The sequence below is a fragment of the Rhipicephalus microplus genome, chromosome 4 (genome assembly GCF_043290135.1).
Source record: "Rhipicephalus microplus isolate Deutch F79 chromosome 4, USDA_Rmic, whole genome shotgun sequence".
In the NCBI taxonomy this organism is placed as follows: Eukaryota; Metazoa; Arthropoda; class Arachnida; order Ixodida; family Ixodidae; genus Rhipicephalus; species Rhipicephalus microplus.
Window position 1 is genome coordinate 185,401,048 of NC_134703.1, and position 144,179 is coordinate 185,545,226.

At 44.7% G+C, this 144,179-nt stretch overlaps 1 protein-coding gene across 1 annotated transcript; it reads left to right on the forward strand.

The window, feature by feature from the left end:
• The first annotated feature begins 7,368 nt into the window (after positions 1 to 7,368).
• Positions 7,369 to 108,629, forward strand: LOC119173012 (phospholipid-transporting ATPase ABCA3-like). The gene is made up of 5 exons (XM_037424142.2): positions 7,369 to 7,677; positions 60,122 to 60,309; positions 88,314 to 88,487; positions 105,064 to 105,277; positions 107,633 to 108,629. The coding sequence occupies exons 1-5, from the start codon at positions 7,369 to 7,371 to the stop codon at positions 107,831 to 107,833; spliced, it is 1,086 nt and encodes a 361-aa protein (XP_037280039.1). The 3' UTR covers positions 107,834 to 108,629.
• The last annotated feature ends 35,550 nt before the right edge of the window (positions 108,630 to 144,179 follow it).

Genomic DNA, 144,179 nt, shown 5'->3' on the forward strand with positions numbered 1-144,179 from the left:
AGCGCAACTGACTGGAGGGTTCAGAAAGAAGACACAGAGGGCTAACTTGCAACTCTCTGATTATTCCACGTTATGAATTAATGTTACATCATTGTACCCTATGCATGGCAGCTGTGACAGTGTATGACAGTACAAAAGCGAAAGTCTTCAGCAGGAAAAAATTCTGAGAAGTTTCATGCTTTGTGTCTTCTGTTCTGTTCCCTCCTGTCAGTTGTGCTGAATTGCGCTCATATTTGCTTCTGTTCGCATGCACCACATTCAATTATTCTTTTTCTGTACACCTCATTATTCAACAAAACTCACATTTCAGTACTGCAGAAGGCTGAAGAGAATGATGTCATATCAACGCCATACCCATGAAGTGAATGATGATGAAAGAGCTTGCTCCGGATGTTGGCAAACCGTGAAGCCTTAGTACATCCACTCTACCTTCATACTAAGACGGGGCCTGTCTGGGGCAGTGAACGTTTTACGAGGATAAGCCCAAACTATGAAAATTTATTATAATATTATTTTTGTGAACTATTTTTGTAGCGTCTGATGCTCCCCTCCCCCCCTCCACTTAACGCGCGAAAATCGGTGGATGAAGCCGGAAGTCGCAAGCGCCCATGCCTTGAAACGGTGCCAACCAGGGACGCGCTAACGGATGCTGGTCCCATCGGTTGCACCTCGCGTGGAAGCGGGCGTATTGCTACCGCGGCGTCGCTTGCCCACGTGCCCTTTCATGCAAGAAGAGAGACGCGGGCATCTCGTTTCATTCTGACCTTGTGATTTGCTCTTGAGGGAGCATCGCTACTACGGTGTGATGAATGAACAAGGTTCGAACACAATAAGTCAGCTCCTAAAAATAGTTAGAGAGCCCTTTAGAGTTCGAGAGTGTGGTGTGTGCATGGGTTTAGGGCACAAGCGCTTGCCAAAGATAATGCGCCGTTCCTTAATCAAGTTTTTTTATCACCCAATTATGCTGTACGCAATTTTCAGTGCAAACCGCACCTACAGTGTTAAAGAAGCTTCAAGGCTGCCGTAGAGAAATTTTTTATAAAACGCCCGCATCGTGAACATTTCAGATTATTCTGGAATCTACGTCACCCCTAGCGATAACACTAGAATGTTCGATGGCAAGTCTACAAATACCAATAAGCTTCGCCGCTTGTCAGTTGTTCGACGGTCGACAATCTCGTCGCGGCTTTCAGTACCAGTGTCTCACGTGCAAGCTGAATTCTTTGTTACGTCGCCACACGTTAAGCCCAAATAAACAGTTTAATATTCCACCTGCAGTCTGCTCCCTTTGTCCACGTTACGGCCCCGTGACATCTGGTGGAGGTGCTTCCCATTTATATAGTGGACTCCCCCCCCCCCCTCTAGTAGAGAGCCAAGCCTCAACCGTGAATCATACATCCCCGCCAACCTGGACCTGCGAGCAATCCGCCGACAACAGCAGCACCCTCCGGAGTATCGTGCGCTACTCAATATTAATCTCAAGCCGAAGGCCACCACCACTACTACGACCACTATGACAGCCGCTGTACTGCCGCCCGTCATAGTCGTGACGCAGAAGGCAAAGGAGCCACATATCGTTCACGTATCTTCATTTAAAGAACCAGACACCTGGCTGAAAACGTACAACCAAGTGGCGGGCTTGAACCAGTGGGGCTCCGAAAAAATGTTGCGCCGTGTCTACTTCTCTACTTCTACCTGGAAGACGTGGCGAAGACCTGGTATGAGAATCCGGAGCCTGAACTGCAATCTTGGGATGTTTTTTTTTTGCGGCGCATTCCTGGAAACTTTTATGAGCGTCACTCGCAAAAAAGAGCCGCTGCTTTGCTTGAGACCCGGGTGCAGCTACCGAATGAAAACCTTACCATCTTCACAGAAGAGATCACAAAACTGTTTCGGCACACCGATACTAACATGGCAAAAGACAAAATACTCCGCATGCTCACGCGGGGCGTGAAGCAAGATTGTTTGCGGAAATCGTACAAAGCCCACTCAAGAAGACGGTTGAAGAATTTCTGCCCGAGACCTCTACAATCGAGAAGGCACTGCAAATGCGCACAAGGCAGTATGACCGTCGCTCTTCAACCGCCAACTACGCCGATGCTCATGCCCCAACCACGGAAGATCTGCGTGAGACCTTCGCACGAATCGTGCGGGAGGAGCTTCGGAACCTGTTGCCTTCGTCGCAGCCCCAAATGGATTCGATTGCCGACACTGTCCATGAAGATTTTCGGCAATTGCCTAAATTGGGGGAATCTCCACTGCCCCAGCCACAAGCGATGATCTACGCTACTGCAACCCGACGCTACGCTCACGTTTTGCGCCCATCTCGAGAGGCCACCCAGTTACGCTGGTAGGAACCAGCACAACCAGAGTCACCAATAACTGTAAGATTTATCCTACAAGCTTCATCGTACTGCAGCATCGCTCGAGTGATGTCATCCTTGGTATGTACTTCTTAACCCATCGACCTGAGAACAAAGTCAGTAACACTATTCACAAAAAAAGCACGGCCGCCGCACACGTCGTCAGGACAGCACACCCTTAGTATGCTGGAAGACCAAGTCACCATTCCTCCTCGCTCCAGCGTCAGTATTTTTGTCGGCACTGAAAAGTCAACAGACATGCAAGGCGTAGTTGAAGGCAACCGACAATTCTTGATCAACTGCGAAATTTGCGTCGCCAGAGAAATAGCTGAGCTGCGAGGAAGGAACGCAAGAGTGATGCTCACGAACTTCCGCAACGAGTACAAGCACGTGAGCAAAGGCACGATGGTTGCCTACATCAAAGAGCCAGCAACGCTTTCGCCCTCATCGATTCAACCGAATCTACGACGACTGAAACCCTTCAAGCAGCATTGGACGTTGATCCGAGCCTTGCGACGCATAAAGAAGAGCAGGTCAAAAAGCTGCTCCTAAAATACAAAAACTGCTTTTCGTCGTCATCGAGAATTCGACAGACACCTCTCGGGAAACATCGAATTGTAATAGTAGAAAATGCCAGGCCAGTCCGACAGAGTTCGTACAGAGTTTCGACACCAGAACGCGAGGCCATGAAAAAAACAAGTTGACGAAATGCTCCGTGATGACATTATTCAATCTTCAAAAAGTCCAAGGGCGTCACCGGTGGTGTCAATAAAGAAAAAGGATGAAACACTACACTTCTGCGCTGACTATCACCGACTCTACGACGACTCAACACAAAGAAAAAGGACGTATACCCTTTCACCCGCATAGACGACGCCCTTGAGTCACTCCGCAGCACCAAATACTTTTCGTCGATAGACCTCAAAAGAGGCTATTGGAAGATCAATTTAGACAAGCAAGACCGAGAAAAAACTTCGTTTATTACACCAGATGGCCTTATCGAGTGCAATTTTATGCCTTTTGGTCTTTGCTCGGCACCTGCGCCTTTTCAACGTGTTTTATACACAGTGCTAGCAGGATCAAAGTGGCAGAATTGTTTCGTTTTTTTTTTCGGACGATGTTGTGTTTTGCTCAAGCTTCCACAAGCATCTTCGGCACCTTAAAGCTGCACTTTAGGTCATCAAGGCTTCGGGACTCACCCTAAAACCAGAAAAGTGCTCCTTCCCGTACGACGACCTCAGTAGCCTTACGAGAACTGACGTCGAAACCAAGTGGGTGACACTACAAAGGAAAGCATTTGGAGAACTAAAACACCGCCTGCAGATGCCTCCCATATTCGCGTATTTTGACAAAAACGCCGAAACAGATGTACACACTGACGAAAGTAGCGTAGGACTCTGTGCCGTCCTTATGCAGAGAACTGATAGACTGGAAAGGAATATTAGTTTTGCTAGCCAGTTGCGATCCAAGGCAAAAAGCAGTTATTCCACGACAGAAAGGAGTGAATTACCATCATCTGGGCGACGTCGAACTTTCGGGCTTACCTCTACGGCAGGCCCTTTAAAGTTGTGAGTGACCACCATGCCTTGTGTTGGCTAGCTAACCTAAACGATTCTTTAGGTCACCTTGCGCGACAGAGCCTGAGACTTCAAGTACACGAGATTATCGCCGTTTAAAAGTCCGGGAAAAGATACTCCGACGCAGACTGCCTCTCGTGAGCCCTTATCGACCTACCACATCCCGAAGACCTGAATGACGACTGCTTCTTGGGAACAATATTTGCCGGTGACTTCGCTGAACACCAGCGCGCTGATACGGAACTTAGGAGCCTGATTGAATACCTCGAGGGCAGGACCTCCATTGTTTGAAAAAATTCAAACAGGCACTTACATTGTTTTCACTGCTGAACGGCTTTCTCAAAAGAAGAATTTCTCGCCTTACGAGCCAAGTACCTTCTGTGGTGTCTTTAGCTCTGCGACCTGAGCTTCTTTATGCCTTGCACGATGATACAACGGCAGCACACCCTTGTGTTTCCCACACGCTCGCGAGGATACAAAAAGATACTTTTGGCTGCGCCTTACCACAGACGCCGCTCGTAATGTGAGGAGATGCCGAGACTGTCAGCGATGCAAGACACCGCCGACAAGGCCAGAAGGCTTTGTTCATCCTATTTGAACCACCGCACCGATCATTGCAACAAATTGGGATTAACCTGCCGGGGCCGTTAGCGACATCGATTTGGGAACCAAATGGATCGCCGTAGCTACTGAATACCTCAACCACAGTGTCGAAACAGAGGCCCTACCCAAAAGTAGCGCCGAAGAGGTAGCCAAGTTATTCATTGCGAACATCGTCCTTCATCATGACGCCCCAGAGGTTGTCAGCACCGACAGAGGTACGGCCTTTACTGCTGATTTGACTCGAGCGATCCGGAGACATAGCCAAATAAGCTACCGCGGCACCGCCGCCTACTACCCACAGACGTATGGTCTCACCATGCAGCTTAACAAGACAATCGTCGACATGCTGGCCATTTACGTCGACGTCGAGCACAAGACATGGGACACCATGCTCCCGTACATGACCTTCGCAAACAAGGCCGTGCAGGAGACGACGCAGATGCAACCGTACAGGTTGGTTTACGAAAGGAACTAGGCAACGATGATCGAGCAATGCTGCCTAACGTCGCTGACGAAAAAAATCCCAACGTCCTCTGTACCATCAACGCGGTGAACAATCTCGTCAACTCGTCCACCTGCGCATCACGAATCAGAAGACGACGGACCGCTGCCGTTGCAATCTTCGGCGACACTTCGTGGAATACCAGCCCGTTGAACGCGTTTGGGTATGGACGCCGATACGAAGACGTGGACTCAGCGAAAAACTTCTGCGATGGTACGTAGCACCATACAGGGTAGCACAACGTCTTGGCTCACTCAACTACAAGGTTGTCCCAGACAACATCATGACCTCTCAAAGGCGCCAATCTCATTCGGAAGTCATTCATGTCGAGCACCTAAAGCTGTTTTATGAACGTTAACGAGCTGAAAAATTGTATTTTGTGGTTGTTGTTATTAATGCTGTATTGTACTTTAGTATTTGTGCTTTCCTACATTAGTATTGCACTTTCAGTCACTGTTAAGGCATCAGAACGATGTCTTAATAATATTGGGGCAAGGGCACGTTTGTTCCTCAAGTTTTCTTCCCACCCGTTACGCTTTACGCGATTTTCTGTGCAAACCACGCCTACAGTGTTGAAAAAGCCTCAAGGCGGCCGTAGGTTTTTTTGTTGAGATTACAGCCCCGTAACAATATCTAAGCTGAAAAGAATTTGGCTAAACGAGTATACGCGGACTGTGTATGGAGAATGTGGTATAGCCACTCACCATCAATGGTAACGACGGTAATCCATATTGTGGGCGGCGTGCTAGGTGAATGTAGAAGGTGAGGTTGGCAGGCAAAATTCAGAGTCCAGCATCTGAACGTGGCCGTGGCTAGCCCAGCACTCGATTCACGGAAACGTAAGAAATGCCTTTCTCTTGCTATCGGCGTAGTCATTCTGATGATTGTGGCAGATGTAATGATGTGTGGCTAGTGTCTGCCACCACACTTTAATACTCTGATACATTTTGACAAAAAAGTGCTATATTGTTGTGATTACGTCTTTGTTATGTGGAATAACCAACTGTCTCAAATAACGGTGATGATGGATGCGCGCGGTTACTACACCACATATTCAGCATCCCTAACAAATATCTGACATGTTTATCTGAAACATCAGATTAACTGCTTCGGACTTCAATATTGTCATTCCATGTGCGCATACGTGGTAATAGAAAGCACGGCTTTTTTAGCGTGAGGCTACGAATGGAGATATTTCCAAATCGGCCGTGTCACTATGTCCCCCATTTCGTTTATCTATTCACTCTCATTCTCGTGCATTATGTGAACAAAAAACAAAAATTCCTAAAAGTGTGCACATCAAAATTTGCCCACCTCTGCAGAAACAAATTCAGGCATGGCTAAATTTCAAGTAGATATATCTTACTAATAGCGATAAAAGTTTCTTCGAGTGCAGCGTGTCACTGGTGCCGATAATTCAACAAGCGCACTTCGACGGCGCAACTGCTTAACTTAGCGCAACTCTAGTGTTGTAGGTGCATCGTGCAATAGCGTCCAACAGCAGTAACAGTGAACACCAGAAATTTGCCCTTTATTACCCCATGAGCAAAGAGTTTGGAAACTCCCAGCCTACTAATAAAAAATAACAAACAGGTAAATAACAAACAGGTTATGCAGGCATAGCGCTACCGAAGTTGTATTTTCAGTGATTTCGAATATTACAAATAACAATATATTCTAGCATCCCAACGCTTACCAAAGCCTGAAACAGCTAAAACAGTTAATATATACGAGAAAGACAGTACTGAGCTTTGAAAACTGTATCCATGCAAGATGCAGACAAATAAAATAAGAACTAAGCGAATAATAAACGATGGATAAATAATTGGTGTTTTCGTGTATTGTACTTCCTTCGCCTGCATGCTACTTGGTGTTCTTCTGGTGGTTCAATAAAAATATTGATAGTGCAAGATAATCTGATAATCGTGCTAATTTTTTACAGTAAGACTAGTTAACATTGTGTTGATTGTCATGAAATGATAATAACATTCATTTTTGGGCGTGTTCCTTTTATGTGTTTCTTAAGACGTGATAGAAAATGCATCAGTTAGATGAATTTCACACTGTCACTAGAGTTTTCTGTTCCTGAATTGTCACTGTCACTATCAATTATAAAAGGCCAGTGATTCCGTTTTTCACTCTTGTATTTGCAGCGCTCCGAAACAAAACAACAGAATATTGGCACAACGGTCATGTTATCGTTCCTTTTAAAGACGGAATATTTTACGACATGTCTTTGATGCTCCTTTACGGCATCCTCATATATATCTATCTGCTCTACCGCCTGTCCGCAAAGCGTTCAGGGAGAAGCGATTTTTTTAGAATGAACACGGCAATACCCAAAGATGAAGACGTGGCCGCCGAGTGGAAAGCCGTGGAGGAAATCTGCAATCCCTCGGACATAAACTTTGCGAACACAACCTTGGTAGCACGAAGGCTGCACAAAAGCTATGGCGCGCGACAAGCCGTCAAGGAATTCTCTCTTGCATTACGACCAGCTGAATGCTTCGGCCTGCTCGGTGTTAACGGAGCCGGAAAGACGACAACGTTCCGAATGTTGATGGCCATTACACCGATGACTTACGGTGAAGCCTTCATGAGGGATGTTGCGTTGTCTAAAGAACCACGGAAGGTGAGATATTCTGTTCCTGCCCAATGTTATGAAATATACGCGAAAAACTTATTTATGGCATATGCATTGTAATTCCACTCTATGCATGTAACTATTTATTAATGGAAAGACTTTGCTGGTTATGTATATGTTACAAGGCTAGGCAGAAATACTCATAAAAGTATTCCGATCACGTGTATTGAAATGCGCTTCTTCAAAGCATAAAATACAGATAGTGACGTACATTTCCTCCTGCTGTTACGTTATATTCCGGTGATATTTTTAGAGAAATACGCATTCATATCCCGTAAAGAAGACTTGAGTTATTTTTTACGGTGAATTCGATGCTGTGCAAACGTGGTATTTCAATAAAGCTTAATATTCCGAATGATTTCAAGCGCATTGGTACTTGCACATAATGCATATCGTTCAAATTTTCACACCACTAGTGACTAAATGAGTTAGCCTAAGAAGTGTATTGGGAAGAAAGTTGCAACTAGCAGCTTCTCAAACGGGCTATCTTCTTGACTGCGTCACTTCAGAGTCAGCCCAGGAAAGCTAAAAAGAGGCCTCTCTAACTGTAAAAAGCACAACTTCTCGTTAAAGAGAATAAATACATCTTCATGGCGGGATCGGCCTTAAACATCTTTTTTTTACGTTTAACTAGGTAGCAAATAACAAGAGTGTTCTCTGTTTCACAAATCAGCACAGCACAAAGTTTTTACGTGTTTTTATAAAAACAGTTGAGGGTTGAGAGCGCATTGATTACCCAGAAAGTCAAATGGATGAATGCTATAGCAACGAATATCAAGGTCCTGCAAAGAATGACAAGCGGCTCTAAACTTGCAGCACGTTCCTAAAAAACACATGAAAAAACCTAAAAAGGACGAGCACGAACTAACAGGTCTGCCAGCTGGGTAGTTAAAGCGTGCTGATGAAACATTGCGAAGGAGGCATGAAACACAAGCTGGTACACGCAGGGTGAGCGCAAACAAATGTATATTAATATGATTACTTATGTACGAGCAGCGCGCTCTCTTGCAAGCGCAGCCGCTGACGTGGTTTGTCTTGGGTCGGCATGGGAAAAATCCCAAGTGCACCAAAATGAAAAAGGAGTTAAACTGGGATTTGCTGCCGCCCCGTAATAAAATTTTGCGTCTGAAGCTTTTATACCAGCTATTTCATAAAAACGGGAATTGACGATTACATTAACTTCAAAAAAAAAAAACAGATTATATTTCTCAACGCACAGACCATGAACACAAAATAAGGCCATGCTGGGCCAGGATGAACCTGTATGCAAATTCATTTTTTTTGTAAAACCTATCAACCGATAGAATTGTTTGACGTCTGTTCAAGTGTTCAGTGTCACTCTGTAACCCCCCTGCTGTAACTCCACGAGGAAAAGCGTTGATATTTAAGAATAAAGAAAAAAAGTGAAGTGGGCATCGTCCGCACTGTAACTTCAACGCACACTTTCTTCGAGAGCCCAAGAGAAGAGGCGCTGGACGTAAAAACCTTCCCGATCTGGAGATAAATTCACGCGCGTGATCGATCACGCCCTGTGGAGCCGCACGCACATCACAATCAGCCAGGTATTGCGTTTCAAAGAACGCCCTCGAGCCTTCACCATATCTCGCCATAGGTCGCCGTTAGCAAGCTAACAAACATTCGCTTTTGGGCCGAGTCGGTTTGCACGACGTGCTGTTCAGCAAAGCGTCGTAGGTTCGACTGCAGGTGACGCAGCTTTGCGTAATAGCTTTTTTGCATTCTCTTAGCTTATGTGATTTACTGCAACATATCCGTGACAGACATACGTCAGTGGAACGGTAGAGCCGACATAAAAATCTTTTGTGATTATTATTACAGTAAACGAGCCGTGAAAGAGAGAGTGCCAGAGCGTCGTCAACAACGCTGCCTTCTCAATTTTGCCATCGACTGTGTCGGTTTTAAATGCGAAGCATTTCTTAGCGAACTTCGGCGACTTTGAGCGTATCTACCTATCTATCTATCTATCTATCTATCTATCTATCTATCTATCTATCTATCTATCTATCTATCTATCTATCTATCTATTTATCTATCTATCTATCTATCTATCTATATATCTATCTATCTATCTATCTATCTAGCCGCTCACGTTTGGGTGCTCTCGTGGTCACCCCATAAACTTGGCTTGACCAAAATTAGTATGGTAGGGTAAGAAGTTTGAGGAATATGACGCGCCAGTCGAGACACGAATAATTCCACAATTCCATCGCGTACTTCATCAAACACTTCCCGCTATAGAGTGGCACATACCCATGGGTGGTTATGTGCCGATGGTATGCGGGTATGTGTCGCAGTTGATTGACACTTAGTATCTACCCAGGAACAACGAGAACAAACATGGGCAATTTGAACACGCGAGGTTAAGAAATACCCGACAATAGACTTGCATATAATAAAGGTACAGAAAAATAAAAGATCGCAATGTTCTGAGTGATAAATTATGCTTTGGTAACTATTTTGGCGTTCATTTCAACACGACTGATTTAGTTATTAGACGAGAAAATCAAGGTAAATATTTTGATTTTCATATTGGTGCTAAAATTTCAGAATGTTGTGGTCCGTGATTTCAATCCATTTCTTTTAAATTTAATTTGGTGACATTAGTTACATACAATATTAGCAAATGTGGCATACTATATCTCTGGTGTCCTTTGAGGGTAAGGCATGGCATAGTCACTACTTTCGCCCCTCCGCGGTAGTCTAGTGGCTACGGTACTCGACTGCTGACCTGCAGGTCGCGGGATAGAATCCCGGCTGCAGCGGCTGCATTTCTGATGGAGGCGGAAACGTAGGCCCATGCACTCAGATTTGGGGGCACGTTAAAGAACGCCAGGTGGTAGAAATTTCTGGAGTACTCCGCTACGGCGTCTCTCATATTCATATGGTGGTTTTGGGACGTTAAACCCCACATATCAATCATATCAATGACTCACTACTTTCGAATTACGTAGACCCTAGCAGAAGCTGTCAAAATGCTTGAAATCACGATATTGCGTCATTTCGCACAATTTAGGGGCGAAGCTCCTGTTGGTCTAACATTGTCATGCGACACGCGGAACAGCGAGAAGAAGAGACGATAAAGAAAGAAAGGCAGTACCTCCCGAACAGCATACTCGACGCTGATATCACGTAGAATTAAATGCAAACTGCAGTTATGTGAAGATACTCCAGATGGCGCTGTGCAGCTACTCTCAGATTGGCTGCTGCGCGGGCCGTGCCAGCATACGCAGAGAACAAGTGTGTCTCTAAGTCTCCTGGATAGTCACCGTACGGGGTGGATCGTTGCTGGGACACAGACGAAGCATAACGGTGGGCGTGTTGAAGATGCTCTCACTCGGTTCTTTGGCTCGCGTCTCGTCAAAGTTACGTGCGCGTCGTCTGCATTCTCAAACGCGATCGAACGCGTAGATGCATGCACAGACGAACGCACACATAGACGACAAAACGAATGGACGCTTCGTTCCGCTGATTGTCATTCACTTCTTGGACATTACGTGATTTTTTTTTGTTTTAGAACATTTCCTGTTTAGCGAAGCGTCTTATCGTGGCAAGCGTGCTGATTTCACTGTTGGGAAAGTAAGTTAGAAACATGTGAAAAATAATGTGCTGTTTAGTGTTCTTTTAAACAAAGAATTTTGCTTCGTCATAAAACGTGTGGGCAAGATAACCATGTGCCTTGCCTCTATCACGTTGTCAGAGAAGAGATTCGTGGGCTTTTGGAACAACTGCGGAACGTTTGGCGCAGATGGGTTACGCAAGCTTTACGGTCCGTGTGTTTCCTGCGTTTTAGGGGCGAAGCTCCTTACGCCATGGGTCGTATGTCCCGTGTCATTGTCGTCTAAGTATCCACCTCTCATTTAGTCCCTAAAATGTGCGTTTGATGGCGGTACTTGTATATGATTTATATATGAAGAAAAAGTGCGTGGTGATGGTACTTGGTGTGTTCACTAGATAGACGGACGGACGAATGGACTTGCAGACAGACAGACGGACGGATGTACGACACACAGACGCACAGACACACAGACGAACAAATGTACGCACGGATGGGCACACGGAAGAATGAATGTACAGAGAGAAAGACGGATAGACGCACGATTGGATAAACCGACAGATGGACGCACAGATGAACGCACAAATGGACGGACAGATGCAAGGACAAACGGACGGATGGACGGATGCACAGACGGACGAATGGACGTTTCGCTCCACTCATCATCATTCACTGCGTGGTTACGCTGTGTTATCTTTGTATGCCATAGCTTTCTCATTTATTATTTTTTCTTGTTTTCGCCGTAGAAACGAAGGTTAAATTGGACACGGAAATAACGAAGTGTCTGGCACAGAGATACCTCTCTTTGGACACAACCCGGCCTCCTTCTGTCTACGCGCAATACACGGGATCACCAGCCTTCGAGTTGGACAAGTCCTTCCGGAAAGCAGAGGTCCGGATCATCTTAAACAATCTTAATGGATACTCCAGCCTGGGACCGGATGGCATTACAAACAAGACACTACTCAATTTAGACGATGACTCTGTCACCTAGCTCACCAAAGAAATTATTCGTATTTGGGAGATGGGGACTTTCCCTGAGCAATGGAAAAGGGCGTCGGTTATTCTCATACCAAAACCTGGCCGAAGTCCCAGTTTTAGCAACTTATGACCCATTTCACTGACGTCCTGTATAGGCAAGGTCGCCGAGCATGTCATCAACGATCAAATATCAGAGCACATAGAGAAGACTAACATATTCCCGTACAACATGGTAGGTTTTAGACCACACCTATCTACTCAGGATGTCATGAAAATGCTGAAGCATCACATCATAGATCAGGAGACAAAAGACGTTAGAGGTATTCTCGGTCTAGATCTTGAAAAGGCCTTTGAAAATGTCTCACGCTCACACAAACTTGTCTCCATCTCTTCTCTCAACTTAGGAGCCAACTTTCACAAGTTCACCAGCTCATTCCTCAGGAAGAGAAAAGCCACTATACAGCTTGGGGATCTCAAGTCTGAGCCCTACGATCTTGGTTTCTTCGGCACCCCGCAGGGCTCAGTCGTCTCCCCACTGCTTTTTAACATTGCAATGTGCGGCCTTGCTGCAAAGCTCTCAAACCAAGAAGGCATCAAGTTCGCCATCTACGCGGACGACATCACCATATGGAGTGTCGGTGGCTCGGAGGACTCTGTGTAGAGCTCTCTTCAAGAGGTCGTAGACTGTGTCGAAGTCTACAATAATGAAATGGGCCTCAAATTCTCGCCAGCAAAGTCCGAACTTCTCTTATATCGACCCACGAGAAGGGGACCTAAATCCAAAAACTGGCAACCACTGGCCGACATCGACATTAGGCTGCACATGGCATCGGGGCAGCGTATTTAAATGGTGGACTTCATACGCGTTCAGGGCATGAATATTGAGGCTATAGGACAGAACGGCCGCACGATGGACCGTCTGACTTCTAAAGCAGAAGGGGTCATCCGACTAATCTCACGCATTTCCAACAGTCGAGGTGGTCTTCGAGAGCACAACCTCCTCAGACTATTCCACGCATTCTTGATGAGCCACATAAGCTGTGTCGCATCTATGCACTGGTGGCAACTTCATGAAGGAAATAAATTGAACATCCTCATAGGGAAAAGCATCAAGAAAGTTCTTGGCATTCCTATGCACACAAGCACAGAGAACCTTATGAAACTTGGAGTCCACAACACGCTTGAAGAAGTTATCGAGGCTCAACAAACGGCACAGGTTGCCAGGCTTTCGATCACACCAGCGGTACGAAAGATTCTGGTTGACACTGGATTACACCCCGTGACGCTCGAAGTGCAAAATACGCCACTCGATGATTATATACGCTATCGCATCAAAGTGTGCCCCTTTCCACGAAATATGCATCCACAGTACAACGTGGGTAGGCGTGTCGCTCGAGCCTCCCCTCTTTTAGCTCAAGCTCAAAAACACTTGTCTCTTTCATGCTTTGTTGATGCCGCCCAGTGAGGCGTTTCCACTCGCTTTGTGGTAGTATCTGTAGATACTAAAGGTCAGATTTTATCCTCGGCGTCGGTTCGAACCACTTCTTCTTACAAGCAGAACAAAAGGCCATTGCACTAGCATTTCTTGATCCACAGAGGACTGATATTTATACCGACTATAAATTCGCTGCTAGGGCCTTCGCTTCTGGTTCCGTGTGCAAGGAAGTTTTGAGAACTCTTGTTCACAAAGAACTAACCCACCACGCAATTATTTCGTTCTCTGCTCACCTTGGCTTGAGGGTCGGAGGCCTTTCCAATGTCAACGAGCTTGCCCACTCCAAGGCGCGAGGCTTCACTTACCGTGTCGGGACTTGTGCTTCTCAGACAGAGGAGCCAGCCCCCAGCCTTCATTTTAGGGCCATTTTGAGTACCTTCCACAAGATTACAAATCATTATCAATTAGGCCGTAGGTCGTTTCTATTGCCGCATGAAACGTTGTCTAGGCCACAGGCAATCTCTCTTCGCATGCTTTAGACGGGAACACACCCTAGCCTCGTAACCTATAGCCAATACTCCGATATTTCAGAACTTTGTCCAGACGGCCAGAATCACAGTGAGTTCCACCACACGCTCTGGAGGTGCCCTTCTTTACAAAGAAAAAAATGAAGAATTTTCTGAGAACTGCTTTCATTTATTGCTCACGAGTCCGGTTCTCATACAACAACTCAATGTTGTCCTCAAGGCCCACGATGCGGCGGTGAGGCTGGGCCTCCCCGTCCCAACGTGGGAGCGGCCCGCGATCCTACCCTTTTAAAACGGGGCTGGCATCCTTCAGGACCCCAATAAAAGTTTTTCATCTATTCATGATTCATTATTTTTGTCGTAGCTTTATTGTGACCGAACTGCCAGTATTCCTTTCTTTGTTGAAAATAATGCCTTTGTGCCCCATTTCAGCTTCGTTTGACGTGATATCCCTCATTTAACAATTTTTTTTTTCGAATGACATAACTCATGGGCTGTATATTGCGTTGTTATATTTCAAACGGGTACTGCTTTCTACGTGCAGCATGGCTGTGGTGCCGAACATTGCAAAACCAAAGGGTCAGGTGGTAATACAAGCAGTTTGTTGTTTCCATTACCATACGCTTCCACGCCGCGGAAAACGAATGCGCAAAGACAAAAGAGCACGCGTACAGAAGACAGGCGCTTGACAAAAACTAACTCTGCTACATGAAAGCAGACATTAATTTGTTGGACCAGTGTATGCGTGCATCATCACTGTACGAGAGCATCGTTGTTGCCGAGTTCACAAGTGACCACTTATCATGGGCAAGATAAGCATCTAAAAATATTAGAGCTACTACCATAACAGAGCATCAAGAGGAACACTGAAGCAGGTGCTCCTATTTACGCCGACGGCAAATGCCTTCGGTACAACTCACGTCACCTGATCCTTGCTTTTCTACAGCACACATGTATAAATAAATTCTCAGGCAAAGACGCACCTGCAGCAATGGTCGCCAAATCTTCCACCGTTCACCGGAAATTCACTACTGCATTGTAATCTTTCGCAATCTGTCATTAGGACAGCGCCCGACAAAGTGAACACTTTCTTAAAGGTCAACTCCAGCAATTATTGAGAGCCAATGCTGTTAAATAAGTTTACTGGGTATGCAATTAGCAAGTTTATGCTATTCATGCCAAATTGAAGGTTTGAGAGTTTCGCGGATCTTTTCAAGATTTTTATAGCTTGCCTTGAAAGTCTCAGCTCGCTTGCCAGAACGAATGACAACATTGTGCGTTTGACGTTGAGTTATGTCAGGCGTAAGTGACGAAACTGATGTTCGAATGGATCGTGTGCTTGTCTGTTATGGTGTACGTGGATTTGGTCGGCGCTTCAATGGTTGAGCGTGCGATTTCTTTTACCGCGCTGGTCGGCGTGCAAAAGGTAGGGAAAAGTGTTGCGTGGGGAAGCACACATTATTCGCCATAAATTGACTATAACAGCGTAAGCGTTTTAGCCGCTTGCGGCGGATGGCGTGGACAGGTAGTGCCATCTGCCGGGCATTACGCGCAATAAGCAAGGCTCGGACAAATGATTACGTCAAATGATTACATCTTTGCAAGAACTTTACTGTGCTGGCTGCACTGTCTGCGTAGGCCACAAGCAGCCGGCCCGTGGCTCTCAGGCATCTTATCGATTCGTTGAAAGGAACTTGTGGCTCACATCCTTGTAGCACTGCTTTTGGGAGGTGCTTCCTGTGATAACAAAAGTAGCACAACACAATTATGCTCTGTAAACACTAACATAAAAGCCACATTGGTGTCTTTTTAAAAAAAATAAGCAATACACTGAACCACAGCAATGCTCTCTTCTGTAATAATTGAGCACCTTATTGTTTTCTCTGGCCTGGTTTCTTGTTTTCACCCACAAGACAATCCAGCAGAAGTTAGGCTTTAGTTGGGAAGGAAGCAGTTGAAAAACTTCAACTTAATATACAATACAAAAAATAATGAAATAATTTTACAATATATAAGGAATTAAAATTCTTGTAGTGTCCCACCTTCAAGAAATGAGTGAGCAAGCCGTGACATTAAGGAGTCACAAAACAATGAAGTTTCTTGAAAATGCAATATAGAGGTAATTTAGCTATTGAAATGTGCTGCTACTATTGACTCTGTAGCTGCAAGTGTCTGCTGAATCTACTTGTGTGCACTTAGCAAACTGATACTGACAGACAGAGAAAACCCAGTTTTCACTTAGCTGCCCCCATCGCAGCATCATGTTGCTTCACATAAGGATTCCTCGTATGCAAGATGCAGATGCATGAACTTTGTGGCTATGTCGTACCACAGTGAACGTGATGGACATCTGTTCGAATTACGTGAGCAGCTGAAAAATGCTCCTTTGTGCAATTAGCTGTAACAACGCAGTACTCCTTGCTACCAGTAACAATGCTTGCAATAACAATTCTTGCTGCAAGAAACAATATAGTTTTACAGTTTTTGCGAAATTCCACTTGCCAGTACCCCATTCTACAGAAAGGCAACACTTTGCGAAACCCCGTCACGCTTCCAGACGAAATGCACTCCCCATTGGGACACATAGGAGGAGTACTCTTCTACAGCATGGTTTATTGGAAATAAAAATTATGATAACAATAATTTCTTATTATAGCTAGCAAGATCCTTTTTAATGTTGTTTATGTGAATCAATTTTATTCCATTGGGAGGTCTCAAGAATAAGGGCCACATATTAATGTGTGGAAAAACAGAGTGACTGGTTGTGCAGCAATTTGCAACTATGCTCATTTATAAAAAATATTGCACTTTTCCTTGAAATAAAGGTTGCACATAATTAACACCTTGGCATGAATAATGTTAAGTTGGTAGGTAGCATACATCCTTATGTTACTTTGTATACTCTAACTTATTTAGCAATATATTCACTTCAACATGACTAGCTGAAAACAACACTCTTCTTCTCCAAAAAAAAAACTTTGTACATTACCTTTGAATTAGCCACAGATGCTGAATAAGCACCTCTCATAGGATGTTTGACTCACCTTGTGGTCAGAACTGCACGGTTCGTCAGGACACTTGTGTTGGCTATCTGCAGTAGACAGCAAAAGCTTACGCTCTAAATCAAAAACAAAGCAAGTATGGCAGCAGCATTTCGTCCTTTGGAGATAGAAAGGGAGAAGGGGTAGTGCAGCATTGTTCTTCATAAACATACACACATGCAATAACCGTTCTAGTTTCCACATAAACAGTATAAAAGAGTGAAAATGGTTGGAGGAGACAAGCAGCCACATATCTGAAATCCTTGAAAGAAGGCAGAAGCACTCACTCGGGATTTTGCAGCATATATTCTGTGCCATCTCTAAAAAGTATGCAAAGTGCTGAATTTCACTAACTCTTGCACACTATTGGGCCAATGAGAAACGACAACGTATTGCACTCGCTTCGCTGTCCAGCTGGTGCTTTCAAAATTTTCTGAAATTGCACAGACAGCAAAGTGGTCTGGCCAAATTTAAGTATACTTATTCCAACAAGCACTGCTGGCTTCAACTCCAAGCGAGAGCACTAAATAAAGTCATTTAATGGTGGCATGCGTATAGTGTGAAGTACCTAAGCGTTCAATTAAAAAACTTGAAGTATATTTCAGTTTTACTTTCGGTTTCAATTGTTAATTCTTCCCCATGCCACAGTTCCTCTGATGCTGGCTATCAAGATAACGGCAAAATATTTTTAAAATGAAGTATTACAAAATGTTTACCAGCAACGGTCATACTATATTATACCAAGTAGTGCTAGCGATATCACTGCAAACATTGAGAGAAATGACAACGGCATATCTAAGACCCTTCGCGGTCTTTCATTGAGCTGCAGTTAAAGGCGACAGCCACTAAGTGAACTTTGAACCCCTTCTTTCAGAAACCGAGGGAGCTGCTTTTTTTCAAAAAACGTGCGGGCGCAAGGTGCAGACATTGACGGAAGTAGGTATAGCCCCGGGAACGGGGACTATACCGCTCGGAGTGTATGTGCCGGCACTCTTGCCAAACCGTTACAGCGAAGCCAGCTTCTTCGTTCCTTTTGGCCCTATGAGCTTGGGAAGCTCCCGTGCTAACGCGCTGTGCGTCCCTCGGGTTTGCTTGAATTAGGCGATCACTTCCGTATAGTGTTTTCATTTTGTTCTTTTTATATCACATTTTTTGCTCATAGCAAAATACCGTGAGCAGCGATGCGCCACAACATAGGTCACTGGCGCCCAACTGAAATGAGAAAATCTCCAACGAATACTGCGAAGATAGCTAGAGCAAAAAGGACACTGGACGTAACCTAAGCAACTACTGCCGGCACAAGATCAGCAAACGGTAAAATAAACGCGGCCGGCAGAATATGCCGCGCTAATATCCATAAGTATTATTGCAATCAGATACAGCGCAGCTGTCACACCCCTGATAATCAAAGTGCTTGTTCATCTACACGGAACACGCCAACTGAACTTTGGTCCTGTCGCCTGATAACGCAACTTCAACGAAAAGGAAGGGATGTCAGTTTTGTCTGCCTCTTACCCGGGACGTAGAGGAATTTTCGTCAACCATAACGCATTGCGTACTGTTACACTAGACGTGAGAGCAGCTATCAAGCCCACACCACTAAACCCTTGGTAACCAACTTTATGGTCAGAGGCACGTGACACCGCTGCACAGATTTCGCAAATACGCTGAAGCCACGCGCGCAAAAAAAGCCACTTTTGAGTAAGCCTCTTTGCGACTTCGAAGGAGCGTAAACATTAAAGGCATGAGCATTTTGTAGGCAGTCGAACAGGCCGAAGGCGGGGAAAACTCAAGATAGCCGTAAGGTAGGACTTACCTCATAGCGAAATCCACAAAACTTGTTCGCTGGTCAGCTTGGCGAGAAAGCTCCGACACAATAGTGACTCGAAGCAGCAAAATCAGCGACACCTTGCGCAAACTTCTGATGACATATTGTCCGGCTTCACGCAACCAAAGGTTAGCCGATCAGAATAGGACAACGAATAAACGTCTTCGTGTCGCAAATCGTCGTTGACCATGGTCGTTTCTGACGAATCCTCGACCACGACGTTCCGCCATGACAAACGTCCATGTTGTCTGGCAAGTGCCATGCATATGCGACCTTGCATGCGCCACGTCATTGAGGAAAGAATTTTTCCCTTCCGCCATGCGCCACGGCATCACGTGACCACGTTGGAGACGTTTGATCGCGAGCCGGGCCGCCGACGCACAGCCGCTGAATATGAGCACGCGGCGGTGTTCCGGTGTTGCAAAGGGGCCTACGCTCTGAGCACTTTCTTGTTGAAACAACATTGAAACCAGGCTCTGCGGTTCTTGTATAAGCTCACTGTATTTGCTACAGACTCGAACGCAGTACAATAACCGGTGTACTTGAGAATAAGACAGTTCGTAGAAATAGTGAGGCTGTCGTAGTTAACTTTCGCATGCGAAAACATCATAAGTACACCATAAAATTATACGTACGCGCTCTTTGACTGACGGGATGAACTCACGCCTTCAGTTATGCAAAGCTCGTATACGCTATTGTTTGCCTGCAATTCCGAACTTTTTTTTTATTAAGAAGCAAATAAAAAAGAAAAAAAAAACTTCCTCACCAAAAATAAAAAGTTTGTGCGCCAGCTCTGTGAATTTCAATGCACTCTGTTTTTATTTGTAATTTTACGCCCAATCTGACAACCGTGAAATTCTTGATGACAGGACATATGATTGTTCAAAATCAGAGGCATCACAGTAATTCAAAAATTCCCACAAGCTCATAACAACGTTTGAAACCCGCCATTACATTGATACTGGTTTGAACGACATATCAGTGATGACAATGAGATGAAACCAACAATGTTTATATGCTCTCTTTGACAAAACAACCCACTTACGACAATGCCACTGTGCCGCAATATGAGTTATATCAAACAAGTGTGGCTGCTGTGCGTTCGTGCAAAAAGGGGGGGGGGGTAATGTGACTGGAGTATAATCTTCGAAAGGAAAGAAGAAAGCCAGAACAGTTTGCGCACAAACACCCCTTTATTATTAATAATATGAGGGACTCCTTGTGGTAGGGGTCTCTAGAAATTTCACTATCTGCCATGTGAAGAGATAATGAATACGAATTAGAATAAAATGACGAAAATGTGGAACTTTGGTCATGGAGGTACGAATGTTCCGCTAAATAACGTTCACATATTTTGAGTAATTTGGTTGTATTCTTATTATAGTGTCATCGCACGGCGATAGCATGTGACCTTTGCCGTCATATTCTCCGAGGCGCAGGCAGGGTTCAGGAAGTCAGACCCTTCTCTTTCCTTTTCCTACTCCTCTTTTTATGCTACTCTGTCTTCACACAAAAGCGCTGATGTTTTAGCTCTAAGCCGGGAGCATTACTCGCTGCTAGTGCCTTTCGTAGAGGGGTTATTTCACGCCAAACACACCAGCTATTTTGGCGATCACCTCAAATCAATTCGAAGAAATATCCTGCTGATTTACTGCATTTAAAGCGGTGAATCACATAATGTTTCGGGAAGAACAAAAATTATGGTCACGTGAGTGCTTTCCGAATTTATCCAAATGTCATATGGCTGTTGTTCGTGAAAAATATTCACTTTTTTAAAGTTTCACGCCATGTTTCCATCCTAAACTTTGTTTATATGCTAAGTAATCGTCACTGCAGTCAAAGGTGTTTTAAGCTCATCATTATTCGTGCACTTGCTTGGCCACATACTCCTACAAGAATTTAGCAGAAAGGGGTTATGTTTTCACTTTTTCTATTGCATTACTGCTCTTTATTGAATATCGGAGAAATTAATAATTACTCCTTAAAAAAGATGTTTTGCAAAACAATTACCTTTGCATTCTGAAGTCGCAAAACTTTATGAGAAAGAAATCACAACTTTCTTGAAATCATCAACTTTGTCCACAAGAAAATAATTTTTGAAGGTCCCCATTGGCGACTATCTTCCCATTTGGTTATATGGCAGGCAGCTTCCCTCTTGTTCCCCGTGGCCGCGACATTTCTCAAGACAGACAGGGCGTTTCTTCTCAGCCTGAGTAAAAATCAACGACATGCCTCGCACGCGGGTGGTGTTATCACATGCGCCCTTCGTGCGACTGAGATAGGTCGACTTGCTTTCCCTTTGCTTCAGCCGCGTTCGTAGTGCTCGCTCGCGTTCGTTTACCCCCGGCTAGAGCACACGATTTTCGGGAGGGGGGGGGGGGCTGTTATTGGTTTGGACTTTATATGCTGCGTGACGGCGATAGCGATATCGGAAACGCGCCAAGAGTATTCACATCACAGTAAAAAGATTAAAGAGGAAGTACGAAAAAACTAATGTTAGTTACACGCACCCAGGCTCTCTGTCAACACATCGTGCACCCCAAAAAATGGCAAGGTAGTGGCTTTTCGGCTAGAAAATAAGTAATCAGGGCAGCCAACTTCTAGACTTTTCTATAGAGTCCCCTGAAGAAGGACATTGTCTCAGTACATACAATAACAGCACAACTTCCGTTGGCATCCACAGCAATTCTCTACTTCTTCTCACGAACTGAGAGGCACCCGTGAGCTTTACGTCGATCTTTGCCGTGCCTCTGACGGACAGTTTTTACAGTATAGGTTGTCGTCCACTGGCCCGGATGACATTTCTTACTGGATGCTGTACCAACATGGTGAATGGGCACGAGAAGCGCTCCTTATTAGCTTCAACAAATTCTGGAAATCTGGCGTCATTCCGCGAAATTGGAGGCTGATCCGCTTGGTACCGCTTCTTAAGACTGGCGAATCTTCCCTGGATATTACCTCTTGCCAACCGATCGCACTTTCAAGTTTTATTGGAAAGGTAATGGAGAGAATGATTTCGTCCAGACTTGAATGGTACCTTGAATACCACGAAGTATATCCGAACGCCTTGGCTGGTTATCGCCGTCACCAATGTTCTATCGACAATCTTATAGATCTTGTGACGTATGTGGCGTATGTGATATGTGACGTAGGTGGCGTCTCGCATCCAACCCTCTTCAACCTCGTTCTCATTGGTCTTGTGGAACGATTACCGAGTGTGGTCAAGCTATCTGTGTACGCTGAAAACATCTGCGTCTAGGCTTCTGGCGTGACAAAAGCTCAGGTACGCGCAAGACTTCGCAAATCTGCGACATTGGCATCAGTGTACCTCATTGAACAGGGTCTGAAGATCTCACCAGGGAATCGCCCATTGATTGCTTTTAGTCGAACGTCAATGAGATCATACAATATATCTATCGACGGCCTAGACATACCGTATGTCGGGACGCACAGATTTTTAAGGGTATTCATGATAGAGACCTCTGCTGGGGCCCACATGTGGCCCACTTAGAGAAGAGGCTGACAGACATTGCTGACATATTCAAGTATCTTGGAGGAAAAACCTGGGGACTTCAGTACATGCAATGATGCAACTGTACAACACGCCTTTTCTCGGCTATTCGCAATACAGCATGCCTGTGTTGAGCAATACCTGCCGAACCAGCATTCGCCATCCTGAAAGCATCCAGGCTATGGCTTTGCGAGTTCGTTTCGGGCTACTACGATGTTCACGATGTTCATCAACAGCTGAGACACTTCCGATTGCAAATGACTACCCGTTCAAGACGCATATTCTAATGTGAGTGCTCAGAGAACACGTTAGGCATCTTACTCACGCCCCTGCCAATCATCTAGCCTCTCTGCCAGATGACCAACCTCGTGCCTCATTTTGCAAGACAGTCTTGACATATCATACATGCATACCCACGAAATATACAGCTCCATCCATAATTGCAACTCCCCCATGGTGAATGACTAATCCACATGCTGAACTCACAGTTCCAGGCATACGGTCAACATCTCGGCTGTAATTTCCAGCGCTAAAGCAGCTCTCTCTTATCTTGTTGTATGAGATGTAAAGTGAGAATAACCAATTATATACTAACGCTTCTACTAAAGTAGATGGGTCTGCAGGGCCGATGATCTTTCCTGCAAGAGCGACAACTACGAAGATTCGGTTATCTCACCGGAGGTCATCGACAGCTGCGGAACTTACTACTCTTCGTAGCACAGTTAAAGTCGTTAAACACCAAGACGCCAAGAAATAGAGCGTGTTCACGGACACCAAAGCAGCACCACAGTGCCGAGTGTTCGCCTTACACCATGGACCTTATGTTGTTTCATTCGTTGTTTTTTTCGAGATGACGGTGATGAGAGTGCTCACTAGAAGGACGAACGGATGGACACACGGATGGGCGCGTAGATTGACAGATAGATAAGCAGGTGGTCGGATGGATGGACGCCCAAACGCAGTGCCTTCTCTGTTTTTTTTCAGTGCCCAACCGAACGCTCTCTTCATACCGTCGAGCGCGCGCTCCTCCTCCGCTCGCCGCAGCCGCATGGTGGCGGTGCGTGAGTAGACTACGGAACGCTGGCGCTGAACAGCCCGCGCGTATGAGCAAGCTCATGAATTCGTGTTTTCAGGCGAGTTAATTTGCAGTCGTGGTTCTTGAGGACATTCACGAATGCAGGCAGGATGATAAGTAACACGAAGATAGCGGCACGCTGTCCTCACTAGGCTCTGCTCGTTCTGCCGGTTCGGCTGTGCTACCGGTTTGATATATGTGTTCGAGTTTTAAAGCATTCGCGTTCTATTTTCGTTGTTTCAAACTATTGCAACCTCATTACTTACACGCCTCAGAATAAAATACTGCTGTGCTCCACTCTGTATATCTGACAAAAAATCATATTGTCTATTTTTTTTTCATTTCTCACTACTTCTGCGCTCCCTTTATGAATTCACCTGAGACGACTGAAAGGCAAAAACTATCCTTGTTTTCTTCCAATTCAATGCACTGAATGTTTTTTTTTTACTTTCCTTTAGGATATTTCTGCGCCCAGCATGGTTTTCGTACTGCCTCGAGGATTGGAGAAAAAGCTAGCTTTCTGCCCCATTGCTGGTTATGCACTGCCCTCATAATCGATCTATTTTAACCAAGCGAAGACGTTACATGATGCCTTCAAATTATGATACTTTGAAATACGTTGCAAACATTTATCATATGTAACGTAATGGTATCAAGTCTTCACGTAATAGTGATTTCTCGCATCACTAGTGTTCACGCCGCCGACGTGAGAAGACGCCGAACGCCGCCAGAGATCAAGTTTACCTTTTGATGCAGCATTTAAAGCTACCGCCCTAATGCAATGTACGGATGTAGCTCCGTGAAATTGAAGCTTCCACTGGTGTTTGATGGGTGCGTGCCTGCAGTAATCAGGCAGGACAACTGGTCTCCTAATAAATCTTCGTGCTACACTTTAATAAGTAGCCGTCATTTACAACCGGAGTATTTTAAAGATTACATGTAGTGGTGGCTGAAGACTAGGTGTCGCGTTTTGCAACATGGCAATTGATATCACTAAACTGTACCCACACGACAAACATATCCATGCAAATCTCTTTCGCAAACGATCATTCTGCTGCCTGTCCGGCTGCGAAGCTCATGCAGACGACAGACGAAGCGACCACAGGGACGCGCTGGTGAAAAAAAATGGCGGCACTGTCTGAAGTGAGAGCTGCCCGCTTCGAATATTTAAGTTATTGATCGCTCAGATTGACTTCATGCAAAACGTGTACTTAGCAAACGACTGCACTCTGTGAACAAAATCAAACAAAAAATTGCAACAAAAAGTAACACTTTTGTGAAAGATCGATTGTCTACAGAAACAGTGGCAGTCTGTGGCAGCATAGCACTGTGAATGCACTGTATACAATAGTTAAATTCTAGGAAAGGTTGCTATCATATGCAAGCACGTTGGATAATTTACCATGCAGTGTTTTCTTTTAGGCTCCTAAAAGCCGCTTTGAACTTTTCAATTAAAAATTACTTGTGCAATTCGTGCTTATATTGTGAATTGTATCCCACTAACTAGGATTAATACAAAGAACTTGTTTCTCTCGTAGTACATTCAATCTACGCTCGAAAATAGAAAAAAAATAGTGTACAAAGGAAAGAGCGCCATTGAGCTTGTCAGAATGAACCCACTTCATTCAAGTTCTGCAACTTGAGGTTAACGTTGCAAATAGGATAAACAGAAAGAAAGTCTCTTTAAATACACACTAAAATGTAGAATGTGGACAAGGCAAAGAGCGTCATGGAAGTCCAGATTAACCCGACAGCAAATTTGACAGTGTAGTAGTTTGCTACTGGTAAGGCTTCCTGAAAAGAAAGACCAAGTTGAATAATCATATTCTTGTAAAAGCCACATTGAACGGGCAGTATAGGATGTATAATGACCGCTAATATGTACACTAGATGCCATTCGTGAACTTCCTACTTTTTACGACAATAGGTGGTGTTACGACCGGCCCTGGGGAGCCAAGCAGGGAGAGTTTGGGGGAGAACCGGTTCTTGTCCTGACGGTGTCGTCCACCCCCACCTCCCCATTCGGGTTCCTCCTCGTCGGGAGAGCTACGGGGTCTGCTGTGCGTTTGTGACCATATTTGGTAACATTTTGGGGCGCCGGGACCATATATGGACCTCGTGTTGGGTTGTGCCACTCCTTGTGTTGTGAGAGGTGTTTTCCCCTCCCTCGTGGTCGAGGTGCCGGCGACACCGTATTGGCTGACGATGCCGACAAGGCGCCCAGTGTCAACAACGTGGCGCTATAAAATGCCGGAGACGTTTTGTATCACACGCACTCTTCTCTCTTTGGGTCAGTTGACCACTTCTCCAAATGTAAATAAATCTCTGTTGTTCGTTCGGGCGCTTCTTCTCGCTGAATTGTTGGACGATGGATCCTGCGACGGGGCCAGCTACCGAAAACGAGACCGGCAGGACCCGGAGTCCCAACAACTGGATGGCAGCGGCGGGATGCTGATAACCCCGAAAGCGACCACTGGACGGAGTGAGCCCGAAGTTCAACAACGGGACGACAGGAGAAGGAGGACACGAGCTCATCGACTTCCAGAGGGAATCGAACGGCACTTCTGAGAGGCACGACGCTGGAGACATGACTGCGAACTGGGTGAGTGCCGGCTTTCTCTGTTAAATTTTACCAGGCATTTACTCTATGTGTTAAGTAAAAGCTGGTAGAGAGGGGCTGTCTTGGTCATTGTGTTAACAGGTAACTTGCGTCAGGCGGAAATTGTGTGATAGCTTGGTTAAGCTCTTTCTGTCAGTGGCGTCAAGGTTAACAGTGGCAGGGCAGGATTCCGTATAAGAGCTGTTTGAAGCTTTATTTGTAGACTAAGTTAACGGAAAACTTGAGGCAAGGCAGGTATCTAGAGCTGTCGTTGCCGTCAAGGTTAATTAGTTGCAGGACAGGAATCTTTGTGGAACAGAGACAGCGGTACTGGAAGCAGACATGAATCTGAAATCCCTGCGAAAGTCCATGTTGTTGCTACTTGCAAGGGAGTTGAATCTGGAGATGTCGGACTCTCAAAGAAAGCCAGAGCTGATAGAGGCGATTCTCGCATTGGGGGCGGAGGATGACGAGCTGTCAGAATGTGTCGAGGAGATTCAGGAGAGGCGAGCGGCAGAGGCCAAACGAAAGGCGGCCGCGGCCGAGGCCGAAGAAAAGGCGGCGGAGGCCGAAAGGAAAGTGGCAGAAGCCGAGGCAGATAAGATGCGAAAGCACGAGCTTGAAATGAAGCGCCTCGAGCTAGAGATTAGCCATAATAGTAGAGCAGGAGGCAGCGAGGCATCCGGTACCGCAGAGCGGGTCAGGTTCAAAATGACGGACCTAATGAGATCGTACAAGCTAGGGGAGGACATTGGGCTGTTTCTCGTCAACTTTGAGAGAACTTGTGAAAGGCAAGGTTTCAGCCAGGATACGTGGCCTCAACGCTTGTTGTCCCTACTTCCGGGGGAGGCCTCAGAAGTAATCGCGCGCCTCACGAAAGAGGAGGCTGACGAGTACAGTGAGGTAAAGTCGAGCCTTCTCAAGAAATACAGGTTGTCAGCGGAAGGTTTCAGACAAACATTTCGCAACGCCGTAAAAGAGAACAATGATTCATACCCGGAGTTTGCTTACAAGTTAATGGCCAACATGGGGGAGTGGCTCAAAGAGGCAAAGGCGTATGGGAATCATGACAAGGTGCTCGAGTGTATCGGTCTGGAACAATTCTATCAAAGGTTACCAGAAAAGGTGAGGTTCTGGGTGCAGGATAGACCGGACGTGAACACCGTAACGAAAGCCGCAGAGCTCGCTGAAGAATTCGTTACGCGCCGCGCCCTCGGGGCAAACAGCGAGCCTAAAAGGGAAAAATTCCTACGGCCGAATAAGGCGCCGTTTAGAAAACAACCGACAAGTCTCGCACAAAATGGTGAGGAAAACAATTCATCTAACCATGGGGCGTCGGCAGAGGCAAGCAAAAGGAAATTTGAGGCGAGAAAACCGGCCGCTTGTTTCAATTGTCACGAAACAGGGCACTTCGCGAAACACTGCCCGAAAGAAAAGGTGGTTTTTTTATCTATAAATGAAGCCGACGAGAACATGAAGTTGTTAGAGCCCTATATGTACGACCTTACCGTGAATGGCAAGCAGTGTCGGGTTCTTAGAGACTCCGCAGCCACTATGGACGTAGTTCATCCGTCTTTTGTTCAGTCCGGACAGTATTCAGGAGACTGTGCCTGGATTAGACAAGCCGTAGAAGCAACCAGTCAGTGCCTCCCCGTAGCTAAAGTTGTCCTTAAAGGCGCATTTGGTACGTTGGAAACGGAAGCCGCGGTATCGCCATATCTACCCCCTCAGTATCCTTACTTATTTTCAAATAAGTCAGATCAAATGCTGAAGGAGAAAGGTCTAACGTTGGGAGAAGACATAGTGCAGGCACTGACTAGATCGAAGGCACGTGCGCTGGCTGCAAGAGCAACATTCACTGAGGCAAACAAGCCTCAAATCGACAACGGGACTGGTTGCGAGTTGGACACTACGGTAACAAATCGACTTGTGCGAGAACAGGCTGCAGAAGCCGTAGTCGCGGAAGCAACCATTCCTAAAGGCGACGATGAACCTCCTCCCGAATTGGAAGGGGTCAATTACGCCTCGTTGACCGAGCAAATAGAAAATGCCGTTGCTCCCAAGCCGATTCCTGGTAGTACAGAGGATAGCACAGAGGGTGACACATTCCAGGTACTAGGAAATACAAAAGAGTTGTGTGTCATGCCAACTTCGGATAATTTTAGTCGGCTGCTGCAGGTGAGTCCCGCTTCATTAATAACCGAACAAAAGGAGGACCCGACGCTTAAGCAATTCCAGGACAGTTCGAAAGAGGGAATCGCCAAACGAAATGTGAGATTCCAAGAGAGGAGCGGCATACTCTATCGAAAATATCTAGATAGGCGAGGAGTAGAGTTTGACCAGGTAGTCGTACCTCAGGCGTATCGTCAGGATTTGCTTAGTTTGGTGCATGAAGAATCATGGTCAGGCCCCTTAGGCGTAAAGAAGACGAAAAATCGTCTTTTACCGGAATACTACTGGCCTGGATGCTTTAAAGATGTAGAGAGGTTTGTAAAATCTTGCGATGTGTGTCAGCGAGTGGGTAAGCCGGGATATAAGGCGAAATTTCCAATGAAGCTGGTACCCGTAATCACTGAGCCCTTTCGTCGGTTGGTAATTGACACAGTAGGTCCTTTGCCCAAGACAACTTCAGGCTACCGTCACATCCTGACCTTAATCTGCCCAGCTACTAAATTTCCAGAGGCGGTCCCGCTAAAAGAGCTAAGTTCCGTGGAAGTAGTGAACGCACTTCTGTCCGTGTTTGCCCGGGCAGGCTTTCCTGCCGAGATACAATCAGACCAGGGCACCATTTTCACGAGTGCCTTAACGAGAACCTTTCTAGAGCGGTGTGGCGTGAAATTATTGCATAATTCCGTCTACCATCCGCAGTCTAACTCGATAGAAAAGCTTCACTCCGTGATGGAGCGAGTGTTAAGGGCCAACCTGTGCTTAGTTCACCGGACTACTCGAGGCCTTTCATAGTCCAATGCGACGCTAGTGATAGAGGCATGGGGGCAGTTCTTAGTCAAAGGGATGAGGGGGATCAAGAGCATCCCGTCCTCTATGTTGGCCGGAAACTCACCCTTCGCGAGCAGGTTTACAGCGCTAGCGAAAAGGAATGTGCGTGCTTGGTTTGGGCAGTCCAGAAACTGGCTTGTTATATTGCCGGAAGCAAGTTCATTGTGGAAGTGGACCAATGTCCTCTCACCTGGCTACAGACCATGTCCTCTAAGAACGGCCGCCTGCTGCGTTGGAGCCTCGTTTTGCAACAATATACGTTTGAAATACGCTACAAAAAGGGTGTACTCCATGGCAACGCTGATGGCTTAAGTCGATGCCCCTGACGCGAGAGGATGTCTCGAGAACTCTGGCATTTTTTTTCCTGACCTAGACAAGAGCTAGTGATTGTTTTTTCACTCTTTTAGGTGTACTTGTTTGAAAACGTTGAAGACACGGCTATCCAGGGTTTCCGGTTTGGTGTGCTTCCAGTGTTGTTGTTTTGTGTCACCTTAAAGTGTGAGTAACATTTTGAACAAATTGTGTATTTCCTTTAATATCCGTTAAAGGGGAAAATTGCCTGGTGGAGTTTGGCGGAATTGTCCGGCGCTAACCGGCTGAGTAGTTGTGTTTTCATGTGCGTATGTGACGTCTGTTGAGCCCTCAATGAAGCAGGTGTTGCCCTCTACTTCATCAAAGACGGTCGTCACCAAACCGACTGCCGGCGCTGATCTCTCCGGACAGTGGCTGCAAACCTCAGCCCATCGAGATCTTCACCCCCCCCCCCCCCCCCGCGCGAGAGACTGTTACGACCGGCCCTGGGGAGCCAAGCAGGGAGAGTTTGGGGGAGAACCGGTTCTTGACCTGACGGTGTCGTCCACCCCCACCTCCCCATTCGGGTTCCTCCTCGCCGGGAGAGCTACGGGGTCTGCTGTGCGTTCGTGACCATATTTGGTAACATTTTGGGGCGCCGGGACCATATATAGACCTCGTGTTGGGTTGTGCCACTCCTTGTGTTGTGAGAGGTGTTTTCCCCTCCCTCGTGGCCGAGGTGCCGGCGACACCGTATTGGCTGACGATGCGGACAAGGCGCCCAGTGTCAACAACGTGGCGCTATAAAATGCCGAAGACGTTTTGTATCACACGCACTCTTCTCTCTTTGGGTCAGTTGACCACTTCTCCACATGTAAATAAATCTCTGTTGTTCGTTCGGGCGCTTCTTCTCGCTGAATTGTTGGACGATGGATCCTGCGACGGGGCCAGCTACCGAAAACGAGACCGGTAGGACCCGGAGTCCCAACAGTGGACGTGTGGTCAAAGAGCGCAAGTATATCTTTACTCCTAGCCCTCCAAGGATATAAATCATGGCCAACGGGGAGTTTATGTAAGTGGGCTATTGTGAAGTTCATTTATTCCCCTTTGTTTTCTTCCGTATTAGGCGTTAACTGCGTATGAGTGGTCGACATATTCCTTTACATTCTGAGAAGGCGCTGTTCTAATTGTGATGCTGTTATTGCGGTATGTGTTCAAGTTCAAAGCTTGCTATAAGGTATTCATTCTGCCTTTTAATAAAATATATAACATGCTCTAACGGCAAAACCAACAATCTTGTATCTGTCTGAATATGTTTCACACGTCAGCATTGTCGTAACACTTTCCTAAAAGAAATGAAGGAAATAAAAAGGTATTTATTACCTTCCAAAGCCAACACAACATTAATCGTGAATCGCTGCACCACCTGTACTTTTATAATTACGATTAGGCAACCAAAAAAGGAAACAAGCCAATTAGGGGCGTTAGTTTCCTATAATTACACTACCGGTAAGATATGCAGTGTATTAACTTTTTGTGGGATATTTTATAACATATTTCTTGTCATCTTATTGAGTGAAAAACGAAATCAATAAAATATTTGCTTCAGAGAATGCCATGCGCTGTTGCATCACATTTCTTGCCATGCTAAAGTTTCTCGCACTGCTTCCACTAGCCGCAGGAGCGGTCTTCTTCCTTGGGAGTTGATGTTGATGGCAGTTGACGTTCTCAACTTCCACCACTCGAGCAAACCTAAAGAGGTCTTTCCGGACCTTCGCTAAAAGAGTAGAACTGTCCAGTTCACGTATTCATTTTAGTCAATCGCAAACTTAATGGCACTTTCAAGGCTTTTAGGGCTTAATTTTGTTGCACTTTTCTTCCGCGGGTATTTTTCACAGTATACATAATTACCCCCGTAATGATGTATGTCTTTCAAGGTGATCATTGAACTTCGTTGCTAGGGTTGGCTGGAGGCATACCAAGTGATTTTGATTTATTTTGGAGGTTCATTCCAGTTTTGTGATGGAGGCGCGAATAAGTGTCTCGACAATCATTCCATAAATCTATATGGTTCGAGGCTAACGAATTTCACCCATCACCTAATTTAATTTTAGCCAGAGTGAGAGAGAGAGATATAGGTTTATTATTTACAGAAAGGCAGAGAGGTCAGCCTGAGTTCTAGCGTGGTACTCTAAACTGGGGGAGGGGAAAAGGAAGAAGATGGAATAATGAATGACGATGGTGAGAGGAATTCTACATACTTCTCTATTTTTAGCCAGATAATTTGTAGGGCAGTATACTTTACAACATGCGCTTTCAGTGGACCTATGCTATTCCTGAACATTCTAGCGCTGCTGCGGCAGCATCGTGCAGCTGTCACACAATCTTTCACAGGAACTTTAGAGAAGCAGTCCACGTACCACTCGCTGGCGGCCCTCGTACCACACATCACTTCCTTCGTCTCATTTTATTTTGTTTGCGAGTAAGTGCTTAAGCCACAAATCATTGCAGACCTAGAGGTTCTTTTTTATCTTAAAGAACACGCTACAACCACCAACCATTGATACATAGTCGTGAAAGAAATCTATATTTCTTAACCAGAATTTAGATTTTATTGTTGTGCGTCCCCTTCCAGTCCGGCCACCGTACTGTGCTGGCCATGATGAAAGCAAACCTGGGTGATTGCGCCATGTTAGCGAAGTTTGTCTGAGTGCTTTTATTTTCTTTATTTTTATTTTTCAGTCATACTGTTAACTTTTACTTGAGGATCGATACAGGAAGGATTAAGCATTGAGTTGTACAAGATTACATAGGTAATTTAAGAGCAATCGTTAATTAAATTCCGTAACAAGTAGCATATTTATGTAAGACCCGCTGTTACAATGTTTTCAATCAAAACATTTGCAACACAATATTTATTACCTATAAGCATTTATAAGGAAACATATGCAGGAACACTAATATTCAATACATTTTCAAGAAAACGGCTTTCAAGTGCAACCGCTAATTCACTCAAAGAACTTTTTTGCATCACGTCAATCACTAATTCATTCCACAATCTATTAGCGTCAGGAAAGAAGGCGAATTGAAATGAATCAGTTCAAGCTTGTATTGGTTGTACGAATGCACTTCGTATTGTTCTTGAAAACTTTTTGGAAAAGTTTGTCAACTCATCATTCTTGTTTATTTTTGCCCTTGCATGTAAAATCAAGAAAAGCATTTTCAATCTCTATTTCCGCCTTCTTAATTCTAGCCTTTCTAATGTACATACCTTCAACATTTCATTTACAAAATTCCTTCTTCGAAATTTCGACCAGATAAAGCGATAAAGCGAGATGAAATTCTATGAATGCGTTGTAGTTTATTCTTTGAAACTTTTCATGTGGACTCCACACAGCGCTAGCATATTCCAACTTAGGATGGACATGCGTTTTTTAGGTAAACACTTTGACATGTTTTGTGGTTTGGCCTAATTTCCTTCGTGAGAAGCACAACATTTGATAGACTCACTAACAAATGTTTTCTATAGGGGTATGACAGTTCACTTTATCTGTTATTTTTATACCCAAATATATAAATCTACATAGTTTCACCAGCATTATATCACCTATGTTATACCCGAACGAAACCACTTTCACCTTTTTTGTAATGTGTGCGTAAGTGGATTCTTTAATGCTGATTTTCATACCATATTTAGAACACCATAAGTTTAATGTTTGTAAGCGCTGATTGATTTTAGTTTTATCTTCTCTGCTTGATACCGGTCAATATATTAGGCAGTCATCGGCAAATAGCTTAATTTTTACTGGTGGTTGGACTAGTAATAAAATATCATCTATGTATAACAGGAAAAGTAGGGACCGCAATACCTGAGGCCCTCCTGTCGCTAAAGCACTCCCGAATACACCTCCCGATTTTACGACATAGCATCCCCCACTCTTACTGCTTGTTGGTGTTTGCCCAGATCCCAGATAATCTCCGATTCAATTGAGAACATTCTCACCAATACCGACGTTGTGAAGCTCCAACAGCAATTTATGGTGTAAAAGTCTGTCCAACCCCTTTGAAAAATTTATACGTGTAACATCAATTTGTGTACAGGCATCTACAGCAACAGACAAGTGATGAATAGTTTCGATCAGTTGTGTGAAAGTTGAAAGCCTATGCGAAATCCACGCTGAAATTGGCATAATATTTTATTTTGTTCTAAAAACTGTTGAATGTTTTTGACACTATATGTTCAAATAATTTGCAACACACTGATGTAAGTGAGAAAGGCATGTAATTCTTCAGGGCTGTTGTAACACCACTTTTAAAAATTGGCTCAACAATTGCTCTACGCCAAGCTTAAGGTAACGTGTAGCTTTTTAGTGATTTCTTAAAAATAATTTCTACGTAGTATGACAGCCACTCCAGAAACCATCGCCACAATTGATTCGGTATACCGTCAGCTCCACATGACTTTTTCTGTATTTAAAAGAAGCAGTTGATTGAAAATGCCTTCTAGGGTAATAATATTGTCACATCCTGATGTGTCATTCAACAACTTTGCGAAACAAGACAAAACAAAAGCTCAGAGGTTAACAATGAGCATATAAAACACACGTTGGGAATGTCACTCTAACGTGACCTGACCAATGGAAGCTGAGACGGAGCCAGGGCAAAAGAGTTAGTTTGTAAAGGCATTTTATATAGCAAGACTGCAAGCATTCGTTTCTCTTGCGGGTAGTGAATCAATTTTCAAAAACGTTTCTGCGTTTGTAGCTTCATGGTCGCTGTTACAGAGATATATTTATTATGTCACATTTATAACTGTAGTTAAAATAAAAACATTTGATATCAAATACAATGAACGCACATAAGGAACAAAATATCTATTTCTCGACTCCATACCTATGTAAACTGTTTCAAGTAATTACGTAGTCCGATATGCAAAAAGCACAATAAATTGAGTATTTATCCTTCCTAAAACTTTTAGTGATGCTTTACCCAACTTGAAAAAATATTTTCCAAGTGTGAACATGTAGGTATGCAGAACGCATTAAAAACAAAGCGATACTAAACAAACCAAGGCATTAAATTATTATTAAATTATTATTATTATTATTATTATTATTATTAGTAGTAGTAGTAGTAGTAGTAGTAGTAGTAGTAGTAGTAGTAGTAGTAGTAGCAGTAGTAGTAGCAGTATAGGAATTGTCTTGCTTTATCATACTACCAGCTAGTCATTTTCTAGGATATAGAAAGCACAGTAACGAATAATTTATTAAGTAACGAAAGAAAACAACAGCTGAGCAGACTTCATGTAAGTATATGTGCAGAGTAACCCAGAGCAAAACGCAACGTTAAGCCTCGTCACACAATATTGTAGTCCTCATGAGATGCATTTTCAAGTACCCCATATGCTATGAAGTAACAATGTACAACGTCCACTCACAGCAGTACTTAACTAGGGAAATACAATCATGGAGATTGAATAAGTTCTCACATCATGCGACACAAAGCACTTCACGTTCAAGTCCTGTTATATGCATTAAATCTGTCTAACAGTCTTTCTCAATAAGCTCCAAGTATACAGCTTCATTCTAAAAATTTCTTGGTAGTGCAGTGCCAATTATTATCTAATTAGGTGCGACGGCTTGTGCTGATATCACGGGCCTTGTAACAAAATGGATATCTTGATCACCGTGTCTACATTCGCATTCTGTGCTCTCAACTCAGCAAATGTTGTGTAATAAGTGCTTTGTTTAGAATTCGTTTATGAACTGTAGGTTACCGTTTTGCAGTTCCCAAATTAGCAGGCATGCCACAACGACACTCTTAATACGCGAGAAAACATACATAAAAAAGAAAACGTTTGTAGTGACACGACCATCGATTTCACGGAGCAAACGCTATACCGTGTTAAATTAAGGCAGCATCAGTTGGATTCTACGTAATGTTTAATGGGTAAAAATTGGGTACATTGACCCATGTCGAGGCCGAAGACTTCATTTATCAAGCTTCAGCAAACTTGGTCTAGTCAGTGTCGCCAAAATACGACAAATACAGTATGAAAGCAGTCTTGTCATTCACGAAAAATTTAGTGCAAAACTTACAAATGCACCTTTAACATTGCATGTTTTCCTCAAACAATAAACCTATGATGCTGAATGGAATGACGTTCAAGTTGCCAGAGTACACATCACAAGTCTGACTCGGTCGCTTCACTTTAGTATCCCTTTTACAACTGAGCCCAGTTCAGGCCCTGCCCAAGCCTGAGCCCACCCCGTTAAACGCATGCCCAGCCCTAAACTAACAGCTTCTTGCTGAGCCAGGCCTCGGCCCGCAGTGAAAACTACTTCACCCGGCCCTGTCTGGCCCCGGGTTCTTGCGTAAGCACGAGCCCATGCAGTGCTCAAGCTCTATCAGCGGCCCTGGACGAGTGCCGCTTATAATGAAAATCATTTTATTTGTTAGCAAAGAAGTGCCCTTCAAAGAAGTGCCCTCGTGCCCTTCAGCCAGGAGCCTACAGCTTTGCTGTATTCCATCAAAAATGTCATAGTATGAAGTGTCGCTGAGGTAATGCTAGCTGCCCACTAGCCAACAGAAGTGGCACTGCCATTTACATATGCTGCTGTTGCCTTCAAGAATATTACTACCTTTAAATCAAATTGTGAGTCATCTTAATCTGTTTTCTGGTGTAGCGCTGCCATCGACAACCTGTTGCACTCGATGGACGAGTATCATTTAGTATGCGAAGCATAAAAGGTGATTTTGATGCACTAGCTCGCCACCAGACATATATATCTGCCACTGTGTGCGGCCATACAAACACAGTCCACGAGCGCCTCACTACCCTTTGATTTTAGTATGCACTACCTCCTCTCAGTAACACGAAAATCTCACAATCAGGCTTATCACCACTTTCGATTCCGCTTGCCATTTTCGCGTAATCGATCACTTTCTCCGATGCGTTAAAAATACATGACGCCATTTCTAGGCAGGAAGTGAGCAAGCTTCGGCTTTAGTGCACTCTTTTTCACATATCGAGGCTATTGACGTATTACTCAAATACTATATGGTTAGTGTCACTCTTTGTCTATATTGCGGCTAATGCTTCCGTTATGGCTGCCGCATTCGGTCACTCACTTAGTAGTGAAGACACCTCTCTTCGTATTTTAGCTACGCACAGCAAGTGCTCAGCTCATTGAATGACCGCAGTGCGTACAGCATGGCCGGCTGTCCAAGACATTCTGCACGTGACAGTGTGTAATGTTACTCAGTGTAATCGCATGTCATTTATATACGTTGAGTCATTTCCCAACGCCACAATCTACTATGCACAGGCTCAAATTCAATTCCCCGCCTTCGACGTCCTAGCCGCTATGAAGCCTAAATCTTCCTCTAAGCTTCTGGTGAAAACAGGAAAATGTATATTACCGTTCAGTATATTGCCAAATCCGTTTCTTTGTTCACTTATTTTTCTAAGACCCTTTTATAATCAATGCGTGCATTACGCTAATACTACATCTTATTCAAGAGCTTTGCAAAGCAACAGCAATATGGAAGGCCTTTTCTATGACGCATGTAAAAATGCCGATGCGTCTCACATGATTAGAGTACTGATGGCCTAATCTGTTAAGCGCTATCACTGGACAGCTTGAGTTTATTGTGCCTTCACCTATCATTTTCCGATAACAGTTGCACCCAATTCAACAGTTGTGGGTCTGCGAGTATGGCCAGAGCTTTTCTTCACCATCACTGCCACATGAGACCTTGAGGACGTGCTGGTTCATCCATGTTCTCGATACCCATGTAAAGTCTGAATTCAAGTATGAGTAGCCAAGAAGAACGCTAAGGCATCCCTGACCTTCGAATGAGTCGCAACTAGTCAGGACAGACGCCAAAGTGCCGGCCTCTCTCTGACTATTCCTATTGCAAAGAAAAACAGCATCGCCAGCATGATACCAATACGCTTTTGTGGCGTTGGTACTGACACTTCGCAGAGTGCACTGGGAAATAGCTGGGGTGCACTGGTAGAGGCTCCAGCTTGACCTCTGTGATGCTGATGCAGGCTGGGATGCGCTGGATGCACTGGAGTACTCATTTGAGTTCACTGATGCATGCTAGATCACGCAATGTTACTACCAGCGCCGCGGGCACGTTTATATAGCATGTGCAGTGGTATATTTCAGTATTGTTAAATATGAAACACCTGATATTATAGCACGGATAGATGCTACGCTAGCAGATCTTAAGTATTCTTGGCTATTGCGCATATCACACATCCATATCATGACCTATGACATGCAAAACCACAGTTATCTTTGATGGTTACTTTTGGAATAGGGAGAAAAATGCTTTGATAGCTTAAAGTAGACAATGCTGGAGGTTTTGCTTACTAACACGCTTTCTGTTTAAAATTCACGCAGTGTCAATACCAGCTTCACTTCTTGCAGTGCACGTGCATAACAGCAATTATTCCGCTTTCTTGCATGTCTTCCGCATATTGTTCATATATCGATTTCGCATCAGTGATGTATTTTTAGAACTGTTTCATAATACAGTGTTTAAAATACATGAGCTGGTCGCCACGCCTAAGAGAAACAGAAAATCGTTTACGCTGAAAAGTTGACGACACGTAAATGAGCACTGTCGCCGCTTCACAAGCTTTCCCAGCAAAGGCGAGAAAAACAGCTGTCGTCAGATATCACCACAATGGAAATGCAAATCTGGTAATGGTTGTCCTTCTATTTAATGCAGGTAACAGCTTGAAATGTTTCGCACTAATGCAGAAATTTCAAGCATCGCAACTCAGCTGCTTCGAAAGCGGTCTTACCCAGTGCCCCGGCAGCGAGCATTAGGCCTCTCGTGCTGGCCGCATTGGTGTGCATACTACCGGCGCTTCTTGCTTTTAGTAAACACTATTCTAAAGTGTAGGAACTACTTTAATCCATAGTTTATACATCCGTCAACCTAAATCAATCCTATTTTCTCGTGTGAAGTGTCTGAACAAGGAACGCTGACGATCGATAGATTGCGCTTTCAGCTACGCTGGCTGTCTCCAAAAGCTTCCGGGCGCAGTAGCCATACTTCTGTGACACATATGTAAGAACACGCAATTTTGAGTCGGAAATTTGGTACGCATTAGTCAACTGACACACTCGCATACATGTTCTGTGGATTGCATTATTATTTTTTCGGGAGGTTGTATGTATCGATATACCTGCCAGTCTGTACACTGCATGCCCACTGTAATGCCAGTGGAGGCCAGAAAAACAGCTGTCGCTCAATATCGCCCAACTGGAATCGCATGTCTGGCAATGCTTATTCTTCTACTTACTTGAGATACAGTTTAGGTAACAGTTACTTATGTTCCGCTGCTCATATGCAGAAACTTGAAGCTTCCCTACTTAGCTGCATTGAGAGAGGTCTTATACCTGCGCCCTGCCCCAGTGAAAATTAGGCCTATAGGTCCGGCCGCATCCGTGAACATGCTACCGGCGCCTTCTGATTTAAATACGTATAATTCTGAAGTGTAAGATTGACTGTAAAGTACTGTTCATGCATCCGTCAACTTAAATCAACCATTTTTTGTCCACGCTGCTCACACAAGGAGTGATCATTGATGCGTCGCGCTTCCAGCAACTCGGGCTCTTACCGAAAGCTGCCGGCTGCACACCAGCCGGTACTATTCTGACTCGTATGAACACGAATCTTCAGTTGGAGTTTGGGCACGCCTTAGTGAAAAACCCACGTGGATGCTATTTAGTGGACTGTAATAGTTTTGTCTTGGCCGGTTTTTAAGTTGTAGGTATTGATATAGCCGCAAATCTACACTGTGGCGCGCTGGCTGTATACTGCTATAATGTCACCAGCGAAGAAAACTACTCAATATTCAAACGAGTGCACGCATATGTTCCGAACAAGTCATTATAAATTCTCTTTACATGTTCACCAGTACCAAGAGCGAGAAGCTACTATCACCTAACAAAAAATATCGGTAGCAACAGTACACTATCTGTGCCTGCTCTACTAGTCCGTATAAAAAATTCACAGTTAAGATGTAGATTCATCAATAAACTTTGCGCTCTTGCCATTACCTGCACGTCTTTTGGTGCCCGGAAGCCATTCGTCATTTTTCACTAAAGATGCAATTGTTGTTTAAAAAGAAATATCACGCCAATCTTGAGTGTGCGACTTGTAATTATGAAGCCTAGCGGCCTGCCGTTGGGATAAAAGACCAGTATATAACCAACTTAACGTGGTCTGACATGGCGTAGTGCGTAAATTACTCGGTCACTAGCCAGAAGGTGGCGAGTCCGAATCCTGCCGGCAGACAATATATATATATATATATATATATATATATATATATATATATATATATATATATATATATATATATATATATATATACCTTTCGTTCTCGTTTTAAATGTGACTTTTAACCCTGTGAATTAATTTTGCTCACAGAACGCAATGCCTATACATAGCCTTCATAGATTGCGAGAAGGCTTTTGATTCAGTTGAAATATCAGCCGTCATGCAGACACTGCGGAATCAGGGCGTCGATGAAGTATATATAAGCATCCTAGAAGAAATATACAGGGTACCATAGTGCTTCATAAAGAAAGCAACAGGATACCAATCAAGAAGGGTGTAAAGCAGGGAGACACTATCTCCCCAACGCTATTCACCGCGTACTTACAGGAGGTTTTCAGAAGCCTAGAATGGGAACAGTTAGGGATAAGAGTTAATGGAGAGTACCTTAGTAACCTGCGCTTCGCCGATGACATTGCATTGCTCAGTAACTCAGGGGACGATTTGCAACTCATGATTACTGAGTTACGCAAGGAGAGTGGAAAGGTGGGTCTTAAAATGAATCGGCAGAAAACGAAAGTAATGTACAACAACCTCGGAAAAGAGCAGCTCTTCGAGATAGGCAATTGTGCACTTTAAGTTGTAAAACACTATGTCTACTTAGGCCAGGTAATAACCGCGGAGCGGAACCACGAGATTCAAGTAAGTAGAAGAATAAGAATGGGGTGGAGCACATTTTTCAAGCACTCTCAAATTATGACAGGTAGATTGCCACTATCCGTCAAAAGGAAGGTATATAACATCTGTATCTTGCCGGTACTTGGCTACGGAGCAGAAACCTGGAGACTTACAAAGAGGGTTCAGCTTAAATTGAGGACGACGCAGCGAGCAATGGAAAGAAAAATGGTAGGTGTAACCTTAAGAGACAAGAAGAGAGCGGAGTGGATTAGGGAACAAACGGGGGTTAAGGATATCATAGCTGAAATCAATAAGAAGAAATGGACATGGGCCGCGCATGTAGCGCGTAGACAGGATTACCGCTGGTTGTTAAGCGTAACTAACTGGATTCCCAGAGAAAGCAAGCAGGTTAGGGGGAAACAGAAGGTTGGGTGGGCAGATGAGATTAAGAAGTTTGCGGGTATAAATTGGCAGCAGCAAGCACAGGACCGGGATAACTGGCGGAACATGGGAGAGGCATTTGTCCTGCCATGGACGTAGTCAGGCTGATGATGATGCTGATAACGCAATGCCTCTCAGTCACATGCCGCTCCAGCATCCAGGTATCCAGCGTAGCACTGGGCCTTTATTCAGACATGGCGCTGGACGCTGGTAGCCAGTGGCACTGGGTTTTGCAATAAGGATACCAGGCAATAAATTGCTGTGACGTAGACCTCAACGTTGACCACCCAAAAGGCCCCTATATTCAATCGGCTACATGAGCCACGGTAGCCAGGACCTTTCAGTGGGTCATGGCTTTTACATACGGAGTGCTGACTTGAGAGGTACGACCGGGTCCCCATCTTCAACAAGTGAAGCAGTGTAGACAAACTACGGCACGTTTGTTTTTTCTTCGAGGACACTGATTGTACGTGATTGGAAAACTGACAGGTTCCGCTGACGAGCTGGGATGTTTCCCGTACCACATTTCTGGAGGATTTCCCAAGCACCATCCGGCAAAAAGAGCTGAAATGATGCTAGAACCCGTGTACAGCTGCCAAAAGATCCCATCCTAATTTACCTTCATGAAACGACCAGACTTTGACGGCACACTGACAACGCTATGTCCAAGAAAGTAAAAAGTCGTTTGCAGGTGTGACCATTTAGGCTAGAGGATTATCAGAGATTTGTATGCAACCCGCCCAGGATGCTCACGAAATTCCAATTTATTAATAATAATAAGACTATTTGCCATCTTTTTGAGATATAGACGGATAAATTGTTGAAGAAACGCCGTCTCCGGACAGCTTGACTACCCTACAATCCTATGTATTTGGCACTGTGGCAATATTACGTACAAATATGTTACATAATAATATAAATACATATTGCCGCATTGAATATGCAGCACCAAGAAAAGAATGAAGACCACGCGCAGCGAAAGAGAAAGACGAGGTTTTCATCCGATCAGTTTTCCAGTGTTCTGGTACAATTAAAGTGAGTTGTCTTGTATTGAACTGTTGTTGTTTCTGCATCGTGACACTGTCGAGGTACTCGGTACATGTTCGGGACGCCTGACAAGAGCCCCGCATCTAGTCCAGAAAGACTTCCGTGCATCAACACTTCCGTTCACCGCAGCAGCCGCCGCCTGTTAGGCCTCATCCCGGAGTTAGGTCCATTGCCGGAAAGTGTGACAGTGCCAGAAAGCATGACGGCGCCTGGAAGCACTGGCCCGAACATGTCCAGCCTAAGCACGACAAAGGTGACTGTTTTACACCCTCGACTTCCAGTTGACTTCCATGGAAACACATATGAGGAGGCACATGGCTGGCTAGAAGAATTCGAGCACACAACGAATGTTAAGGGTGGAACACCACACAGAAATCAGGCTACGTGTATTTTCCACTTCAAGACGGAGCCAGAACATGGTTTACGAATCGCGTGTGGTCGCCTTGGGACGAGTTCTGGCAGCAGTTCCTCGATACGTTCACGAGCACCAAAAGACGAGAAATCGCACAGCGTCGCCTCGAGTCATGGATTCAGAAACCAATTGAATCTGTTACGACGACATGGCGTGGCTGTTTTGTCGAGCAGATCCCAATATACCCGAAGCCAAAAAGGTTAGCCACCTCATGCGGGGCGTTAAGGAGCAGCTGTTCACTGGTCTCGTACAAAACCCGCCTACAAGTGTTGATGAATTCTTCAAGGAGGCGACATTCGTCGAACGTGCACTGCATGTACGCTACCAGCAGTATGACCGCCCAACCCACAGTGCACCGATCAGCGTGGCAGCCACGACCACAGCAACGAAACCAGACAAAGGTTCTTTGCGCCAACTGATACGAGAAATCGCACTTGAAAAGGTCAAGAAGCTCGTCGCCAAACCGAATGACAGCGCAATCGCCTCAGTAACAGAAGTTGTGTGCCAGGAGATCAGGCAACCACTCTCGCTTCCTGAGCCAAACACGAGCCCCCCCCCCCCCCCCCCCCCCCAAGGGCAAGCTATGCAGACATAGTCCGCCAGCAGCCTGCGAACGTGCCGACACCACATCAGTACCACCAGCAACATCCACCAACAGCGCTTTGGTTCTACAGAGCAACTTCTACGCCGAGGGGGCCACCACTTCGCAAAACTGACATCTGGCTTACCCCTGACAATAGGCCCCTGTGCTTTCATTGTGAGGAAGGTGGCCACATAGTTCGGTATTGCCCATATCGCGTCGCAGGGTAGCAAGGGTTTCTTTCCACTATTATTCGGCGCCATTTCAACGAAACACATTACGTCGACAGGAGCGTTATGACCCCACGGGATGTTTTTCCTGGGTTTCGGTCACGCTCACCCTCTCATGGACGTTATTCTCCATTCTCTACACGGAGCCCCACTGACATGACAAGAGGGAGATCTCCTAGTCCACGCTGGGGAAACTAAAAGTAGCGACCTTAGGGGGAAGGTTGCGCGTGGTCGAAGTGCTGAAAATGCCCCAATACTGCCGAACAAGAGACACAAATTTTCAATGATTCGACGAAAGATGGGGTTTTTACTGCCGGAGTTGCAATTACGATTGGCGGACATGACGTCATGGCTCTGGTCGACACTAGCGCGGACTTCTCAATAATGAGTGAGAGTTTGGCAGACAAGCTCAGGAAGGTTAGAATGGAATGGACGGAACCGCAGATTAGAGGAGCTGGAAGGCAGCTACTCACACGTACCGGAAAGTGCACCGCAAGAATGAAGATAGGGAATGCATCCTTCGTCGCAACTTTTGTTATCCTTTCTGAGTGTTGCAAACAGGCAATCTTGGGGATGGATTTCTTGCGTGAATATGGCGCCATCATCAATATTCCAGACGGTGTACTGACCTTTTCAGCGGATCAAAGCGCAGCGCTACACCAAAAATCCCTGCGAGTCATTGACAATGTGACCGTACCTCCATTATCGTGCCGTCTTGTTTCGGTCACGTGCAGCGCGCAGCTTACTGGAGAAGGGATGGCTGAACAAGTATCGACGCTTCTACTCTCTCGCTGGGTTGCAATTGCCAGAAGTATTATCAATGTTGTGTGCGATGAAGCGGAGTTTCTGTTGAGGAATTTTACCGACGAGTGACGACACATTACACAAGGCACTACAGTTGCGTACTTCGACGAGATCACCGAAATCCGCGAGTGCTGTGTAGTACAACAGGATGAGCCGCAAGCCAGGTCAACCCCACCACTGATTGACGTAAATATGGATTTATCACCAGCGCAGAGACAGCGTGCAGTAGATCTTCTTCACCTGTTGATAGACTGTTTTTCATCGACCTCGTGGGTCAATCAAACACCACTGACGAAGCACCGGATACTAACGGAGGAGACGGCCAGGCCAATACGACAGAATCCATACTGCGTAGCACCGAAAGAGCCTGAATCAATCCAGGAACAAGTGAAGAAAATGCTCGATGATGACGTCATCCAGCCGTCAAGAAGCGCTTGGGCATCGCTGGTAGTGCTGGTTAAAATGATAGACGGAAGCTTGCGATTTTGTGTCGACTACCGCAAGCATAACCGTGTGTCAAAGAAAGACGTATACCAATTACAGCGCATTGATAATTCACTTGACAGGCTGAGGTATGCACGCTACTTCTCGGCAATGGACCTCAAAAGTGGGTATTGGGAAATTGAGGTCGACGAGCGATGTAGAGAAAAACGGCTTTTGTAACACCTGACGGGTGTTATGATCTTAAAGTTTTGCTCTTCGGGTTATGCTCAGCCCCCGCAACATTTCAGAGACTAATGGATACTGTTCTTTCAGGCCTTAAGTGGTAGACATGTCTGATCTATTTGGACGACGTCATTGTTTTTTCAAAAACATTTGAGAAACACCTGAGCAGGCTGCTATCGGTATTCAGGGCAATAAGGTCTGCCGGCCTGTCACTGAATTGTGAGAAGTGTCATTTTTGTTTCAAGCAGCTCCAATTTTAGGCCATGTGCTGAGTCATGAGCGTGTTCGACCTGATCCCGATAAGATTGCGGCCGTCAGAAAATTTCCGGTGCCAACAAATAAGAAAGCAGTCAGGCGTTTCCTTGGCCTATGCGCACACTACCAAAGGTTTATTGCCAATTTCTCACACACAGCCTCACCGTTAACACGACTCACAAGAGAAGACGTTTCTTTCACATGGGGTGACGATCAACAAGCGTCATTTGACGATCTCTGACAACGTCTGCAGACACTGCCTGTGCTTTCTCACTTTGATGAGGATGCTCCTACCATGGTCCACACATATGCCAGCAACGTGGGTTTAGGTGCTGTACTCGTCCAGTGGCAAGACTCAGTCGAGCGTGTGATCGCGTATGCTAGAAGGACGCTTTCCCGCGCCGAGTCCAACTACTCCACATCGAAAAAAGAGTGTCTTGCTGTTGTATGTGCGGTTATGAAGTTTCGTCCGTACCTGAATGATCATTCCTTACACTTAGTCAATGGCCATCATTTCCTCTGCTGGCTGGCTAACTCGAAAGACCCGTCTGGTCAGCTGGCATGGTGGAGCATTACGCTTTCAAGAGTTGGATATGACGGTCGTGTATAAGTCCGGACGCCAGCACACCGACGCTGATTGCTTATCAAGGTCAGCAATAAAGCACGACGATGACACAGAAGATGACAAAATGGCGTTTGTAGGAGTTGTCGGCACCACTAATATTTTATGCAAGCAGAAGGAAGAGAGCAACTTGCTTCCCCCAATGGAATTTTCGAATGACCAGAGAACAACCATCCTTAGAAGATTTGCAAGGAGCCTGCCGTCATTCTGCTTACGTAGTGGTGTTCTCTATAAGAATAACTTTTCTCCCAGAGAAAGCACCCACGTTATGTCGTTCCGACGTCAATCCGTGAGGAGATACTTAGTGCTTTCCACGATGAGCCAACGTCCGGTCATCTCAGATACACACGCAGATTGGCCAGAATCCAACAGAAATACTACTGGCCAAGACTTCCAGCTATTGTGAAACATTACATTACCTGCCTCGATTGCCAGCGACAAAAAACGCCACCGTTAAAACCAGCTGGTCTATTAAAACCAATGCAAGTGCCCACGGTACCTTTTGCCCAAACTGGAATTGATCTCCTGGGACCTTATCCGACATCCCATGCTGGCGAAATGTGTGTAATAGTCGCCACTGATTATCTCACGCACTACGCGGAAGCAAAGGCTTTGTCAAGTGGCACCGCTTTTGAAAACGCACCATTCTTTATAGAAAACATCGTCCTGAGGCACAGTTGTCCGACAATCATAATAACGGATCAAGGTGCCGCTTTCACGGCCGCGCTCCTCAAGACAGTGCTTGAGCTCAGTGAAACAGCTCATCGAAAAACCACTTCCTATTATCCACAAACGAACGACTTAGCAGAACGCCTCAACAAGACTATTGCCGACATGTTGAGTATGTGTAAAGTGACGACGATGCTTGACGCCATGTTACTGCACGACTGCAATGACATCGATATGGACGCTGCATCTTTTACCAAACGAGCAGAAGAAGCGAGGCAGCTTGCACACGTTCGAATCACCCAGAAGACACGGCACGCATCCGACGAACAACATGCCTAAAATTTTTCTTGCACCTATGCAGGTTGGTCACTTTACAAATGTTGTTTGTTATAGAAGTGAAGATCGATTTTTGTTACTAGTGCCGTGCACTGGCAGGTGTTTCAATATTCTTTCTCATTGCTGTATAACGATTTCAATCCTGCTGTCGGGCGACGTGGAGGAAAACTCTGGGCCCACTAATATTCAAACGCTACAAGCTATTCTAGACAACCAAGTGGCCTGGGACCGTAAAATGAACACACTAAAGAAAGAAATCAGTGCATTGAATGCTAAAACTGAAAAATTAAGTGGCCATCTTACGGCAGTACAGGAAATGAATAAACGAATTGAGATTTTAGAGCATATCGTGCAGGAACAAACTGTTAATCATGCAGAATATGAAAACCACAGTCGACGCAACAATCTTTTGGTTTTTGGTGTTCCCGAAGGCAAGGGAGCTTCAGATGTTGATTTGAAGGAAGTCGTGGTCGATGCGATCTTAAAAATCCTTGGTATACAATATCAAACGATTGAAAAAATACATCGACTTGGTAAGGAAAAACCTGAGAAACATAGGCCCATAATCATGAAGCTTTATGATTACCTTGAGAATGGAAGTGTTCTAAGAAACTGCAAGAAACGTAAAAGGACCAATATAACCATAAGCCACGTTATTCCCGAGACGCGGTTGAAAAAAGGAGCGAGCTATGAAAAAGTGCATCTTCAGATAGAGCTAAAGGTGCGCAGGTTAAGTTGGTGCAAGATAAGATTAAAATAAACGGTGATATATACGGCTGGGATGTCACTCGAGAAGAACAATACCTGTATCAAAATCATGCAGATAAACAGAAACATAGATATGCTCTTGAAGCTCCCGGTGCAGGAAGGAGCACTACAAGAAACAAGAGCATGTCATCTAACGCGCTAGGAACGCCCTTCTATTCACCACGGACAAAGCTCCAGCTTCTTTTATTTAATGCCCGAAGAATCGTTAACAAACTAACTTAACTTGAATACATTTTGCTATCACGAAGTCCTCATGTGGTGGCCATAACTGAAATGTGGCTACACAGCTGTGTTCCTGACGACTGCATTGTGCAAGAAGGCTACAAAATCTTTAGATATGATAGGGACTTGTGAGGGGGCGGGGTCGCTATCATAGTAAAAAACTGTTCTGGCCGCGCATGTTCGAAGCAATGTACCAGAAACAGTGTGGTGTAAAATTATCGTTTTTAACACAGTATACCTTCTTGGTGTCGTGAATAGACCACCCGCAACAGCATCATACTATTTTGATAACTGAATAACTTCCTTTGTACCCATGTAAATGGTAACACCAGGATAATTCTTACTGGAGACTTTAATCTGCCTCACATTAACTGGGACGCTTTTTTGCCCGGACAAGTCGAGATTGATAGTCGCGAAAAGATGTTGGAAATTATGTTCACTCATAACTTAACCCAAATAGTGCACGATATACACGGATGACATCTTCGTCTCGGTCAGTGTTGGACTTGGTGTTCTTTTCAAAGAAATTGTGGAATAATAATATCTGTTTTGATGAGGGAATTTTTGATCATTGATTGGTCTCTGTTTTTATTCCACTGAGTGTTTCACGAGCTAGAACCTATAAGACCGTGCAAGTAAAAGATTACATGAACGCGGATGACACTTCGATTCTTGACATGCTGGGGTATTCATTTGGTCATTTTGAGCACGCATCCGAGCGCCAAACAGTTGAATAGTTGTGGAAACGTTTTAAAGATATTATTATATTGCATCGACAAACTCGTTCCTAGTACAAAAAAAATAGAATAAAAAGCGCAATGCGTGGATACCACGAGGTATTATTCACAAAAAGCCAAAGTTAGGAAGGCTGCGGAGAAAAAAAAGCCATGTCTCTGAGGATATAACACGTGTACGAAAAGAATTGAAGAAATGCTTGTTCGAATCGAAGCGCGCTTTTTTTTGTCAAAAGTTGAGTTCTTTTATTAAACATTCACCTCGCAAGTTCTGCCTTTGTTTGTCCGATCGGCACGATAAAATTGACCAACTAAAACATCGAAATGAAATCGTGACAAAGAATGTTGATATTGCAGATAGTCTTAACATTTTTTACAGTCAGTTTTTACAAGGCCCAGATGTGACACTGAAACAGAGGATGTATTATGCCACTTATCTGAGCCGAGGGGTGAGATTACTTTCAGTTGAGAAGGAGTATTAAACAGTCTATTGTCTCTTGATTCCAAAAATGCATGCGGGCATGATGAAATACCCACCCCCTTTTTGCAGCGTTATGCGGAGTAGATATCTTACTACTTAGAAGTTAATTTTCAAAAGTCTATTTGTACTAGATCAGTGCCATCGAACTGGCACACAACTGTAGTTGTCCCTGTGTTTAAGGGGGGGGGGGGAATCGGTTGTCCGGCAATAATTACCGTCCTGTATCGCACACATATATCTGCTGCAAAATATTGGAACATGTCATTGCCAAGCATATCATCACATTCCTAGCAAATAAAAATTATTTTATCCTTATCAGCTTGCCTTTAGGAGTAAAGTCTCGACTACAAAACAACTTATCAAAGCGATTCATGACTTTGCGACAGCATTAGATATGAATGAACAAATTGATGTCATCTGCATAGATTTCGCTAAGACCTTCGAAAAGGTACCTCAGGACAGATTACTGTATAACCTTTACTGCGCTGGACTAAGTCAACTTTTACTTATTTGGAATAAAGCCTACCTAAATGACAGGAAGCAATTCGTGAAATTTTATGTTTAGGTCACTAGAAGTGTTTTCTGCGGTTCCACAAGGCTCGGTTCTTGGGCCCTTATTGTTTCTGTTATATGTGAATGATATTGCAGATATAGCAAAACCCCATGTTAAGCTCAAACTGTTTGCTGATAATTGTTTAATTTACGCGCGAGTGACCTGTAGGAAGGACGAATTGAACAATGTCGATTGTCTAAAGGAATAACACTCATGGTGTGAAGCTTCGGGAATAGAAATCAATTATTCGATAATCTACCGTCACCCACATTTCTTAGAAAAAAACGATAGTTCCATTTCTATACTGTATCTGGCATGACACCTTGTTGACAGGTAATTCGTTTAAGTACCTATGTCTCACAATAACGCATAACCTAAAGTGGCACACGTATATTGATAATGTTTGCTCTAGGTCCTCACAAAAACTGTACATATTAAGAAAAAAACTGCAGGGTGCTAGTATGGACGTAAAACTTCTTGATTTCAAAGATTTCATACGGCCGATACAGGAATATGCCAGTATTGTCTGGGGTCCCCACCAAAAGGCTTGGAAATAAACTTGAACGCACACAATGGCTTTCAGCTCGCTTTATATGCCCGAGATATAAGCAGAACGATTCCGTCACAGAAATGCTACAAATATGTGACCTAGAGACGCTCTACAAGCGCAGACAGAAAAATAGATTAAAGTTTCTTTTTCAGTTATTAGAAGGTAAGTTTAAAATTAACAGAAATGACTACATAGGACAACCTGGAAAACGAAGCGAGAGGGCAAACCATACACGAGTACTGCAAGCTTATTTTGCGCGAATGAAGGCGTACCGTCATACTTCATCCCCGATGTCATTGAAGATTGGAATGGGTTACCGAGTAACATAGTCGATGCGGGTGATGGTAATGAATTTGTTCATTTACTTGATTTACATTTCTGTGATTTATTGTAAATATTATTACGATTGTTATTCGTTGCATTGCAATTCAGGGTGTGTGTTTTTCGTGTTTCGTTTGGAATGCAGAGCTTTCAAGCATTTGTATATATGTATACCTGGTTTATCATTGGGACATGTATAGTTATATCCCCAAATTGTTTGTACAGTGTGTCGTACCTTTCCTATATTGACCCTCAATAGAGGGTTGGCAGTATTTCTAAATAAAATAAAGTGTACATTGACGTGAATCACGATAACTGGGATGACATTCTAACGTACATCACGTTCACCTATAATACAGTGCAGCAAGAAACTACACGGAGAACGCCGTTCAGTCTCCTTCATGACCGTGAAGTGACGACGATGCTTCACGCCATATTACTACACGAATGCAATGACATCGATATAGACGCTGCATCTTTTACCCAACGAGCAGAAGAAGCAAGGCAGCTTGCACACGTCCGAATCACCCAGCAGCAAAATTGCGACGCCCAACGTTATAATCTGCGACACCGACATGTCGTCTATCGGCCCGGCGACAAAGTCTGCGTATGGAGTCCTATCCGCCGCCGGGGACTGTCTGAAAAATGAAAAATGGCTGAAGAAGTATTTTGGCCCCTACACAGTTTTACAACGCCTGAGCGACGTTATTTACGTGGTCATTCCTGACAGCCCCTCGACATCTTGCCGGCAAAAACCAGAAATCGTGCACGTTGTGCGAATGAAGGACACTTTTTCGGACTGATTTGCATCATACATCTACTGCACTGTTTTTTGTGGAAGAGCATCGGGACGCTGCTCTCTGTCTGGGGCAAATGCCGCATTGAATATGCAGCACCAAGAAAAGAACGAACAGCACATACAGCGAGAGAGAAAGACAAAGTTCTCATCCGATCAGATTGCCAGTGTTTTGGTACAATTAAAGTGAGTTGTTCAGTATTCAACTGCTGCTGTTTCTGCATTGTGAGATTATATATAAACTCCTGCACTTTTACATAAATATACAAACACACAGCCACACACACATACGCATATATACATACAGGTGGTATGCTAGTGCTTTAACATATTCCAACACGCACTTTCTTCTTCAAATGCAACAAAATGAAAAATAAACCTGTCAGTATTGCACCTGAATCTATGTATAAAAATGCATATGCGTCCTTTTAAGATCTTTTAAAGAGGCCGTAAGAAGATCAAACTGCATCGATTTGTAGCTATTTAGTAGTGTAGGTATTGAGTAGTGGAAGCTTTGTTTTCCGTATTTTGAACGCGGTCGTGGTACTAACCACTCCTCTAAGTGTCTGGTACCATAACTTGGAGCTTTTCTTTGAAGTTGGGCAAGATTACGTAAGTTGTTTATGTTCCGATAGTGATCTTGTCTGTATATGTGACTTATTATGTATATGTGACTTATTATGTGCAGGCTTCACGGCCGAATTCTTAAAAAAAGGTATTGTCAATGCTGTGTATGAAGTGTATGCGTGCCGGAGATACTTTTTTGTAACAGAAAAATACATTCTATAAGAGTGTGTGTTCCATGACCCCATACTATTTGGCAATAACTTATATGTGATTGAAAAAAGTGAATTATATAGTAAGAGTTTAGCACATGTAGGAAGAATGCAGCGTAGGCAACCTACTACCCCTGTCAATTTGCTTGCTTTACTTGTGACGTAATTACCATGATTTTATCAAGACATGTTGACGGAAAAGGTGACACCCAGACATTTGAAACTTTCGGTAATTTCAATACTTCGCCGATGTAACATAATGTCTTGATGTGGAGTTATGCGCATGTTCTTTAGCCTGAATGTAACTGGTTTTGCCTTGGCCACATTTATTTTAAATAAATTTATTGCAGACCACTCCTGAAGATTTTTATTGTATTGTTACATTGTTTTATTAGATCATCATTATCATTACCAGTAAAAATATGCTTGTGTCATCCGCATAAACAATAAACTTTGCATCAGGGTTTTTATTGATAATATCATTCAGATAACTATTGAAAAGTAGACGTCCCAAAATACTTCTTGGTGGTACCCCGCAATGTACAGATCTTACCTTAGAAGTAACGGTATCGATATTCACAATTTGGGTTCTGTAAGATAAGTAGAGTTAGATGAGAGATAATGTTTGTCCTCGGATTCCTTGAAAGCGGATTCCCTGAAAACTAGAATGATATCGTCAACCAAATCAAAAACCTATGAAAATTCTACGAAAATACCAATGACTATAGTTCTTTTTTTAAACCCATTCAAAATACATTCTGTCGTATGTGCTAGTGCCACTTCAGTTGATTTATTCTTACGAAACCCAACTTAGTGTAGTGTAATCAGGTTAGGTTGCTCAATAAAATTTGCTATCCTAGAATGCAAAACTTTTTTTGAAGATCTTTCGAAAGATGGAAAAAATAGATACCAGCATAAAGTTTTCCAGACAATTTCGACCTCCCTTTTTTTACAGAATGGTCACTTTCGCCGACTTCCATTTTTTAGAAAAAATGATAACTCTAGACACAAATAAAGGTATGAGCGAGTATAAAAACAACAATTTCAACCGCATGCGCAATTGAGGACACCTGAAAATCATTAATGTCACAACTATTGCTATCTTCTTATTCTGTTTATAATCAAGACAACTTCGTGTGCCGTGACTGGTTCAAGGAATGTTGTATTTTCGCTATTAGTGCGAACGTATATACTTGCCTGAGAAGACTTATCTTGTGCGCGTGCAATATCTGTAAGAAAATAATAAACGCGTTCACTAGTTCAACATCTGATATTTTTTACCATTGATTTCCAAATGCTGTATTTTTTTGTGACGCTCATCGCAATTTGAAAGTCTATTTAGCGTCGACCTTAATCGACTGTAGTTGCGGTTTTCAATTCCCAATAGGGAGTAGTAGTACGTTGTGCGTGCATGCCGTAATTTTGTAGTCAGTTTGTTACGGTACTTTTTAAATATGGCGAGGCCATCTCCTGATCGTGCGAAGAGGAAATGTTTATTGAACTTTTTCCTGATTTTCATTTCTTCGCGTGGTTCAGACGTCACCCAAAGTTTTCTGATTTTTTTACTTCTTTACGCGTTTCGGAAGGAAAGTTTTGCTGATATGTGACAGAGAATACGTCAGTGAACCTATTGTAAGCTTCACTAGCATCGGTGATTTCAGTTATCACATTTCATTCAGTGTACGACAAGGAGTCACAAAAAGGTCGTAAAGTTTTTTCTGAAATTGCCTGGTAACACATTGATGGGAAATGTTCCCCTTTAAACCCACATATTTCAGCACACAAAAATACTGGCAAGTGATCACTGACAGAGCAAGTTAAGACACCAGATTTATTATTCCACTGCGAGAAATTGGTGAATAATAAATCAAGGGCTGACTCACGTTCGGAAGTGGACCTGGTTGGCATGTTAATTAGGTTGGTAAAACCATTCGATATTATATTCATATTGAAAGATTTAGAAGACTGACTGTTGAAAGACATGTCGATATTGAAGCCTCGACCAGCTATCAACGTTTTTGAATTATGCTGTTGAATGACATATGCGGAAAATTGCTCATAGAATTTAGTGAACATTAGTACGTCACCAGTAGGAGGTCTATATAGCACACAGAAAACACATGATTAACAGTGCATAGTGTCAATATTTCATAGTCAGGTGAAAGCACAGTGTAACAGTCAAGGATCTGACAGTCAACGTCATCAGCAATCAGTAATGATACACTGCATCCTCGGGCGTTTGATCTGTTTAGATTGTAAGTATTGTAATTAAGCAACCTAAACATATCACATTCGGAAGTACTCCATGTTTCGCTTAACAACATGATCACGGAGAACTGAAAAGAAACTTTGGCAAATAGTTCCTCTAACTTTCATAACTTCTTTCTCACAAAACACTTTTTTAGGTGGATGCATTTCATGGAAGGGGTGGTAAGTGCTCCTACGATTTTGTTTGCAACGCAAGTGGAGTAAAATTCCATTTCTTTGTGCACCATTCAGCTATTGAAATGAACTATACTATTTACAGTGCTTCAAGGTCATCCTTATCCCTATTGTGAACTATATGAGCACCTTCAGTTTTTCGGACAAGGATCTTGGCGTAGACGTACCAAACGAACATATAGCCCTTACACTTTGCTATTGCCTTCGTAGTCTTTAGAAGCTCCCTGTTTTGTCAAGTCAAGTTTTCCTGCAGGAAAATCGGAGGGTTGCAGTCTGCGAGTGATTACTCATATTTAAGCCACATGTCTCTGGTCTCTTCGTTTGTGAAACGGATAATAATGTCTGGTGTTCAGTCTTGCTTAGCCGGCAGCCGATGAATGGTACAATGTCTGCTTTTGTAAGCCGAGTTACTGAAAGCTTGTCAGCGACTACGTTTGAAGAGGTCATGAAGTTCTCCTCATCAACAGCAGCAATTCCACGGACTTCCAGGATCGGCCGCTTACATCGGTATTCTAAATCGTTCACTTGCCGTTAAAGGTCGCTTTCCATAGATACATGCACCCTTTCTCTTTCCTCTAGTTTTATCAATTTTTTCTCAGTTCTTTTATTTCAGTGTCTCGGTTCGACAGATTTTCCTGAAAGTCGTCCAATTTCTTGGATATAAACTGAACCGACTCTTCAACGGCGTATACTTTTTCTAATAAAGTCAGTAAGTCCTCAAGTTTCTGATTGATCAATGATAAAACTAAAGGTACATCGACTTCACTTTCATTGCGATTAGTCCGCGGTCCCACGCTCTTACAATTTGTGCATTTCCACGAGTACTTTGCTGCGTGTGACTTGGATTTGTAGGATTTTTCCTGCAATTCAGCACATTTCCCAAAAGTTTACATGTAAGAATACTCATTACACTTCTTCTTCTTCACGTAGAAGTACATCTCCTTCACGTAAAAGTAACTGACACAATAAGCAAGTGTCGGACATGGCACAGAGAAAGCCAATAAATAGATATAATGTTATGCTAGGAAAGTTCTAGATACACCCGTTATATCACTGTAACAATGGTAGCAGGGGTAGCAGCGGCAGCATAAAAAAGAAAAAAAAAAGACCGCTATGACATAGGGAGAGCTACTAACCTGCAAGAATAGCGTACAGAGAATCAGACGTGTTCCCAGTGCTGCTGCCACTGCCAAAATGCCGCCGCCTGAGATATCCCCTGCTATATGAGGCTGCGATGCATGGATAGCACTTGCGCAGTGAGCGTCCGGGAAAATTTGAAGCCAGCGGAACACAGCCAAGCCAACAGGTTTCGGCGTAATACTTTGGCAAAATTGTGCGTAGAATCAGCCGGTCCAGCGGTGCACTGGTAGGGTTGAATTCAGAACGTGTCCCGCAGGGCACTGATTCCGCAACTGCAAAAGTAGCGTACAAAGAATCAGACGTTTTTCTAGTGCTGCTGCCTCTGCCAAAATATATTTGAGGCAACAACCATAAAAAGGCCTCATAAACTGTACCAGCCAATACTACTACCAAATGAAGATGGTTAACTACACAAAAGCAGATGCACTGTGCACCAAAACCTTTCATGAAATCATCCGTGTGGTTGTGTATAGGAAGCTACGAAAGAGGTTTGTGCGCAACAGTCCCAATTAACTCCACAGCGGACATCGGTCGTGAAGAACTTCAGCGAACACTCGAATTCACTGCACAGTGTGGCGGAAACTGGAAGCAATCAGCTATGATAATGCCATGCATGCTCGGTGATATACCACGACCTTGATGCAACTGAAAACAATAAAATCTCCACCTAAACGTTCTGATCGATATCCACAACATCACCACTCTCGTCGACACTGAAGCAGACTGTTCCTTCATCAGTGAGTTGATCTTCATTGAAATGAAGTGGGTATACAGAGGCAGAGCATGAAGCACGTACTTTCCGGAGCCCTCCACTACGGCGTCTGTCATAATCACATGGTGGTTTTGGGACGTTAAACCCCACATATCAATCATGAAGCACGTAGACAACATTGACTGTTCTAAAATATATACGCCTAGGCATTGGCTTCTCCTCCCGAATGCCTTGGCCCGACATTCAAAATTAATGCGAAATTATATAAAAACGCAAAAGCATTATTCTTCTCGCCACATACAAGCTTCGCCAACAGCACGACAGCCTTTGCGACCATATCAGCAGTGCCGTGGAGCGGAGAAAAGAGTGGCCTACGCCCACCTCAGGAAACACGCTTCCTCGGTGCGACTGGGACGGCCGGAGAGAAACCTGCCGCGCGCCCACCATATCTAAGGCCATGGGGAGAAATATCATGTTTAAAGTGTGAATACACTTTATAAGCGACCCCAAACCATTCACCGCCGTCGGCGGCGTCCGCAGTCTTCTCTCTATCTTTAGAAGAAAGAGGACTTCGCGGGCCGCAGCGCGACGCTCTACCGAATAAGCCACAGACGCGACGCTGATATCGGTGTCAGTAACGCGCCTTATATCTTTAACGCCGCTGCGCGTGTTCCCCTCCCCCTTCGTTCGCTCCTCCGCTCTCCTCGCTCACTGCAGCTGCGCGCCCACCCCTCTCTCTCGCGCGCCCGCCTTCTCTCTCAGTCTCCCGTCGAGAGCAGGTCGTGCGATGGATGTCCCGGAGGCAACGCTACCATCAACAACGAATGCAGTACAACCGAATGCCAGCACTGCACCCGTCGTTGGAGGTGACGGTACCGCGGTGGTTTCGCCGACGTTGGAAGACAAGGCGGCACTGCGAAGGGCTCGTGAGACCGAACGTAAGCGGGCGAAGCGTGCAGCGGATGCTGAACTGCGTGCTCCCGAGGCCGAGTGCAAGCGGGCGAAGCGTGCAGCGGATGCCGAACTGCGCGCTCGCGAGGCCGAGGACAAGCGGGCGAAGCGTGCAGAGGATGCCGAGCTTCGCGCTCGCGAGGCCGAGGACAAGCGGGCGAAGCGTGCAGCGGATGATGAACTGCGTGCTCCCGAGGCCGAGTGCAAGCGGGCGAAGCGTGCAGCGGATGCCGAACTGCGCGCTCGCGAGGCCGAGGACAAGCGGGCGAAGCGTGCAGAGGATGCCGAGCTTCGCGCTCGCGAGGCCGAGGACAAGCGGGTGAAGCGTGCAGCGGATGATGAACTGCGCGCTCGCGAGGCCGAGATGAGGCGTCAGCATCGAGCTGCGAACGCGGCCCAAGAAGCGGAACGGCAACGCAAGCGTCAGGCGGAGAAGGGCGATGAAGGCCGGCGTCAAGACGCCGCTCGCAATCGTCAACGGCGAGTGGACGTTCCCGAAGCCGTTCGAGCCAGTGAACGTGCCGCGCGGAAGAGGGTGCGAGCCCTGGACTTTGCTCGTCCGGACGCGAATTTCAAACGCGACTTTGTGGATCGCAGCTTCGGTCACAGCTGCGCCGTGTGTGACCGGCTGTGGTTCGATAACAACCTGAGCTGCATTTCCGGCGTGAGGAACGAGACCAACAGGTTGAACGCGTTGCGGGTTCTTTGGAACGAGTTCGGAAGACGGTCGGGCGAACACCGATGCGACGACATGGATGCGCAAGACCCGCGGCTGGCTCCCTTCGGTGCGTTCCGGGTGTGTGCGTCTTGCCGAGAGTCCCTGCTGGCCGGGCGGGTTTCGCCGTTGATAGTGTGAATAATAAATATAATAGTGCGAACTAATAAATACCCCTCATAGCATCACCCCGTGCATTCGCACTTAACCATGTTCACCCTCGGGGAAATGCTTGGGAGTTTTTTAGCATTACCAGCAAGATGGCGCATTGAGCGCGCATTGCAACATCGTCACAACTAGGTGGTGTCCCCTTTAATCTCCCACGCGTACTTTGCCCCGCGGAAAAGGAACAGGCTGAATGTTCACGTGTGCGCTTGCTTATCTCGCAGTGGGGACAGTCGTACGCCTTGGGCTCAGAAAAAACAATGCTTTTGTAGTTACCAAGCACACAAAGGCCACTGCATTCGTTGCACAGTCTCATATGTGAAAAGAGTGCGCTTTTAAGACAGAGCGAAGCAACATTAGAGACACTTATTCGCGTTCATCAGTACCTGTGGGTACGTTTCATGCGTCATTTGTGTGTGAAAAACGCGGAGAAAATTTCCTTTTGCTTACTATTCTTCATGTGACCTTTCAATTTGTTGCTATGGCGTTCATTCCTTCATCTTTGAAGCAAAGCTGTGGCCATTTTATCATTTTGATAAAAAATTTGAATAGTTTGCCAGTAGACATCTTTGGACATGCGCACCTTTGTCGATCATTGCTTTTGCTCGTTATCGTGTACGTACATAAGAAGCTCAGTCAGGTACGATAAATAGGCAGTAGCATGCCCTCTGCGTGGTGTCTGCATCTTGAAAGGAAGAGTGAGTGAGTGCTTCAAGGGATTTTCAAACAATCTGCATTTCGCAAGCAGTATTATAGAAAGCTTGGTTTTTAGATGCGGAGCATCTAATACTCGAGGCTTGTAGTGCGGCGCCGTCCGCAAGCTTCCTCCTCCTTCTTCCACCATCTGTGCATTTCTTCCTCCTCTACACACCGCGCGCGCTTCACTCCTCCACCATCTGTGCACCCTTCCTCCTCTACACACCGCGTGCGCTTCTCCTCTTCACGAACATTCGCTAGCTGTATAATGTAGCGCGCATGCGCCGTCACGCTTCGAGAACATCGGCAGCTGATGCGCGCGCATGCGCCGTCGCGCTTCGAGAACATCGGCAGCTGACGCGCGCGCATGCGCCGTTGCGCTTCTCCCCTTCTCGAACATTCGACAGCTGACAGTGCATGCGCCGTCGCGCTGTATATATACTCAAGGTCGGCGCTCGCTCGCTCAGTTGCCGCTCGTCGGCTGGTTTGTACGGCGCGTCGACGTCCAAGGTCGCGGTGAAATGAATTCCAACGAATCCACAAACACAATGATCGACGTCCCTTCGACCAGCGCCGCCCTTTCGCATACGTGTGTACGTGTTCACTCATTTAACACCCCCTCCTACAACCACGTTAACCAATTTAGCCATCGACCCAAGTAAGTCGCAATTTAACAACCCATTTCACAACCACGTTAACTAATTTAGCCATCGACCCAAGTAAGTCGCACTTTAACACCCCGTTAACCAATTATATGCTCCGCATCCTCCTCAGTGTTCCCCCGAGGGAAGCTGCGGGCAATTTGTTTGGTCCACAGTTACTATGACCTACATATTCACTTATTGCTTAGTAGCGACATAAAGTCAAAGCATTACTGCAAGGCACTTGCGATGTCCTCCATACCAAGCCACAGATGCTGTTGCGGTTAACTCTTTTTGTCGCTTCGCTGAAGATGCAATATTCATATACACGTGCTCATGAAGTACTCATTTTTTGTTTTTTTCTGCTATGAGTTATGCGTTTTGCATTTAAAGAGTCTTCGGTGATGACCCATGTATGTAATATGTAGCTGTGACACAAGTGTTTTTTATTTACCTTTGAAATATAATTGAGGAGAAACCTTCAAGAAGCAGAATATGTTCGATGTGATTTGGATGCACAATACATGATGAACAAATGAACAGACATACCTTCAGCAAGACACGTATAATATTGCATGGTGTTGTTGGTGTCAGGGCACGCAATACGCAGTGTTTTTTGTTTTGCAAAACAGCAACCAAACAAGCTACATTGATCTCGTAAATATGGTAAATTTATGTCGTGTTTGAAACTATTTAAAGTTTCTAGAAACGCATAAAAATGGCTTGAAATTCAGAATATTGGGAAGCGCAAAGCTTTTATTTATCGCGTTCATTTGCATACGCGGTAATATACACGCTGTATATTGAAATGAAATATGTCTCAGCTCTATTTTTACAATACACCGCACTATTTACTGCACCAACGTAGTGGCAGTCAAGGATTGGCTACTGCCCTCAGCGGGACGCCCTGCCGGAAAAGCTTAACGCCCACGAGAACCTCTACCTGTTTGGCCGTCTTCGAGGGGTACCTGAAGAAAGCCTACCGGATATAGTGAGGCAAATGATCGAGCTCACCGGTTTGCAAGAACATGCAGACAAGAGGTGTGACTACTATAGGTAAGGTTCTTCGTAAGCTAAGACGTAGTTAGCTGATCATATAGTATAGTAATAGAGCCAATTTTACGTGGTGATACGTCCGTAATATTATAAGGCGGGTCGTGTGCCGCCTTTACGGGCGGTAATGTTGTTTGCGTTTCGTCACTTAGAGTTATTGACATACGATCACAATGACCTAGAATCACATCCGCACGTTCTATCTTCGCTGCGCAACACCTAAAATGCTATGTTACGATGACGAGTGCTAGTCAGATGAAATTGTCGAAAGAAAATTTATTCAACTTGCATATGAAAAAAATATCTTCAAAAGCATGAAGAAGTGTGACGCAAAAGAAAGCGCCACCACCGCAAGAATGAAAGTAAAAAATTATATAATTTACCAACAGTAAACTATCAGTTTTTTTAACTAATCAAAGAGAATTAGCGCTGGACTTCAAGTACGGAATGAGGAGAAAAATTCAAGCTTTGTTCCAAGAACTTCAGACTGAAACTATTTGAGAAACATTTTAATCTATGAGTGTCCTGGTTTCTTTAATGCACGATATTGCATTGTGGCACACGTTGTTGTTTGTTGCCGTTGTACCCCGCCGCGGTGGTCTAGTGGCTAAGGTACTCGGCTGCTGACCCGCAGGTCGCGGGTTCGAATCCCGGCTGCGGCGGCTGCATTTTCGATGGACGCGGAAATGTTGTAGGCCCGTGTGCTCAGATTTGGGTGCACGTTAAAGAACCCCAGGTGGTCGAAATTTCCGGAGCCCTCCACTACGGCGTCTCTCATAATCATTTGCTGGTTTTGGGACGTTAAACCCCACATATCAATATTGTTGCCGTTGTTTTGAGGGTATCTGGTTGTGGTGTTTACCAGTTGTTTTGAGTATCTTGTGATTGGTGACATATTGTGTTTGATTTTTTCCGAGTGTGCATGTATGTGTGTTGATGGTTGTGCCGTATTTTAGAATACATTTTAAATGCGGAGCATTTCTTAGCGAACTTCAGTGACTTTGAGCGTATCTATCTATCTATCTATCTATCTATCTATCTATCTATATATAGATTTAACTATCTATCTATCCGCCTACGACTTTTAGCTCTCCTGGCCGTGTCAACGATGGTATCTATACGAAACTTGGTATGGCATAACATGACTGTATGATGAACATACCTGAATAGTCATAACTTGAAAATCATGATATGTATGTCATGAATGTCATAATTTACAACTCATAATCCTACAGCTATTGCGGTGAATCGTTCACAAGGCATGTGGCAAAACTGGTATGGTATGACATGATTGCATGGCAACACAAGCGACCGACCCTAACATGAAAATTATTACATGCGTGTCATGTAACAACTTGGCTACATGCCACGCTCATAATGCGCTCGCGACCGTTTCGCTAGCGTCACATATTAGACTACGGGAATGGATGATGAAGGTATGTGACTTGTGCCAACATGATAATTATAAGATGCCGTTTCATGTAACAACATCACTACATGCCAGGCTCATGATGCGCTGACGGCCGTTTTGCTAGCTTTATTTATACCAAATTTGTTATTACGGGGCGTGAATAAATGGCGAAGGTATGACACTGGCGGAAATATGATAAACATGAGATGCGTGCCAAGTAACAACATGACTACATCCTACGTTCATCATGCACTCGCGGCCTTTTCGCTAGCTTCACATGTTTCAATCTTGGTATTACGTGACGCGAGCAGACAACATAGATAAATGACACAACCAAACATAATCACGACATGCGTGTCCTGTAACAACATGACTATACGCGCACTCATGTGCTCGCGGCCGTTTCGCTAGCTTCACATATGCCAAACTTGGTATTGCTTTACGTCAATGCATGACGAAAGTATGTGACTGGTGTAAACATCATAATCATGAGATGCGTGTCATGTGAGAACATGACTATATGCCACAGTCAAGGCACAAATACACTTACATGTGACGTAGTGCGCGTACTCGCTGGCGTTCAGTTCGTTGCGTCACGCCAGCGTTGCCACACCAGACGCCGATCCTGCCATACACTCGCAGGCTCGCGCCACGCTGCGTTGCTTTGACCCATGTGCGTTTCAGCGCGTCGAGCGTCTCTCCGTGACGAAAAAACGGAGACGCAGTGTTGTCTGGGTAACACATCGGCACGAAATGCACCATGTCACATTTCGCGCCGGTTGCCGTCGGGCCGCACCGGCAGATGCTGGTCGCGCTTGTCGCACCTGGCGTCACACCACAGAGTGCTCACGTTTTTCTAACGTATCGTCGCTGTCCCCAGCGTGCGCACGCGTCAACGCTACATTGGAGTACACTGGAGCCTTGATAATCCTGACACAGGAATATGGCAACATACGCATGACACATCAACATGACAACTTACCACGCTCATAGCGTGCACGTGGGTGTTTTTCTAGCTCTTCATTTACTAACTTTGGTATCACGGGATCTGAATAGATGACGAAGATAAACGACACATCCAAACATGATAATCATAACACAGAGGTCATGTACGGCATCATTTGCCTCCACCTCGTAACGTTGTGGTGATTCTAAAGATACATATCAACCTTCCTCAATCGATTTCCACTTTGCGTGGGATCTGCCAATTTTATGTTTTGTTTTAGACTCTCGACTCCGTTTCCTTCTTTGGACCACGGACGGTGTTCGCTGGAGCGTAAAAGGGTCCAAATGTAAATTGTACGTCCTTTTGAAGTGCGATTCGGGGAGCCGATACTTCCGCCTTCGGAATCAGCCCGGCGACTGCCTCCCTAATAAGCAGGACCAGTAACACTGGCTATGGATGCAATGTTATCGGGCATTCTAACCTAGAGTGATTTTAAATGCCTCATGGTGTGCTGTCTAGTACATTCGCGCTGATCACGTTGAGTTTGCAGAAAATTTTTTAGTAAATAACTTGTTAAATAGCGGCCCTTCATTTGTCTCTTTTCTTCGTCCACGATTGCTCCACGCAAATACTTGCATAATATCGTTTCAACCTGGTCGCTTGGAAGTTTTGCTTTAACAAGAAAAATCACTGCTCCTTGTACCACGCAAGAGCAAAAGTCTTACTGTGCAAAGTATGGCTTTGCCTCTAACGCACACTTTTGGACCCAAAATGTCGACAAGAACACACTCCATCATCGTGAAATACCTCGTAGGTATGGTCTGCGAGGCGTCTGAGAATGTTTTTGGTCTAAAATAATGACCTAGAAGCTTCTCAGAAAAACCTGGTCATCGGACAGGCATCGACACCCACTATGGGTCGCCAGCGTGTTAAGCTACGTTTGGCGCTTGAGGTAGTAACCATGCGCATCTGTGTCAATTTATTTAAATATAAAATAAACGAAGGAATTTTAGCAACCGTTACTTGGCGACGGCTACCCCTTTCCACTTGATCGTATTGTTGGTGACTATTGTTTATGCGAGCTAGCTGATAAGTTGGACAAGTTCATAGTTATTTTGGCACAGAATCATTGCATTAAGCAAGGTTCGCACGCCTTCTCCTTAAACAAGTCGGAAGGGGGAAATCACGTTCTGTTTTGATAAGCAGTATTGTACGCAAATAAAGTCTATAGAAGAACCTCGTCTCAGGTTTTTTGTTTTATGATCGCGTATAATGACAGCATATTTGCTATGGTCTTGTTAAGCCCTTTTATCAGTGTATTGTTTTGCATGTGATTAGCTGTAGAGCTCAGTTGAACAAAAATCCCAGCACATCCACGGAATGCACGATGATGATTGGGGCGAAGCGTCCGTCAGTCCGTCCGTGCGTCCATCTTTCTGACCGTCCGTTTGTCCGTTAGTGCGTCCGTCTGTGCGTCCATTCGTCCGTCCATTCGTCCGTGTGTTCGTTCATTCATGCGTATATCTGGCTATCGTGCATCTAACTCTACGTCCGTGCGTTCGTCCATCCACTCGTTCATCTAGTGACCACTCCCAAGTACTGCCATCTCGCATTTTTTGACCATATATTCATATATTTCGAAATACCGCCATCCAGCGGACATTCCAAAGACTAAACAAAAGGTGGCAAGGCAGGACTAGAGGAGTGGCCGAGCGCACTTTCTTATGGCCTGCGTTTTGTGTCTAGTCCTCCAACTTTAACCACCGCTAGTTCATAGCACTGTAGCCTAACCCTGGCTTAAAAAATTATTTCCAGATCTATCTTACATACCCTGTGTACACAAAAAGATATGCAATGTTCTTGATGCGTATGTTCAGTGCAAGCTGTTATATACAGCAAAAATAACTTTCTTGTGTATGCAGTCCGTTTCATATGTACAATGGAAAAATAGCGAAAGTTGGGCAAGTAGGTGGTTCTTGCCTGGGAAGTCAAAGCAGCCAAAAAATATAAACAAGTGTCGTCTGTTCTTCTGCCCTTGCCTAAATTTTTGACGCTGTTTCTACAGCCCAGTTACGATGCAAAAATTTATACAAGGATGCGACGTTCATAAAAACCGAGATGATTAAGCTTACCCTATCGCAAAAACAGCGTAATACAAGAACGTTTTTTGGCACTGGTACACGCTGGAGACGCTGGTACACGCCTGTAATCACTGGCCCTTGGCTGGGCGCACTGGGAAAAGGATGTGTCGCACTAGTAGGGGCGCTGGCTCAACCACTGTGAAGCTGGTGAGCACTGCGAAGCGCTGCAGGCGCTGGAATTTTCACTGGCAAGCGCTGGTGAATACTGGAGCACGCACTGTTTCTACCAGCGCAGCTGCAGCGTGGATGTTATTGTAGCGTGTGCCGTGAATTGTTTCGGCGTAGTTGAATACAAAACGCTTGATTCGACGTCAGGGAAACATGCTACCCAAACAGATGCGGAGCATACGTAATTTTTTAACAGATACCGAGCATACGTAAGTGGTCTTCTCCAGTGCCCGGCCCAGCGAGCATTAAACCTGTCATGTCAGCCGCGTTGGTATATATGTTACCGGCGCTTCTTGCTTCGTGTACACACGACTTTAAAGTGCGAGAATAACTGTAAAGTATAGTTTAGACATCCATCAGCCTAAATCAACTATTTTGTCTTGTGTCGATGTTCGCACAAGGAGCGCTGACGATCGAACGTCGCGCTTTCCGCTGCGCAGGCTGTCACCGAAAGCTGATGGCCGCACTTAGCCGGTACTTCTCCGACTGATATGTAACAACACGCTAATTTCAGTTGGTTATTCAGTACGCCTTCGTGAACTGACTCCCTGGCATACATTTTCAGCGGATTGCATTCGCATTTCTGTGGGCGTTTTTTTTTATTGTCAGTATTGATATAACTGCATATATCTGCACACTGGCATACCCGCTGTTTACTGCCAGCGGAGGCCAGAAAAACGGCTGTCTCTCGCCATCGCCACTCCGTAAATGCATATCTGGCATTGATTGACCTTCCACTTACTCCAGGTACAGTTTAGGTAACAGTTAAAAATATTGCGAAGCTCAAATGCAAAAACTTCAAACATCGCAACTCAGCTGCTTTGAAAGCAGCCTTACCCAGAGCCCCGTTCCAGCGAAGCCTATCGTGTCGCCCACGTCGGTGTACCTGCTGCCGGCGCTTTTTACTTTGAGTAGGCAAAATTATAAAGTGTAACAATGGCTGTAAAGTACAGTTTAGACATCCCTGAGCCTAAATCAACCAATTACCCGCGTGTGTGGTGCCCGCACAAGGAGCGGCAAAGATCGATGTGTGTCATGCTTTCAGCAACGTAGGCTGTCAAGGAAAGCTTCCATCTTAGCGCAGGAGCCGGTACTCTTCTGACTCGCACGTAAGAACACGCAATTTTGAGTCGGCACTTTGGTACGCGTTAGCGAACTAACATACTGCATACTTTTTCAGCGGATTGCATTGGTCATTTCTCAGGCGGTTTCTTAGTTGCAAGTGTCGATATACCTGCAAATATGTAATCTGGCACTCCAGATGTGTACTGCTACACCGTCGCTTGCACGAAAAAAATACTAAGTATTCACTTGTGTGCGTTGATATTTACCAAACAAGACATGTAAATCATCTGTACTTGTTGACCTGTAGCAAGTGCTAGAAACGACTCTCAAAGCAAAAAAAAAAACTATCGGCAGCAACAGCTGACAATCTGTGGCTGCTTCTCCAGTCAATATAGGATTTTTCAGAGTTAAGATGTAGATGCTTCCAAAAACTTTGCGCTCTTGCTAATATCTGTACGTAATTTGGTGCCCACCAGCCATTCGTCACTGTCGAATGAAGACCCAATTATTATTTGGGATGAAATATTGTGTCAGTCTTGACTCTGCGACTTGTAAACATGAAGTTGAACGGCGCGTTTTTCTGATAAATAGTCGTTTTACAACCCCCCCCCCCCCCAAGCAGGTTTCGGCGTGGCGTAGTGGGTAGCGTACTCAGTTCGATATTAGGAGGTAGCAAGTTCAAATCCCGTCTAGCGGTGTTTCATTTTTTTTCCCAATTTTATTTTCTGAAATTTTTATTGTGAATGCGCGTTATTTTACTTATATATTTATTTATTTATGGCAAATTGGCGCCCCCAATTTATCCCAAAGAAGCCATTTTGCGCAGAGTACTGGGACGCTGCCGCTCCAGCGTCCCAGTACCTGCGCCGGGAGGTGCTTGTACCAGCGCCATACTGGGCCCATAATCAGGCACGGCACTGGACGCTGGTACCCAGTGGCGCTGGTTTTTGCAGTAGGGTATATAAACCATGAAGGTCATGTGTACAAACAAAGGAGTCTTATACAATGTAAGGTGATGTTCTTGCATCCACCTTTCAGGGCAATTTGATCTCGTGCTCAAGAACAATCATTCACAAAAAACACGTTTCTGATAAAAAGAGCAGTATTCACACTGTAGTTTCACAGTGGTACAAGCTCTAGCCCACCTCTTGAGTAGGAGACGAAAGGCACGAACACTTGTTTTTAAAAATAATGAACGTGTAGACCACCGTCAAAGAAAAGCCTCCTCTCTGAACATAACTACTTTTTCGTTGAGATGCATAAGCATTGCGTTTCTTAATCGATGTAGCAGAGGAAACATGGCTCTCTAAGAGCGTCCTTTCAGCTGGGCTAGTCTTCTTCGCTTTATAAGACTAAGGCTTCAATAGCAATTAAAGGTACAGCAAAAATATCCCTGTGACAAGACTTCCACTGCATACTTAATTGGAACATACTGGTGACAACCTTGCGCCAAAAAGTGCGTACTAAAATGCAATAATGAAAGACACGGTGCAACGTTTCGACACGGCCGCATTGCTGACATGTGGCAGAGGGCGCAACGCCCCACGGCGCAAGGCGGTCGGCCTTTGGTAGAGCCTACTATTTCTTAAGCAACTTAAAGTCATGAACTTCAGTGGGGAAGGGCGTGTTCGCTGAACTCAGCTGAAACCAAGGAGGTTGCTCTCAGTGAGTTCAACATGGTAGTCTTTGTGGTCAGTTAGTGTTCTATGTGCGTCTTTCCCTATTGAAAATCCGGGGTTGTTGGATGCTGGAATCGTTGGTTGATTTGGTGGAAAGAATAGTGGATATGGTGGAAATATTAGTGGATATAGTGGAAACTGTATTGGGCATAATGGCTGATGGTGGCGAGAGTAGAAAAAATGGTCGCAGGTGGTGGTGGCGGTGGCGAGCCAATGGTGGTGACGGTGGAAAATGCCCTGCTCATGGTGGCGATGAAAAACGTGTTTGGTGGAAGGCTTGGTGAGCAAGGTGGATGACAGTGGCACGATTAAAAACACATGACAGTATGTGAAATCACTTATTTGTAGTGTTTCATTCTTCAATGCGCAGAGATATATGTTTACGGTCAAAAGAAACCAACATTGTCTAATACGCTTTCTGTACGTTTTGTTTTTTATTCCTGTGTTGTCAAAAATTAACGCTTCAGTTTCTGTCCAGCATAAAACATGCGGCCTGAAATATGGTTACATTTCGCGCACGTACTCACATCAGTTGGACATCCGCGATGTGTTTCTTTGTTGTGATGTTTAGAAGACTAGAGTTGTCACTGTGAACATGACAATAATTGTTTTAATTCGGCAAGCAGTTGTGGACAAATAAATGGGCTCCACTTCACAGTTGCCCCTTTCAATGTTAGAGCAGAACACAGCGGTCACTTGATATCGCCGCGCTAGAAACAACACTGGTAATTCTTGCACACTGCGTGCGAATATGCATAACTTTCACTTTCGACATGCGTCGAGAGGAGCCCCAGCGTATTTGACTTTCGCCCTTCTGTTCTACCACCATGATTTCCACCAAACGTTAGTCATACCAACCGAGCCCGTACAAGTGTTATTGGCGCTTTTGTGTTTTAAAATACACAATTTTGACGAGTAAAAATGATAATACAGCACAGCTACGGTTTCATATAACCTCAATGAAGCCTTTTTTCATTGTGTACCATGTCCGCGCAAGAAGCGACAAACTTTGATGCGACGCGCTTGCAGCACTTCCACCAAAGATACGCCTCGCCTCACCGACAGCCGCCAGTCGCATTCGCCAGCGCTTCGCTGGCTCTTATCCGAGAACAAAGACACGTCAATTCGTAAGCACACTGAACCAATATGATAGCGTAATGTTTCTGGCGCACTGCATTGATTTTGGACAAACCGTTATGTGGCTGTTTCTAACGACAGAGCAACAAAGGTGCGCTGGCACGACTGCGGTGTGTGTTGCGCGAAGAACAGAAGAACATCAAAATCAATTGTGTGGGCGTATCTATCGAATGAGCATCGAAGCGTCATAAAGCCTCAACAGATATCGCCCTTTGGAAGGAGCGAGAAACGAATATTAAACTTGGCAGTAATCGCCGATAAACTCTATCTGCTTCTCGGTATACTGAGGTGTTTTTTTCCCACGTTTGTAAATGGCAACAAAAACGTAGCGCTGTTGCCATTGTCGCAGTGGCGATTGTTACAGGCAGCACTTGTTCGTGTTTATCAAATGTGGAACTGTTAGTAGCAGGTGCAAATCCCGTCAATCTCGACGAGTAAACAACAAACAGTACTGAAGTTGAACAGTGACTTTGTGATTTGACTACTTTTTTAACACACAATCATCATCTGTCGGCGTGGCGCAGTAGGATTCCACTTCCGGTTGCGAAAGCGTTCGGACGTGTGTATCATGAGCTCCGTAGGAGCGGCATCGGCGGCTCAGCTTAGCCGCGGTTCCAGGATTGAAATGCCCAAGGATTATGCTGTTATTTTGCCCCCTCTGCCGAATGGGTATGTGGTTCAGAACACTGTTTTTCTGCATGCGGATGTAAAAGGAAGACCTTATCACGCGGAAGACTTTCGCGAGCCACTTTTTCGACGTGTTCAGCCCACCGAGGTTCTTGCGCTCGGCGCTTACCAAATAAACCACGTGTGGGCAGTGACGTGCAGAAGCACTGGCGGTGTAAAGAAACTTTTAACTGATCCGCAATTGACTTTGAAAGGCCTCAAATGCATGATAATTGACCCAAGCCACCGCGACGTCCGTCTGAAGCTGCATTGGTTGCTCTACCACGTACGAGAAGAGGACGTACGAAATGCACTGACCCCCTACGGGACCATGCGTGACGTAAGAATGGATAAGTGGCGAATCGACGGCTACACCCAGCAGAATACCATGACGAGAACTGTGACGCTCCGGCTAAAGGCTAACGTTACACTTGACGATATACCCCACCAGTTACGAAATGGAGGAGAGGTCGCACCTATTGTGGCAACCGGAAGAGCGCCGCGGTGTTTGCGCTGCCAGCAGATTGGAGGGACTGTCGAGTCCCGCGGTGTGACACTTGCAAGCGTTTCGGACACGCCGCTGGGAACTGCATGAACACGTATGCAGCAGCTACACTGAACACCGGGAGCATGGATAAATACAAGCTCACTATGAACGAGGCCGAAGCAGAAGAATCGGTGAAATCAAAAACGGCTTGTGAAGGAAAAACACCAAGTGCAGCAGGCATGACGCGATTGAATAAAAAACCGCCAAGGTCAACTGACAGTGGGGAGTGCAACCTATCGCGGATGCATCGGCGAAATCAGGTGACTTATGCGGAAAAAACATTCAGTACAGGAGGCGTGATGGTTGTGAAAGAAGCAGGAAAAACAATTGAATCTGCGTGTATGCAAGCGGCCGCAGAATCATTGACGAGCGCAAATGAGACTGATCTTTTGAACGACGCAACCGCTGCAACAGATGAGAGCGAATCATCTACTCAAACTGTCCAGGAATCTGCAGAGGGTGGTGCCATGGAGCGGCACGACGCCGAGGAACCCGATACGGGAGGGAAACGACCACGAGACGCAGCCTCAACAGAATAAAGTGATATGAGCAATCAAGAACCGCCACCGAAAGCAGCTCTCCTTCGGAGGCAACGACTGGCGGTCAAACATAATATCACAGAAGGGGAAAAGAGGGCGGAAAACACGGCCTCTTGACAACACATTATGTGTCGCCTTCTACCAAGAAGGTACACCGGACGACTAAATAGGCGGAGTTCGGCTAAGATGGTATGGTGAGCAGCTAAATGTATTTGAAAAAAAATGAGCCTGAAACTTAAAAGAGCAATGCGTTTTGGCAGCTTAATTGTACGCGGATTAGCTTCAAGAAGGCGGCAGTACCAGTTGAGTAAGCTGTTTTCAGAGCATGACTTCGATGTGATTGCTGTGCAGGAAACTAAAATAGCGACAGAGAAAGAGACCAATCATATGACGTTACCTTTACGCTTAATGTATAACATCTGTGTATCCCATGCTGATGGCTATTCAGGAGGGTGTGCGCTCTTCATACGACGATCGATAGGTGTTGTTGAAACAAGTGTAGCAAGCAGCGATAAAGGACGCTACGTAGTGTGTGATTTTTCTTTCTTGAATTTCGAAAGGCGTGTCATATGCGTTTATGCTCCGAACCGAGACAGTGAAAGGAAAGTTTTCTTTGAAGAAATAAGTAACTTACTGGAATGCGACAAATATGTAGTACTTTTTGGTGATTTTAACTTTGTTTGTAGAAAGGAGGACCGTGCCAAGCGGGCCCAGTCATTTGATAAAATCGCAGGGTTCTTAAATGAGAAGATTGCAGAAAATGGCCTGGAAGATATTGGTTTCTGTATGTCTAATTGCAGTGTTCAGTTTACGCACTTTCAGGGTCTAAGGCACGCACGTTTAGACACGGCGTACATATCACTGGACCTTATTCTGTGCTGTGATGAATATGTTGTTACACCAGTGTCTTTCAGCCACCGCTGTATGATTAGTTTCACACTTGGCGCGCAAGACAGGACTCCGAAATTTAACTGGCACTTATGGAAACTAAACAACCATATCTTGAAAGATGAATCTTATGGTAAAGATGTAACCGAAGCTCTCACTAAACTCTACGCTAATCAAAAAGATGACTGGGAAACAAAGTGGAAATTTTGAAACAAAAGGTTGAAATGAATGCGATAGAACGATCTACGAAAAATAAATTCGAGAAGAAACAGGCGGAAAGGAACCTGTGAAGGCAATTACAAGTGCTCTTGCAGGAAGAAACTGTAAAACCCGGTTCCTTTACCAATGAAATAACAGATACTAAAACAAACTGGAGATCTTAGATAAAGAGAAGTATAAAGGCACTATGATAAGAGCTAGATGTGAAAAACTTTGGATAGGTGAGACATCCACAAAGCGAGCTTTGGGTGACAAAAAAGTACGCACAAAGAAGTGAAATCGGAGAAATAGTACGCAATGACAGACTGACTAACGAAAAAGGTGAGATAATGAAGGCGTTTGTGAAACATTATCGCGATCTGCTCGGAAAACGCTTACCGATGGCCACGGGTTTTAGTGATGTCTTTCTTGGTATGATGCCCAAGCTTGACGCCGATACACGAGAAATATTGGGGGCTCTTATAAGCGTACAGGAAATAAAAAAACTATTGATGACCTAAGCACAGGCAAGACGCCCGGCCCAGATGAAATCGGGGTGGAGTTTTATAAAGGTTATAATGAAGACGTAGCAGTTGCGCTATACGAAGTTATAGTAGAAACATACAAAAAGAAAAAACGGCCGCGCTCTTACATGCAGGCGCATACTGCCTTGATTCCGAAAACAGATGACAGCAGCAAACTTCAATCTGTAACGTCATATCGACCTATCAGTCGTTTGAACACTGTTTATAAAATATTCATGAAAGTTTTAGCCAGGAGAATTCAGAACATCATTGATAAGATTGTAGGGACACATCAGACATGTGGCATAAAGGGTCGCAGCATCACAACGAACATACATATAAGAAGTGTACTAGAGATTTGTGACGCCTTTGAAGAACGAATAGCAATCATGCAGATAGATTTACAGGAAGCTTTTGACCGTGTTTCCCATGAAGTATTGTTCAGTGTGTTGAAGCATGTGGAAATTGGTGACGTAATTTTTGATGGTTTGAAGATGGCATATTCACAGTGTGTAACGCAGTTGATAGTCATTAAGCAGCTAAGTGAAGAAATAGAAATACTAAGTTCTATCAGGCAGGGATGCCCGGCCTCAGCGTTTTTATTCGCCATCTACCTGGAACCCTTTTGCTTATCAATCATTCAAAACTCAAGAGTGCAAGGCTTTTGATTACAGAACACGTAGATAAAATGACTCGCATATGCTGACGTTGTGGCAGTACTATGCCAAGATTGACAAAGTATATGTAATGTCGTTTACATGGCAAATAAATTTTGTGACATGACGGGCAGTGTAATTAACTGGCATAAAACAACTGCCTTTTGGTACGGCAATTGGGTTGTGAGGCCCGAGGTATACCCTAGTGTAAAATGGGAAAGCAAACCCCTAAAGTACCTGGGTGTATCCTTGGACAGCTATCGCGACAACGCGGATTACTGGAAAGGTGAAGCAGAAGCCCTCAGGCAAAAAACAAATGCCTGGGGTGGTCGGGATCTGTCTATATTCGCACGTATGACTGTATGCAACACGCTTTTGATATCGAAAACCTGGCATGTCATGCAAGTTATTTGTATGTCACGCGTCAATGTACCGAAGCTTTGCAGGATTTTTGCTGTATTTGTGCGGAAAGCGCTGTGGAAACGTACAAGCTGCTCTAATTTATTCCAGTCCGTTAGCAATGGCGGAGTTGGTTTATGTCATTTATTTATTAGACAAGTTGTCTCTCGGTTTATTTTCCTTCGCGATCAAAGAAACAAATTTCTCCAAACAGTGATAAAAGTGAGGCTGTCATCATGCATTCCAGCAGTTTGTTGTGTCTACAAACAGTGATATGTGCCGATATGTGACTGGTTTTTTAAGAGAAGTTATACAGTCTTTTGAGTTTTCGAAAGTGCGTTTTTCGCTGGAATATCTTGCCACTGTTAAGCAAAAAAATCTGTACAGGGATCTCCGTGATGTCTTGTTCCCGACCCCTTTGTACGAATCTATGTTCAATGGAGGAACCGGACAGGACGTTTTGAAAAGGGTCAAAAGGATAAAGTAAAAGCAGGGGCAAAAACTTTCTTTTTTTAAATTGCATTTCGGTACTCTCCCCGTAAAGCAGTGGCTAGCGGACAAAGGAATCGATGTACCATGAACCAGCAATTGTTTACTTTGTAAAACACCTTAGACAATAGATCATGTGTTTATTCATTGCTGGGACGCTGTCTTTCAATGGGACATCCTTCAAAGAATATTGAAAAAAAGTCTCCCCATTACAAGCCATGGCATTCGTTTTCTCTGTGTGGATGATGACGACGGCATACCATACGACATGGTTATGTTAATTAGCCTTCACAGCATCTGGCAGACCACAATGGCTTACAGACATCTTGGCCAGAACATACGTCTTGTCCGGGAGAATTTCGTTACAAATATGCGGTATATCACTGAAGTGTATAAACAACAAGAAGAATCTCCCAGCTGGCTAAGAATGTTAGAGGAATTGTGCAACCTGAAAAAATTTTAATGTGAGCACTTTGGATCAAATATTGGTCCAAGTGTATTTTATTGTTCATGTTTTAGTGTGAACACCTGTAAAGAAAAACAGGTAATATAGAAAAAAAGTCGGCGTTGCGCAGTGGTTAGTGTACGCAGTTCAAAATTCGGAGGTGCCAGGTTCGATTCCGTGCTGGCGCACCTTTTTGTACGGGTGCTTGCTAAATTTTTCTTTATACAATTATTTTCATTATTTCTTTAATGGCAGCTCGTCACGGTGGTTCTGACGCTGCTTCGCGCTCCAGCATTGCCGGTTGGAGCGCGCCATCCGCTCCACCATATGCCACCATACCCCATGTGCCACCATTTCCACCGCCATAATCCACCAAAATGGTGGATGGCGGAATCCACCATTCCAATGGTGGACGTTTTTTCATAGGGTTCCTTATACAAGTTTCTTTAGTAAGCATCAAACTCAAGGCAAATTTTATTGGAGATTAAGTCGCTGATACTCGTCTCTGTAGTTTATTTATTAAGAAAAAAACTATCTTTTTATTTATGAATAATGTATGTGGGTTTCCTCCTCGATTCAAAGCGCGCGTGCCGCTCCTCCAGCCTGACTGTGGGGGTGGTTACGTACTACTACGACGCACTCTTATAACTACAATGACGATGACTACTACTACTACTACTACTACTACTAATACTTCTATTTCTACTACTACTACTACTACTACTATTACTATTACTACTGCATACACCACGGATGAACGACCCACGGCTTAAGGAGCTTCGAACCGAAAATGTCCTCAATAGTTTGCGCTGCAAAAGACGTCCGTCTGTTCATGACTACGCACGAAGAGCTTGCTATATGCTTATGATGCGGGCCGAGGATTGGTGTTTCTTACCTCGAAATAAAGAATGTTCGTTACCACACTTGATGGGCACCTTGCCATAGATGTATTTGGTGCACGAAGAAATTCGCGACTTCAGAAACCGCGCTTAGGTGTAACACTTTGGTTTTGGCATAATAGGTTAGGTACTCTGTCACAAATTCATACATTTGTTCCTTGGGCATGACACAGAGAATGGTATCAGAAGGTGTCTCGCCATAAGGTCAAACGGCGTCTGTGGTTGTGCGATGGGTTTGAGCAGACCCACGGGCAGAGTCTTGTGGCGCTGGCACACGAGGCAGCTTTTCGCATAGCAATGTACACTAGTTGAAAGTCGTGGCCAGTAATACTACTGGCACACTCTATCAAGGATGCGCGAAATTGCCCTGGCATAGGTTCGTCACGCCACGCCAGGATAGTACTATAAGAAATATTGATAGAGACAACGAGTAGAAAAACTTTGTCGCTACCACCAGCGTTTTTCTCGTAAAGAATGCCTCTTCTCTGACCAAAACACAAGAGCTTGTGAGCAACGGGCTGAGTGACTGAGGAGTTTTGGCCTTTTAGAAAATTAGTAACTGGGCGAAACAGTGCGTCAGCCCGATGTCTTGACTTGAAGTCGATATCGTTAACTGTTAAGAGAAAGCCATCTTTAACGTTTGATTCCTTGGCGGCGTCTGCCGCAAGCACTCGAGAAAGCGCACCGGCATTTTCGTCTTTGAGATCCGACCTGTACACATTTGTAATGTCGAACACCTGCAAGCGAAAATTCCGCCGAGCAGGACGGCTTGACGGACTTCTCAGATTGACCAGCTAGCACAGCGAGGGCCGCTTAGTCATCACTTTAAGGGGACGACCATAGAGCTAAGGTTGAAATTCGGTAGGCACGCACATGACCGCGAAGCCCTCTTTATCTGAAACATAATAGCTGATCTCGGCTCGAGCGGGTGTATGACTGGCGTACGCTATCGCTTGTTTAATGCTGCCGGGTCATTGTGTCGACGTTGTGGTATTAAGTACAACAGATAGTGTCAAGTCTGACGTGGCTGGTGTCTGTGTGAGCTTCTGTAGCAGCGTAAAGTCGTAAAGCGCACGTCCTCTCATGCAGGTGAGTCACGTAAAAACGTTTACACTGAATCGGCAATAGTACGCGAAAAAAACGAGAAACTGCGTATTGCTCTTTTGTTAGATGAAACAGGGAGCGTGGTGACGACAGCAGTTTTGTCTAGATTAGGCCAATTTCTATCCGCAGTCATGATATATCCCACAAGTTTCCGCTCCTCATAGCATAACTTGCAATGTGTTCAGATGTAGCTGTCGGTGTTTCTCGTGACGTGCGCTCAAACTATGACTAAGTATCTTCAGCGTGGCGTGCAAACGTCTAACGGAGGTCTTCCGCACTTAAAGTACCAGCGACCTTGACTGCGAAGGCCGCTACCTTAAGTTTTTCCGACGGGGACTTCAGAATTGTCCCTGTGCCGTCTCCTCAAAACGTGGCCAGGTGGCTACGGGTTTCCGCGCAGATGGTGATCATGATTGCTGGCAAGTAGAGGATGCACGATACTGGGCGAGTAGCTCCTCCAGTCCATTGGCTTTTGAACGATATGGGAGGAGGCGTATCAATGGAAGAACCGCGCCGTCAAAAGTTTGCTACGTATATGCACGGTAAATGAGGCCAGTCTCACTCTTACGATATCAGATGGATGCTCTGTCCGACGTACACCAGAGGGCAAACTCTGCTTCGGTTCTCGGTAATCATCGAAGTCGAAACCAGTGGGCTCTGACTGAATCGCGACTGGCGGCATCATTGTCAGGGTCAGTACTTAGGGCATTGTCTAGATCGGGACGTGCAGCATTTTATAGGTAGCGAACTCTGGCTGCAAAGAGGTGTGTAAGTTTACAAGGCTTACGCGTGTGCATGGAGGCGACTATTAGTAAACATAGGAGTCGCTTTCTCATCAACAGGTACCAGTTGTAAAAGAATGGCGTTGAGCAGCTGCTGGAATTCATCATGGCTAACACTGGTGATAGAACCCACCTCAGTTTTCTGGCTCCGTTGATCTTTTCCATTTATTCACGGACTACAGGGTGGACGATTTTGCTATTCCATTTGGTGATCTAGCTCCCAGAGGATGCGCAAAGATCGGGAGTTGATGCGCCATGTACGTGACGTTCAAACGAGGAAGACCCCTACTGAAGTACTTTCTCCTTAGTTTCTGCTTCAGTAAAGAACTCAGCTACACTCTCGGGTAGACTGCGCACCACACCAGCAATTATTTTTTTCTTTACACAACGCATGAGGCGGTGCAACTGTTTTTCTACTGCCACATTCAGAGCTGCATGCTTGAAAAGTTGTGTAATGTCGGTCACGTACATTCTGATGGTCTCATTTTGCATATGAGTGCGTGATTGCAGTGAACGGTCCGCCCGTTCGAGGTGGTCGGGACTCATGTATGTCTCCAGAACGCGATGCTGAAAATTAAGCCAGGATGCGAAGTTATCATTCGTATACAAAAACCACGTCTGGGCGCCGCTTTGAAGCAAGTGTACGCGTTTCGGGTAGTTGATCGCTCTGACACGTTCAAAATCACCAAAACAATCATAAACGTCTCCACAGGACTCCGTTAACGTGACTAGGCTTCAGCAGATTGTGAACGGAGCAGCAGATCATTGTAGTAGAGGTTAAAGCTTGCACTACAGCTTGTGACGACGCCATCATTACCGTGTCAGTTACCTGTGCCGGTGTTTCTTGTGGTAGGCCTTTTTGACAGGGGCTTGCTGTGTGGATAGGGTTATCCACGTGCGCTGGGCTTGTGACTAGGCTGCTACATGGGTTCTTGGAGTTGTGTGCATGGAGTAAACCTTGAGTTGTGTGCAGCTCATTCACCAATCTTGTCAAGTTTCTGACAAAAACAAGCTTAATTGGGCTTGTTGGTTAGAGAGGCCAAGAAGCGGCTCAGGCAGACCTTATTTGTCTGTTCAACTCGTGGATTTCTCTCAAGCCCACCATGTGGCAATATGATTCAGGTGCCTGCAGATCTTGTCAAATACTGCACAAGTCTAAAACATTACTTGTTTGGTAATGCATCCTTTGTGGTGACTATGTGTTGGAACATATTTTGCAAAACAATTTGGTTATTCAACATTCAGCGTTCAAAGCGGACTCGTTCTAGAGATTAGCGTCCATATACTGCTCGAGTTTGACGTTAAGCATTCTTTGATAAGTGACCTGTATGGAATATATTGTTACGTAAAAATGACACGAGGTGTCTCTATTCAGAATGCATATTGAAGCTGATGCGTATAGCGTCGACTAAAATGGAGGACAGAACGCACAACCGACAGACCACTGCCTCGTTGTCGTCTTCTGAGTGCTGATATGTAAGCCACGTAGCATTACCCCTCCGGGGGGGGTGGGGGTAAAAGCGCCGTCTCGGTGCGCTATAAATACGATCTTCAATAGGCAGGTGGTAAGGTTTTAGCCTGCTGACGTGCACAACATCGCTGGGTGTGGTTGCAGGCAGGCTTCTAGTCTCAGATGCAGGAATGATCTCATAGGGGACGTCAGTTACCTGGCGGATGATACGGTAAGGCCCCATGTAGCGAGACAACAACTTCTCTGATAAGCCAACTCGACGAACTGGGCCTCACAGCACAAGGAGAGCCGGGTGAGAAGCGAACGACAACATGCCGGCTGTCGTAGATGGCTTTCTGGGTGGCTTGCGAAGCCGAAAGTCAAGAGTGGGCGATCTGACATGTGTAGTCGGCACGAGCAATGGCGTCGCGTGCATATTCGGTTTGCGGCGTTGTAGTGGTTGGAAGTAGGGTGTCGAGTGGTAACGTTGGATCGCGGCTATAAAGCAAATTATTGATTGATTGATATGTGGGGTTTAACGTCCCAAAACCACCGTATGATTATGAGAGACACCCTAGTGGAGGGCTCCGGAAATTTCGACCACCTGGGGTTCTTTAAAGTGCGCCCAAATCTGAGCACACGGGCCTACAACACTTCCGCCTCCATCGGAAGTGCAGCCGCCACCGCCGGGATTTGAGCCCGCGACCTGCAGGTCAGCAGCCGAGTACCTTAGCCACTAGACCACCATGGCGGGCTGCCATAAAGCAAATAAAACGGTGAATAACCAGTGGAGGCATGGCGCGAAGAATTGTACGCGAAGGTCACGTGAGGTAGCGCCAAGTCCTAGCCATGGTGGTCGGAGGACATATATATCGCGAGCATGTCCGCGAGGGTGCGATTTAGCCGTTCGGTAAGGATACTTCTTTGGGGATGGTAGGAAGTGGTCAACATGTGCTGCGTCGAGGAAGAGCGCAGAAGATCGTCGATTACACGCGACAAAAACGCACGGCCGCGATCCACGAGTAATTGGCGAGGAGCGCCATGGTGTAGGATGACATCGTGGAGCAAAAAGTCTGCAACGTCAGTAGTGGTGCTGGTGGGGAAAGCTCGAGTGATGGCATACCTAGTCGCGTAGTTTAGAGCAACGGCGATCCACTTGTTGCCCGATTTCGACTCCGGAAAAGGAGTGAGAAGATCTATACCAACACGGAAGAAAGATTCGATTGGGACGGAGATTGGCTGCAGAAGTTCAGCCGGGGATGCAGTAGGTCACTTTCTACGTTGGCATTTATCACAGGAGGACAGGTAACGGTGAACGGACCGTGCGAGACCACGCCAAAAGAAGCGGCGACGCACGTGGTCGTACGTCCAGATGGCCAGCAGTTGGTTCATTGTGAAGTTTGTGCCGCACGGTTGAACGCAAATATTTCGGCATAACAAGAAGAAATTCAGGGCCATCTGACTGGAGGCTTCACCCCAGGTGGTCAAAATTTCCGGAGCCCTCCATTACGGCGTCTCTCATAATCAAATGGTGGTTTTGGGACGTTAAACCCCACAAATCAAATCTATCATGACTGGAGGCTTCGACAGTACAGCGTGCCATTGAGGAGGACGTACATGCGAAGCGACGTGTCACTCGAAGCAGATTCGAGATGGTTAATAAGTTGTCGCAGAGAAGCATCACGACGTTGTTCATCACCAATCTGAAGAAACTGGGACATTGACATGACGCTGAGGCAAGGCTCCATTTTTGATTCGTCGGGCTGATCAACAGGATAGCGGGATAAGCAATAGGCGTCCAGATGAAGACGTCCAGACTTCTAAAAAACCAAGTAGGAATACTCCTGTAGGCGTAATGGCCAACGGCCAAGTCGTGCAGTGGGTCCTTCAGAGAGGAAAACCACCACAGCCCGTGATGATCTGGGATTTATGTATTTGATACAGTTCCACACAACAAACTAATACAGAAGTTATCCGGGCTAAATCTTGACCCTAACGTGTTAAGATGGATTAAATCTTTTTTAGCTAATCGTTCTCAATTCGTGCACGTAAATAATGAATCCTCTGAACCTCTCGAAGTAACGTCAGGAGTACCGCAAGGGTGCGTCCTTGGCCCCTTGCTATTTCTAATCTACATTAATGACCTACCACTAACTGTGGCTTGCAAAATCCGCATATTCGCCGACGATTGCGTGATCTACCATACAATAACTAATGTTTCCGATCAACTAACCCTACAACACGATCTGAACAACATTCAAGAAGGGTGTGACAATTCGCTTCTCAAACTTAACCCCAACAAGTGTAAGGTTGTCTCATTCACTCGCCGCAATAATCCTTTCCTATTCCCATACCAAATCACTTACGCCCCTCTAGAAATAGTACAGTGTTTCAAATATCTAGGTGTCACACTGTCCGCCGATCTAACTTGGAATACGCATGTCACAAACATTATCTTATCTGCAAACAAAATATTGGGATTCGTGAAACGTCATCTGCGTTGCGCACCTCAACACGTAAAACTTCTCGCATACACATCCCTCATCAGGCCAAAACTGGAATACGCCTCTGCAATATGGAATCCACCTCAAATTTACCTAATCAATGACCTTGAATCGATTCAAAATCGCTCAGTCTGATTCAAACATTCGTCATATTCTCATGACATCAGTTTTTCATCCTTAAAAGGCCAATCTGGATTGCAGCCACTTGCCTTTCGACGCCGCATAGCCACTCTTTCCCTGTTTCATAAGCTGTTGCATTCGCCCCTCAACCATCCTCCATACGTCATCCCTCCGACGTACATTTCGCACCGCACCAGCCACCCCCTCCAAGTCTCCCGTTACCGCACTAGGACTGCTACCTTCTCCGCCTCCTTCTTTCCGCGTGCTGTGAAGGACTGGAACGACCTCTTAAACCACGTCGTCACAATCATCTGCCCATCAACTTTCGCTAAAAATGTAACAACTCATCTCTGTCAGTGAAACTTTATGGCAATGTACATACCCACACCTATGTAGCAATATTTTATACTTTGAATGTAGCAAAAGTTTTATATCCTGTATACCAACCCCTTATGTGGCAAATGTTTTTTATATCCTGTACATCCTCCCCTTATGTAATACTTCCTTGAGGGGTCTTTAAGGAAATAAAATATATGATGATTTCACGGAAAGGGCGGCCATACAAGTAAGGACGGAATTTGCAACCACCCAGACAAGGGCGAGACTTCCCGTTCTGTTATAGAATAATTGCATTCAGACTTAGAAAGAAGACGGCTTGCATACGCGATTACACGGTCGTTGCCCCGCTGAACTTGCGCCAAAACTACACCAAATCCATGACCACTTGCGTCTCTTCGCACTTCTGTAGGAGCATCGGGGTCGAAATTTTCAAGATTAGGAGGTGTCGTTAGAGCGGCAATCAGCTGAGAGAAGGCGTCAACTTGGGGAGGACCCCAACAAATGGGACGTCTTGTTTAGGAAGGTCAGTAATTGGTCGTGCGAGTGCCGGAAAATTCTTCACGAACCAGTGAAAGTAAGAGCAGAGGCCCATGAAGCTGCGAATATCATGGACAGAGCATGGGACTGGGAAGTTTGTTACAGTGCGTACTTTCACCGGGTCTGGTCATACGCCGGCAGCGTCAACAAGGTGACCCAACACGGTAATCTGGCGAAGAACGATGTGGCACATCGAGAAATTGAGCTGCAAGCGGGCCCTTCGAAACATGGATAGAGCGGTCGAAAGGCGTTCAAGGTGGATTGCAAAGGTAGGAGAGAAAATGATCACGTCGTCTAGGTAACACAAACATATCGACCATTTAAATCCTTGTAGGAGCGTGTCCATAATTCTCTTGGAAGTCGCTTGAGCGCTGCAGAGACAAAAGGGCATGACCTTGAATTGGTAAAGACCGTTAGGGGTAACGATCGTGGTCTTTTCGCGGTCCATGTCATCTACAGCATTTTTGCCAGTAGCCAGATCGGAGGTCGAGAGATGAAAAGAAGGTGGTGCCATAGAGGCAGTCGAGGGCATTGTCAGTGCCTGGTAAAAGGTACACGTATTTTTTGGTAATTTTGTTGAGGTGGGGATAATCAACGCAGAAACCCCACGAGCCGTCTTTATTTTTCACTAATACCACGGGAGATGCCCAAGGGCTCGTTGATGGTTCGATTACGTTTTTCGTAAGCATTTTGACCACTTCGTTCGGAATCACTTCTCGCTCGGACGCTGACACGTGGTATGGCCGACGGTAAATGAGCGGAGAGTCACCAGTGTTGATTCGGTGAGTAGCAATTTTAGTCTTGCCCAAGAGACGATCATCGGTGTTGAAAATGTCACTGTATGAGGCCAAAACCTGGCAGAGATTGTCGGCCTGGTGAGGCGACAGCTCCGATCCAATCATGTTTCGAAAAATAGCATCATCTGAGGTGGGTGAACGTAAGGTCGCGCTTAGATCAGGAGCAGATCCAGCGACAACACTGACATCGTCCTCTGTTATGGCAGTTGGCTGGGCTAGAGACATATGGAAGGGCAACACTTGAGGGGTGAAAACAAAGTTAAGGAGCGGAAGGAACACACAGTTGTCCGCTACACTGCGCGTCAGCCGAACGTCAGTAATCGGCGTAACGATATAATCACCGTCAGGAACGGGAGGGGCCGTTGACAAATACACGTACGGGACGGCTCGAGGTGGCAGGCGAATGAAAGTGGTTGGGTTCAAGCGGCTGGTGGGCTTTGCAGAGTAGCCGGCAAAGATTGCAAGATCGAGGCTGAGGGTACCAGATGAACAATCAATTAAGACCGAGTGTGCCGAAAGGAAATCATGGCGAAGTATAAGATGATGAGGGCAGCAGGCTAGCACGGCAAAAAGGACCACAGCATGACGACTGGCAATGTTGACACGAGCATTGCACATTCCGATTACTGGTACTGTACCACCATCGGCAACACGTATTGCCTGCTTCGTAGTCGGCGACATAATCTTTTGTGAGCGGCGGCGTAGAGAAGCGCTCATAATAGACAGGTGCGCACCTGTGTGAACTAGGGTAGTCACAAGAACACGGTCGACTTGTACTTCAAGCAGGCTGTGCTGCGTAAGTAGCGTCAGCACAGGATTTTCGGCCGTCATTGGTATTGCAGCTTCAACTCTATAAGCTGCAATATCTAGTTTTCCTGCTGCGGTAGTCCAGAGAAACTCGGCGACGAAAAGCGCCGGGGTGGCGGAGAGCGGGATTGGCGACGTAGCGGCGACGGGGAGCGTGAGATGCGGCGACTGGACGAAGGGGAGTCAGTGTAGCGGCGACCGGGCAAAGAAGCGTCAGTGGAAGGCTCGTAAGATGACGATGCATCGAAATTGAAGAGTGTGGCGACTGAACGTCGTGGGGTCGTCGGATGCATGTTCGCCGAGGTAGAAAAGGTCGGACGTGATTGGTTTAACCAACGGTGGCGGCAATAGCGAGAAACGGGCCTAGGCTGGTGGCAGGAAAAACAAATAGGCCGGTCATCGGGTGTTCGCTATACCGAAGGGATACGGAAGGGCATTGTTGAAGGCGAACGACAAGCGAGTCCTGGGGAGTAAGACGGTACTTCAGGGCGATTCAAGGGACATCCTGATGGAAGGTCGAGGTTCGCAAACTCCTGCCTCACCACAGCTTGTATTAATGCCACTGACGGCTGTTGTTGGTCAGAGGCGAGCGTTACGAAAACGGGTGGCTGAAGAGGAGCCGGACAGGTGGCTTCGATTTCCCGACAAACAATGCGCGTGACGTTGTCATACGTGGGAGGCTGGCGGGTGGCTTCACACGATGAGGTGGCGGCCGTGTTGGGCAGCCGGGTGAATCACTGAGTAATACGGCGGCTCTTGGCTTCTTCGAACCGCCGGCACTTTTTAATGATGGCGTCGATGGTGGCAACCTTGTTGTATACTAGAAAATTAAAGGCGTCATCTGGTATGCCTTTCAGCACATGGGCTACTTTCTGAGACTCACTCATTTATTTATTTATTAGAATACCCTCAGGGCCCGTAGGGCATTACAGAGGGGGTGGGTACAACATATATAACACAAAAGAAAAAAGGACAAAATAAAAAAACAAGTATCAGATGCGCAAATCAGGAAGGCAACATAAGTCAACTAAAAATGTATAAGAATTCAAGCACATACAAGACAAAGATAGAGAATGAAAACTGCGTATAGTTACAAGTATTGCTGAGAAATTGCAGTCTTGAATAACAAAGGGTCTGTTATTGATACAACGGAAGAGGGAAGGTGGTTCCAATCGGCGGCTGTTTTCGGTAAAAAGGCTGCTGAAAATAATTTGGTGCGGCAAAACGGAATGGCAACCTTATGCTGATGATCAATGCGCGATGAGTGGCATGACGGTTGTGAAATGAGGTCTTGCTTCATTGATGGATTGTGAAAAAATATCTTATGAAAAAAATGCAGTCGCGCCAGTTTCCTCCGGACAGTTAAATTGGGTAGGTCAAGGTTAGATTTCATTTCTGATATGCTAGCAGTACGGGAATAATTAGAACAAATGAACCGAACTGAGCGGTTCTGAACAGATTCTAACGCGTTAATTAAATTTTGCTGCACGGGATCCCATATAGCGGACGCGTACTCAAGCTTTGGGCGAATTAGTGATCGGTACAATAGAATTATGAGGGACAGCGGAGCGCGAGAAAAGTTGCGGCGTAAGTATCCTAGCGTTCGGTTAGCGTTATTACAGATGTAGGTAACATGCGTGTGCCAAGATAGATTGTTGGTAATGTAAACGCCGAGGTACTTATATGAAGAGACATGCTGGAGGGGAACGGCGTTAATTCTGTAGGTACAGGGGGGAGAAATAGATCGCCGGGTTATTGACATGCATTTAGATTTGTTAGAGTTGAGAGTCATAAGCCATTTATTGCACCAGGTTGAGACAGTGTCAAGGTCTGACTGTAGAAATTGGTTATCATATTCATTGTTTATTTCGCGGTAAATTACACAATCATCTGCAAATAACCTTATAGCGGAGTTAATGCTGTCTGGGAGATCATTAATATATATAAGAAAGAGTAAAGGGCCTAATACTGAACCTTGGGGTACGCCGGATGTTACTTTAGAAAGAGGTGAGTTATAGCCATTAGTTGTTACAAACTGAGTGCGATTAGTCAGAAAGCATTCAATCCATTTAAGAATGTTCGGGTCAATGTTTAAGGTACTAATTTTCAGGAGGAGTAATTGGTGAGGAACTTTATCGAAAGCTTTTTGAAAGTCAAGAAAAATGCAATGCACAAGTGAGCCGTGATCTAAAGCCGATGCTATGTCATTAGTAAAATAAAGAAGTTGGGTTTCACATGAGTAACTTTTTCGGAATCCGTGCTGGTAGGGAGTAAAAAAAGAATTTGATTCTAGGAATGAGACAAGGTTGGAGTAAATTATATGTTCTAACATTTTACAAGGAACACTGGTTAGGGAAATTGGTCTGTAATTGAGAGGAGACTGTGTGTTACCAGATTTGTGCAGAGGGACCACCTTCCCCACCTTCCAGTCAAGCGGCAAAGTAGAGGTCTGAATAGATTGCAAAAAAATTAAGGACAAGTAAATTGATGAATACAATGCAGTGTTTTTTAGAAACTTTGAGTTGATTTCATCTACGCCACAAGAAGAGGATAACTTAAGCTTGTGAATTAAATTTTGCACTCCAACGGCATCAACGGTAACAGGATACATGGGTAAAAAATCACGACAAGGCATTTGCGGCAACGCAGAAGCAGAACAACTTGAAAAGGAAGTAACAAAAAAATCATTTAATGCAATGCAACACTCTTCACAGCGAACTGGCTGCCCGTCTGAGTTCGTAAGCGAAATGTTTTTCTTTTCCCTAGGTTTAACAGTTTTCCAAAACTTAGAAGGGTTGGTTACAAGAATTGAGGGAAGGGTATTATTAAGAAAAACGCGCTCGGCTTCCTTGATAGCTGCTCAGTATTCGGAAAGGACAGATTTGTACACGTGCCAACGGGCTAACGAATTAGTCTGCTTTGCCTGACGGAACAACCGTTTCTTTTTATTCCGCAATTTTTTTAAGTCAGTTGAGAACCAAGGGGGGCGTTGGCGACCCTTGATAACGTATGTAGGAATGTATCGCGTGATTAAAGATTCAACTTTCATTTTGAACAAGTTCCAGTTTTGTTGAACGCTGCGATCAAAGAAGCCATTAGCAAAGCTCTCAAAATTCGATTCGAGTTCACTGTTGATTGAGTCATAATCGCCGCGTGAGTAGTCTCTTATTGTTTTCCAATTGTTTGACCGACGCCTTAAAGAACCTGTTAGATTGAAGTGCACGAAACAATGGACACTTATGCCTGGGATATATGAAATAGAATGGACAAGGTCATGTGCTCGTCAATCTGGCGGCATAGGGCGAAGACGTCGTGAATGTACGCGACGTACGACTTCGCTGACATCTGTGCACGAGCTGCCAGTTGATTCCACGCTGCGATCTGCTGCCCAACGGTGGCGCCAAAAAGGTCGCAGATCTTCTTTTTAAGAGGAAATCCCAGCTTGTAATCTTTGCTTTGTGCGTCTCGAACCGCACTCGTGGTGGCTCATCATCAAGGTAAAAAAGCGCATTGGCCAGCATAAGAGTTGGCTCCCACCGCTGACCCGTTCGTACCGGTTAACTTATTTGTGGACGTCGACGCCATCCTGCCTAGAAAATACACCGGGATCATGAGCATGAGGTAGAACTACGTATGTAGAAGCCACGGAAGGGGCAGGTGGTGAAGACGATGGCTGTTCAACCTGTGGTATGGTTGGACCTAGGATGATGGGGCCGTTGCAGAGCTTTGTGATGAAGACAGGGAAGTACCCAGCACGTCCACCACAAGTATGTTCGTAAAAATGACACGAGGCGTGTCTATTTAGAATCTATACTGAAAGTGATGTGTATAGCGTCGACTAAGATGGAGGACAGCACGCACAACCGACAGATCACTTTCTCGTTGTCGTCTTCTGACTCCTGATAAGTCAGCTACGTAGCAATATAGTGAGTTATTTCTCATGGAAGATACGGGAAAGTGTTTTGAACTCTTCCACACCTTCACTTTAAGACAACTCTATTCATTGGCCAAGCATTTTATGGAACTAACCATTGTGAATGATTGCTGCCAGTTGAGGTGAGTTTGACACTCCTACCATTACGAAAGGGGAAAACAACAAAACAACTGCGACCACATTTGTACTCGTGCTGTGTTCAGTCGAACATAACAATTCAACACTTTTGCATTGAAGAAAGAGTGGCAGCCAATAATTCTATAAATTTTCGTGGTGGCTGATGGCAGTCGGTGTAACCTAATTTGTTAAAATTAGTGGACGTATTGCTGGCGCCATCGTGAAGGATCACCGCAAGAAAACAAACATACAAATAGCCTGATTTCTTTGTTTGTGTTGCTGCTTTTGTTTGAGAATAAATGCCACACGTATTATTAGCACGCACGCTAGCAAAACAGTAACTACGCTCTAAGAAAAAGAAGTCTTTGCGTCTTCCTTCAAGAACTCCTACCTTGCCACGTATTTCCTCCTTTCAGAAGACTCGTCAGCACTTTCGGGGATGCCTCGACTTATCAACATACTTTAATTACACCTACGGAAGATGACATGCATCTTTCCAGAGAGTCATATACGTTGAAAGCTAGAAGTTTTAAAAGATTTGTTTTTTAGCTTGGTTGTTCTTTGTCAACGGTTTGAAGTTTTAGTTTGAATCACGATGCATGTTCATTGATAACTCTCTAAAGATGTTTACATTACGCACTTGATGTCAACATCACGCTATACCTTTATTTTTATTCCCATTACATTAATCTCAATTCATCGCATTTTTTTTTTTGAAGTGATGGAAACAAGCGCAAGCTCTCTACCGCAATCTCGTTGATCGGCCTACCTGGGATTGTGTTCTTGGATGAGCCGTATGCTGGCGTCGACGTGCTCGCCAGGACCCATATCCACAAGCGACTGATCGACATCAAGGAGCGAACAAAATGCAGCATGGTACTTAGTTCACACAGGTATCACTTATTTTCATGTCTTCTTAGTTCCGCTCACGCTAAGACAAGTAACTGTTTACACCATATTTAAAATAGTCCAAGAGAAAACAGGCTGAGATAATCCCTTTTCGATGTCACCAGTGTGGCACTCGATTGAACGAACAAAAAAGATCTTTCAGACAGTCTTCGCAATGTGTTTGTAACGTTTAGCTCAGAGACAAGACGACGATGAACACTTGGCTGGGCCTCGCGATGACGAAAGACCCCTGGCCGTTTATTTGCTGGGCTTAAGTAGCCGCGCTCACAGCGGGGAAGGGGGAAAGAAGGAAAAGGAAGGAACGTAAAGCGCACGAAACGGTGGAGAGGAGGAGGAGACGATATCGCCTAGGGCGAATGCTGATAGCAGATAGTCCGGTCTGTTACAGTGTTCATGAGTGAACATTTAGCCCCGACCACTCCTTTCTTTCTATTTTCGCGTTACCGTCTTCTTCAATGAAACTGCTCTCTTGTGCAAAGCACGCTCGAATGAAAGCGAATTGCCCCACCGCGGTGGTCCAGTGGCTAAGGTACTCGGCTGCTGACCCGCAGGTCGCTGGTTTGAATCGCGGCTTTGGCGGCTGCATTTTCGATGGAGGCGGAAATGTTGTAGGCCCGTGTGGTCAGATTTGGGTGCACGTTAAAGAACCCCAGGAGGACGAAATTTCCGGAGCTCTTCAATACCGTGTCTCTGATAATCATATGGTGGCTTTGGGATGTTAAACACCACATATCATGATCAATGAGGGGAACCATATGTAAGTAATCTTAAAAACTCCTGATTAGATCAGCCACTTAACGGGAACATCAGTACTAGTTTGCGGACTCACGTGGCCGCTAGCGCTAACGCGAAAGTTTTCGAAGATACGTGTAAAAACCCGACGGGGTCACCTTCTTGTTTATGTTCCGGCAGCCATGCTGCGTCCGCAAATATCAGTACAGACCGTGCATCACTTTTTCTTGCTTCAGATTCCCGGCCAATAATTCAGTCAAATAAACACTTCCATTTTGAACACGTCGAAGGTTGCCTTCATCGACGTCACCAGCACATGACAATATCTTTGTTAACTACAGCTTCTCCAAAGACATATGGTGTTGATTTTGCTGCTTCTCATTTGTAAAGAATGAATTAGAATTAAAAGGAGCATCTATTTTTTTAAATTGGCGGTATCTTGTATCGGAAACCGTGGAACAAACGGTGTGACGAAAAACGCGAGAGAGACACACAGAAAAGCACAGTGAAAGCAAGGGAAGGAAGGAAAGCTTAGAGATCTAGGGTAAACTGTGCTGCCCTGAAGCAGATCTCATCGGCAAGTGGGCTATGATTCGCGCTTCTTCAACGTCATGCTGAAGCCAATGCTATTACCCTGCTCTCGGTTAAGTGACTTCCAGATCAGTAGGACCAAGTGGATGCCGTGAAGGGTGGGCACGCAAGAAGGCACATGTAAGATGTTAAAAGGCCCTTGAGGGAGACTGGGTAGCTCGAAAGACCGGGCACGGGTTTAAAATTGAAGAGTTTGCAAAACACAAATAGCGAGCACTGTCATAGCTGTCAAAAACATACATAATTCCAAAACTTTTGTTAAGACTTGATCATCATGTGATGACGTGACCAACACGGGAAAGTAAAATGTTACACACGCAAATAATTTATCCGCCACTTCTCAGTTGCTTGCGCGAATGCCGGAGCCTCCATCTATATTTCGCCCACGTGAGGAGCCCGTGCCGCGTCAGCTTCTTGGGCTCTGAACCCCGGGTCTGCACGACGCTGGCGTCTCGTTTCGGGTTCTTGAGCCCTAAGCTCCAGAACCGAAATGCACTGACCAACGTCTGCCCAAGAAAAGAGAAAGCGCGCGTGAGCAAGTGCGGGTAACTGCTGTTTGTAATGCCAGCCCTCTAGCGGTGTCATATTAAACTAGAGGACGCAGCGCTATGAAGCGAACGCTGCAGAGCAAGGGAATTTTGTTTGAAACAAAAATCGAGAAATGCACTTGTGCCTTTATTAAGCACTCCGAGTACTAGCGGGTAGCTACGGGAAGGGAGGATAGGGTCAAGTTTTCATCACACTTAGCTAGAAGGCGTTTCACTGCTAAAATGTGGTTTATAGTTCTGTCATGAGAATTTGAATAGCGCAAAAGTAAAACGTGACCTTACAGAAGCTGTGAATTTGTACTAATAATCGATAGATGAGAGCTTGATCGGTGTTTATTTGTGTTGAACAGCTAGCGCATGTTTAACGTCGATGCACCCAGATGGCGGTAAAGCTTGTGCAGCTCAATCAGACTCGCTTAATAAATATATTTTCGCTTCGAACTCACTCGTAAACAAACTCACCCAAATTTTACTGACCCAACTCACTCGGAAACTTGTAGCATTCCTTAAAGGTATTGTAGCGACGCGGCCACCACCCCACACCCCCGCTGTCATTAAAAAACCTGCGGAGCAGCACTCCAAGCAACGGGCCACTGTCGTCTTTGTTTCTCGTTCGTCTCTTTCACTCTTGGCAATTCCGGTGCACTGCGTCCACCGGCTCTATCTTTGAATCTCTGGTTTTCAGAATAAAGTACACGTTGTTACTGAAAAGACGTCTCCTTCTCGTACAACCTGGATCTACGAAGTGGTGACCCATAGTCCTTCGCGGCACTGTCTAAATATTGTAAAGTCATGCAGAGCAGCGAGACGCAACTAAACATGGAAGCTACTGGCACGACCAATCATGATGTGTCTGCGGTCTCCCTCCTACTATCAGCTTACTGGGACCGCAACTCATCGATCTGGCTCATTGAAGGTGAGTCAAAATTAAGGCTTTCCGGCGTACGCACGCAACCACAGAAGTACCATCTCGTTAATTCGGCGCTGTAACCAGCTGTTGCCGAAGAAGCATCTAATCTGCTCTCCGGGCCCCCCTCCACCACACTATACAGCACTCTCAAGGCTTCTCTGCTGAAACAAACGGCGGTATCTCAGCGTTCGGGCATACAGCAGTTGCTCTCCATGAATGGATTATGCGACCGTCGGCCCAGCCAGCTTCTTCGTTACATGCGTCAACTCAAGAGCGGAAACACCACCCCTACTGAGGAGAACTTGTTGCGAGAACTGTTTCTGCAGCACCTTCGTGGCACTGTGCAAGTGGTACTGCTTCCACGTTGGACCTCAACGGTTTGGCCAGCCTGGCGGACAAAGTCTTGGAGGTGGGCTCACCGTCTGCGTGCAACGTCACACCGTCATTCAACAACGCGAGTGCCGCTCCACCAACACTACCTGACCCTGCTTCTCCAATCGACATGCTTTGCAATCACCTGGTACTAGACAATGCGTTCACGTTGGACGTCAATTGTTTGGCCAACCTGGCGCACTAGGTCTTGAAGGTGGACACGCCGTCATTCAACAATGTGAGTGCCACTCCACAAACTCCATCCGACCCTGCTTCTCCCATCGACGTGCTTTGCGATCACCTAGAACAACTAGCTTGTGTCGCGGAGCGTCATTACAACACTTCACGTCGGCGAAACCGCAACCGAAGCTCCTCGCGTTATGGACGCACACAACGCTCTCAGTCCCCCACACCACTATTGCTGTTTTGAACAGGATGCGCATCACTGCCCTTGCTCGTGGTAGGGAAACAGGCAGGCTGACCATTGATATAGAGGACTGGTGACGGCCAACCTAAACGTCGCCTGTTTCACGTCATGGACAAAATCACAGGCCAGCAGTACCTGGTGGACACTGGTACAGAGATCAGCATTATTCCTGCCCGAAATCTGACCCAACGATAAACAATACCCCCGATCTTCGAGCTGTAAGCTGTCAATGGTAGCAAGATCCCCGCATACAAATCGCGGTCACTCAATCTGAACCTAGGCTTACGCCGCGCGTTCGCGTTGGATTTTTTCGTTGCCGATGTACGTCGTGCCCTCATTGGTGCTGACTTCTTAAAACACCATGGACTGCTGTTGAGCGTGAAATGGGAACACTTGCTAGACACTACTAAACTTCACTCTGTTCATGGATTCGTTTCCCACGACTCGAACATAATCCCCCCAACTACAACAGTAGCCGATAACTGTTTTGCAGGACTTCTTCGAGAATTCCTAAACATCACGCAACCGGCTGACTGTGCAAAACCGATGCAACATGATGTCCGCCACCATGTCATCACCACTAGGAAACGTGTTTTCGCTCGGCCACCACGACTTGCTCTAGATAAGCTTAAAGTAGCCAGGGCTGAGTTTGAACACATGTCGGAACTTGGAATAATACGACCATCATCAAGCAGCAGGGCATCTCCTCTCCACCTCGTCCCCAGAAAGTCAGATAAATAGAAACCATGTGGAAACTACCGTTTCCTGAACGCAAAAACTATCCCCGACTGGTAGCCCCTGGCTAACATTCAGGATTTAACGTCAGCTCTACATGACACAACTGTGTTCTCTGAAATCAACTTAAACAAAGCCTTTCACCAAATTCCTCTTGCTGCACAAGATGTTCCAAAGACAACAATTACAACCTCATTCGGCCTTTTTGAGTTTAAGAGAATGCCATTTGGCTTCCGCAGTGCTGCACAAACGTCTGAGCGGTTCATGGAAACGGTCATACGTGGTCTGCCGTTTGTGTTCGCCAACGTCGACGACCTGCTGGTGGCAAGCTCATCCCTCGAGGAGCGCTTGCAACGCATCCGTCAACTTGTGGAGCACCTCTCAACCAACGAACTTCTTGTGAACACTGCAAAAAGCTAGTTAGGAGTGTCATCTCTTGATATTCTGGGTCATCGCTCGGACATCAGTGGAACTAGCCCCCTTCCTGACAAAGTGAAATAAATCGTCAAGTTCCCCTAGACGACATCAATAACCAAGCTGCGCCAGTTTCTAAAGCTTGTAAATTTCTACCGCCAATTTTTAGGAACTGTGCTACAGTGTTCGAGCTCCTCGACAATTTTTTCTGTGACAAACATTGGAAACTGCACTACCATGGAACACCGCTTCAGAAGAACATTTCAACTCCATTAAAAAGGCTTTGGCTGAAGCCACACTGCTGACGCACCACAATCTCAGTTATTCTTAGGCGCTCATGAAAGATGCATCCTGATACACTTAGTGTCGTATTGCAGCAAATAATGAATGATAACTGTCAGCCCTTTGCCTCTTTTTCTAATCTTGTGACCTCTTTCCCCCCAAGAAAATTACAGCATTTTCGGTCGTGAGTTTCTCGGCATATTTCTTGCTATGTGCCATTTTCTACAACTACTTAAAGGCCACTCTTATACAAGTTTTACTGATAACAAACCTCTCAACTATTCAGTCGGACAATCTGACTCACTATACACATCGCACGAGGTGCGCTTGCTCGCATTCATCTCGGAGTTTTCAACTTTTATATGCCACATCAGTGGTGTTGACAACACTTCAGCTGAAGCTCTGAGTCGCGCCGATGCCATCACCCGCAGTCGCTTCAAAACCTCCCCCTAAATATCCTTCCCGTACAGCATTGAGAACTAACCTACAGTACGAAAAACAGTTTCCTGCTTAGCGTCATGGCATTGCCGGGTCCGCTGTGCCCAATGAAGTGGTAGTCATGAGGCATCTGTTTTATATCCCCGGCTGTTGATGACGTCGCGCCTCGTTGGTCGATAGGTGTCGCCAGAAGTTCCGCGCTATCATGCGACGGCGCTAGTTGATTTGATGACGAGACCGAATCGAAAAGCTGGTATGAATCGTTGGCTTGGCGCACCTCGTGGCACACCTGACAAGTCGCTGGTAAACCGGCGGCGATTTCCAGCAAACCCTCCAGTACGAAAAACAGTTTCCTACTTAGCGTCATGGCATTACCGGGTCCGCCGTGCCCAACTCTGATTTTGTTTCGTCGTCGTCATCGTCGTCTACGGCAGCGGCGAATTATCTTTTGTAGTTTGTCGTACAGCAATCCCATGTTCATCTGTTTCTACCCTTAGCCCTCCGAATATCGGATCAGGGTACAGCTCCGAGGAGAGCCGGTGTATTAGCAGCGTTGCGGGACATGTAGTAGTCCGGCAACGGTGACTGGTAAGGTCGTCTGGGTGTCCGCTGCGCTCCTGTGAGAAAGTCGGCAATCTCCTTAGGCTGTCCATCCCAATGGGGACGCGGCGCGTTCATGTCAAAACGGGGTAGCCACACTTGTCGGTACCAGCAGCTGAAATACGTGTGCTCGGCTTCACTGCGGAGGTTGCAAGAGGGTGGAGGTCAGGGGCGCGCCAGACGTCGGTCGTCCTGGACGCATAGCGCTGGTCGGCAGGTGGGCGTTGTTGCGTCGGTGGTCGTGGTGGCCAGGTCCATTGGGAAGTGACTGGACGAAATCTTAGGGAGCATCGCTGTAGACTGTAGTGACCTAGCTCACAACTTTCCGCTCAGGCTGGGGCGCTTGGGAGATTATAAGAGATTGCCGAACATCACCGCCAAAAATGGCCGCGATTGATGGCATTTGAAGCAGTGAAGCTGATGATAGCTGGCGCAGCTCCTCCCGCACGTTCGCTCTGATTGTGTCGCGTGGGTCACCGGTGCTAACGGCATGAGCTACTAGGAGTAGTTGACTGCAGAAGAGTGACGATTGCGCCTTTTGCGCATCAGAAGTGCCTTCTCGACTGTCATGGCTTTGGTGAAGAATGCTTCGACAGTCTTGTGCGGGATGCCAACAAGCCCTTCGAAGAACTCTTTCTTGACAAGTTGCACCAAGAATCAAAGCTCATTCTCCTCAGCCATGGGGAGTTCAGTGTTACAAAACAGCGGAGTCATTTCTTCGACGAAGATGGAAATGTCTTTGTTCGGAAATTGGACATGCGTCTACACGACAGTTGTGGCACGTTCCTTGCGGACAGCTAGCTCTTGTGAACGTGCTGAAGAAAGTCATTCAAAAAAACAGTAGCGTAGCGTGGACTCCCGGTTCCTAGGCAACGTCTTCGCGGCATCTTTTCGGTTAAAATAGACGTGGTGCAGTTTTTTTTTTTTGAGTGCCAGCTGTTCAAGGCCTCAGCTTGGTCGTACATTTACAGCCAGCTTTCTTGGTCCCCTACTGATGATTAGCGGAACGTTGATGGCTATTTGGGCTGCCAGAGCACGATTGGCGCAATTGCCAAGGGGGTGGTCATCGTTCTTGCGTCTGAAGCCGTGGCCTTCGTTTTCCTGGTTTTCTCAGGTAGAGACCTGAATTATGGTGGTACACCTTTCTGCCATCGGCTTGTTTACTGCTCGGTATTGTCGTCGATGCCTTCACGAATGGTGCTGGGCTCACGGCTTGAAGCGGAGTGTGTTACATCAAAAAAGCAGCACCTACACCAGATGTCATGGGATCATGACGTCGACGAAGGAAGCAGAGTGTGATAGGTGACCGGTATTATGGGCAATTACTGGGAACTGCGGGATAGGACAGCTTCCCGTTCGACGCACTACGCGGGTAAGCAGCGACACGCAGGCATTTTTGTACCACTCCATTTAAAAAAAGCACCTCTTCGTGCAATGTCAGTGCTTTAGAAGTTGGTTTCTTTGTTTTCGCTAACCGTGACTGTTACAATGCCAAGCTACGCAAGCCATGAACGCTAAGAAAACTTATTTATCGCACTGAAATGATCTGCAATGCCTTTATGCTGCTCGGGGGTACTGTCAGTTTCCCTAGCAGATCAGTCGATACAGAAAACAGTTTTCATTGTATGATAAGTTACTTCAAAAAAAAATCACAATTTTGAAGACCTCAAGCGATGGGCATGACTGTAGCAGTGTGCTAAGAGCTCATCTCAGTATCACTGCTTCGTCCGACATTGTCTGTCGATCGGCATGAAGGGCAGCACTCATTGAGCGCGTTGAGATATCTTTTTTTCTAGCCTTCAGGGCGTAATAAAATACATTTCTTAGTTGAAGGCAGGTGCCTAATTAAACGTTAATCTTGATCAAGCTGCGCGGCCCGGCGGTACATACCCAATACAGTCAGACATAAATGGCGCCGAATAATGGAATCCTGGCGTTTGTAATGAACTTTTTTTGGGTGCTTCTTTGGCGCACAGTTTGACCAAGATACACGCAAATGGACTCGTCCAGTGCTTCGTGTAAACTTATTCTATAGTGAAGCTTTTGCATTTTTTGTCACATATATGGGTACAATGGGCCGGCGCTCATCTCATGTGGCAGGTAGATTTCACCCGAGCATTCCCACATCTTTGCTAGGCGCGTCTGCGCGACAACTTATTTCTCTGTATAATGTTCACAGCAAGATCATGCTTAAGTTTTTTTTTTTCATGTGGAATACACATGTACCTGTGATAAAATGGTTTTCGCATACTCTGCCTTCAATATTGTGTACTCAAAGGCTACACGTCGCTGTAGCTCTCTTCACAGACGCAACCGACCTCATTTTTCTTCGTTCCAAGAGAATTTGGACCTGCGTTTGCCTTTAACGCTTCAGTTGTAGCAGCCAACGGCTGAATCATGGCTTATAGGGACAAAGATAAATGGGTGACCGTGCGCGTGAATCGCGATTAATCTGAAGCTTACGGCGAAGCGGTTCGCCGTCGTCTACTCTTCTCGAAACGGAAGCCGGTCGCAGACGGTGCAACCCACAATTGCTCGCTTTTTTACAGGTCACCTATTCGAAGTTCAAAGTGTGTATTCGGCTGAACTTGGGGTCAGTCAACGAGAGCTCAGATTACAAAGACCGAGAATAGCACCGAGATTAACTAAATCAGTGTCCTTCGTCGATCAACTGAGAAGCGACGAAGCGCGTTGGCATTTTCACAGATACTCTCGAACATTGCAGCCTTATCACAAGTCGGCATGCAAGCTCTAGAATGATCTCAAGAGTTCGTGTCTTGCGCCGCACAATCTTAACAGAATAATGTAAAATAATCGCAAACCTTCTAAAACAATGAGCGCGGTTGGCGCTGAGCATTCCTGATAGGCTTTGTGAGCGAAAATCGAATGATTTATTGATATGTGAGGTTTAACCTTCTAGATTTGATTGATATAATTTGATTGATATGCGGGGTTTAACGTCTCAGAAGCACCATATGATTATGAGAGACGCCGTAGTGGAGGGCTGCAGGAATTTTTACCACCTGGGATTCTTTACCGTGCGCCGAAATCTGAGCACACAAGCCTACAGCATTTCCACCTATGCGGCTGCCGCAGCGGGGATTCGATCCTGCGACCTGCGGGTCAGCAGCCTAGTACCTTAGCCACTAGATTACTGCAGTGGGGCAAACTGAATGCAACTGAACTGCAACTGGGGAATGTGCGTAGCAATATAGAAATGGTGTATGGAGTACGCTGCTTTGAAATACGTACGTGAGAGAAGTCGCGAGTCCAGTTAAGGCGGGCAGTATAGTTGAATGGCACATAAACAGAGACATATATCGCCAAAACAAAATGGAACTCACTGAGACCTAATCTCAAGAACAATATCTTGTAATTTATAGACTCACTCGGACTTACACTTGCCAAAACTTTCTTGAGCTGAACTCACTCGCACTCGCACTCATGAAAATGATCTTAAACTGGACTTACTCAGATTCAGACTCACCCAAGAATTTCTGATCCGGACTCACCCAGACAAAAACTGACGGCTCAATCCAAGTCTGACTGAGTCCGAGTGAGTTCATGCATCTGTTAGTTCGCGGACCTATGGATGTACCCACGTTGACACATCTCAATTATAACAACTAATGACTATAGGAGGAATGAATTAACTAACCATTGTGGTCATTGTAGTAGTTAACAGTAAGAGCATAGTGAGATGGTAATGAAGATATTGGGAGTTGAAGTCCCAAATATATGTATGATTATGAAAAACTCTTTAGTACAGGGATGCGGAAGTTTTGATTAGCTTGTGTTCTTTAACGTGCACTGCCATTGCACAATAGACGAGGCTTTAACATTTTGCCTTCATTTAAACGCGACTGACATGAATGGGATAAAACCCGTGACTTTTGGTTCAGCCGCCGAGCACACTTGTCCTTCTTTCACTGAAGCGGAAAAGCCTAAACAGCGAAAGTGGTTTGAGAGCCCGAAGGCTATCACCGATCTGACGCTAAACTAGCGTTAAACTTGACATCTCGCGCGGTGTGGTAACGACTCCAACGCCACAGGTAGACGAGAGGAAAGCGCAACGCGCATTGGCTCTTCCTTTTAGACACCTCGTGATTTTGTTGGGGCCAGCGTTAGGTCCGAGTGCGGTGTTACAGCCAGAAGCTAGAAGCGCCCGTCATGAAATAAATTTATGGCTGAAGCGCCTGAAGCTTGCCCGGTGTCCGTAAACCACCGTCCAGTGTCTGCAGCAGATGTAGTGCTGGTGCGTGTGAACAAACTGAGACATCTGTCTACAACAAGAAAGGTTCAAGGGTAGCTGTTAGCGAGAAGAATCTAAATAGAGGCCTTGTCACTGTAAAAACATCGAGAATAAACGACTCATCAATGACAGCGTAAGACAGAACAGAATGATTATAAGAGCAAAATTAAAGTACTGGGGCTCCCCAAAATTAAGAAAATTTTCTCGTCTTCATTATGTTTCAACTCACATTAGGCGTTTACCTCAAACGAATTAAAAACGAGCCCTTCAAGTTGTCTGCATTCATTATTTTCTTTGAAATGGTCCTTAAATCATTTAGAGGTCACACTTTGGGCTGCGCTACAGTTCTGTGCTCTAAACATGAAGACAAGTCAACCTTCTGAAACAGTGCCGTACCTGTGGAGTTTCACACATTTAATGGTCAAAACACAGTGTTCACTCATTTGGTGTTTTCTTCGCTTTGCTTTGGTTGTCGATTGGCCTCCTCTTCCAAAGCCATTTCGCCCTCCTCGACAAGTGCACTTTTGTGATTACCATGATTTCATGAACTCCTTGCTCCTTGGCTACCCACTGTTGTTGGTACGCTGGCACATGCTGATACGAATCGTGCCGCTGTGGACATTGGGTAGGCAACCTAAGAATTTGGTGCTGGCATTACAAACTGTATTCGCCAATTTGAAGCACGATGAACAGAATTGAGTGCGAGTGACTGCCTACAGACTAATTAACTAGAAGTTGTAGGTTCGCTTTCTACCAATCGCACAACCAATTGCTCAGAGCTTTACAGATACAACATTTCGATGTCGCACACGTTACCAGGGTTGTGAGTGTTTCTTAGAGTTGGTGAGGCGCATGCGGCTTCTATTGCTACCACGTACATGTGGCTCCGTTTATCATGAAGCTATGCTGAAGTAGATGTCCATGTCCACTTGTTATGTTTTTCTTATATATTTTAGGTGGTTTACAGGACCTTTGAAATTGGTAATATAGTTACACTGCTTTCATGGTGTTATTTTGAGGGACAATATTGTGCCACACAGCATGCTCGACAAATGTGATAAAGGCATCATCATTTCGATGCTGTTTTTCGTCAGCTGGCTACAGGCTCGGCTAGTAGTGCCTATATTGGTGAGTTCTATTTTAGGCGATGCCGAGCTATGCATATATGCTTAGGTCGCCATCAGTGTTATGCATAGTATGGGTGGCGTGACTTAGTTGTAACCAACTATTTCTTGCATTGTTCTGATGAATTAGGGGCCGCTTGTTCTAATACGTGGCAGGTTCTTTAAGATTTTATCTCTGATTAATCTATTGTTCTGCCTTTCATAATACATAAATACATATACATATCCGGGATATCACGTTGACAGCAACGGTGACAGCAAAATCAACCAAGAGAGTCCATATAATTGCTCTTGCAATAAAACATTCGACGTCACAGTTTACAATCTGCGCGCTACAAGCGGCCCACCTACGCATTCAAAATCAACATACGACTGCCAACTGCCGTTACGATTCTTGACCACGTTTTGTAGAATTCTAGCCCGGCGATCCTGTTCAGGTGTGGGTGCCGATACATCGATGTTCACTCAGTGAAAACTCCTTCCACTGAAGCTTCTCACATGGGCTAAAGTCGTCCCTGTTTTGCGCCTTAGGTAATGCTATATACTCTTTAGCAAACTGTAGGACTTCACTACGTTTATTATTCTCAAATACTTGTGTATACGCTTGTTCACCTTCCGTTGTTTTCTCAAAAACATCGGGATGAGGAATTTTTTAGAAGGCGCAATGCCAAAGGTGCTCCTTCTGTTTTATGTAACATCCAATACACATGAAACTGCTGCCTTGCGCAAAACGCGCCTGATTGACTAAGAAACCTTCAGATTATCTTAGCAATGAAGTTACGCACACAAACTGCACATGAGAGCTTTTTTCTGAAACTTACGTAGCCATTAGCGACAATGCTGGAATATTGAGTGAAATACTTGAAATTATCTATTTAATATATATATATTGTACATCAGGGTCGAAGCATTACAGAGGGGACTGTTTAAAAGCAGTATTAGACAAAAACAAAGAACAACAACAAAACATGCATATGTGAAAAATAATTAGTTACTAATGGTAAAAACTACCCAAATGAGTAATAATTTGTAAAGTCTCTGATGAGAGCAGGACGGTGGTCCCAATCGTAGCAAGTCCTAGAAAAAAATGATTATGGAAAGTGGATGTCCTGTAAAAAGCAACTGGAACCTCACGTTGATGTTCAATGCGTGATGATACATATAGAGCAGGTGAGATGAATTCATCGCATAGATAATGATGATGAAATAAGCAGTGAAAGGGACAATGACGGAAAATTCTACGGCGCGACGATAACGATGGTAGCTGAAGCATGACCGTGCTGCTAGTAGCACTTGCGGTTCGTATAGTTGGACATGATGAATTGTGTTCAATTGTTCCGAATAATTCCAAGTGTATAAATAGGATTATCATTGGATTGGTCCCAAACTGAGGTGGCGTATTTGAAGTTAGAGCGAATGAGTGTTCTATACAATAAAACTGATAGCCGGAGGAGCACGGGGAGTTCTTCTATTGGAACTAATTGTTTTGTTGCGCTATTGACTGGGGATTCAATGTGGTCATTCCGCGTTAGTTTCGACGATATATTTGCAGAAAGATATATGTAGGTTGATGCTACTTCCAGCGAAAAGCTCTGAAGAGTAGATGAAACGGCGAAGTTAGGTGATTGAGTTATGCGGATGACCTTGCCTTTTTTAGCGTTTAAGTCCATGTATCAATTTTTGCATCATAGGGATACTGCGCCCAATTGTGTTTGTAAATTATTGAAGCCGTGAGGTATCCTTATTTCTTGAAATATTGCACAGTTATCGGCGAAGAAGTTGATACGGGATGAGACACAAGAAGCTATATCATTATTGTAACTGAAAAAATGAAGAGAATTAGTAGCGATCCTTGTGGCATACTTAAAAAGAGGAGGTGCAAGAGAGTCAGTATATTTAGCAGAGGTGAACTGGAAACGACTTGAATAATATATTTCAAGCTATGCCATCGTTTAGAATACAAATTTAGTCATTTTAATTTAAAAAAAACAGGTATGGGACACTTTGTCAAAGGCTTTCAAAATTTTAAAACATTCAGCCTGTTGAAGATTACTAATGAAAGGCTGCGTGAAGATAGTGAGTAAAAGATACAAGTTGCGTTTCGCACAAGAATGTCTTGCAGAAATCGTGTTCTGGCAACAAAAAAAAAGAATCATATTCAAGAATGTATACAAGATTCGAAACCTAAATTAGCCCTATCACTCTGCTTCGTATTCTAGTAAGAGAAATGGGGCAATACCTTAGAGAAGCATATTGTTAATTGACTTGTGTGGCGGAACCACTTTCGCCATCTTTCAGTAAGTGGGAAGAGAGCTGTTGACAATGTATTACTGAAAATATTTTGTTGAAGTTATTAATGAATACATGATGCGTCTATTAAAAAACACGGAGTAATGAAATTTAACCCAGTAGAGGAGGGTGCTTTTTGAGTTCTGTAGCTTTGATCACTTCATCGTAATCAATGGTATGAGAGACATCAAAATGAAATCAGAATGTGTAATATGAGAAGTGATTGTTCAGTATATTTTGAAAAGATTTGCACAAAGACTTCATTTAACCCAATTGCGTACTGCACATCAGGTGAGAATATTTTTATAGAATCAGCAAAAAGTTTTTTGTTTTATCACATGGTTGAATGAACACGCGCCCGATTCTTCAAGGATTTGACGTTAGCTAAAAGACAGCGTGTTTTAGCGCTTGTGAGCTTCTCCTTCAACGATGGCAGACGCTCGCTTCGCCGCTCTTAGTATACAGTGTGTACTGCTGTATAATTTATTCTATTTTCTGACCACAAGATTTCAGTTTAGAAAAGCGGACTTCTTCTTCAGCCACGTTATCACCCCATGGCAATAATTTGGAGGAAATTCATAATAAATCTTTTATAGGTGCAGGGGGATATATGCAATAACGTATTTTTTTCTTACCTAATGCATAAAAGTATCAAAGATAGAAAACAGTTCCCTATATTCGACGTTTCAAGGCATGATTGAGTCGTATACCAATATTACTTACAATATTGTGTAGGATATACTAAAAGTATTTGGCAGAGGCGATGACTGTACACAGCTTTTGAGGAAGGTATAGCCAGAAAGCATTGTTTTCATAGAGGGACAAATATTAAGCAACAAAGAGAATGCTAAAATTATTAAGGGGCTCTGACAGGCTTTGTTTCGTGCTCGAAGTGATTCTTACTGTAAAATGACCTGATTAAAAAGTTCTAAACAAAAGCAACATTGGTAATATAGTCGCATGTTTACATAAAATTCATGCATACCAAGTTATCTCAAGAAGAGTGGCCAGAACTCTGCGGCTGGCATCACTCAAACCTGTCAAGGCCACATGTAGAAGCATTTGAAGGAAGCTTGCCGACGACAGTCTACCATATCATTTGTCCTTTCTAGTAGCCTTAACAAAGTTTTATAAACAGTGTTATATAGTGGTGAATTGGATCTTGTGTTCAAATTAGTGCCATGAAACTGCATTTATTCTTGTGGGCAGAAAAGCACAGCCTAAGCCGTGAGAAAACGTTTTTTTATTCATTGTACCAGCGCAATCGCTATGATCAAGCCCCCTCAAAAGATTTAGGGAAAGCCTCGTAAGGCGTTGCATGGCGGCGTTTGAAAGTATGCTATTTAAAACCTTAGGCTTCTCTATATGCTGAATTGTATAAAAACGTCTTACGTTTCGTAGCGCATAAATGTTCGCAAAACGTAGAATGCTACTGAAGAAAACTGCTTTGGTCCCTGGAGTTGTTTGAGCTCTTAAACTAGTCTATTGTTGATAAGGTTCACCAGATAATATGAACAAATCACAATCAACTGGTTTACCTCTAGCCTTACTTTGTATCACAGTACAAATTCTCGCGATCATATTCGTTGGAACGCCGGTAGGCAAAAATGGGATAATGGTGAAACTGGTTAGACCTAAACTACAGGCCTGCTCCTAAAAATACAGTCATGACTTTCAATGAATCAGTATACAAAACTTTTGGCGAAAAAGTGACATTTCACAAAATTTGGAACATAAATGTTTGAAAGAAATGAGTGAATAAATAAATGACCAAGTTTCAAGGCTTTGAAGGTCGAGTAGCGAAAAGAAACCAGAGGAGTTTTTTCATGTGAACCGAAAAAGCTTTTTAAACATTTATTACGAAAAGTAAAGGTATTTTAAAGTACTGGCGCCTGAACAAAATGTTAACTGAGATAGCTCACAGTTATCTGTTTCATATTCAAGCACGTGACCTTTTTTTTTGCTTGTCAGGTATGGTGCCTCTCTGTATGTTTTGACGAGTGTGCGACCTGAACGCTGTTTGGGCCACATTTTGCGGCGCCAAACGGAAATAGCAACCATGTATAAACCCTACTCTTTGCGCACAGTACTACAGTTAAAATAAGCTTGTGCGCCTGTTTTACTATCTGATCGGACAGATGAACAGAAGTCACACACCACACGCAAAAACAAGTGTTCTATTAGTACACGCTGAATGAGCCACCGTGTACTTTAACTAGATTTGATTGCGCCGTACATTCATACAAAGCTTGCCATTTTGTCCCTACTCCCTACTCTTTGCGCACAGTACTACAGTTAAAATAAGCTTGTGCGCCTGTTTTACCATCTGGTCAGACAGATGAACAGAAGTCACACACCACACGCAAAAAACAAGTGTCCTAATAGTACACGCTGAACGAGCCACCGTGTACTTTAACTAGATTTGATTGCGCCGTACATTCATACACACCTTGCCATTTTGTCACAGACACTTTACCTGTGACAAAAAACCGCGAGAGTTATTCTTTTATTCCGCGCTTATTGTCACCTCAAAATTTGGTAATGAGCAAAATGCAAGGATTGCGATTTATCAATGTCTTCAACATCATCAAGCCTGTTTTTCATTATAAGCTGCTTAAACAAGCTCATAAAAAGGTGAATTACAAAGTTTTGCCAATTATCACTTACACTAAAATGTCAGTAGTGGCAAAGCAGGGTCATCTGTTTACAGCGTACGTCACGTCGCTGAATATGCTGGCACTTTACAGTTAGGGTATTCTTATATAAATTAGCAGAATAAAAGATAGAATACACCGAGTGTATCTTCACCTTTTTACTTTTTTCATGCAATACCAACTCTTTTGCAGCATGGAAGATTGTGAGATCGCTTGTGACCGGCTGTGCATCATGGTTAAGGGCGAAATGGTTTGCTTGGGAACACTGCAGCATCTGAAGGATAAGTTTGGAAAAGGCTGCAACGTTAAACTCTTTCCCTGCGACTCGCCAAAGGCACGCCCACAAGAAATATTAGAAGCTGCTGGGAAACTATTTCCAGGCATGAAGATCCTGAACAATACACAGGTAAGTGCTTGTATTGCTTTGTTCTGCCTATTGTACAACTGAAGAGCTGATACGCCAAGTCTGGCGAAAGGCCCTCTCGACTACCTCAACGGCCTGCTGGTTCAAGAAGCAGGGTAGGTATTCATTTCACTAGGTGCGTGGGTAGTCAGTAAAAAAAGTCAATGCTAGTGGGGTTAATTTTCTTCTGACAAAATTCCCGGGACGCTTCCAAAAAGTTGTCACTTTTAGCCAAATGTCGCTAAACTCTAATGATGATCATAATTTTTTCCTCATTTTTTAGTATTTCTTTTGATATATCACGCGAATAAAATATTGTTATTGAAACAATATTGTGTATAAATTTCTTTGGTGGCGAATGAAGGTATCCTGCGCAGCTGCCTCCAGGCTACGCTACTTTGACCTGGTGAGCAGCTGTAGCCCACCTGTGCGCCGTGAACACTGAGGCGTTACTCTAACTGAAACAGAAGGACCACTGGCCAATGCTACTGTAAATTTGCGTTTCTCTGGTGACTAAACATCAGTACGCAAGTGAGCGGACTTAAGCTTCATAGAACTGTTATGTACATAGGGTCATGTGTAAATAAACTGTTTGGAACTCATTCACACTCACTCGCGAAGTTCATTCCCCCTTGGGGCTCACTCGGACCAAAGTCACAAAAACTTTCCTCGATGGGACTGACTCGCACTCTAACACAGCTAATATTACTCACGTGAACTCACTTAAACTCGGACTCGCAGATCACTCTGAGCCTCAGTGAGCCGGAATGAGTAAACATGAGTGTGCTTGTGGACCTATTATTAGGTGTTCTTGCTAAAGTACGTAAGGTTTTAGGAACAATTCTTTTGTTTGTTTGTTTTTTTTTGAAAAACGAGGAACTTATCAGAGATAAAAGTGTCAAGCCAATAATAAAATTAGCCACTTAAGCTTTGGCATCGTCTTCAGATGTCATAATGCAAGAAAACTGGGGTACATGCTACAAAAAGAGGGATTAAGAATAATTTGGAATAGTGTGCACAATGTCGTTCGTTCAGCGTAAATCAAAATGGAATGTTTCGCGTCGTACGACGTTGCAATTAGGGCGGATGTGATTAATGGCAAGATTTTGTTGGAATGGTCTATGTTCAATTCACATGAATATTTTCTAAGCACATTGATGACATTTTGTTCGTGATGATTAACTAGACCACTTTTCTGCAAATTGCAAAGAACATTGGCAGGCTCTAAACATCAAAAAACGCAAACTTTTCTCACTACGGTGGGGTGAAGTTCTTAGCATTTCAGAGTGTCACCACTGGCCTACATTCGTCGTTAAAAAATCTGGCTTGGTGAGAAAAAATACATACATAGCGAGTTCCGACAAGTTGCAGCATCATTATTTTCAAATGGCAAGCGAAGAAGTCAGTGCAAAAGCCAAACGATGCATTATCAATCAGCAGACTTTGCACACAATAGTCACCTTTGGTTCATTAAGCCCAATGTTTATTTAAATACATATAGGATCTAGTATATTACGTACAAACACTGCGATATGATCATGTGAGGTACCGTTATGCAGGACTCCGGGAATAGTGACCACCAGGTGTACTTGAACATACGCTGGCATTGCAGACTTGCCTCTCTATCATTGCACCTTCACCTGAATGTGGGATGTTTAGTAGTGTTAACTTCTATAAACCAAAATAATGCAGGGGAGCTTTCAAAGAGGCATACATTGCGACATGAGGTGACTTGGTGAATGGAGCAAACATTCACATGTTACCAGAAAAACTGCAGAACTATGAAGTAGGCCAGGTGTGCTTTTCTGGAAATCACTGTTGCTATGCATTCAGTCGCTCCCGGCGTTCTGATAAGCATGTTTCACAGCTTAGTAAGCAAGACGCTCTAACGCTTTACAGGAGATCAGACAATGCCTATGCGTCTGCTGAAATTCGCTTCGATGCGACCTCCCAAAGTGTGCGCTGGTGTACTAGGCAGAACATGGACACGCTTCGCCGTGTTCCTACTGAGATAACAACACTGTACAATAGTCATAAATATTTAGGTGTTTTTGCCAAAGCATTGCCACATCGTTTTTTTGTGTACAATTGTCTTATTATAGGTTCGGCGATATTTCTTTTTCGGAAGTTTCTTTCAGTGATAATGTGCTAGTAATCGTGAGCGGATGGTTAGTTCAGTGTAGGACTGCATCATGGTTATGCAATTTTTCTTTTGCATTGCTTTACTGCTGTGATGCCCCCTCCCCTACTGAACTGACACCCCCAAGAGATCCTGTATGGTAAAGTGAAATAAACGAAATAAGTATTTTACAGATGCTTTGTCTCTACCTTACAGGGTTTGTTCTTTGTCTTTCGCAGGAACAGATCGAAATCCGCACTCGTGACAAGCTTCCGTGGAGCGTCCTTTTTCGCAAGCTTGAAACTTTGGACAGAGTTGCCGGTTGCAAAGGCACTCTTGCTTCAGATACCACCTTGGAGCAGTTATTTATTGAGTTTGCGGAGAAAGAACATACTCAAAGTACCTTAGTTCTGAATAGATCACCAGTAGCATCACCATAAGCAGCTACAGTGTTACCGGCATCAGAGTGAACCTATGCACGTAAACTTCGTTCTTAGCATCTGGAAGCCATCAGCAATTACGTTGCTCTGACCAGTTGAACAAATACTAATATATGCAAATAAATATATTTGGAATAGCTCAAGTATTTTTGTACGGAAACTCTATTCAACTTTATAAATAGTAAGCGTGCTTCAGACGTATGTGCGTGTTTCGCGATAAACAGTGGTGGATGTATGCGCAAAGCAGACACACTGCCTGAATAAATGCCCCATTGAGAGGTTTTTAAACGAGAAACATTTTTTACATAATGCAGGCACATCGAACATCTATCTATCTATCTATCTATCTATCTATCTATCTATCTATCTATCTATCTATCTATCTATCTATCTATCTATCTATCTATCTATATACAGCTGGGTGCTTTCCTGATCACCTCCGTAATTTTTTAAGGCCACGAAATAAATTCTGGCTGTACTTTAACGCTACAGCGTTAAAGAGCTCGTTTCGCAAATATTGTGGTGATGACCTTAGCGTCGTTGACGTCACCATCGTTGCTGGTCAGCGTTAATTCATCATCTCTACGTGACCAAAAAAGTAGGAAGATCAAATAGAAATCGATAAAATATTTTGGTTCTGCACGGGGGCCGAACCTGGTACATTGCACAGACATTATATAGGGGAGTCGTTATACTAAGGAATGAAGCGTTCCAATTACACACTAACAGAATAAGATTGCACAATATGTAGAAAAGTTTAGTATCAATAACACAACAAGTAGCTTAACAATTTTATACATTGACATTTGCGGAGGACCACAAAGGAAAGAAATAGTTGTAATGCATTGAAGCAGTGAAAAGTAAAATACCGCCATACGCCATGTAAAATGACACACAATAAAGGTTTAAAAAAGAGAAAACTCTGGTGTCTTGTGGTTTAAGCATGTAAAGCATGCTTAAATAAATAAGAGTCACTAGTTAAATTCGTTGTGCAGGAAGACAATTTCAATGTTTTTGTAGGGGTAATATGAATGAATTGAAAAATGCGTGAATTTTACATGGTGAAGCTCCGACTCCTTGTATATGGTCCCGTCAATTGGAAACGTACTGCGAAGGACTGATTAGTTCGCTATGCGATTGTGGATGATGGTAAAACTTATAAAAAGAACTAGACGGTGAGGTTTTATCGAGATGCAAGAATCAATAAAATAGGATCATCGTTGCTGTTCCGCTGGCAGTGCGATTGTACTGAGAACAATTAAAAGAAATAGAATTGTTCTGAATCATTTCTAGTGCATATGAAATATTTTCATAAAAGGGATCTTATACTGATGCAGCATATTCATGTTTAGACCTTATTAGTGTTTTGCATAAGAGAAGCTCTATGGAAGACGGTATACTTGAAAATATTCGACAAATGCAACCTAGCTTGATATTTCTTATTAATAATCTGTGTGATATAAAGATTTCAGGTTATGTTCGACAATATATGCACACATAGATATTTGTACAGTGACACAGGTTCTGATAGTTTACTTTTGTGTCTGTGAACAGAATGAATTGTTTTCAATCAGGTTACTCGCATAAATTTACGTTTATGTAAGCTCATTTCCCTTTGCCAGTTTTTTCACCACAAGGAAACTGCATGAACGTCATATTGCAGAAGAAGTATACCATTGTCACAAGCTAGTTTCTTAAAGATAGCGCAATGGTTTGCAAAAAGGGGAATATTTGAGGAAACACCAGAAGGTAAGTTTTTCATGTAAATTAGAAAAAGAAGAGGAACAAGCACCAAACCCTCTGAAACACCAAATTTTATAGAGCTATGTCCTGAGTTAGTGTTGCTTGCAGAAATAAATTGAGACTGGTGAGGAGGAAAACATTCAATCCAGGTCAGAAATTTATCGTGAACGTTAAGTAGACTAAGCTTGTATAGAAGTAATTTATGAGAAACTTTCTCGAATGCTTTCGAAAAATTGAGGGAAATTCAGTTGGAAAGTGAAGAGTTGTCTAGAACAATATGCAGTTTATGCAAAAAACACGGTGTGTTTCACAGGAGTAAGTTATACAAAGGCCGTGTCATGATAGTGAAAAGAGCAAGATGAATTAAACAAGATTATGACATCTCAGAACATGATTTGTTCAAGTATTTCGCATGGTTTGCTAGTAAGGAAGATTCGCCGGTAATTAGGAGAGAAATGGCTTTTACCCCATTTAAAGAACGAAATTACCTTTCCCTTTTTCTAGTTTGATACAATAAAACCAGTGCTAAGGGTATGTCTGAATGTCATTGTTAGTAGGACAGATCAATAGGTCAATGTGCTCGTTACAACCTTAGATTCAATTAAATCAGCCAGGCACAGAAAATAGTTTTAAAGACTTAATAAGTTTTATCATGTCGTTGAAGACAATTTTTACGAGAGGCATGGTTTTGTAGTTGTAAATATGCGATGTTGGCACTGTTATGGTTGTTCTACAAGAGAAAATATTTGAAAATACTTCGTTGAAAATTTTACATCATCCATTGCCAGAGATGGCGTTGCCTGAACGATCAGTTAAGGTGCGAAAGTGATCTTTGCTTGGTTTATACATGCAAACTTCTTTGGTTCATCTTAGAGCATCGCTGGCTGGGTGTGCCTTAGAATTATTTTTTCTTTCATTTACTGCGTTGACATATTGCCTTCCTTCTGTCGTGTAATCAGTCGAGCGATGAGTAACGGGTGAAGTCTTAGTGGAGGTCCACATTTGTCAAGAGAGGCTGCCAGCTCTTCGTTCATAGCAGCATAGTTAGCTTTTTTGTAATATTTATTACTTTTTCTGGGTTTAGAAAATGTATGTCAAATCGCATTTATTTCGAATAATAGTAGGGCATGGCGCGTAATGTCGGAAACAAGGTAGGCCTGAAGCGCAAGCCATAAGAAAGTGTGCGTGTGCCACCTCTCGTTTAGTCCTTGGAATGTCCGCTGAATGGCGGTGCTTCTATACGGTGAATATATGATGAAAAGATGCGAGATAGTGATTCTTGGAGTGTTGAATAGATGGACGAACGGACACACAGACAGATGCATGGAATGACGCATGAATGAACGCATGGGCGGATGCATGGACGAACGCATGGGCGAACGCACGAACAGATGCACGCACGGACGGGTGGATGGACGCATGGACGGTCACACAGACGGACGCATTGAAGGAAGGAAGCAAGAATGAATGGATGGACGAACGTTTTTCCCCACTCTCCATCATTCACTCCGCGAATATGCTGCCAATTTTTTTAGGATCAAAAGTGAACGTTTACACACCTGTAACACATAAAAGGGCAATACATCAGACGCGCTGTCCATTAGTTTGCGTTGGTGCCTACTTAAGAAACAGTGGACATGGATGGCGTGGCTAGCGTGTCTTCTACCAAACAGCCACGTTTCTTCTTGTGAATACCGTTTAAAGTACCTCGTCTGCTTGGAAATGCAGTGAATCACACGCATCCTGTATACACATGCAACCTGTATGCATGGTCCCACGCCCACAATTCATTTTATCACAATAACTTCGCGCATCTGCTATACTGGGCGACAAATTTTCTTGGCACTGGAGAAAAGGCTATGGGGCCGAATAGCGTACATCCTACGACCAGTGAGTATCATTCTACAACAGCGCCCATGTTTTCAACGTAAATATAGAAGTTCTTTTTTTTGCTTTCTAAGTGGAGCTATTTGAGACAGGACTCAGCTCAGACAATTAGGATACTCATGTATTTTCTGTAATATATTCGTCGTGGCTTCACATTTTTGAACTCGCTAGAAAGTCCCCTTTTTTCGTGTACCTGAAACGCTAAATGGCGTCGGCGTCTACATAAAACGCTGTAGTGCACCCCCACCACTTTCTAGTGTTACCAGACGCGCGCCAAAGTAGACTACTTCACGTGTGTACAGAAGTTCCACCCCCGTAGCTTTCCCTTCAGTGCCAGAAAAAGTTGCCGCCAAGTATATTCAACTTCCAGGTACCGCGGCGTGGCTGTGCGGTGGCAGCCGGAAGCTCTGTTGAGACAATTGAAGCTTTGAACCTGCTTGAAACATCAGACAGTGCTTCTTGTTTTCACGCTTTGTGGTCGTTTTAGAGGCGAAGCTCCTTATAGCGGCCCATGAAGTCCCCACATGGGCGGAGCCACTGGGCTGGCCCTTGTAAGAAGTGCCCAGTCCACTTCAGGACATTTAATAAAGTTAATTCTCTCTCTCTCCTTATAGCAGCACCTGTTCGTCTCTCGTAGCTGTAGTAGTGTGTACCAAGTATAACATTTTGACCTTCATGTTGATGCCGGTGAGATATTTCTTCTGAGCGTTGTTGCACAATAAAAGATAGCGTTCAATGTACTTGCCAATGGCTGCTAAGGGGGAATAAGAGACAGGATATTTCGGCTTTTAGTTAATGCGCACGCTGCCAATTTTTTATTGCTCAACATTGCACAGAAGAGAAGAAAGGGTTGCTGCGTTATACTCGCTGGGCGTAATCTCCTAGGTTTTAGAAAGGTTTAGCAAGCGTTGGGCCGCAGCGCCATAAATACAGTGGAACTAGTTGGCACCATGAACTCGAGGTTGTTAAACGTGGGAAGTAGACACGAAGCGCAAGCCGTAAGAAAGTGTGCGTGTGCCTCCTCTCGTTCAGTCCTTGGAACGTCCGCTGGATGGCGGTGCTTCTATATGATGAATATATGATAAAAAGATGTGAGATGGTGGTACATGGAGTGTTGAATAGGTGGACGAACGGACACGCAGACAGATGCACGGACGGACGCACGGATTGCTGCACGGTCGGATGGACGCATGGACGGACGCAGGAGCGGATGCATGGACAAAAGCAGGGACGGATGCACAGATGAACGTGCGGATGCACGCACGGACGGGCGGATGGACGCACTGGCTGCCACACAGACGCACGCATGGATGGATGGAAGCAAGAACGAATGGACGGACGGATGCTTCGCCCCACTATCCATCATTCACTCCGTGAATATGCTGCCATTTTTTTTCTATGTTGTGAACGGTCGCGATAGTACCATAGCTTTTAGAGTTTCTCAAGTTATATGGAAAATAGAAAAACAAATTGCCAGCCGATTTCACCGCGAGCCTTTCTGCTCACAGCTTATATACACCGGAAAAAAATGAGCGTCTTGTTCAAATTAGCGTCCCAAAAAGCCATCATGGGATAAGAGGATTAAATTTAGCAGGCAAATAACTAAGATGACTGAATGTATGCAGCACCCGATTTCTGCATGATTACAGCAGCTTCCAGATTTACAGTTCACGCACCTAGTTCGTCCGCTCGATGCATTTAGCTTCTAGAACAAAATAAAATTACCGGTTTGAAACGTCTATCGGAACATAACACATCTGAGGCATCTGCGAAATGCTTCTAAGACCTTCACATCTGAAATAATTTGTGCAGCGTTCCGCGCGATTACGTACAGCCAGTATTGTGAAGAGCGTATGTGTGGGCCTTATTTACAATTTCACGCATATTTATCTTCTCAATATGCTGCCCAGCATTTATTTACCTAATATAGTGTGTTAGCGCTCCCTTACTCTCTCAAAAAACACAAATCGCAGAGCCGCCAAAGTGCGAGGATGTTGTCTTCGACAAAAGTGTACTTACCGCTATCGTCTCTTTCAAGGCGTTTATAGTGAACTAGAATTCTAGTTCACTGTAGAGGCGATGATCTCAATGACTCTCATGTTGAACATATAGTCGCACCACTAATATGTCATGAGAGTTGCGAAGAGAAGAACGAGTTTCAAAACGTTCATCGCTTCATTAAACACCTGAAGCGTCCGCAAAGTGCCTTCATCACCTTCACAACTGCAGCATTTTGTGTGTGGTCTTACTTGCTGATTGTCCCTTTTCAAAGACGGCTGTCTTTCTAGGAGTACTTCGACGCAAAAATTTTCCTCTGTCTGTCTGTCTGTCTGTCTGTCTGTCTGTCTGTCTGTCTGTCTGTACATTTGTGTGTTTGTCCGCCCTAACGATAACCCAGACGGCACAAAGAAATAACTAAAACGGCCAACCTCATCCGCAGCGCCTACCAATGTTGCTCAAGTGTCAGCATTCATACCTGTGCGATTGTCATTTAAAAAGCCTTTATTGTGCATATCTGAGGCACCATAACAACACATCTATGTTTTGTAGGTGTGGCGTTTAACTAGGGAGGACGTACATAAGTAATTCTAAGGACTAGAGCCTTTATCACGCTGCGCTGACAACGCAATGTGATACTCAAAAAGGCAAGTGTTTCTAACGCTTTGCTAAGACGACACGGTGGTGGCACCTGCTCGTCGCCTTGCGTTAAACATCTTATCGCCTCTAAGACAAGCGCGCATGCATTCATTCGTTTGAAATATAACTGCCAGATAGCGCTCGTGTCTAACGTGCCTCGATGCGCTCGTTTGCCTTCACTGCACGGATTGAGGCTCTTTAACGCAGCGCTTCCGGAATACAATTAGGTGTTTTTCTCGCGCACAGCCTCAAATAAACGTTTTGTTCATACTCTCCAGGTACAAGACTATCGTCTTTCAACGACATTTGAAGTGAAACATGCAGAGGCGCAGCCGATTTCTTTTGTCGTTTATGCCCTGCACCATCCTTATATTGTCACGTTACTCTCGACAAACTTGATAAAAAATGGGCTCGTTTAGTCGACTACTCAAGCAGCGGCTCAGAGAGATCGTCTTTGTCTTCTTACACTTTTCGATCTCACCCAAGCAAACCATGTGGCAATAGTCCCCCCCTTTGAAAGCATCGACTAAATGCTCGTAAATAAAAAAAATGAAGGTATACACACGCAGATATAGAGAACCAAAAGAGGGAGAGTGCCACTACTCGCAGCGCAAATGAAGAAGTTTCGCCAACGCTTCCGCCAAGCGCAAAAAAGAAAGGGCACAAAAACACACGAGAACACAAACAGCAGCGGCAACGCAATGTCACGGCATGTCGTAGCACGTGAAACCACAAGGGCTACTGTGTGAAGTAGGGCTTCAGCCGAAGGACATGCACGGTTTCGGGTCGAAGCTGTCGACGAGAAGACGCTGCACCGTCCGGAAATACCTCGTAGGTAAGATCTGTGATTCGTCTAAGAACCTTGTACGGTCCAAAATAACGGCTTAGGAGTTTTTCGGATAAGCCTGGTCGCCGGACAGGGATCCACACCCACACTCGGTCCCCAGGGTGGTAGGTGACATTTCGATAGCGGAGGTTGTAACGTCGCGCGTCTGCATCTTGTTGGTGCCTGGTGTTTATGCGAGTTAGCTGACGAGCTTCTTCGGCGTATTGAGTGTATTGCTCAGCATCTTGAGCAAGTTCATTGCTTTCGTCGCACGGAAGCATAGCATCGAGCATGGTTCGCACGTTGCGTCCGTAAACAAGTCGGAAAGGCGGAAATCGCGTTGTTTCTTGCGTTGCCGTATTATAAGCAAACGTGATGTATGGAAGAATCTCGTCCCAGGTTTTATGTTGTACGTCCACGTACATTGACAGCATGTCCGCTATGGTCTTGTTAAGCCTCTCTGTCAGTCCATTGGATTGCGGATGATAAGCCGTTGTTTTTCGATGACTTGTGCAGCTCAGTTTAAAAATGTCCTCCATCATTCGTGCTGTAAACGACGTCCCTCTGTCCGTAATCACGCATGACGGGGCACCATGCCGTAGGACGATTTGGTGCACGAAGAACTGCGCGACTTCAGAGGCCGTGCCACGGGGTAACGCTTTTGTTTCAGCATAACGCGTGACATAATCTGTCGCAACTATAATCCACTTGTTCCCAGAGGACGACAAAGGGAAGGGCCCGAGAAGGTCCATTCCCACGAGGTCAAACGGTGTCCGTGGTGGTGCGATCGGCTGGAGCAGGCCCGCGGGTCTCACAGGCGGAGTCTTGCGGCGCTGGCACTCACGGCAGCCTTTCACATATCGATGTACACTAGTTGATAGTCGCGGCCAGTAATACTGTTGGCGTACTCGGGCGAGAGTTCGTGAATAGCCCAAATGTCCTGACGTGGGCTCGTCGTGGCACGCCAGAAGGATTTCATCACGCATGTCGGTAGGAACAACGAGTAGGAAAGCCTTGTCGCTACCACGGGCGTTTATCTTGTAAAGAATGCCTCTTCTTAGACAAAAAGAGGACAGTTCGCGAGCAATGTGTTGAGGGACCTTAGAGTTGCGGCCTTCCAGGGAATCAATGACTGGGCGTAATTCATCGTCTGCCCGCTGCTTTGACATAAATTCGGGGTCACTAACTGCTCCGAGAAAGGCATCTTCATCTTCGGAGCCCCTGACAGCGTTCCCCACAGGTGCTCGAGAAAGCGCGTCGGCGTCTTCGTGTTTGCGCCCTGACCTGTACACAATCGTAATGTCAAACTCCTGCAAACGCAAACTCCACCGTGCGAGACGGCCGGATGGATCTCTGAGATTTGCCAGCCAGCAGAGCGAGTGGTGGTCAGTCACCACTTTGAAGGGACGACCGTAGAGGTAAGGCCGAAATTTGGTCGTCGCCCACACGACTGCGAGGCATTCTTTTTCTGACGTAGAATTGTTGGTCTCAGCTCGAGAAAGAGTACGACTGGCGTAAGCTATCACATGCTCAACGCTGCCGTGTCGTTGTACAAGGACAGCGCCAAGTCCGACGTTGCTGGCATCTGTATGAATTTCTGTAGCAGCGTCCTCATCAAAATGGGCAAGAACAGGGGCTGTTTGCATTCTCTGTCGTAACTCTGTGAACGCTGTATCTTGTTCTACGCCCCAAGTAAAGGGTACGTCATCTCGGGTGAGTCGCGTAAGAGGTTCAGCTATTTTAGAGAAGTTGGCGATAAATCGGCGATAGTACGCGCACAAGCCGAGGAAACGGCGTACTGCTCTTTTATCTGATGGGACAGGGAAGGCGGTGACAGCAGCAGTTTTGTCTGGATCAGGTCGCACTCCATCTGCACTAATGACATGTCCCAGAAATTTCAGCTCTTCATAGCCGAAATGGCATTTTTGGGGTTTCAGCGTAAGTTCAGCTGTGGGAATGGCTTCCAGAACCTTTCTCAGACGCTTCAGATGTTCTTCAAAGCGGAGTGCGACCTGATCCAGACAAAACTGCTGCTGTTGCCGCCTTCCCTGTCCCATCAGATAAAAGAGCAGTACGCCGTTTCCTCGGCTTGTGCGCGTACTATCGCCGATTTATCGCCAACTTCTCTAAAATAGCTGAACCTCTTACGCGACTCACCCGAGATGACGTACCCTTTACTTGGGGCGTAGAACAAGATACAGCGTTCACAGAGTTACGACAGAAAATGCAAACAGCCCCTGTTCTTGCCCATTTTGATGAGGACGCTGCTACAGAAATTCATACAGATGCCAGCAACGTCGGACTTGGCGCTGTCCTTGTACAACGACACGGCGGCGTTGAGCATGTGATAGCTTACGCCAGTCGTACTCTTTCTCGAGCTGAGACCAACTATTCTACGTCAGAAAAAGAATGCCTCGCAGTCGTGTGGGCGACGACCAAATTTCGGCCTTACCTCTACGGTCGTCCCTTCAAAGTGGTGACTGACCACCACTCGCTCTGCTGGCTGGCAAATCTCAGAGATCCATCCGGCCGTCTCGCACGGTGGAGTTTGCGTTTGCAGGAGTTTGACATTACGATTGTGTACAGGTCAGGGCGCAAACACGAAGACGCCGACGCGCTTTCTCGAGCACCTGTGGGGAACGCTGTCAGGGGCTCCGAAGATGAAGATGCCTTTCTCGGAGCAGTTAGTGACCCCGAATTTATGTCAAAGCAGCGGGCAGACGATGAATTACGCCCAGTCATTGATTCCCTGGAAGGCCGCAACTGTAAGGTCCCTCAACACATTGCTCGCGAACTGTCCTCTTTTTGTCTAAGAAGAGGCATTCTTTACAAGAAAAACGCCCGTGGTAGCGACAAGGCTTTCCTACTCGTTGTTCCTACCGACATGCGTGATGAAATCCTTCTGGCGTGCCACGACGAGCCCACGTCAGGACATTTGGGCTATTCACGAACTCTCGCCCAAGTACGCCAACAGTATTACTGGCCGCGACTATCAACTAGTGTACATCGATATGTGAAAGGCTGCCGTGAGTGCCAGCGCCGCAAGACTCCGCCTGTGAGACCCGCGGGCCTGCTCCAGCCGATCGCACCACCACGGACACCGTTTGACCTCGTGGGAATGGACCTTCTCGGGCCCTTCCCTTTGTCGTCCTCTGGGAACGAGTGGATTATAGTTGCGACAGATTATCTCACGCGTTATGCTGAAACAAAAGTGTGGCAATATATTGTTGTTCTAAAACACCAAACATGGAATAGTAAACAGAACGCCACCTCTCAAACTCTAAAATTGCATATTACCACTTGTCTCGTTCACTGCTTGCCGACTTCATTTTCTTGATGTTCTGTTGTTTTTTTAATCAAGAAAGCACCCTAAAAATACATTGGCGGTTATATAACAAGCAGTTGGTGCTTGTGGTTTGGTATTGAAAAACAACAATCTTTTTTTTGGTTGCCTATTCTACTTCGTGCTTTTCGGTGAGCTGATTAAGCATCGATCAGAATGCAATAAAAGCAAAATTGTAAATTCAAGTGCGTCTCTGGAAATTTTTGTGATATCACTGAGAAATCTGTACTGAGTCTCCCATTATAGTACTTTTCGATCTTGGAACCAGGCGTTGCGTGCGATTACGCATAGCCAGCAATATGTAGAGTGTATGTGTGTGCCTTATTTTTGTTTTGCGCATATTTGTCTACTCATTGTGCTACCCGGCAATCACTTGCTAAATATAGTATGTTGGTGATTCTTTACTTTCTGAAAAAACAAAAATCGAAGCGTCATCGAAGCGCAAATAACTGCACTCTACGCCAAAAGTGTACTTTCCGGTACCGTCTCCTTAGCGACAATCATATCAGTGACCACAATAATATATGTGCGGTCGGGCCTACTATAGATCGTGAAAGTTGCGAATATTCAATAAACAATGACAATTCAGGCAAGTTTTACATCCAGAGCACACCCGCAATATCGCACTAACAACGCGCACAAATCAGTCACAGAGCATGAGTGTAGCGAATTACTTAACAGCGCATTTACGTCCGCCTTAATAAGAACTCAACGCACCTTCACATTCACTATCAATCAAAATCAAGGAACTCATGCCAGCTATCAGGTTTTTTTGAAGGCATCATATCAATAGTCAATAACATCAATCTTTCATCAGCCGCTGTATGAACTCAATTTCCTCTAAACTACTAAAGAATGTGAAATTAGCTTGGGGCGCATATATATGTTTATATTTTTCACAGTCACGCACTTCAAGAATCATTCCACATGGCTGGGAAACGGGAAGATCGTTCCAGTTCACAAATTAGAAATCAGCTTTTTTAGAAAAAAGTATACTTTCTTTGTGCGCAGAGAACATTTTAGAAAGAGCGAATCCGTCTTTTTTCCTGAAACGTTCTCTGCAGACTAATAGAATATATTTCTTTCGAAAATGCAATACCAAACAGCCCAAGTAGCCACTCTTTTGCATAAAGAGAGACTCACGCTTGAACTACGGCCTCATTTTTTTATCTAGTGTGCCCCGAAAAAATGATGGAACATGCCATAGTGCATGTACTCAGGCCTACAATGAGCATGATAGTAAAGTAGTAGCTATTATTGAAGTAAAAAAATACTCCTCTCTGTCAATTTGCCTGCCGATGTGAACACGAATATATGACGAGTCATATAAACCAAGCGAAGTTACAAATAAACGACAATAGTGAAATGATGACAAGCCAGAGCAGTGGGAGTGTGGCACCAATCTTTCATTTCGAGATTCAGGAACGTTTCTTATCCTGGGCTTGATCTCCCGAATGCGGGATTTTTCGGATACTTTTGGCATATCTGGTCACTACTTTTTTCTAGGTTGACGTCATAAAATGTGCTTCAGCGCCTTCTAGATTTTTACATTTTGCAATGAAGTTCGCAAGCAGTACAAGGTGCAAACAAACTTTATTTTGGTTTCATTCTGTGATATGTTTGTTCAGAATAATAAAAGCTAAACGAACGATTCGTCGTGCGTTCAGTTTTAAAACCCAAATTGTGACGGGAAGGTTCCTTGAATGGTTGGTTAGTTTTTGCTCGGAGTCCTGGCGCATCCCACCTCGGGGATCGGCCATGAAACGGACGGTGCCACATTTGTGAGATGAAATTGTTAACCAGCCGGGTTATTAGATAGAATATTTAAACAAAGAAGCAATAGGTATACGATAGATTAGAAATAAATTAGTTAGAGGTAATAAAAACGAGCAATGTATTATGGTTTGAAATAAAGTGAATATATGCCTCACCTTAACATTCTATTCGTTTTGTTCCCTTTAGAAAATTGTATACGGCCTCGCAAACGTTCCTGTGGCTAAAGCCCTTTTCATTTGCTAAAAAGGAAAGATAACCGGAAGGGAGAAATTTAGAGCCAACCTATGGAGAGGTTCTTTCAACAGTACCTTTTTTATTTATATATAACCTGCATGCAAAAAGGAAATAATGAAGGGATTCACTCTCGTTGCAGTGGAGGCATAGGAGAGACTGTGCCAGACCAGACCTGTGTAGATAAATATTCAGGGGGGGGGGACTCGGCATTGTAGTCTCGTAATTGATATCTCCGCCATTCTAGAGGAGAACCATAGATTTTTCCAGGGTTACGTAAAATGAGAAAAATCAGCTGTTTCAAAGTGAGATTTTTTTAATGATCTGATATGGCAAATTTTTCAAAGCGTGCCACAGCGATAAATGCTAGCGTTGGTAATGTAGAAATTATGGGGTAACAATATGAGGCCACTGCGAATGCATCTGCACATTCATTGAGGGCTACTAAACCTTTATGCCCTGGTAGCCACACCAAGTGAATGAGTTGTAAATATTTTGGGGCAACGGCGTAAAATATTGTTAAAGCATTGAATATTGAAACGAAGATGCGCGAGTCTACGGGGCGCGGAAGAAGAAGAGTAGTGGAGCGGCGCTTGGACTGTGTGGTTGGGTGAAGCGTTCTAGGCCTGTCTCAGAAGTACGCTGCTCTTTCACAACGTCATTTCACCTCATCTTTAAATAAACACCGTCACTCGTAACAGTTTGATGGAGGTGCTGGGTACATCGATCTGGACGACCCAGCTCTACCAATTTTGCGACGAAGCAGATGCTTGGCAGGCTTGCCACCATAGCTACCAGACATAGAGGACGCAGGAGCAGGCTATAACAACCTCGTCGCTAATGAGCAACACGCTCACCCGCCAGGACAAGCTCACTGCGGCATGCCGGAACGTCAGCCGAGGACCTTTTCGGGGCAGCCGGATGACGATGTTACGACTGGCTCAAGAACTACCAAAGGGTGAGTCGCAGCAACCACTGGAGCACTGCTAAGCAGCTCGAGAACGTGTCCTGGTCGGCACTGCGTCTGTTTGGTTCGACAACCATGAGAGTGCATTGACCACATGGGACATTTTCGTGGACGAGTTGAATAGGTGTTTTGGTGATTCAACAGATAAGGTTAGGCCGGTGGAGCAAACGCTTTCACGCATAGCTCAGTTACCTGGTGAAACATGCACCACCTACATCGAGGCCGTCTTGAAGCATTGCGGAATCGTGAGTGCGACAATGTGTGACGATGATGAGGTAGGACATCTGCTCAAGAGAATCACGGAAGACGTGTACAATTTTCTTCTCACTAAGGAAGACCTACACACACCTTCCGACCTAAGGAGACACTGTCGAGCGTTTGAAGCGCTAAACAGGAGGAGAGTCCTACCGAAATTTGACGTCTTGAGAATATGCCCACGATTGCAAGTGTCAACCTTCCATCGCAGGACGACATCTCTTCTCTTATAAGACGAGTTGTTAAGGAAGAACTTGCTCAACTGCAAGCTGTGGATACCGCTGGGGTTTGCCATCAGTGTGCATTCGACGAACGGCCCCGTGAACCAATGGTACCTCGGATGCGACAGAGCTACTTTGAGCCTCGCCCGAATTACAGATCAGTTCGAACGAAGGAGCGAACGACCACTAGAAAACCAAGAAAGCAGGCAAGCTGCATCACAGCGATTTACTCCTCGGTCATTATTGCCCGGCTTTTATCAATTGACGAGGTCTACTTCGCCAGGGACGACTAGACGCGACACCCGTACTTGCTACAACTGCAGGCTACCTGGACACATCGCTAGGTACTGCTACCGTCGCCAGCAGTGAGCTTCACGATTCAACGTGTACAGGCCCTATGTACCTGCTGGCGAGTCTCGACCATTTCAGGGCTCTTTCCAACGGCAACACACAACACCTGCTGACTCACCTTGCTCCGACCGCAGCGTTACCCCACCACCCGCACGCCAACAGTGATCCCCGTCTCCGCGTCGCCGCTCGGGGATGCCACCACCACCGGGTGGTGCGACCGATGGGGGCGAGGCCGCCAAATCATCTCCCGCAAGACCCCCTTGTGTTTTAATGGTTGAGAACAAAGTGAGTGTTTTGGTAGACAATGTGAGTACTGTTACATTAGTTGGTACCGGTGCTGCCATTTCCATAATGAGCATGTCCTTTAAAAATCTCCTTGGGATGAAAGTAATGTTTGCTTGGAATCAGAGTGCTACGTTCCGCGGCGTAGGGGGAGAAATGTTGAGCCTGGTTAGAGTTTGCTCTGTTTTATTTTCTGTAGAAAATCAAACGTTTCAAGCTGAACTAACGGTGCTTGCACGAGCGACCCACGATGTCATTCCAGGTATAGACTTTTTGTGGGAATGTGGTGCAACTCTTGATTGTGGTAGTGGTGGGATTATTTTTGGTTCCGTGTTGCCGTCTCCATTGACGGAAGATACCGTTGATGACTGCTTGTAAGTGTTTTCCGTGTCTGAAGACGTCTACTTGGCCCCGCATACCGAAATGTTTGTGCTTGTAAACTCATCGCGTTCTTGTGCGGGTTCTTACTACGGTTCCCTACTGAAACGTTCCGTAAGATGCGGAGACCTCAAGTACGGAATTATTGGAATATGGAAGACGTATGATGCGGACTCTGCATCTTATGGAAAGACGTATCATGCGGAAATTACTGAAATGTGTGCATGTTACGTCTGAATCTAGTGCAAAGCAATATAATGTGTAAATTTAATAGACGTCCACATCTTGAGTACATGCAATACTGTGTACAAATCACAATATCTCTTAAATGTGCATGATGAGGGATTGAATCATCGGCATCTTTCTAATTGTCGTGATGCGGAAGCAAAATTACCTTCTAAAAATACATTACAAAACTACTAAATTAACATGCTAGCGATCCAAATGGTGGTTACATTGCAACACATTAATGTAGTGCTCTATGCAAGACCTTAAGAACTTATAAACTTATTATTATCAATAGAGAAGCATAATATACACATCAGCCCTGGTACAATCAATATATTTTTTTATTTGTCTGTATGCTCCAGCTGTGAATAGTGACATTGCAGTGTTGTTCGTACACAAATGAGGTAACTGCACCGTAATTTCACGAGCTCCACCTAAGCCACAGGATGGTGGCACAAAACACAATGTAACAGCAATTTTAGAACAAAATGTTTAAACATAAATAATAATCATAGCACTGTGAAAGTGTGGCGCTGTGTTTATCTCATGAATGCCTTGTGGAGATCGGCGAAATGCTGCTTGAGGCTCCGGCACCACTGTAAATTTCGAAGGTCACTGCCATAGAACTTATCTGTCTTTCATAGGCACCTGGAAATGAAAATAATTGGTACAAAGAATGTCAGAGACACATGTTAGCACAATAGTTCACTTGCACAAGAAATATAACACACAGAATGAAACTGAAAATGTAAGGCACACAATCCTCCATGTTATGCATATGTGAATATTAGAAGGAATGAGTGTATAAATTAGTTCTGCCACATTAAAAAAACAGCATGCTTATCACAGTGAAAATAACTAGGTTGTCACGATTTTCAATGGTAGAGATAATCAATTAATATGTCCCTATGAAATTATGGTTTAAATGCTTCCTGCACAGTAAAACTTTAGGAATTGCAAGTGAAAGCTCTCAATGTACATTTAATAGTGTGTGCATGTACATCTGCTGCCTTTATACTATACAGTTTGTGCACAAAATCGGCATCTTGAACAATTTTGAGAGTTAAACCTATGCAACTTATGAAGGTTAAAATCACCATGAAAGCAAGCAGGACCAGGCAGGTGCCATTAAAAATCTGTGCAAGCCAGATAACTATAACCGAACTGCACACATATAAGGGAGCAAGAGTAACAGAAATTCTGCTGCTGACCCGCATGTCGCGGTATCGAAACCCGGCTCCATTTCCGATGGAGGCAGAAATGCTGTAGGCACGTGTGCTCAGATTTGGGTGTACGTTAAAGAACCCCAAGTGGTCGAAGTTTCCAGTGCCCTCCACTACGGCGTCTCTCATAATCATATAGTGGTTTTCGGACGTGAAACCCCACATATAAATCAAGAATAACAGAAATAAACTGCCAACAGAAAAGTTGGGTGCATGTGCTATCTGTAAGTGCTTACACCTTACTACATACAGCATGCTCATTCCATTTTAAATACCGATCTTGAAAATAACTGCTCTATTAGGAATGTAAAAGGTAAGGTAGAACTGAACGACTCAACATAAAGTGACCCTATTATGACATCACGTTTTCTTATAACAAAATAGACTAATACTATCAAATATCATTATGCAAGGAAAAAATCTATAAAAGAACAATCAAGTTTGAAGTCATAATTTTTATTATGGCTACTATGACTATAACCAAAAAATCGACCTCAACATGGCTAATGTTAGTTTTTAAGGCCTATGTTCACTAGACAATGAACTATACCACAAAAAGCACAGCGTTCAGGCAAAGCACCTCACAAAAAAAGAAAGCAGTCCCTTTAGTTATTACCTACAATGCCTTTAAAATGGTATTTTTACCTCTACTTTCCGCTTTTTATCTAAGTAACTGGTGTGAAACAAGTTAGATGAAAATGCACTGTGCCTCCAAAACCTGTTGGTTGAATCTGAATTTTAAAAAAAATGGTGAAGCTTGCACTAAATTAGGCTCCACAAGCCTTGGAACAGCGAGACTACAAGACTTTTAGGACTACTTTGGTTACTTGTGTTTTGTTTCTGGGCCTAAGCTTAAATACAAGGGCTTAACTGAATTGCTGCTAACAAACAAATGCTTTCGAAATTGCCCGAACGTCAAAGGATGCTCAGCCATTTGTGGTTTTTCGCACTGGGCTATTCTACACCAAACATACAAACCATACTGCCTGGCGACCATCACAGATGTATAGTTTAAAAAATGATGGTAATTTACTCTTCTGAAAATAGTTATTTGCAGAAATGTTTTGAAGAGAAAAAAGTAGTGGTCACGTGGGTACCTTCAGAATTTCGCAGAATGTCGTGCGGGTGTTACTTGTGAGAAAAATTTCAAAGTACCGCTTTTTCTTGCCATATCAAATTTGATCTACATATTAAGTAAAGGTGCTTCTTAAAGTATTTGAAGCCGAGTAACATTAGTGCAATTTTTCCGCTACATAGGCTTTGAAGAATTCAGCCAAACTGTTTATCGTTTGCATTTCTTGTATGGCAATACTGCATTTTATGAATATTTGAGCCACAAATACTCACTGCACAGAAGTTATATTTCACGAAAAAAAATGATGTTAGGTCCAGATTAAAAATATCACTATATACACGTTTTTGTCCACATTGAGATGCAATTTGAGCTGTGTGTTTGTCTAATTGAAAATTACTTTTATGTGTAAGTTGAAAGCAAATAAACAGTTCTTGTTACATGGCAAGTGTTATCATTACATTTTTTGTTTAAATGAGGAAATTGATTTTTGAAGTCTCCTATTGAGGGCCATGGGGAACTTCGGAACGGAAGCTGTCGTATATCAAATGCAGAAAACAGCCATCATAAGAAAACTTAAAAAATTCATTTCTACTTTAAGACAAAGTGTAATCATATAACTTGCCATATAAAAAGAACTGCTTCCTTGCTTTTGATGTGGCGAAAAAATTGCTTTAATATTACTGAGCTTCATGCACTACACACAATCACCTTTACTTAATACCTAGACCGAATTTGGTGTAGAAGAGGCAGTATTTTTGAAACACTTTTTACTTTTTACAAGCAACACCCAGACGACATCCTGGGAAGTCCAGAAGGCACCAACGTGGCCAAATATTTTGTTCTCTGCGATATACTTTAGCATTTTGCTGTTTTCAGAAAAATACAGTAAATGAGCGCAATATTTTTTTTCAAAACACATTTAGGACAGTTGGCAAAATGGCTGGGATGTTTGATGCGTAATTGCCTCACTGCCAGCATTTATTCTTCCGAAGCTCAAGCTATCACCTCTCTGTTACTGCCTCCCTCACATACAATGCCTGCATAGGAAAGGAAAAGAAAGGCATGTCCGACAAAGTTCACAAGGCAAGATATTTTCATGTTGGATAAATTCATTACCATAAACAGCAGCAAAATACCATTCATTTTGAGTAGTCCATGACACAAGCTATATACCAGCATACTAAGAGCCAAGCACAAACATTTCATTTGAACATGTGTGGTGATAGACAGGAAGCACTTATTGCAAGACTGATCAGTCTGTAAATTACTGAATGAAGTGCAATGCACTGTTCAATCCAACACCACATAGGCATCTTTGCTATAGCAAAGCCATGTGTCATTGATTCATGCACTAGATGGGACAATGCAAATGTAACAAAAAAGGTGAAAAAAGAAAACAAGGGAAAAAAATAGGAAAAGCGGGGATGCAAAGTAGGAGCAGTGTAGCACTACTTTTACTTTGCATTCCCCTTTTCTTTCTTCTTTTTTCTTCTTTTCTATCATTTATCTTTTTTTGCTTCCCTTACCCCCAACCTCCGACAGGAGAACACTTTGTATCAGTGCAACCTAACTTGAAAAGAAGCAAGGGCTGCACTCTTCTGCGTTATAGGTTTTTTTTTTTCAGACAAACATTTCCAACAGGCACACACGCCTACACCAAAAGATGATGTCGTTACTGACCCCATTTAAACTAACATGCAAAAGATGACAAGGTGACTTCTGAAAAATAGGTCCTCCTATCGCAACATCGGCCAGCCGGTCTGAAGCACTTCTACTGTTCACCCTGATTACCCCACTAGATGTTTCCATCTGTCGACTCACATCTTCATTTTGGATAACACTAAGACGAGCTTACATTGATGAATACGCACGAAAGTTTAGTGATGTATCATGTATCAGATTAAGCAACTCTGTTAAAAAATTATTGATAGCTTGCTTCCAGGCTTTTTACACTGTAGCCTGAAGCTTCGTAATGTCTTCTATGCACATGAACCAGATTGACAACGTAATGCACAACATGCTTAAGAATACTGCTAGAAACAAGATAACGACAAAACGACCAGCCAACCAAATTTTTCGCTGTACATGTTTATAAAATGTTCATGCACACCCAAATGAGGTGCTTATCATACAAGCCGAAAAAACCTACAACTAGGGTCTTGGGGCCTTCTGTAAGTAGACGTGTAGCATTTTTTCTGTGGAAAGCTTTACAGCCATAAGTGAGGAACAAAACTCCTGTACAATGAAGAATGTTGGCAGCTATCAGTTATAGAAAAAACTAATGCAGCTAATCTTCCCCGACACATCTGTACATTTAGAGAGGTGACGAAGCTTCTGTCATTTGTGGCAGTAACTCCAACAGGACCAATGCGAACATTGGCACTACTTGACTAGACAAATGTCCAAACATATCTGCCCGACTCCCTCTAGCCATCCTGGCTGAATCTGACACATGATTTTCTAACTGCTGGCAGGACAAAAACAAAACCACTGAAGCACTCACAATACACAGCGTGAAGTTCCTCTGGATTGGTCAACTTCGTCTTCTGCGATAAAAGAGCAGCACAGTGTACTGATAAGGCACTCCTTGCAATGGTTTTTAATGCCACACAGTGACCTTGCTGTTCCTGTCGAAGAGAGCTTCGGGAGCTTGGAGGGTGCTTGCTCTTTTCTGGGGGCTGCTGCCGCTCCTCAATTTCTGCTCAAGGTCAACCTGCACAAAGTTGTAGACGAGGCTTTAAGAGTTGTATATAATGATATACAAATTTTCGCTGAACATACATTTCTTCGTGGCACACTGAAGAATTTCTTGTAAAACTTAAGGCCTCGCATATGCAAACATTTACAATCGATCCAAAGATGCACTCGACACTAAAGGAGCAAGTTTGTTATGTAGTGTATATAAAGAATGGTCATTCAGCACAACCACAACTACAGTTGCACACGAAAACGACATTTTACACGATCCTGTTTATTTAAATGGTCCATTTTATTTTATTTAGATCTGGTCTGCATGAACTCTTGAACCGGGCACCATATAGGTTGAAAGACACACACAGAGTTTGAGACAAACCTAGTTTCCCGTGGAGCATCCTCTTGCACTATAACAACACATCTCAATCTAGTTAGTTGGTCAGAACAAGGGGAAAACAGCTCTCACTTGAAAAGCACGGGCAGAAGGAATGACGCTTGCACCCTGTGCTCCCTGTACATTCTCGTTGAGGGTGCAGTTTTCATTTTATCCTTATGCAATTTCCCATTTATAACATTGTTCGCTGCATAATATTTGTGGCGTTAAAGTGTGTGATACCGTCATGTGTATCCCATGTAATTTATAAAAATAAAATACAAGATAGCTTGATTCAAAAATAACAAAGTTCATCCAGCGCCATGTCCTGTAGCCATTCTTTAGGCAAGTGGCAGAATGATTTATTCTTCAAAACATATCTTACTTGTAACCACTACAAGAGCTAACTCGTACACTGGCACATTCTGTTTGCCTCTTCAGATTATAAGGTACCTTTTTTACACCAGAAAATCTTGGAGAAGAATAGAAGTGTTGTAATTGTGAAGAAAGAAAAGTAGAAGAAAAAAAAGATAACCTGCCCTGTACAGGGACCGAGCCTGCGAACTTCGAATAACATGTCCGATGCTCTACCAACTGAGCTACCATGGCAGCTATCCCTCTTCCATTTTGTACGGTATATATGTGCATTTATACATGGAAGAGTCAGTCAGCGCTGCCTGTTACCATTATGGCGAGTGTGGGACACCTTTTTGTTCCTACTGGCAATTACATTACGATTGCAATTACGTTACGATTACTTCCAATATCCCTCTACTTCTTTGGCAGCATTATGCATCTGTCAGTTCTCAGATAAATCTGCTAGTCACAGAAGGAGGCAATAGTTCACCCTCCCACCTAAATGCATGTACTTGAACACATGCACAACTGATCAAAAAAAAAACAAGTCACACACCGCTAAGATACTGAGATTCATTGTTTCAGATTCATGAGTAAAGGAAAGAACTATAAATTGAAGGGTTTGTTGTCTTTTTTGAACACATTATAATGAGAACTAGCAGAAATTGATGCCAAACAAACTATCGGGGAAGTTATCAAAAGTAACCTTAACAAAATTGTGAAAAGAAAAGTGAACAAAAACGTAACTTGGCAACGTTTTTTGACAATTGAATTGACATAACTTTTTATAACATCCCTTTACTTTACTGGGTAATGTTGTCGGGTAATTCTCGTTATTAGAGTGGTGAGTAGGCTGACAAAGAAAGTAAATGGCATTGATACTTCTTTTGAACACCTAAAAGTTTACGGACCTTAAAAGAGCGGAAGCTACTTTGAGTAGACCAGAATATTTAGTTGGAGCGGAAAAAAAAACGTACACACATTTTTACCCGGCTTTTTAACCTATTTTGAGACATAAAAGTGTATGCTGCCAGTAATGTTGAGTACCATTACTCTGGTCGCACTATGCACTGTAGCAGGTGTAGTTAGAGTGGTGATAGTGAAGGATTAATCAAGCACGCCACCATCTGCGTTCACATCAATGGTCGCGTATTTTAAAGATAAACCTGCTGTATAGTAAAAAAAGTTTTAGAGCATTTATGATTTTATCCAAATCAAGTTAAACCGACTGGGTAAGCAAACCATTTGCATAAAATCAAAAGGCATAAAGTGATTCATGTATTATAACTATGTGAACAATTTCAGCAATGCAGGGCAAAGTGACAACAGTTCTATTAAAAAACCCTCTCATTATAACATGCATGAAAAGCACCACACCAGAATATTTTATAGTGCATGTAATATCGAGACTACTAGACTGTCTATTGACCTTTTAGAAGGAGGGTATCTCCTTCACGTTCAAGGGGCAACCACTTAGCCTTATCCTGAGCTTTTCTGTCAATATTTCCTGAATTTGAGATTTCATTAGGAATGATTTAGAGTGAACAGATTTTGCTTACGCATTGAAACCTAGTTCTGTATGTAACTGCAATTATGGGTGCCAAACCATCTCCAATTATTTTTAACATATAACTTATTTTTTAACTGCAGCAGCACAACTAGCTATGGGTGCCCAAAAAGTAGCTAGAAACAATACCTTTACCTCTTTGAGCCTTTTGGAAGTGTTCAGCTTCTCAGTGCTCACCTTACAACATTTTTTTTTAAATACGTGTTTGTGTGCCCACTGCTCTTGCTCCTTGTACAGTGAGGAGGAACACATGGCAAGAAGAGACAACAAAGAAGCATAGCGAAAAAAAGCGAAATAAGCGAGGACCTCTTTTGTGTCGTACAATGTGTGTAACATTACTATTGCAACAACATATAGACAAATTATCACGGCTATGCATCCATTGTAGAGTCATACACAGCTGCAACACCACGACTAAATTTCAACCTTGTGTTGGTTTAGGATCCCTTTATAGTGGCAAGCTAATGATATCTGCATTTGTTTGGCACATACTAAGATGCAGTGAAATGTGATATGGTAATCTCATTTAGAATGCACGTCATGTGGCTTCATTGTATATGTGGCCACAAGTAACTCTGGTTGCAAAGCAATATGGCAGAGCCTAAACAGACGTCACCGACCACTCCAATCTGAACTTGTCTTTGCTACTTGCCCATTATCATCCCAGCAAAAAATGAATAATTGAATCTGCTACAGATATGTGGTAGCTTATGCTAAGGACCAAATATGAAGGGTGTTTTGTCATTATTGAGATCAGTTATTTGTTCAAGAACGCTTGCTTTCAAACACAAATACATTGCTGTCGAAGCATCAAGACTCAAATATAAAGCAAAAAGAAGTGTCTCTTTAAAAATTACAGGCCACAAGGCAAGATAAATATTTGATATACTTGGGATGTAAGGCACGCACAAGAGGTGCTGCCATATTATACTTTTCCTTGTGTTGAAACCTGCTTGCTTTACTCACCCAACACATCTGTAAAGATGCCGTGAAAACACCAAGGAGCTGATGCAGCAAGGTTGAACACATGTCCAGGGATTCCACCATTCCTAGGCAGCCCTACAGCCTCCACAGTCCTGCAACCATTTGTAAGATAAATATAGTTCTACCCAAAGTTCTTGGTTTATAGACACACATGCAAGACGCATAACCACTCTATAGGAAGTTTGCATGATAATGCGCTGGGTAGCAAAACGGATGCCAATATCAAGTATCCCGGCCTGCCACTTCTTTCTTTCCGTTATTAATTAATCAATTCATGGTTAATAAATGTTCCCCCAATGTGAAGTGTACTGGCAGTCCGGTGAAGAATTGCAATGTATTTCGAACACAGTCCGATTCATGGCAAGTAAGCATGCAATAGGGTTTCGTCAGCTGTTCGAGAAAAGAGCATGAAGTTTAGCTAAAACCCATGTTTTTTATAAACACCATTCAATTTGATATAAAAGTTGTGAGCATTATGTAAAGGAACACGGATTCATGTTTAATCAATGATTTATTATAATGTACTTATATGAATGCAACTAACTGAATATGAAACGATAATTTTTGCTCGAGAATTTAGAGTTATGAACACTATCGCACTTGCCAGCTGCATCTTGTCCAAAACAGTGGCAAGATAGGCTAGTTTCTGTAGGTGAGCAGTAATGAGCAGTGCAAAGTAACAACAAGAAACACCAGTGACAACAGTATGGGGCAAGCACAGACTGCCAACTGTATACATTATTACACAAAAGTTCGCCTGAATATCAGTCAGACAACTTCTGCAAATGAAGGTCCAGTTGGGCATGAACAAGTTACGAAATGAACAATGCCTGCTTTCACTAACAGGACCCTCATTCACATAAAGTATTCAGCGATAGGCCCCTACCGAGGTACGTCACCTCATGATGTCACTGGCACATGTAAAAGGTGTGGCTAGAAAAACACTACCGCTGGTGGCTCAGCCCGGTACAGTCGTTCGGTGTTTGGGGCAAGTTTTAATTTTTCAAAGCTTACACTTCACGTTACAATGTCGACATTAGCTGTAGTATGTGTCAGCAAACATCCAGCTGTGTGGTAAACTGTGTGGTAAAATATTTGCCACGCTGTCTGTTTATCTTGAAGTGAACACACGTGGTGGCCTGTGCGAGCAACAGCGGCATAGTCTTCAAAATTGTGCACTGTTGATTACGGCATGTAGTGTGCATTGAAAGGTATTGAGAATATCGGTTCAACTGAGAATACTGTGTGTGGTGTGTGCAGTGTCAATAACAATTTGTCTTGTTTGCGAAGACGTTAGCACTCATGGCAGGGACCGGTCGATGAAAAAACTTGATTCGACATTTTAGTCAAGGTAAATATGCACTTGACGCGACCATCTGCGAGTGGGTACATCTCGGTGTTTGCGCTGTGTGCAGAAAAAAATTGCAAGGTCACCGGGCTGGAAGATACCATTTGCTGAAGCTGCATGTATGAATCGCCCCGACGAGTACGCAAGCTCAATAAAGGTATAACTCGTTTTATCGAAGGCCTCATATGTCTTCATGTAATAAGCAGAGATTCTTGTTACACATATACTCAGTACCTTTACCGCTCGATATTCATGAAGTGACAATGCAAACAGCAAGTTTGTTTGTTAGGTCCTAAGGGAGCAATGTAAATATGCAAATAAGTTGTAGGTGTCAGGTGCAGCGATATAACTGCACAAAAGATTACGTATATATTAGGCTACAGGTTTAGAATCGCATACATCTCAGTGGTCTATGAGGAACGGCACAAACAACTTCCTTGCCAACCAGCCCTTGCACAGAGGGAGGGAATGGCTGGCACGGTGCTCGAAGTGACGTCACGCTATTTGCAAACATAGAGAGGTTTCTTAGGCAACATTTTGCACAATATATTTTTTAGATTCAAGACTGTACTCATCCACATTGATCATACTGATGTCTTTTGTTGTTACTTTGTGCTGTGAGTTACTAGGCATTTAGTCTCCATGATCTCTAAAAGCAAATTTCAGTGTTCTCTCTCATATTGCTGACAACTGTGTTGTTGCATAAATTGGGCAAAAAAGCAACACAGAAAGGCTGTCACAATAAATGCACCAACATGGGTATTCTCCTGCAAACAAAAGTCGGCACTGGTCCTGTCATTACCCGTCTTCCTTCTCTCTTTGCCTTGTTTGTGCTGAAACAGCCACACACCTGATGAGTTAGATGAGAAATATTAACGCATCAAAACTATAAGTGCTTGCATCAGCAACTACACAACATCGTGATAACCGCACCCCTGCCACACAGCAGCGAAACATATTTTGAACATGCTGGCAGTGTATTATTTTATAAAAAGCAACTCTGGCAGATTACAAAATCTTATACTGTGCATGCAAGTTTTCTTCATAGTCAGGCGTACAATGTAGGTGCTGGCCGGTACATTATTAGTTACAAGCAAATGCGTCTTGCAGGTACACATGCAGATTGCACGAACACCTCTCTCTCTCTACACTAGGCACACACATTCTATCTTTTAACCAGCACACGCCACTGTTTAGGGGCATAATAACGCTCTACCGTGAACGTATGCTAATCAACCCACTTAGGCGGTTGGCTAGGTGAATCGAGCCAAGTTACAAATTGTATCGCCCGCGAACGTAAACAAAATGCTGCTTTGCATCAAATGGCACTGCAGGCTTCGTTTAATCAACAACGTAGCAAGCGCCATGTGCGTCTTCCTCACTACATTGCACATATGAAAAAAATCGATCACCATACACATGCATGTTGCCGCAGTTGTCTCGAATTAGCTCCAGTAAGGCCGCGCCGATGCGCCATGGCTCGGCTGGCGTTAGCATTGTCAAAGCGAATCGGCAACCGCACTCGCAAAGGCGCGTAAGGTTGCCGTTTCACGACGCCTCGTTCGAGTGCAGACACACACTTGCACTGAGTGGCATACTTGGTCTACATAAAAAAGTGTCCCCCTTACCTTTAGTTTATTTCACACTGTCCTGAGGGAAGCGACCACAGGCGTCAGCCGTCACCTCGGAGTCCTTCGAGCGCCCGCCCAACCCGCCGATTCCTTGGACGACTCGCACTTGATCCACACTCGAACAACCGCGGGAATAGGGCGCAATCTTAGCACATCACACGAACGAGGAACGGCGCTTCCTTGCGTAAATTTAACATTTCGTGCTCTCGTGTGTAGCAGCGCGAACACATAGACGCACCGAAACGGCATGCCCACGAAAACAAAGAAGACAAACAACATGTGGCTTTAGCTGTGAATGGATTTGACTTGGATATCTGTGTGACGAAAATAAAAAAAAACATCTGTCGCTGCTATAAATTGAAAAAAAATGTATGTTATCTGGCAAAATAACTTTAAAAGTGATAAACGGTTATTCAAAAAACAAGTTACAACTTCTGAATATTTTCCAGGTCTTTGTTTTGTTTCTGTTCTAGCAGACGACAGCTTCCTACTGCTTCTACGACAGACATAGTGCGGTTTCACGTTAGGTGCGTGTCGCCGACGCAAAGCTCTACAGTAGTGATATCAGAGTTATCAATTCTCATTGAATCATAGGATGGCTACAAAGCAGTAACATTTTGACATAGTGCAGTACGCAATCTTTCAAGGTATGACATTTCTTTGCTCTGAAGCAAATCGAAGCAAGCCGGCCGGCGCAATCAGCTGATGTCGCCACTACGCGAGGCATGGTCGTGCGCAAAAGCGTCGCGCCCCGCGCTCGATTTGTCATCAAGCGATAGAGCTACTAAGTGGAATACAGCTAGATGCAGAGATTAATGGCGTATCACTCTAATTCCCTGAGGTGGCCGACTCAATCGCAAGAGAGCCCCGGAAAACAACCTTCAACTGCTCAAGCTTGTGTGTGTAGTCTAAAAATACTTGTTTTCATCCGCAGCGGGGCAGCAATCTATAGTGTAAAGACATGCCAAAAGCATGTGACGTATATACAATCCCAAAACATATGCACACAACAATAGATACGATCGCATATCGTACATAAATATGCCAACACATAGCGTGTAGAAAGCAAATTTATATACATAACTTAAACTCAGTTTACTCCTCAGCGCGAATAGCTTAGCAAGCCAACGCACTCAGTTCACGTACGCGAGTTCAACTGAGTAGCGCAGGATCGAGTCCCGCCAAGTCTAATTTTTTTGTTTTTTTTCAACGTTTGTATTGTACTGCTATCTTTTCTAATGCTTTAGGTTCTAAAACAAAATAAAAGCAATATTGCGTTCAAGTACGTATGTGGGACTGTGTTTTTTGCGCAACAGTTATTAGTATTTTTATTTTCATTACTATTTTTTTATTTATTTCATAATATAACAAAATTAAGGACTAAGGGGAACATTGGGCCTGCTTGATTGTGAAGGGACTCGAGAAGTGAGAAAACTCAAACCAAAAAATTTATTTGCGAAAAAACTGAGCATTTCACAGCCGGACCAGTTTCTTCAAGGGTAGGCCCTAGGTATGCGCGAGACTTGCTATATGACTCATCTCAAGCTGTGGCAGTTGAGGGAAGGCAATATCACCGAGAAGCAGTTCCAAACTTTTGGTTGATGTTTTTTGATTCCTCCAAAATAAGGGCTGCACAATTGTGATCAAGCCAAACCAAGAATTGCGGGCACGAAGTCATGAGACAGAAAATGAATAACGTTGATTGTTTGAAAAATTGCCCTTAATAAAAGGAAGAGTTATGGAGTGCTACGTAGCTTAACTCGCAGTAGGAATTTTATATATACATATAGATAGTTTAAAATGGACAATGTAGCACACACAGACATTGGTTAAATTTCTTTGCAGCACAGTTAAAGCATCTATGTAGAACTGAAGCATCAAGAGAAGCTCATGCGTCCTCACTTTATTGCGCTTTACATAGCTTGTATGCGTCCATGCAGCCATAATATGATATAATTTAAAGCATTTGTTTAACCTATACTCTTCTTAATCATTAAAGCTGGCCCATAAGTTGTGTCTTATGTAGCACTACCATTGAAGCGTAATCTGCATGGTGGTCTGAAACAATGCTTTTGAAAATCTCAAAACGACCCAGCTCTACACACGACCATCCGTGCATCAATGATAAGCACCATTATGTGTTTGTACATATCAGTTGTGCTCTCATACTTAATTATTTTTCTGACCACTCCCTCTGCCCCTACCTCGTTTCTGTCGGGAAGCTGTGGCAAGTGGTGTATAGCTGTATTTATATTGTAGGAGCACATACTATCTATAAAAAATTATTTTTACGCTACATGCAATTTGTCTTCATAGATTTTCATTTCTTTTGTCGGTGCTCAGGAGAGCTAAGCTCATGGTCGATATTTTAAAATGACATTTCTCTTTGCCAATGTTAATGAGAACAATTCCACTAATATTGACAAGTTCATTCACATTGAATTTAGTTCTCATTATTATTGTTTCTACCAAAAAACGAGCCCTTGAAGTTATGCTTTTTTGCTTGATTTGTTTTCCTGTGACAGCATACAAGTAAAATGACAGTTATTGTTATTCCTTGTGAATGACACATTTTCCGTGTGACAGACTTTAGCACCTGGTCATCTGCAGAAGTTGTATTCATTCTGGAAAAGGGCGAACAGCGGTGACTGACAACACAGACTAGCCTGCGTTATTCTTCTGTACTATATATGTCACTGTGCATTCATTTATAACTTTATAGAGCTCGGATTTCCTGCTGAAAATTTGACAACAAAGGTAGAGTTTTCACATTTTTGCAACAATCCACATGCCTTTTATACACTATTGCACATTTTCGTAAGCACCTTACAAAATCTGTATATTTCCGTAAGACCTTACATTCTGCATTTTCCTTATGCAAGCTTCTGTACACTCCATACACTTTCCTTATCCTTCCATATCTTCGCCCCGCCGCGGTGGTCTAGTGGCTAATGTACTCGGCTGCTGACCCGCATGTCGCGGGTTCGATTCCCGGCTGCGGCGGCTGCATTTCCGATGGAGGCGGAAATGTTGTAGGCCCGTGTACTCAGATTTGGGTGCACGTTAAAGAACCCCAGGTGGTCAAAATTTCCGGAGCCCTCCACTACGGCGTCTCTCATAATCAAATGGTGGTTTTGGGACGTTAAACCCCACAAATCAATCAATCTTCCATATCTTCAATCATGAACTCTGCGTATGCTCCATAAGTTTCCTTAACTTTCCTTATCCTTCCATATACTCCATAAAAAGCTTTCCATATATGCCATACATTTTCCTTATCCTTCCGTATACTCCATAAAAAGCATTCCGTATGCGCCATACCATTTCCTTATCCTTCCTTATACTCCATAAGAAGCCTTCCGTAAATGTCATACAACTTCCGTATATTTCCATAAAACTCCATATTTTTTTCCGTATGTTGCATAAGGAAATGTTACGAAGTCCATATATCTTCCGTAAGATTTCATACGTAACGTTTCAGTAGGGTTTAGCCAAGCCGAACTTCAGTAACGCACTTAAGAAAAACGTTATTGTGCCTCGTTGCCTCGTGCTCACTGTCGATGGTTGTGCCAATTTGTGGAGTGTGAACGTTTCCGCGCAGCCCATATATCTGTCTGCAGGACTTAAATTGGCAATCTTTTAAGAGCAAAGTACTCTTACCATACGGTCACTCCAATTGTCGGTGGATGTAAAGAAACCCCACGCCAATCGGTACCCCGACTACTCTGCCAGAATTGACCGTATGATCAACAAGTCACTTCCATCAACTGAACGGTCGCTGCTGCAGGAGGTGATTGCACGCTACGCCTCAGTCTTTGACTTTGCCGAAGACGAGACATCTACCTTTACGCCACCGTCTTCACATACGCAACACCGCATCTATACAGGTCAAGCACCACCAATACGCCAGAAGCCCTACCGTGTATCGCCTTCCGAAAGGAAAGCCATCGCTGAGCAAGTTGAAGACATGCTAAAGAAGGTCGTCATACAAGAATTGTGTAGTCCATGGGCAGCTCCTGTCATTCTAGTCAGGAAAAAGGATAATTCATGGAGATTCTGCGTAGACTATCGTCGCCTAAATGCCATCACAAAGAAAGACGTCTACCCTTTGCCACCTAGAGATGACGCCGTGGACTGCCTGCATTCTGCCTCCTATTTTTCTTCTGTTGACTTGCGTTCAGGGTATTGGCAAATTCCTATGCATCCCTCAGATAAAGAGAAGACGGCCTTTGTAACACCAGACGGTCTCTTTGAGTTTAACCTTATGCCCTTTGGTTTGTTCAATGCTCCAGCGACATTCGAGAGATATATGGATACAGTACTCCGTGGACTAAAATGGGAAATTTGCATGTGCTATTTAGATGACGTGATTATCTACGGCAAGAATTTTTTAAGAGCATAACAACCGCTTGTCGCTTGTGTTTGAATGCTTACGCGAAGCTGGCCTTGTTGTAGACCTAAAGAAGTATCATTTTGAAGAACGTCAAGCCCTCGTATTTGGATTTCTCGTGCATAAAGAAGGCGCTCGACCAGACCCCCAGAAGACCGCATTGGTTCGCAACTTTGAACCACCGCGAACAGTGAAGGACCTGCGAAGTTTTCTGGGTCTGTGCTCATATTTCCGCCGATTTATTAAGAATGTCACGCAGTTTATTCACGTACAGACCTACTGGAAGGCCGAGGAACGCCAGAAGAGCGAGAAACGCCAACAGGCCGAAAATACAAAACAAACGCAAGCTCGGGTCGTGCGTGCACCAACGCTGTGGCTTGCCGTTTCATGCTGCTTCGTCGTCGTTCGCATAGTTCCCTACATTGGCCCCCGGTGAATAGCGTAGCCAACCTGGCGACTTAAGGCGTAGTCACTATAGCGGGGTCGTAATACGGCTTCAGGCGACTCACATGCACAATTTCTCGGCCACGACGGCGTAAGTCATGAGACTGTGTCAATGGCTCAATCTCATAATTGACGGGTGACGTACGGGCGAGAATGCGGTAGGGCCCGTGGTATCGTGCCAGTAATTTCTACGAAAGGCCAGGAGTGCTCGGTGGAACCCAGAGCCAAACGAGAGCACCAGTCGTGAAAGTATAGAGATGTCGGCCGGTGTCAAGCCGTAGCTTCTGGTGGCCTTGGTCCTCGGTTGTCAGAGAACTGGCCAATCGTCTGCAATCTTCTGCGTACCTGGCAACATCAGAAATTGCAGTGTACTCAGAGGAGTCGGGCGTGTATGGGAGGATAGTGTCCAGCGTGCACGATGGTTCGCGTCCGTACAACAGAAAGAAAGGGGAGAATCCTGTTGTCGCGTGCGTAGCGGTGTTATACGCATACGTGACGAATGGAAGGACAGTGTCCCAATTAGTCTGGTCTGAAGCTGTGTACATCGTCAACATATCACCGAGAGTGCGATTAAATCGTTCTGTGAGGCCATTCGTCTGCGGGTGATATGCTGTCGTCAGGCGATGAACCATGTTGCACTGAGCGAGCAACGCTTGAATGGCGTCAGACAAGAAAACACGCCCCCGGTCGCTCAAAAGTTTGCGGGGAGCACCATGGCGAAGAACAAAGTTGCGCAAGAAGAAAAACGCAACTTCCCTCGCGGTTGCTGCGGGTAGTGCTGCTGTCTCCGCGTAACGCGTGAGGTGGTCCACGCCGACAATTATCCACCTATTTCCAGAGGGCGACGTGGGAAGTGGTCCGTATAAGTCGATACCGACGCGGTCAAACGGACGCGCTGGACAAGGCAGAGGCTGAAGTGTACCGGCAGGGCGTTGAGGTGGGACTTTACGTCGCTGGCATGCAGTACAAGCACGTACGTACTTGCGGACAAATGTGTACATGCCGTGCCAGTAGTACCGCTGACGTAGACGGTTGTACGTTTTGAGAGCGTCAGCGTGAGCGCTTTGCGGGTCGTTGTGGAAAGCAGTACAGATTTCCGAGCGCATGTGGCTGGGTATCACTAACAGCCACTTCCTACCTTCAGACGTGTAATTCCGCCGATAGAGTAGGTCGTCTCGAATAGCGAAATGTGTGGCTTGACGGCGGATAGTCCTTGACACTAAATTAGCTAACGGATCAGTCAAAAAGGCGAGGAGTTGGGAAATCCACACATCTTTGCGTTGTTCCGATGCCATGTCTGTGAAGTCGATTGGTGTTATGAGAGCTGAAGAAGGTGACGAGGAGGCTGGGTCAGCCGGTAGCGGCGAGCGGGATAGCGCATCAGCGTCGGAGTGCTTGCGGCCGGATCGGTATACAACACGAATGTCGTATTCCTGTAGGCGAAGCGCCCAACGACCAAGGCGCCCCGACGGGTCTTTGAGCGATGATAGCCAGCATAGAGCGTGGTGGTCCGTAACGACTTCGAAAGGGCGGCCATAAAGGTATGGGCGGAACTTCGTCAAAGCCCAGACAATTGCGAGGCACTCTTTCTCCGTGACGGAATAATTACACTCGGCTTTCTTGAGGGTTCGACTCGCGTAAGCGACCACGTATTCTTGCTGCCCTGGTTTTCGTTGAGCCAATACAGCACCAAGACCGACACCACTGGCGTCGGTGTGGACCTCCGTAGGCGCATCAGGGTCAAAATGTCGTAGAATTGGAGGTGATAATAATAACCGCCGAAGCGCGGTGAAGGATTCGTCGCACTCTTTTGACCAAGCAGAAATGCCTTTGGAAGTTGTCAACAGGTTGGTAAGAGGCGCGATGATGGAAGAGAAGTTGCGCACAAATCGACGAAAGTATGAGCACAGGCCGATAAAACTTTGAAGCGTCTTGATGGAATTGGGCTTCGGATAGTCGGCCACGGCGCGGAGTTTCGCCGGATCCGGAAGAACACCCTCTTTGCAGACGACGTGACCCAGTATGGTGAGCTGACGTGCGGCAAAATGGCACTTCTTGATGTTAAGTTGAAGGCCAGCAGAGGTGAGACACGTGAGAATAGCACGAAGACGAACAAGGTGAGTGGAAAAGTCGCGAGAAAAAACGACGATATCGTCTAGGTAGCAAAGGCACGTGTTCCACTTGTAGCCGCGAAGGATGGCGTCCATCATCCGTTCGAAGGTAGCTGGGGCATAGCAGAGTCTAAACGGCATGACGTTAAACTCATACAGCCCATCAGGTGTTACAAATGCAGTCTTCGATCGGTCAGGATCAGCCATTGAAACTTGCCAATATCCTGAGCGTAAATCTAAGGAGGAGAAATATTCTGCCCCTTGCAAGCAATCGAGAGCGTCGTCGATGCGTGGCAACGGGTACACATCCTTCCGAGTTATCTTATTGAGCCGGCGGTAGTCGACACAGAATCGGATAGACCCATCCTTTTTGCGCACAAGTACAACAGGGGACGACCAAGGGCTCTGCGATGGCTGGATGACACCACGCTTGAGCATATCGTCGACTTGTTCGTTGATAATACGGCGCTCTTCCGCTGAAACTCGATATGGTCGTTGGCGTAAGGGAGCATGAGTACCGGTGTCAATGTGGTGCGTGATGTTTGCTGTGCGACCCCAAAGATGGTTGAGCGCAATCGAAGACAGAACGGAACTCTCGAAGAAGGGACAAGAGTTCGCTTCTTTGTGTCGGCGATAGCTCAGCGGCAACAGAGGGCTGGAATGAGTCTGGAGCGGGCACTGTGGCCACAGGTGGCGTCATAGCATTGAGCTGGAGGTGAGGTGCGTGTTCGGCGAGCTCTAGAGGGCGCAAGAGGTCAACGTCTTGTATGTTACCCAAACATTCTCCGCGAAGTAAGGTAACTGGCGACGATAGCGAGTTCGCGACGAGCATGGCGGTAGCACCGGATTCCACGGTGAGTACGGCAAAGGGCAGGTGTAGGCTACGGCGGCAGGTGAATACGTGAGACGGAGTGAACAAAACAGTTCCGGCAGGAGCGGCCGTACAGGTCAGGGCTACAAGGGCGGATGTTCTCGGTGCTATTTTCGTGTCTGCAACAACGACAAGTTTGTAAGGTTCAGGAAGAGAATCCACAAAACAAGAGGTTGGCAGCGGTGTAAGGGCAACTTCTGCACGTGAGCAATCTATGATGGCCCGATGACGCGAAAGAAAGTCCCATCCAAGAAAGACTTCGTGGGAGCAGGATGCCAGCACAAAAAATTCAATGGCATAAAGTTCACCTTGGATAATGACACGTGCAGTGCACACAGCTGTAGGTTCTATGCACTGCGAGTTGGCCGTGTGGAGCATCAGGCCCGAAAAAGGTGTCGTCACCTTTTTCAACTTGCGGCATAAGGGCTCACATATTATGGAAACGGCGGCCCCTGTGTCGATAAGCGCTTGTGCGGCGGTCCCCTCAACATTGACGTCAATAATGTTTTGCGGCGAGAAAGATGGAGGCCTTAAGCAGTTCGAATTGTATGCAGCTGTTGCCTCCGGAGCTGCAGCGATCAGTTTCCCTCTTCCGTAGCAGGTCGGCGACGCATAGGTGACAGGGAGCGTCGTCGTGGCGATGGTGACCGATGGTTTGCGTAGGGTCGAGGACCGTCAGTGGTGTACCTTGATGGCGTCCTAGACGACGACGCCATTGGCCGGCCCACGGCGTCGACTGGAGGGAGATCTCGGCGACAGTGGTGGGTGACGTGTCCAGCGATACCACAGGCGAAACAGATGGGCCTATTATCTGGCGTCCTCCAAGCGTCTGAGCGACGGTAAAATAGAGCTGGAGATCTCGCGTAGGGATACGGCGCTGCAATTGGGGTTGTAGGCACGACATAGGGTGGCGTGGCAGGTTGAGCATACGGCATACGCTGTTGCGTAGGCCGAGCAGCGACGGCGGCGTACGTGAGAGGCGTTGTGACTGGTGGTTGCTGATGCACCGGCGGAAGGGCTTCAGCGACTTGGGTCCGAATGACGTGTTGGAGGTCTGGTGCCAAAGCTTGCGTGGGCTCATGTGTCAGTGGCAGCAGTGACAGCTGGCGCGCTACCTCTTCGCGGACGAAGTCCTTGATTGTCGAAAGCAGCGGCTGCTGGTCGGTAGGATGGGCAGCTAGGTGCAAGCTTGCGAGCGTGTCTGGCGTCGTGATGGCTTGACGAGCAATTGCGCGCTGCCTACGCAATTCATCGAAGCTTTGACACAGGGAAACGAGGACAGCAATGGTGGGGGGATTTCTCGCGAGCAACATCTGAAAGGCGCCGTCGTCAATGCCTTTCAATATGTGCCTGATTTTTTCTTCCTCAGGCATGGTAGAGTTGATGCGGTTGCATAGATGCAACACATCTTCAATGTAGCCTGTGTAGGTCTCGCCTGGTTGCTGCGCACGGTGACGTAAATGGTGCTCGGCTTGAAGCTTGCGTGCCGCAGGTCGTTCAAAGACGTCCGTAATAGCCATCTTGAATGCAGACCACGTAGTAATGTCAGCTGCGTGGTTATTAAACCACAGTTTCGCGGTGTCCGCAAGGTAGAATGTGACGTAGCCAAGCTTACTTGGGTCGTCCCATTTGTTACTTGCGCCGACTTTGTCGTACCTCGCCAACCAATCTTCGACGTCCGACTCAGTGGAGCCCGTGAAGATAGGAGGGTCTCGTTGAGGATACACGGCACCGCAAGTGACATGAAGGGTCGAAGGTCCCACCTGGAGAGGCGTCTCGGTGGCCATGTTCGTGCCACGTAGAGGGGGAAGCTTACGGGAGCGAAGTTCCAGGTTTGTACGGGAGTCCCCGCACCTCCACCACATGTCACGCAGTTTATTCACGTACAGACCTACTGGAAGGCCGAGGAACGCCAGAAGAGCGAGGAACGCCAACAGGCCGAAAATACAAAACAAACGCAAGCTCGGGTCGCGCGTGCACCAACGCTGTGGCTTGCCGTTTCATGCTGCTTCGTCGTCGTTCGCATAGTTCCCTACAAGAACTTCGCACAACTTGTCTCCCCACTGACGTCCCTTCTTCATAAAGACACACCGTACTTGTGGGATGATAAATGTGAGGCTGCATTTCAACAGCCGAAGTTTTTATTGACTTCA

Coding starts and splice junctions, on each gene's coding strand:
- LOC119173012 (XM_037424142.2), top strand. CDS start 7,369: ATGAACACGGCAATACCCAAAGATGAAGACGTGGCCGCCGAGTGGAAA. Junction 7,678..60,121: donor TGTCTAAAGAACCACGGAAG/GTGAGATATTCT, acceptor GCACCAACGTAG/TGGCAGTCAAGGATTGGCTA. Junction 88,488..105,063: donor ATGGTACTTAGTTCACACAG/GTATCACTTATT, acceptor ACTCTTTTGCAG/CATGGAAGATTGTGAGATCG.